Source organism: Carcharodon carcharias, chromosome 23 (assembly GCF_017639515.1).
Source record: "Carcharodon carcharias isolate sCarCar2 chromosome 23, sCarCar2.pri, whole genome shotgun sequence".
NCBI classification, from domain to species: domain Eukaryota; kingdom Metazoa; phylum Chordata; class Chondrichthyes; order Lamniformes; family Lamnidae; genus Carcharodon; species Carcharodon carcharias.
In genome coordinates this window covers 19,742,547-19,886,725 of record NC_054489.1, presented here as the reverse complement: position 1 = coordinate 19,886,725, position 144,179 = coordinate 19,742,547, and the positions used below count along the sequence as shown (strand labels likewise).

Below are 144,179 nucleotides of genomic sequence, written 5' to 3'. Positions count from 1 at the left end.
CTGGTCAATGGTCACCCCCAGAATGTTGATAGTGGGGGATTCAGCAATGGTAATGCCACTGAATGTCAAGGGGCGATGGTTAGATTCTCTCTTGCCTGGCACTTGTGTTGTACAAATGTTACTTGGATATTGACCAGGTCTTGCTGCATTTGGACATGGATTCATTCAGAATCTGAGGAGTCGTGAATGGTGCTGAACATTGTGTAATCATCAGCAAACATCCCCACTTCTGACCTTATGATGGAAGGAAGGTCATTGATGAAGCAGCTGAAGATTGTTGGGCCAAGGACACTACCCTGAGGAACTCCTGCAGTGATGTCCTGGAACTGAGGTAATTGACCTCCAACAACCACAACCATCTTCCTTTTTGTTAGATATGACTCCAACCAGCGGAGAGATTTTCCCCTGATTCCCATTGACCCCAGTTTAGCTAGGGCTCCTTGATGCCACACTTGGTAAAATGTTACCTTGATGTCAAGGGAATTCAGCTGTTTTGTCCATGTTTGAACCAAGGCTGTAATGAGGTCAGGAGCTGAGTGGCTTTGGTGGAACCCAAAATGATCATCAGTGAGCAAGTTATTGCTAAGCAAGTGTCATATTATAGCACCCCTGATGGCCCTTTCCATCACTTTACTGATGATGGAGAGTTGACTGAAGGGGTGGTAATTGGCTGGGTTGGATTTGTCCTGCTTTTTGTGGATAGGACATACCTGGGCAATTTTCAACATTGCTGGATAGATGCCAATGTTGTAGATGTACTGGAACAGTTTGGCAAGGGGCACAGCAACTTCTGGAGCGTAAGTCTTCAGTACATTGCTGGAATATTGTCAGGGCCCATAGCCTTTGCAGTATCCAGTGACTCCACCATTTTTTATTATCACTTGGAGTGAATCGAATTGGCTAAAGACTGGCATCTGAGATGCTGGGGACCTCCGGAGAAGGGTGATATGGATCGTCTGCTCAGCACTTCTGGCTGACGATTGTTGCAAATGCTTCAGCCTTATCTTTTGCACTGATGTGCTGGGCTCCTCCATCATTGAAGATGGGGATATTTGTGGAGCCTCCTCCTCCAGTGAGTTGTTTAATTGTCCACCACCATTCACAACTGGGATGTAACAGGACTGCAGAGATTAGGTCTGATCCGTTGGTTGTGGGATGACTTAGCTCTGTCTATCACTTGCTGCTTATGCTCTTTGGCACACAAGTAGTCCTGTGTTGTAGCTTCACCAGGCTGGCACCTCATTTTTAGGTATTTCTGGTGTTGCTCCTGGCATGCCCTCCTGCACTCTTCATTGAACCAGGGTTGATCTCCTGGTTTGGTGGTAATGGTAGAGTAGGGATATGCCATGCCATGAGGTTACAGATTGTGGTTAAGTACAATTCTGCTGCTGTTGATGACCAACAGTGCCTCATGGATGCCCACTCTTAAGTTTCAGAATCACAGAATCACAGAATCACACAGTGCAGAAGAGGCCCTTCGGCACATCAAGTCTGCACCGACATGTGAGAAACACCTGACCTACCTACCTAATCCCATTTACCAGCACTTGGCCCATAGCCTTGTATGTTATGACATGCCAAGTGCTCATCCAGATACTTTTTAAAGGATGTGAGGCAACCCGCCTCCACCACCCTCCCAGGCAGCGCATTCCAGACCGTCACCAACCTCTGGGTAAAAAAGCTTTTCTTCACATCCCCCCTAAATCTCCTGCCTCACCTTGAACTTGTGTCCCCTCGTGACTGACCCTTCAACCAAGGGGAACAGCTGCTCCCTATCTACCCTGTCCATGCCCGTCATAATCTTGTACACCTCGATCAGGTCGCCCCTCAGTCTTCTCTGCTCCAATGAAAACAACGCAAGTCTATCCATCCTCTCTTCGTAACTTAAATGTTTCATCCCAGGCAACATCCTAATGAATCTCCTCTGCATCCCCTTCAGTGCAATCACATCCTTCCTATAATGTGGCGACCAGCACTGCACACAGTACTCCAGCTGTGGCCTCACCAAGGTTCTATACAACTCCAACAAAACCTCCCTACTTCTGTAATCTATGCCTCGATTGATAAAGGCAAGTGTCCCATATGTCTTTTTCACCACCCCACAAACATGCCACTCCGACTTCAGAGATCTTTGGACATACACGCCAAGGTCCCTTTGTTCCTCAGAACTTCCTAGCGTCATGCCATTCATTGGATACTTCCTTGTCAAATTACTCCTTCCATTTCACACTTCTCAGGGTTAAATTCCATCTGCCACATATCTGCCCATTTGACCATCCCATCTATATCTTCCTGTAGCCCAAGACGCTCAACATCACTGTTAACCACCCGGCTAATCTTTGTGTCATCCGCAAATTTACTAATCCTACCCCCCACATAGTCATCTATATCATTTATATAAATGGCAAATAATAAGGGACTGAGCACAGATCCCTGTGGTACACGACTGGACACTGGCTTCCAGGTAACTAAAGCAGCTTTCTGCCATCATGTTCTGTCTCCTACAACTAAGCCAATTTTGAATCAGCCTTATCAAATTATCCTGTATCCCATGTATATTTGCCTTCTTTATAAGTCTCCCGTGAGGGATCTTGTCAAAGGCTTTGCTGAAATCCATATAAACTACATCAACTACACTACCTTCATCTACATGCCTGGTCACCTCCTCAAAAAATTCAAATTTGTTAGGCATGACCTCCCTCTGACAAAGCCATGCTGATCAAACGTTGCCTCTCCAAGTGGAGACAGATACTTTCCTTCAGAAATTTCTCCAATAGTTTCCCTACTACTGACGTGACACTCACTGGTCTGTAGCTCCCTTCTTAAATAGCGGAACCACATTAGCTGTTCTCCAGTCCTCTGGCACCTCCCTCGTGGCCAGAGAAGAATTAAAAATTTGGGATAGAGCCCCTGTGATCTCCTCCCTTGCCTCTCTTAGCAGTCTGGGACACAAATCATCTGGACCTGGAGATTTGTCCACTTTTAATCCTGCCAACACCTCCAATGCCTTGTCACTTCCTATATCAATTTGCTCATGAACCTCGCAGTCTCTCTCCCCGAGTTCGATACCTTCATCCTCATTCTCTTGGGTAAAGGCGGATGTGAAGTATTCGTTCAACACTCTAGTGATGTCCTCTGGCTCCACCCATAGATTGCCCCATTGGTCCCTTATGGACCCTACTCTTTCCCTGGTTATCCTCTTCCCATTGATATATTTATAGAATATCTTGAGATTTTCCCTACTTTTACCAGCCAGAGCTTTCTCATACCCCCTCGTTGCTCTTCTAATTGCTTTCTTAAGCTCCACCCTACACTTTCTGTACTCCACTAATGCCTCCGCTCATTTGCTTCCCTTGTACCTGCTAAAAGCCTTTCTTTTCCTTCATATCCTGAATATCTCTGGTCATCCATGGTTCTCTGTACTTGTTCCTCCTTCCTATCACCCTAGAAGGAACATGTTGAGCCTGTACCCTCCCCATTTCCTTTTTGAACACCTCCCACTGCTCTTCTGTAGATTTCCCCACGAGTAGCTGTTCCCAGTCTACCTTGGCCAGGTCCTGTCTTATTTTACTAAAATCCACTCTCCACCAATCCAAAACATTTTTTTGCAACTTGTCCATTTCTTTATCCATAACAAACTTAAATTGTACCATGTTGTGGTCACTATCACTAAAATGCTCCCCCACCACCACCTCAGCCACCTGTCCGGCTTCATTCCCCAGAATTAGGTCCAGCAATGCACCATCCCTTGTTGGATCCTCTACATATTGACCTAAAAGGTTTTCCTGTACACATTTCAAGAAATCCACCCCATCCAAGCTCTTAACACTATGTCTATCCCAATTAATGTTGGAAAGTTGAAATCACCTAATAACAACCTTATTGTTATTGTTTTTACACACCTCCGTGAATTGTGCACATATTTGCTCCTCAATTTCCCGCTGGGGGTCTATAATAAACACCTAACAATGTGGCTGCCCCTTTTTTATTCCTAAACTCTACACACAAGGCTTCATTAGATGCCCCCTCCAAGATATCATCTCTCCTTACTGCGGTAACTGACTCCTTAACCAATAATGCAAAGCCTCCTCCTCTTTTACCCCTTCCCCTGTCTCGCCTGAAGATTCTATATCCTGGAACGTTGAGCTGCCAATCCTGCTCCTCCCTCAACCACGTCTCTGTGATGGCTACTATATCACAATTCCATGTGTCAATCCTCACCCTTATCTCATCCATTTTACCTGTAATACTCCTGGCATTAAAGTAGAGGCCATCCAGCCTTGCCTTACTCCCTTGAAACTTAATGCAGCTGTACTCCCTCTGACTTGATTGTTTTACTGTATTATGATGTGTCCCTATTCTGCTAAAATTCTGTGTCTCCTCCCCCCGCTGAATTAATTTAAACTCCTGCCAATAGCACTAGCAAACACGCCCACAAGGATGTTAGTCCCGCTCTGATTCAGATGTAGACTGTCCCGCTTGTACAGATCTCACCTTCCCCAGAAACGGTCCCAGTGATCCAGGAAACTAAAACCCTTCCTCCTGCACCAACTCTTAAGCTATGTATTCATCTGCGCTATTCTCCTATTTCTGTGCTCGCTAGCACATGGCACTGGGAGTAATCCAAAGATTACAACCTGAAAGGTCCTGCTTTTTAGTCTACTGCCTAACTCCCTGAATTCTTGATGCAAGACCTCATCCCTCTTTCTACTTATGTCATTGGTACCAACATTTATCATGAACTCTGCCTTATCACCCTACCCCTTCAGGATGCCCTGCAGCCGTTCAGTGACATTCTGGACCCTGGCACCAGGGAGGCAACACACCAATCTGGAGTCACGTGGACAGCCACAGTAGCGCCTATCTGTTCCCCTGACTATAGAATCCCCTACTACTATCACTCTTCCTCTCTTCCTCCCCTCCTGTACAGACAGGCTGCTTGTGGTGCCAGAAGCTTGGCTCTGTCTGCACTTCCTGGAGGAACCAGCCTCAAAATAGAATACCAATTTGTGAGCGGGACCCCAGGGGACTCCTGAACTACCTGCCTGTTTCTCTTGGGCTGCCTGGTGGTCACCCATTCCCCTTCTTCCTCAAGTCCCTTCATTTGTGGTGTGACTACCTCTCAAAATGTGCTATCCACGATGCTCTCAGACTCTTGGATGCTCCACAGTGTCCCCAGCTGCCTTTCCAGCTCTGAAAACCAAGCTTCCAGGAGCTGCAGCTGGACACAATTCCTGTACACATGCTGGACCCGGGCACTGGAAATGTTCCCATCTTCCCACATGGAGCAAGAGGAACATACCATGGCTTTGAGCTCTCCTGCCATGACTTATCCCTTTAAATTAAACCTTTTAAATCAATTACTCTAGGGCCCTTCTTTCCTGATCCTCGTTACTACAGAATATACAAACTATAAACCACAAAATGATTTAAACTGTAAGCGATTAAAGTAGTAAATACTTAACTGACCTTACCCACTACTTGCCTGTCATTTCTCTCCCTTGTAGCCTCTACTGCTGCAGCAAGGCAAGACCACTCTCTGAGGATTGAAGAAGATGGATAGCAAGAAAAATGCAAAGAGCACCTCTGCCCCTCTGCGCACCAAATTGCCAATACCCACACTCACCCTGGCTGTGTCTCACTCAGGATGAGCTCTCTCTCCTGCTCGTATGCAAGCACACTGATTCTAGATCTAGTTTCTAGATCTGTTCAAAATCTGTCCCACTTAGCTCATTGGTAGTGTCACACAACACGATGGAGGGTATCCTGAATATGAAGAGAGACTCCATCTCCAGAAGGACTGTGAGGTGAGCTGACCAATACTGTAATGGACAGATGCATCTGTGAAAGGTAAATTGGCGAGGATGAGGTCAAATATTTTTCCCGCTTGATGGTTCCCTCACCACCTACTGCACACAAGTCTAGCAGCTATGTCCCTTAGGACTTGACCTGCTCAGTCTGTACTGGTGTTACTGAACCACTCTGGGTGGAGGACTTGGTGATGGACATTGAAGTCCCCCACCCAGAGTACATTGTGCACCCTTGCCACAGGCAGTGTTTTCACAAGTAGTGTTCAACATGGAGGAGCACTGATTCATCAGCTGCCCATGTTTGACCTCCTGTCACTGTTTAAAAATAAGGGGTCACCCATTTAAAACAGAGATGAGGTGAAATTTTTTCACTCAGAAGGTTGTGAGTCTCTGGAACTCTCTTCCTGAAAAGGTGGTGGAAGCAGGGTACTTGAATATTTTTAAGGCAGAGGTGGATCGATTCTTGGTAAGCGAGGGGGTGCTGGGCTATCAGGGGAAAGCGGGATGCAGCTTTGAGATTACTATCAGATCAACCTTGATATAATTAAGTGGTGGAGCAGGCTCGAGGGGCCGAATAGCCTACTCCTGTTCCTTGTTCCTATGTTCATGTAACCTGATGCCATGAGACTTCATGTGGTCCACAGTCAATGTTGAGGACTCCCAGGGCACCTCCCTCTTGACTGTATACCACTGTGCCACCATCTCTGCTGTGTCTGTCCCCCTGGTGGGACAGGACATACCCAGGGATGGTGATGATGGAGTCTGGGACATTATCCATAATGTATGATTCTGTAAAGATGACTATGTCAGGCTGTTGCTTGACTAGTCTGTGAGACAGCTCTCCCAATTTTGGCACAAACCCCCTGATGTTAGTAAGGAGCACTTTGCAGGGTCGATAGGGCTGAGTTTGCCGTTGTTGTTTCCAGTGCCTAGGTCAATGCCGGGTGGTTCGTCCCATTTTATCTCTTTTAGGCTTTTTAGCTGTGTGATACAACTGAGGGGCTTGTTAGGCCATTTCAGAGGATATTTAAGAGTCAACTACATTGCTAACTGTCTGGAGTCACATGTAGGCCAGACTGGGTAAGGACAACAGATTTCCTTCTCTAAAAAATGTTAGTGAACCAGATGGATTTTTCCGACAATCGACAATAGTTTTTATGGTCATCATCAGACTTTTAATTCAAAATCTTTTACTGAATTCAAATTCCACCATCTGCTGTGGTGGGATGTGGACCCAGGTCCCCAGAGCATTACCTTGGGTCTCTGGATTACCAGCCCAGTGCCAATACCACTGTGCCACCGCCTCCCCCATTATCTGAGGAATTCAAAGCCTCAATTAAGCTCAAGTGATAGAACTTAAAGGGAGGTCTTGTAGCACAGTGGGTAGCACCCCAGCCTCTGAGCCAGAAGCTCCCGGTTTGAGTCCCATCCCAAGACTTGATGGCCAAGGAAATTGCATTCATAACGTGGCCAAACAGGTTGACCATCAACCTGTAAATCCTTCCAATAAGCCACTGGGAGGTGGTAAGAGTGGGAGAGACTCCTGGTCAGCCATGTTGATGCAGAGTGGCACCCCCCCAAGCTCTAGCCTCTGGTGACAGGCTAATGACCTGTCCAGGAAAAACTAGCTATGGAAACAGACATGTGCCTTGTCTGCCTCATGCGCCACTAGATTCAGGAAGGGAAAAGAAGAATTGAACTAAATACTGTGCTTTGAAGGTGTATTTGCACCAGCATGCGCTGCTTATAGGAAGCTAGATAAGGTGTATCTCAGTTAGGGTCCTGTGACAGTTTGACTGTATTGTGGTTTATAGAGGATGGTGAATTCAGCATTCAGAGTAAAGCAGTAGTGTATTTTGCTACATTTGTTACTCAGCGAGGTTCTGCTTCATGTTCCATGAGGTCTGATATTGTTCCGAATTGTTTTAAATAACCAACAATATCAAAAGAGGGATGGAATGAAAGACTTATATTTATATATTGCCTTTCGTGACCTCAGGGCTTTCCAAAGCACTTTGCAGTCAATTAAGCACTTTTGAAATGCAGCCACTATTGTAATGTTAGAAACATGCCTGCAAATTTATGCAACAATTAGACACATAATCAGATAGCCTGTTTCAATGATGTTCACTGAGAGTCAAATATTAGCCAGGACTCTGGGATAACTCCACTGCTTTTCTTCGACATAGGGATCTTTTACTTTCAGCTAAGAGAACAGACAGGGCCCCAGTTTAACATCTCACCCAGACGATACCCCTCAGTGCTCCAACAAAGTGTTGCCTGAATTCTTCCCTTAAGTCTCTAGTGTGAGGGTTGAAGTGACCACCTTCTGATTCATAGGCCAGGCTGCTGCCAACTGATCTGACAGCTTAAGAGTCAAGCAACAAGTACCAGTAATCCAACTTCAATGGAATCCACATAATAAATTCACAGCAATTGCCATTGGCACAAGAGTTCACGGTGGGGGGAGGTGCAGTGTGGGGTCATCCAAACTCAAGTTCAGGCCTTTAACAAACCAGTAGAATTTTGTTCTTGTATATGAACCTCCTGTGATCTTCTGACTTTAGTCAAACCTTCACTGCTCTATTTTCCCTCTTCCTTTTCTGTAATTTTCTCACCTCTGAAGCAATAGTTTTCCTCCAGTACCTTGGCCAAATGGTCATTCTTGTGAGTCAAGACAGTGCAAGTTAGCAGGATAATCAAGGGTATCACTCTCCGCTTGCCTGGATGAGTGCAGCTCCAAAAACACTCAAGAGGCTCAACACCATCCAAGACACCCCATCCACCACCTTAAACACTCACTCCCTCCACCACAAACACACAGTAGCAGCAGTGTGTACCATTGACAAGATGCACTGTAGCAACTCACCAAGGCTCCTTAGAAACACCTTCCAAACTCTTGACCTCCACCACCGACAGGGGCAGCAGGTACATGGGAACACCAGCATCTGCAAGTTCCCCTCCAAGTCACTCGCCATCCTGACTTGGAACTATATCGCCTTTCCTTCACTGTCACTGGGTCAAAATCCTGGAACTCCCTTCCTAACAGCACTCTGGGTGTTTCGATAATACATGGGCTGCAGCAGTTCAAAAAGACAACTCATCACCACCTTCTCAAAGGCAATTAAGGATACTGGCCAAGCCAGTGACACCCACATTCCATGAAAGAATAATAATAAACAATCATGTCAAGACAAATTCTGTCCTCCCTGACATTCATTCCATTTCCAACAAGTATTCCTGGATAGCGATCAGTAGTGAGAAACCTGACCAATTTACCCTCCCTAACCAAGGCACACTGTGGCCACTTGTAACACCCCTACTGCTGCTTTGGCTGAGAACAGTTAACACAGAACAAACCAAAATCTAATTGGAAACTTCCTGATATTTATGACTCCACTGTTTGCTGCCTTAACCAGCTGAGCCATGGGGGGGACTTGTTATTGAGCATCCTCTATCCAGTAATTAGAAATGATCTTCAACCACACTATTTAGAAACATGAAAGGCTAAGATTTCCTCTGTGTGTCATGAGCATCAAAATCATAAACCAGCTTATTTATCAATGGGTTTACAAATTCGTTACAGATTGTGCACAGAAGAAATCTGTCCCATTATTCGCACACAGTCTGTTTCTGATCTCAGACAGGATGGGGGTGGGGGAGGATCGAAGGAAAGTAGGATCTTGGGTTTTGTGCCTGTAACCACAGTTTCCATAATTCAGCGCAGGACAGAATATATATGCTGGTGGGGGTTCTTTTTTATTCATGTGTGAGGATTGTCAAGAATTTTCTGGCCAAGAAAGATGACACAGCCAAGCCAGATCCTGTGCTTACTCCTTATCTGTTTATGTACATACACTGGCTTACTGTATAGCAACAAGGAGCTGCAGGCGTGGCTGACAGCCCCCATTCTGACCTGTGGCATTGTGGCTAACTGAAGTAAGCCTGCACAGGCCCAAGACCAAACCCAGGACCTTGCTAGTCTACAAGGCTCAGAGATTCTGAGGCAGACACATCACATCTGAACTAGTGGGCAGAGGTTTCTCTTGCTAAAACCACAGGCTAAATGAATAGTTGGGAAAATTACACCCATTTTGTTTTCAAAAGATTAATTTTATGTGCTCGGAGTGGAATTGCTTCAGGTCGACTTCCGTTACTTAATATAGAAAATTGGAAGTGAGCAGGGAAGTCATTCAACACCTCCTCAATTTGTACAATACGTCTGCAGGAATGTTTAATACAGTTACAGTGACATTCATAGGGTTGGTGTCTGTGTTTCAAATCTATAAGAAGGCAACAGAATAGCTGGTGTGTGTACAATTTTCAAATTGCGAGCTAAGAAATAAAGAATTGCATTTATGTAGCAGCTTATTACATTCTCATGACTTCCCTAAGTGCGGAAAAATTTGTTATAACAGCAAATACAACAACCAGTTCAGCACGTCATGTTCACAAATAAGATGAATGGCAAATTAACTGGTTTTCTAGTTGCATTGGTTGAGGGAAGAATGTTAGTCAAGACAAGTGCAACCCGAATATTGCATCTTCTTGTGGCCAATTTTACAATGCCATTGGAAAAACCAAACAAGGCAACCAATCTACCCAACAGAGCAGGGAATGGTACATGGTGGGAGGGCACCTTAGATTGATCTTAAAATCAAGAGGGGAGAAATAAGAAAGGTTATAAAATTCCATGACACTCAATGCATATTTCAAAAATGGCCCTGTAATTTCTTATGATCACTCCTCATCGAGCATGGGTGTGAAATCAGCTTTAATATTTACATATAACTTAGCTACTCAGGTCATTTCATGAAAATGCTTGCAAGTAAGACTAATTATTGTCCTTTGGCAGAACTTAAACATGGAGCAACTGGGATATTCTAGAAGGCAAGGCCTAGGAATTGGATCATGCGGGGCCCATTTTTCAGGCAAATAAAGGACCCAATATGGTGTGTGTGTGATCATTCCATTCTGGGTATGGGTTGGCTGAGGTGTTTTGTTGCCCTCCACCATGGCCACCTGAAACAGGCATTTATTGGGTGGAATCATCCGTGCCCGCTGGTGTTGGGCATGTTCAGTGGCGTAAGCGGATAATATGGCGAGAAGGCCAAAAATCAGTTTCACGGCTTCGTGAATTCAGTTTGTGAGCATCCTTTCTGCCCGTCGATGGTGGGCTGTGTTCCCCATCATCGGACATCGGGAACCTCATTGAAATACATCTGCATTTCATTATAAAGCCAGCCTGCTGGAATCATCCCCCACTACCCCCACCACCCCTCACCACCCCCCACCACCACCAACCCCACCGGGTCGTCCGTCCACATTGGCATGATTGCACATTGGTGCAGAACACGTCTTGACAAGTGTGACATCCAGAAGTCAGGACTTAACGCCAGGGCCTTGCTCACATCGCAGACATCCAAGATACAGAAGATGCTGCAGCCCGACAGCAATAGCACACTGGAGGAATGTCCACAGCATGCTGGATGGATTCTCATGGAAATGGCTCTGCTGCAAAGCAGGCCACAGAAGTTGGAAAGTCACCGTTGAAGGTCTGCTCAGATGATGGTCAAGGGGGTGGAGAGGAAGGTCAAGGATCGACTGGGAGAGGAAGAGGTGTTGGGGGGTGGGAGTTGAGGTTGTGGCGGGGGGAAGGAAGGTGTCAAGATTGGGTGAGGTTGGAAAGGGGGAATGGAGGTGTCGCGGGGGAGGTTGGGAGGGGGGATGGAGTACGGGGAGGAGGGGGTAACAAGGGAGAAGACAGCAACTGGGGAGGTAGGTGTAACGGGCGTGGAAGGTATGAGGGAAGGAATTTGGATGGGAAAGAGTGCGGAGAAGGGAGGGGATAAGGCTGGAGGAAGAACTAAGGGTGGAGAAAGGAGTCGGGAAGGGAGAAGGACTAAGGGTGGAAGAACAAATAAGGCTGGAACAAGAAGTAAGGGTGTATAAAGGAGTCAGAAATTGGGCGGAAGGAGCATTGCAGGAGGAAGAAGTAAGACTGGAGGAAAGAGTCGGGAGGGGGGAAGGGCTAAGTATGGCGGAAGAAGTAAAGGAGTCAGGAAAGGAGAAGGACTGAGCAGGGTGCAATCCAGCAGGTGGGGCAGAGGAAGGACCAAAGGCAGGGAGAGGTCCGGTGGGGTGATGGTGTTCCAAGGGGGGAAGGGGTCCAGAGGGGGCAAAGGGTCTGCGGTGGGGGGGAATGTCCAGGTGAACGTGCAAGGGTGGGCTCTGATGATTCCATGACTGCCTCCTGGGGAATGAACTGAGGGAGGACGTGGAAAGAGGGGATGGTGAGAATGACCAAGGGCAAAGTGAGGCGGTAGGGTGGGAGGGTGAGGGTTTGACGGTAGCGGTAGAAGAGATGGCGAGGGTGGTTGGTGGAGACTCGGAGGCAGACACGGACCCTGGGGGTGGAAAGGAGGAGGTGAATGTGGATGGGGTGGGATTTTCATGAAGAAAGCAAATGTGCACGTTCAGCTGGGCATCCCCGAAGTGAAAGGGTTGTGGCTGGTAGATCACGGAGGGGAGGTGGAAGGTGTTGCCAGGTAGGTCAACTGTGATGGGGGAAAGGAAATAGGTGACTGGGGAAGGGGAAAAGGCGGGGAGCTTGCGAAAAACTGAACCAAGACCATGTTGTTCAAATCGAAAATGAAACAATAGTCATGGTGGGTGAGATCAGGTGCTAAATGGGAGTGTGATCATTGGGTGGGCAGAGACGCAGGTCAGCTCAGATGGACAACTGAAAACAAACCCCAGCAGGCAGCATTGAAAATGTTAAGGACACTGAGGTGAGTGTGATATGTGAAGGATCTGCATGGGTGGGAGAGAGCTTCCACAAGGCTCTCAAAGGCCCGGCCACACACACACTCCTCCCTCCAGAATCACTTGTTGGCCAGCTGCTCCCTCTGCAGTGACAGAGGACGAGGTTGAGGGGCTCACAGGCAAATGGGACTCGGATGGGGAGGACAGCCTCTGAGATTCCTGAGTGGATGACCCAGGGGTGTCTAGCTGCCACTCCTCCTCCCTTCGGGTGCCCGGGGGCCCCAGCCTGACTCCTTGAGGGGAAGGAGCACCTGGAGGGACATCGAGGTGTCCATTTCCCTCTCACGTTGCCACTACAGGAACTCACCCATGGCTCAAGCGAGGGAGTGCAGGTTTGCACACATCTCCGGGTTCTGCTGGACCAGGGTCTCCATGGCGTCCGCCATCCTCCCCATGGAGGCCTCCATATGGGCACATGTGGGCATCACTTCATCAGAGAGCAGGCGGACGCACTCCTCCGACTTGCGTGCCACTCTGTTGAGGGCTTCCAGCAGCTCTGTGTGATGTTCCCACGCCTTCTGCTGACTCTCCAGGATGAGTCAGAAGGCCAAATCCAGAGACTCACCATCTGACTCAGACCTCACAGATGCCTCTTCCCCAGCAGTCCTCCGAGTACCAGGGTGTTTGGCCAAACCTGCCTCCTCCTGCTGCTGTAGACATGTGTCCGTGTGGTGACCACCAGATTGTGAACCCGAACCTGCTCTAGATCAAGGTGCCACCGAGGCGTGTGTCTCTGAGCCAGTGCAGGGTGTGGCTAAGCACCATGACGGGTCATCCAGGCTGTTTATTCCCAGCTCTTCAATGGAGGAGGTGTCCTCTTGGCTGGAGGTGAGGACTTGGATGGAGCTGAGGGATTGGCTGGATGAGGGCATCAGTCAGAGGCAGAGCTCCCTGTGAACCAAAGTAGAGATAATTAGGGCATGGCAACAGAGTCAAAAACAGGAGAGAGATCACTCACATTTGCATTGAGAGAGGGATGATGTGGTGTAGGATCCTCATGAGGGTGTTCACCTCCAAAGTCACCGTCACCCCAGGCACAGTCCATGTCCTCACCAGTCAGCAAGATGGCACACTCCTCAAAGTGTGTGAGGGGCCTAATGTGGGCCACTCCATCCCCGGTCTGGGACCTCTCCCTGCTGATGTGAACAGGCTTCTCCTGCATGAAAACAGATGGAGAAACGGTGTGAGCAGAACACATGGCACTGAGTGGAACGTTTGTGTGGTGAGCGGAGCTATGGACAGGATGAGGATGCGAGCTCGAGAGGATATGAGCCTGATTGAGATGTGAGGGTGTATGCGTGTGAGAGTTAGTGGTGTTGTCCCTTGAGGCGAGAGATCCCTGTGGATGTGTGATGGGTTTGTGGGTGTGTGAGTTGAGAGCGATGAGAAGAGTGAGTTACCCTGGTGGAACGGATGAGACCATTCATCCTGTAGAGGCACTGGGTGGCTGCCCTCTTTTGCGGGACATTGTCGCTGAATACCACTGCTGCTGCCACCTATCATGCTGGATTGGTGATGCCGCTGCCCATCCTGCAGCCAGAGCTGGGGGTAGAGGACATCACGGTGGGCCTCCACGGCATCACTGAAGCAGGGGGCTGCAGTCTTTTTGCCTTTCGGAGCCATGTCTTCAGTGCAGCCATCCTGGGCTGGAAGCTCTGAGGGGTATGCATGTGGCTGCACTTGAAATGTGGTGCCCGGCGCGATGAAGCAGCGAGGTAATGGCAACTGAGAGTCCGGCGCCGTGGAAATGGCATGTTTCCCGGGATTGCATAATTAATACAACCCAGCTACTGCACTTAGTGTAAACCTGGGACGATTCCACCCATTATCTATAAGAATTAGGAGCCTGAAGCCTATTTCAGTCCACTTTTTTGATAGTGGATGCACTGGGCATGTAGCATTCAATTTTCTCCTGTAAAGCAGCCAAACCAGCAGTTTTAATGGAACCGCTGGAATGTCCTGACACCAAAAAGTGAATTAAAAATCTTTTTACCTGACTGTGGAGCCAGAAGGAGCAGGAGTGCTCCCTTGATTCAAGATTCATAATCTCAGAGTGAGGAGTCGCCAATTTAAGACGGAGATGAGGAGGAATTTCTTCTCTCAGAGGGTTGTTAATCTGTGGAATTCTTTACTGCAGAGAGCTGTAGAGGCTGGGTCATTAAGAATATTCAAGGCTGAGACAGATTTTTAATCAGTAAGGGAAACAAGGGTTATGGGGAAAAGGCAGGAAAGTGGAGTTGGGGATTATCAGATCAGCCATGATCTCACTGAATGGCGGAGCAGACTCGATGGGTCGAATGGCCTACTTCTGCTCCTACATCTTATGGTCTTATTAAAATTGCTGCCAGCCACTGCTCACCCTCTGCCTCTTCGATCTCTTCACACACACCGCCACCCCTGCAACCCCTCCCCCCAACCCTGCAACCCTGCCCCCACCCACCCAACCCTGCCCCCACCAACACCACAGTGCCCAAAATCTCTGCTGGCCGAACTTTGTCTTCTTTGCAACCAATGTATTGCCTCTTGGGGAGTGACTGTGATTGAATGTCTGATGACATAAGGAGACCAATTCTGTGTGGCGGTCAAAGCTCATTTGTTTCAGCATGCCATCAGAAGGTGCTGATGGGTGTGAACTTGAGGCTAGGCACAAACCAATTTGTAGGCCCAAATTTTCAGATTTGAACTGCTGAACTGAGACAAAATACAACCGCAGAAATGTACTGCCCTGATCCACTGATAAAACTAAATGACTATTTCATGTACAACTGAAGCATAATGATGAGAGGTCCCGGGTTTGTGCTAACTGATCTCAGAGAGAAAAGTTGCCACAATGCTGGAGAGGGGATTGTATATCGTTCCTAAGATTATTCTGTATATCCTGCTGGAAAATGCAGTGGTCTACATGTGCAGAAGCCAAGGCTCAGGCTGAACTTCACATTGTCCACAATTGAATTTTATTGCAAGGGGAATTGAATACACAAGTAGTGAGGTTATATTTCAGTTATACAGGGCATTGGTGAGAGCACATCTGGAGTACTTTGTACAGTACTGGTTTCCTTATTAAGGAAGATTGTAAATGCGTTGGAAGCAGCTCAGAGAAAGTTTACTGGGCTCATATCTGGAATGGGTTGTCTAATGAGGAAAGATTGGAGAGGCTAGGCTTGTATCAGCTGGAGTTTAGAAGAGTAAGAGGCGACTTTATTGAAACAAATAAGATCCTGAGGGGACTTGGCAGGGTGGATATGGAAAGGATGCTTCCTCTTGTGGGGGAATCTAGAACCAGGGGTCACTGTTTAAAAATAAGGGGTCGCCCATTTAAGACAGAGATGACGAGATTCTTCTCTCTCAGAGGGTCGTGAGTCTTTGGAACTCTCTTCCTCAAAAGGCGTTGGAAGCAGAGTCTGAATATTTTTAAGGCAGAGGTAGTTAGATTCTTGATAAGCAAGGGGGTGAAAGGTTATCCGATGTATGCGGAAATGTGGAGTTGAGGTTACTATCAGATCAGCCATGATCTTATTGAACGGCGGAGCAGGCTCAAGGGGCTGAGAGGCCTGCTCCTGCTCCTAACTAGTATGTATGTATGAATAACCTCCTAATGCACATTGTCTTGGTTAACACATAAAATATGGTTGCTTGAGTGAGGTTCAGGCATACAGTTGACACCTGTGAAGAAACATTGGAAGAAAATTTGCATTCATGTAAATAAATGATTAAACATAAAACAAAGATGATCAAAGGAGTTGATAAGGTAAATGGAGAGAAGCTATTTGCTCTGGTGAGGGAAGTCCAAAACAAGGGGGTTTAACTTTAACATTGGAGGCTACAGGCTGTTCAGGTCTGATGCCAGGAACACTTCTTCACACAAAGCATCGTCTGGAACTGTCTCCTCCAAAAAAGCTATTGAGCTGAGGTCAGTTGAAAATTTCAAAACTGTGATTGATAGATTTTTGTGAGGCTAGGGTATTAATGATTATGGAACCAGTACCGATAGATGAGAGTTAAGATGCAGAATAGAGTGAAGTAGACTGAAGAGACTGAATGGCTTACTTATGTTCCTGCATCCCTAAGTAACATCTTTTCCACCTTCCCAAATACAACAGATAAGATTTTTATGCACCAAGTTGGGTTAACACAGAGGCTGGTAACCAAAAAACTGGCTCCAATGGCCTACATACCAGTCTGTCATATTTGCTCCTGACTCCATCAACTTTTGCGAGGGCGGAGGGAAAGTGAAGTCACCTGCGTCGAGAATTGGGAGAATTGATGTAATTAAGAAGCTTTTTAAGAGCTTGTCTTTTAACATCCTGAGAACTTCATGGAGGCGGAGAGCCATTGGGAGCTGTGCAAAGCTGAGCAGCTCCAGTGTGTAGGGAACAGGGTCAGCAGCATTGAAAAAGTTGTATTTTTTTTTTAAAGTGGAATTTTTAATGAAAATTTATTGCACAGCAGTGAAATCATAATAACACCAACATTTCCCTATCCTATATCACAGGTTCCAGCTCTCCATATGCCCTGGCCAACTTAGATGCGGATTCATTTCTTTTTTATATTGTTCTTAGACGGCAGCCACAGCGATGCTGCCAGCTTTGGCCAGAATGTGGCCCACTTCCCTGTTGGCCTGCCTCCATTCCCACCCATCTTCCTCCTGGTCACTAACTGGCTAGTAGGCCCCTCCTCTCTCCAGTTAGGCTTCCACTTCAACACAAATGCCGATCAGTTCCTGGTTCGGGAGCGAGTTCACGACCTATAAATGAACCTGCCTCCCAATTCCCGCCTCCTCCACGAAAATCCGGCCATTGGTGTCTAGAATTGCAACTGAAGTTAAGCCGTGCCCTGGTCAAACCATTGTTAAACCACTCTGACCTGGGCTCCCTGTGGCATCACATTATAACCTGATTTTAAGCATTGTGCTCCATGACCTTTACCAAACCATTGCGTGATGGAAGACTCTCCACTTGCCTGGATGAGTTCAGCTCTAACAACAGTCAAGAAGCTTGACGCCATCCAGGACAAAGCAGCCCACTTGATTGGCACCCCTTCCACAAACTTTCAATCCCTCCACCAACAACGAACAGTAGCAGCAGTGTGTACCATCTACAAGATGCACTGCAGAAATTCGCCAATGCTCCTTAGGCAGTACCTTCCAAATCCACAACCACTACCATCTAGAAGGACAAGTGCAGCATATAGATGGGAACACCATCACCTGGAAGGCCTCCTCCAAGCTGCTCTGACTTGGAAATATACCGCCGTTCTTCACTGCCACTGAATCAAAATCCTGGAACTGCCTCCCTAACAGCACTGTGGGTATACCTACACCACATGGACTGCAAAGGTTCAAGAAGGCTACTCAAACACCACCTCCTCAAGGACAACTAGGGATGGGCAATAAATACTGGCCCAGCCAGCGATGCCAATATCCCATAAGTGAATAAAAAACACCCGGAAACAAAACGAACTGATGTAAGAGTGCAGTTTTTCTGTTCTTTCAAGCCAAGCTTCTGTGATTCACTGAAGTCTTATCAGCTCAAGTAAATGGAACACATATCTGTTGAAAACGCAAAGTAAAGTACAGCAATATAAATATGATGAGAATCATGATAAAGAGTTTTGATTCAATAAAGGGAATCTGAAATTTGAATATAAGGTGATATTTAATGCAAAATCAGGATGAAAAACTAAAGCTGAACAAACTACGATCTGAACCTTATTTAAGATGCACTTCAAGTTTAATCCAGATTTTCAAATTGTCATTATGTCAATGCCAATAGTAAGTCTAATTCAATCACTGCTGCTAAAATAATGCCAATCAGGAAATTCAGCTTAAAAGTCATCAGTATTTGTAATTGATTCCATCAATTGCAATGATTGCAGACTTTGACTGATACATTCGACAGGGAATTGGATCGATATTTTCATTATTAGGGCTGTGGTGGTGTGGATCAAAGAAACTTCTTCTAAAAAGTCAGGTTAGTGTGTGAGATGCAACCTGGATGTGGAAGTGAATTAGATGGGATACATGAGCTTTTTCTTGTACAATCTCCAAATTTACATAATGCTTTTCTAAAAATTGTCCACCCGCCTGTCATGCATGACCTGTGATTGGGCAGGAACAAAATGGAGGAAGAACTCATGAAGCCTAAGTTAGGTGGAGCAATGAATAAATGCCTCATGGAATTGGGTCCAGAAGCACAGCATTTATTTTGGTTTGACGTGTTAGGGAGCTACGTTCAATCGAAACACTCCCATATGTTAAGTGCAGAATTTGTTCTGTTTATATCGCAGGACAAAATTCAGAGCATCTGATCTAATTGTTTATAATTTATATAAAGCTCTCTCTTTCACCTCCCTCCACCTGTTATTTCTCTCTCCACTATTATATATTTCTGTTAACACTTTTTCCCAATTATTGCCTTTGTCTTTTGTCATCTCAGTCCTTTTCTTCCACACTTATATTTGATAACTTGCTTCAATGTTTGTCTAGTCCCAAATCATCATCACTTCCAGCTCAGTTTATTATTTTTTTTACCACTTATCTTTGTTTCTCTCTCTCTCTGGAAGGATTTTCAACTTCAGTCTAAAATGGGTCTAAAGTTAATGCCAGCAGGAAGAAGCCAAACCATTTTCAAGTGCAAGCACCACAGTTTGCTGGTTGTGGTTAAGGTGGGAACATGGCCAGATCCCATGTAAAGCTAACATATAGGGGGGGGGTGCAAGAAGGCCCCAGTAATTTTGTGAAGATAGGATGAGCAATCCTGCTCCTGCTGGCCCCACAAAAATAAAAGGAAATGACCTGATCTGAAGAAGAGTCATACGGAATCCAAATGTTAACTCTGTCTCTCTCTCTCTTCACAGATGCTGTCAGACCTGCTGAGTTTTCCCAGCACTTTTTGTTTTCGTTTCAGAATTCCAGCATCCGCAGTACTTTGCCTTTAAAAGAAGAAAATGAGGGTTAGGCCCCTCTTTATGGTCCCTTAGGCCCACTGGTTAGGCAGTGTTGAACAGACATTCCGCCTGTTCATCCTTTAGAATGGCAAGAGGGAGATACAGGCACCAGTTACGTATCTTAACAGCCTTCCATCCAAATCAGGCAAGTGCACTGTGTGCCCATTTACAGGCCTACCTGAAGATCACATCAGGCAGGCCTTGGACGTCCATGTGGTTGCCAAGGTTACCCACCCTTCTGACTTTACTCTGCCAGTCCTTTGTTTTTATTAGGAGAAAAAGGGCCATGAGGCGGTTGAAAATCGTGCTCTGTCTTACTGTATCTATCTACATTTAAAAGAAATCCACATGCATAAAAGGCCCCAAATGTTGAAGAATAATAGCTAGTATGGAAATACAGTAACAATAACAAAGGGAGAGTTGAGTGTTCGAAGTATAAAATCAGAGGTATTATGAAATGTCACACATGTGTGGGGAATAAGGCCTCAAACTATAGTTTGATAGTATGCCAAAGGAATGGGCAACAAAGACTGAAGAAATGAGGCTTCAGAGCAGGAGCAAAAGTGATTCACAAATCCCTAAAATAGAGGGAAGTCTCATCAAACTGTAGTATAGAGTTGTGGAACATCAGGCAAGCAACGGCACAGTTAATGATATTTGATAATGTTAGGAGGATATTCTTGTGTGCTTGTCATAAGTACTATTTACACAGTGAGACACTTAGCATGGTCACAAGTACAAATAATGTCTTGAACCACTTAAATAATTAATTCCACAGTGCAAATGGTTGAAATTTCAGTCTTTCAAGTGGTTACTTTTATTTGGGTCTCCATGGGATCTTTGATGATCTATATTAAGTGAATCTGGAATGTCACATTGCTCGTTTAAACCAATCAGTAAACATAACAATTGATCCTTCTCTGCTACAAATATATTTGATATACTAACCTATTGATTAAATGTGCAAAACAAGGGACTATTAACATCAAAGATCTGAATGCAAGACTCACAATAGAACAATTATATTAAGGAAAATCTGGCTGAGGTCATAGGTCTTGGGATCTGACTAAAGATCTAACCAGTGAACGGGAACTGACTGGGGAGGAAGCAAAAGCTGGCGTCAGCTGAGAGTGATAGCACAGGAATAGACTGGCTGGCATTCTTTTGCAATATCTAATTGCAGTGATAGCGTGCTGCGTAGCCTATATTAGATATTAGAACATATTACTTTGTAGTTTCATATTGGCCAGGCACATATAGTAATAAATCAAAACTTCAAACAATAAAATAAAAGTTGAATAGTTCGAATTTTGCTGATCAGTGTCAGCATTTATTCTTCTTAATAAGGTCTCAGTCCTACTGTGAAAAAGTACCAAGAAAAATATTCATTTATTCCTTTACTGAGAGGCCAGTGAAATCACAAAATGATTGTTTCCTGTTTTCATTTTATTTGGAAAATAGTTATTTCTGGCACAGCCCCCTTTCCGCTAATCAATCATCTTCTATTCCTGCTTGCCCCACTTCAAGAAAGATTGTGCAGCCTCTGGTGGCATCTATTCCTTCAGATTAATCATCTCCTATGTCTAGCAGCTCCTGTTCCTTCATTTTCATAATCATTTTCAAGAATGCGGTCTTGATGAGTTAGGCATTGCTTGGCCATATAGGCCTGTGCTTTGGTTGTTCTTTCACATTGCAGTGCAGGGAGGCCAAGAGTCTGGCAGTTTGACTGGGGCTGCATCACAATAATTAAGTCATTTTGCATTTCAAACATAACGGGAAAACCAAGCATGAAGGCAGATGGCATTATGCTCCACGCACTCTATAAACAACACACAATGCACAGAGACTTCGGCCGGAAATTTCCGCTCCCGTTGGTGGACGGGCATGTTTGGTGGCACGGGTGAACCAAAACTTAGTTTTACGCCATTCTGAAACCAGTTTGCGATCGTCCGGTCTGCCCATCAATGGCAGGTCTCATTTCCCGCCGTCCAACGTCGGGAAGTTAATTTTAATGCCCTTGCATCTCATGATCATGCCCTCACGCCGGAATCATCCCCCATGTCAAATTTACCTCCCACGTCGGCATGACTTCAGAACACTGTGCTTCACGGCTGCCTTTAAAAAGGGGTGCACCTGGCAAGCTGAACTTCGAGAGGAACTCGGAGGTGAGCGCACACAAGCTTGCGCAGCGCTCGCAAGGGTCGCCTTTAGGACACCAAGGGAGAGGCACTATGCGTTCGAAGGCAGCACAAGCAAGTCACTTTTTCCCAGCTGGCTCTCAGTGCGGTGCCAGGGCAAGGGCTCCAGTGCGGGGGCAGGGCAAGTGCTCCAGTGCGGGGAAGGGGGGCCAGGAGATGCCAAGGCAGCACAGACTGATGGAAGTACATAAGCACATGTCGGGGGCAGGGAGGGTGAGGGAAGTGGCCAAGCTTGTCAAAAGAGAGCATTCTTCTGCAGCTGAGACCATTCAGCAATAGCTCCATTGACATGGTTGGAGTTGGGCCTCTGAAGCATTTCTGCTCACTCAAGCAAGCATGAATGCTCCAGAACATTTCACCCCTTGGGCACAGACAGCAAATTAATGTGAGTTTTAGGGGGCTGCCGAACAATTGGACAACTGGGCCAGTTGTAAAATCCCCTTGCGAAAGGTGGCCATGGCACAGTGACTGATGGAGGTGCTCACAGTCCCTTGCTAAGAATTTATTAAGGTTTGGACCTTAAGGCCATGGAGATCTAAGCACCATGTGAGTGCAGTTGATGGCACCCTCCATTTGTGGGAAACAAGAGATTGCTGCAAATCCCAGCGTACATCTTCTTAACCTTCCTAACAATGCAGCCACCTCTTCGTGCTCCCCCAACATCCACAGCAGAGGTGGAGGCAGCCTGATAACTGTTACACTCTGTCTGAGATGACTTTGATGGGCAACCTCTGAAGGGCCGGGACCTGGAGAGCCCTGGCCTGCTTTGGGTATCCTGCTGTGGGCCAGGTGCATCCTCCTTGGCTGGAGATGATGAGATCACAGGAAGAGGGGATTTAATCAGCCGGACGTTCCCAAAGTCATCCAGGTGGGTGTCCCTGTGGTGTCGAGCTGCTAGTTCTCCTGCTTATGGGTGCCCAACAGCCTCTGGTTGACTCCTTGAGGAGAAGGGGAAGCTGGAGTGAGATCGAACTGCCCCGCACCCCTCTCACATTGACACTATTAGAGGCCAACTATGGCATGTTCATGATGGAGTTCAGCCCACACCAGTGCAGGACCAATGTCTGGACCAAGGTCTCCTTGGCAGCAGCCATCCTAACAGTGTTGACCTCAGTGCATTGACATGCTGTCACTATCACCTCAGACTGAAGGCAGACAGACTCCTCCATCATCCCTTGCATTCTGAGGAGTGCAGCGGACATCCCTTCCTGATGTTCCCGTAGTTGTTTTCGCAGCTCCAATAACTGATTGAGGACCGAGTCTATAGACTCATCATCTGACTTGGACTCAGCAGATTTCCTGCCTCCAGCAGTCCTCCGAGTGCCGGCAACCTCAAATGTCCCTGCCTCCATCGGCTGTGGAACAGAGTGTGAACTGTGCTCTCTAGATTGTGATCCCGAGGCAGCTGTACACCTAAGTCTCACTGAGGTGTATGTCGTTGTGCTGGTGGAGAATATGGGTGAGCGCCATGCCGGGTCTTCAACGGTGCTGCCCTCAGGGTCCTCATCCGAGGTGCTCTCGGTGCTGGGGTTGGGGTCAAGGTTGCCTGAAGACGACATGGCAGATGAGCCTAGGAAAGAAAGTGGAGATTAATGCAGGTGCACTACACACAGGACAGTGGACTCAGAGTAGCATTGACAGAGAAATGATGTGGTGCAGGATCCTCATGTGGATGCTTGCAGCAGGAACCATCCATGTCCGCTCTGGCCAGCTCCAACGTACAACTCGCAAACGGAGTGAGGGCCTTGATGTCCGGCACTCCTCCCCCGTCTGGCATCTCTCCCATTGATTGTGCGTGACATTGTCCTGCACAAAGACAGATGGAGAGAGTGTGAGCAAGGCACATGCCAGGCCAAATGAGAAGGATGCCAGGCGTGCGTATATGTAGACTCAAGCCATGGACAGAATGGGGAGGCGATCTTCAGGGAAGATTAAGCCAAATGGAGATGTGAGGGTGTGCGTGAGAGAGTGAGTGGTGGTGTCCCTTGAGCTGGCAGTGAGTGAGATGCCAGTGAATGTGTGATGAGTTTTTGAGTGTGTGAGTTGAGAATGATAAGATGGTTGATTCCCCTGGCACACGATTGCGATCATTCATCCTTGTTCTGCCGACCTCTGAGTGCAGCATTGGCACTGACCACCTCTGCCACCGTCTGCCAAGCCAGAGTGGTGAGACTGACAGGCCTCCCGAGGGCTGAGCAGGGATAGAGGACATCACAGCAGGCCTCCACGGCATCCAAAAGGTGTTCCAGGGATGCGTCACTGAATCGGGAGCCCCACACTTCTTGGCTTTTGGGGCCATGTCTTCGCAGTGGCAGTTCTGGACTGCAAGCATTGAGGGGTGTGTGTGAGGCTGCAGCTTAAATATGGTGCTTGGACTGAGGAAGCGGCAAGGTAACAGCGTGGTGGGTAAATCAGAGGCTGCACGCCAGCGAGACAGCGTGTTCCCTGTGACTGTATAAGCTACAAGGAAGGGGACGATGCAGTGCAAAAATCCGCCAATGCGGCCGGTGGGTAAAACGCCATTTTTCATGTCCGCTACCGCACTTAATGCAATTCTAGGACAATTCTGCACTTTGTTCCAAAAAATAGATCAGTGTCCACTTCCAATTGCATTCAAAGACTTGGAAACCCAGTGAGTTAACGTAGGTTTGTGCAGAAACAGAACTGCTTTGATTCCAACTTTCTGTCATGACATTGACTGCATTGCATTTTTGCACCGCCTCTTTAACAATCAATGATTTCTTTTCCCCAGGAGTTGGGCTGTCTGCATGCACATGGAGAAATAAAGACAAAACGTACTGGAAAAGCTCAGCAGGTTTGGCAGCATCCGTGGAGAGAGGAACGGAGGGCGGAGATTTGTGCTGAGTGGGCAGGCACGCACCCGGTCCACTCGAGCGTAAAACAACGCGCCATGGCGTTGTCGGGCGGGCGGCCTGATTCATCGCACACTCACGCAACATTTCGGTCGGCGGACGCGCACGGGAGACGACAGCGCACCCGCCGACAATTAAGGCCACGAAAGCTATAACTGAGTGAAATTTTTCGCTGCTTTGGGCTGACAAAAAAGCCAAGTGGCCTTTGGATATTTTAGGAAACCTCATCCACCGGCGGGTTGAGGTTTCCAACAGTAAATAAAAATGAAATTAAAATTTTAAAATTTCTTTCATAACATGTCCCTGCTCGTGCCACAGACACATGAGGAGACGTGTTTTTAAAATTGCTAAAAATCCTCTCTATAAACAAACAGGGATGACAATCTTCCACCCCACCCATCCTAACCTGCCCATCGTCAGAAGTGAATTTCAGGTGCGATGTGAAACTTTCATTGAGTTTTTTCTCAGAAAGATTCACATTTGAAAAAGGCAAAAATCATAATCACAAATCGTACAGCTCATTTGCATTGCTGTTGTTGTCTATGGTTTATGGTAGTTAAGCAATTTCCATGAAAATATGCAGAGACAGGCTTAACATCAACCAGTTTGTCCAATACTTTTCTTATTTTACTGACAGAAGGTAATTCACTTGCTGATTAATTATCAGATTAGTTAGATTGAGAAATTGGTTGACATTTCCCAAGAAACTCTGAAAATAAAGTACTTAAACTTTCAAAATAATGCTGCGGGTGCTGGAAATCTGAAATAGAAGCAGAAAATGCCAGAAATACTCAGCAGGTCAAGCAGCGTGTGCTCCTAGGCTTCAAGTCCAAATTATTGTTGCACGTACCATTCTCGAGCCAACAGTTTGTTTTGAGTCTCTTTCCTCCCAGAACTCCAATATGCTTTAATATGCTACTCCCTCCTACTCTTGCTTTTAAAATTACGAATTGGAAGAATACTCCGACAAATGCTGGAATATTCGAGATTTCTCGTGCTCTGAAACTGGTTTACCTCTATTCTAATGAATAGATTGTTCAATCAGTTTACTGTTCAATTACCATTGATTGTTGATCCATTGGAGAGTTGCAAGCCATAGAGTCTTACAGGGTAGAAGGAAACCATTCAGCCTCTGCCAGCTTAATGAAAGAGGCACGGGAGGCAGGCTAAGGGGGGGGGGGGGGTGCGGGGGGGGGAGGTGAAGCAGATGCTGGACGGGGGAGTCAGGCTAAGAGGGGAAGGGGTGGAGTGGATGCTGGACAGGGAAGGCAGGCTAAGGAGGGAAAGATGCAACTGAGGCTGAGGAGGGAAGAGTGGAGCGGAGGCTGGATGGAAGAGGCAGGCTAAGGGGGGGAAGGGTGGAGTGGAGGCAGGACAGGGGAGGGAGGACCAGTGGGGAAGGGTGGGGCACTGTTCGGGGAAGGAACCAGACTGCCCTGGGCTTGTTCAGGAGGGTAAGCATGTCATGCATGTCTTGGTCCCATTGTAGGCTGGTGGAAGGCCTCTCTAGGCATTGAGTGTGTCAAGAAAACAAGAAATTGTAATATTTTTCTTCTGTTAATAACCCTAACATATTTCTTCTGTACCGGGAGACAGGCTGTTGAAGGTGTAAATATGGTAATTAGATTAAGAGCTAGTGACTACATGAATCTAAAACCAACAGTGAGAAGTGGTTAATGAACCCCAAGAAGAACTCCGCCAGAGTTTTACATAAAACAATAACAGGAGTTGTTTCGAATTGAGTTGTTTTAGTTCAAAGGGGGACATATGCAGGTTGTAATAGATGTAAGTAAAGTAAGGATAGAGTAAGTTTGTTTTTACAAGTCTAAGAGCTAGGGTAACGAAACGAGTTTAATCAATTCTGGGAAGAAATCATTTCTGAAGAGACTGGTCAAGACAATAGAGAGATCAAAAGGGATGGTATTTAAGGAAATATTGATGCAAAGTTTGGGGTAGTTGGTCAGATCTCCGAGAAGGCAGCAGGGAGTTGGTCAGATTTCCCAGAAGACAGCAAGGTAGCTGGTCAGATCTCCCAGAAGACAGTGTGAACAAGGCCAGACCTGAAGACCCAGTTGCTGTCATCCTCAGAGGACACCCAAGGAAAAAGCCACTGTGCAGTAAAAATTATTGGAATTCTATTGATTTTAGAATCTATAAGGATAGTTGCAGAACAGAAAGGGGGAAGGTTAGCTCTGAAGGTAGTTACATTAAGAATTTGTGGAACTACTTTAAAGTACTGTTTACTGTGTAAAGCTATTCTTGTGTTTAAGTGCAATTGTGTTCTTTTCCTCTATTCTTTTAATAAATATTTACTTTACCATAAGATCATCACAAGTAGTCAGGGGCAACTTTTCCTGATTTCAGAACCTCTCCTCATCCTATACAAATTGCAAAAACCATTTTGACAGCTGTTTCAAGTTTCCCTCTGGGATTTGGGCAACTCAGCAATTACCATCAGCTATGCCAAAACAAGTAGTATCATAGAGAGATGTGTAAGACGTGCATGGTCCATGAGTTCTTGAATTTGGTCCTAAGGGTTTGAATGAGGGTACTGGGAAGCGGAGAGTACAGTCAGAGTCAGAGGAGGGAGTTGGAACAGGATGGAAGTCAAGGCACATGGGAGGGTACTGGTTGGTCTCATGGGGGGTTCTCGGAAAGTCAAGGTACAGCTGGCCTCAGGAACGGGAGGCTTCTGGGGGGGGGCATGGGCAGGTCACAGAATCACAGAGTTGTTACAGAACAGAAAGAGGCCATTTTGCCCATCATGGATGCAGCAGTTCACTGAATGAGCAATTCGCTTAGTGCCATTCTTCTGCCTTTACCCCATAAGCCTACACATACAGCTGGACGGAATGTTTACAGGAGAGAGGGGAATGACAAGGCGGTGATTGTAGGGGAGGATGGGGGATCTCGACGGGTAACAGGGAGGGTGGAAGGTGCTTGACACGCTGGCAAAACTCATACGCACCATATTAAAGCTCTCAAGATTGCTGAGCAGTTCATAAATCCTCTCAAGCATTCGATACGGGAGGGGGTTCAGGACTGGTGGGAGGAGTTAATGTCTTTTTTTTGGGGCCGAGTGAAAGGGCACCCTATTACTTATTAGTCTACTCCATGGAGAACCGGGCTCTGCTGAGTTATGTTTTTGCCGTTCCAATGCCCAATAAACCAGCATTGCTCTGTGGAAAATGGGTCGCATTCTAGTGAGATTCCATCAAGGTCTGGGGCTGTCCTTCAATCTGTGCGATTTATCATCTGTTAGAGGAAGGGATGAAGGGAGGGAGGGAGGTGGATGCCTCCTGGTTGCAAGGTTGTTGGATGGCAGCAAACTCCTGATTCTAAACCTCCATCTTCTCATGCGAATGGCCATGGCTGACAAGGGCTCATGTGGTACCTCTTTCTATGCTGCCAAGGCAATGGTCTCTCTGTGGAGTCTGGAGGGTAATGGATGCAAGCTGAATAGTGTCTGAGGGAGGGTTCTTGCACATGGTTGCCATCACTCCGGTAAAAGAACAATGTCTGTATGCACAATCATATATGAATGGGAGGAACACTCACCTCTGTTCCTCCAAGATGTCCTTCACCTGGAAGGGGTCGAGTGGGGATGCCATGTCTAGGCGGAAACTAGGCACAGGGCTTAGCTCTGGCTTGCTGGCTCTGGGATGGAGGCAAACCTGTAAAGAATATGTTCACTAGGCTGATCACTGCAATTCATTCACGGATTCACTGAGGCCTAGAAGATGCAGGCTCCAGGCAACTCTGCCTTTCTAATGGCTCTCGTTCAGATGGGGAGGAGAAGGGACTGGGAAGATTGGCACAGGGCCAGGAAGAGCAGCAAAAAGCAGTGGGGCTTCAAGAAGTTCAAAGGCAAGCATTGGCCCAGTCACGTGTACATTGCAGGTGATGCAGCCATCTACAAAGGGGTGAAAGGCAATGCTAGAGGCACCTTAGAATGTACAAGAGTGTGGTTGCATACATCTGCCAGCTTCTCCATAGGACCTGCGGCTGCAAACCCTTGAGGAAATGCCAAGCCGGTGGTATTAAAGGTCACTGCTGCCTTAAACTTCTTTGCCAGTGGCTCCTTCCAGGCCTCCACTGGGGACCAGAGTGGCATCTCCCAGTCAGCAACATACAAGTGCACCAGGGAGGTGGGACAGATGCCCTGTTCAGGATTACGCACCAATTTGCTCAAATCTGCCTGGATCCCAAAAGCCAGGCTGCCAGAGAGTTGGGTTTTATGGCAATTGCTGGTTTCCTGCAGGTGCAAGGAGCTATTGACTGCATACATGTGGCCTGGAGAGTTCCCTAGCATGAGCCAGGTCACATTCAACAATAGGAAAGGTTTCCACTCTTTGAACGTGCAGCTGATATGCGATCACAGAAGACAAATACTGAATATTTGTGCTCAGTTGCCTGATTTCGACTCACCTTATTCTAGAACATGCACCCACCAAAGTCAAAGTATTTGTGTTAGTGGAGGGTTCAGGCGAACACCATGATGGTGCATACTCTGAGGCTTCCAAGGCATTATCCTCAGAGGTTGAGTTGGGGCCGTTTCTGTGGCTATTCTCCCTTGTGGACCTCCCCTCCTTCTTGCTAGTACGTGGAATGGAGAAAAGACAGAGGCTCCCTTATTAAAGCAGTGTCTCACTCTGTCGGCACATCTAACAACCATAGGGTGGAGGCATCCTCACTGGCTTGCTGGGGAAGTCCTAGTTTGTCTTCAGAGCAGGCATGTTCCTGATCCTTCCCTGCTAGCTTGGCAGCCTCCACCTCGAATGGGATGAGGATTCTGATGTCGGGCAGGCTGCCCCCAGCCTGCTTCTTCCTGTTGTTTTTGTTCTGCAGGAAGACAGAAGGATTGTCTATCATCCCTATGGGTGCACGATCATTGTAGGAGCGCGCATGCCTATGCCAGCTCTTGACGCCTCCACAGTAAATGATTAACAAGCAGGATGTCTTGCAGCTGATAGAACATTGAGAGCATGAAGTGACTGTCACACATTTAGTGCACGCCCCATCTACTGCTGAGCCCTACAGCCTAAACTCCTGTCTGACACCCCGTGCACTCGCATGCTTACACTGCCTGCTGCCCTTATGAGTGTCACTTTGCAGTGAGTAGACTATGCCACTTACCCTGGCAAAGCAAAGCAGAACATTCATCCTTTTTCTGCACTAATGTGCAGTTCTCCTGTGGGGCACACAGGCACTAATCTCTGTTGGGGCCTCCTTCCAAGCCTCCACGGTCAAACAGGAGGGCCTCCTGCTGTGATCCCTAGGAAACAGTACCTCCCGCCTTTCCGAAGGTCTGGAGGAGAATCTGTTGGGAGGCTTTGCTGAACCGTGGGGCCACACGTTGTCTGGTCTGTGACAGGCTGCATGTGATGTGGAGAATCCAGAGCTTCCATCATAAGGTCAGAAGTGGGGATGTTCGGTGATGATTGCACAATGTTCAGCAGTATTCACGACTCCTCAGATACTGAAACAGTCCATGTGCAAATGCAACAAGACCTGGACAATACCCAGGTTTGGGCTGACAGTCATCCTACATGGACAGATTTGTGAAGAATACCTTTGTGAGAAGCCTTTAGCACTTTTTTTAAAGTGTGCTGTCCTGTATCCTGTATCTAACAGTCCTGTATCTAACAGTCCTGTATCTAACATTCTGGCCTCTGATTCTGATCTTTTGTGTCTTCCTTTCCCTTTGTCTCAACTTTGATGGCAAATCCCTGAGCTGCCTGAATCCTAAACTCTGGTTTTCCCTTTCCCATACTTATTCACCTCTCTCTTGCTGAAGTAGTTATCTTCTCAAAAATTCAAGTTTCTGGATGCCCTTCTTCAGCTGCTTTCCTGGTGCTTTCCTCAAACCTCTCTGTGAAGAGTCTCAGGATGTTTCTTAGTGTTTTATAAATGTAAGTTGATGTTGCAACTGGTACTTGAAGAGTTAATGCTTGCTCTGAGGGCACTTCTAACCCCCGAACCCAATAAAATTACCCACTGGAATTCCCTGGTCACTTCATTAAAACCAACTCCATAAGTGTTTTGCTTCAGACATTAAAAAAATTCCTATCTCTATATCCTAAATGTTCCATCAACAATAGATTATCTATTAAACTGGCATCAAGTTTAATTTTACGAGTATGGTACAATGTCTTTGTACATGAATCATGTTTGTTAATATGCCATTGCTCCAACTGTGACGTGTTGGTTATGGTGTTTCATTAATGCAGCCACTAAGTCACCCTGAAAGCACACTTTTAAAAAAAGCTCTAAAGGCTTCTCAAAAAGGTATTCTTCACAAATCTGTCCATTTAGGATGATTTAAAGGGTTAACAGTCCCGCGGTTTATATATCAAGTACTGGTCTGTGGAAAATGAGGAGGAGATATGTTTGTATGATGCAACACTTACACATGACTGATGCATCTGCACCATAACCCCATATAATTTAAGGCAAGAGTTGATCCAAATCGACTCCAGCATTTCTCTGTAAACAGTACTCCAGTGTGCATGCATGTTGGAGCTAGATCTAAAGGAAATAGCCTGATACCTGTTAATTAATTAACTTATTAAAGAAACTATAATTAAGAAACTTTATATATGGAAACTGTTTTGCAAAATACCATTCTAAAGAAATTCCAGTTAGACCTCCCTAAAAAAATAGATTGTTTAATATATTTTGCCTGAGTAAATACTCATTTCCACTGCTTCCAGATTTTATGAATGACCCCTTGAAAGTTTTTTTTGTGAATGAGAGGCCATGGCAGAGGATCAGAACTATGAATGGAACAGAGGGCCTGGATTCTGATTGGTTCCTGAGCTGGGGGTGGGTGTTCCATCTCCAGGTAATTTAACACCTCGATCCTCACCTCTCATAGGCTGGAATCTTTGTTAATGTCATGTCATTGACTGAGTCAGGTCATTCATTAGAGAGAAAAAAAGACAAGAAATTTGAGCCCGTGAAAGAGGAAATGAACCAATCGCCGAATCCCTTGGGCAAACAACTGACTGGAGCAAGAAAAACAAGTCTTTTGAAACCATCACTGAAGTCGGCTGGACAGACTTATTAAAGGAAAACTTTACATATGCAGCGCTCCGATTCCGGGGATTTATGTTGCATCAGCCAAAACAGTTCCATAAATCAGGTGAGATCATAATTTTGGATGAAGTTTAATTTCTTGTTGCAGCAGTTTATTCAGCCCCTCCACCCCCTGACGTTTGGCGCTTATCACGCTATGATCTGCTTTGTGTTTTATTAGTCTGATCCGAGCAAACATGAACCGCGCTGGCCAAATAACACTGGAAGCGCTTAAAGCTGAACTGTCCCACAAACACACCTAAGACACGGCGCACTGAAGTCAACTGTCATTTCACTTTTTTAAAAAAAACAAAGTAATATTTCACCTATAATCCTTGTGTATTTTCCTTTTACTCAAGGCATCTTTTCACCTTACTGGAAAGAAAATAACAAACAGTGGTTTGAAAACAAAGGGTTCACATTTGCAAATGCATTGTTAGGAGTTCGTTACCCAATCCCTCTCACGAGTTCAAAATCATCTAACTTGCTGTAACTTTAACCAAAGCTCAACTACCTTTTGAAAGTCGATTTAAGAATTAAAACTATACCAAATGTTCCAACGATTTAGTTTTTCGCTGTTGCAAAGCCAGGTTTGGGCTAAACACAGTTTTTTTTAATATATATAAAGTGAAGGAATTAAGTATGGCTCTTGTTTTTATTTAAATTAGATACCACAAGCACTTCAGGCTTGCAGGGCAATTTGATTAGCATCTCCTTGGTCATTTAGTTATTAAGTTCTAAATTGGTGCAAATGGAAAATACAGGTTGCAGACTGCATTTACATATAACTTTTTATATTATCCAGCTGTGGTCTGATTACAGAATTTGCTGCCTAAAGACTGTGTTCCCAGACAGTAAACAAACAAAACTACTTTTATTAGGAAAAGAACAGGCTTTTGCATAGTTTTTGTACACTATTTCTGGGACTGAAGGTAATTTTTAATCCTTAACCTTTTATGATCATGTCACTAAAACCTTGCAGCAGCTTTTGTTCAATCAGATCACACTGTGTTTCTGTCTTCCTCTTCCTCCCCCTCTCTCTCTCTCCAAGACATTAGATGTCACGTTGTGCAGATACTGAGACGTCTGAAGGATTTTTTTTTCAGTTGAACCTTGGGTGTAATAGTCATCAGCAAGCGGGCAGAAAGAACAAAGTGATGGGAAATATTAAGGTTCATATGTTTTGCTGAAGAACAGTCAAAGCTGTAAAAGAAAACAAAATCAGGCCTTAGGCATCATTATTCTTTTCATGGAGCAGTTTTCTGTTTAGAATGGGGAAAACGGGGTCGTAAATCCACAAGTGTTGGAAAAATGCACTGTCATGATGTGAAACAGACTGATTCTAACAGAAGGGATCTTAAACAGCCCTGTCTTTAGTATAATAAGCAGGGGGTTTTTTTGAAGAGTGCCTGAAAGTGCAGCATAAATTCTGTAAAAGCTTTGTTCATGGATTTGTTAATGTCGCTGTAAGTACTGATGGCTTCATGAAGTGGGTTCATTGTTTTTGTACTGTTTTAAAAGATCTATCTCTTTCAGTGGCAGGTGGTTGGGTGCCAGTTGCTGCAAGATCATTATTTTGGATTGACTAGGCTGCCTCATTTAGCAGTAAGGATCAATCTGCTAAACTATATGGGAAAAGTGGGAACTTGTTGCAATTTTTTTTATATCTTGCCAATTTTTGTTGCTACAATTTTCTTCCCTCAATCTTGCTGGGAACCACTCAGCCTCTAGGGTCTCATTTAAGTGGTAATTATTATTGTTATTCTTCATGGTGACTGTCAGCATATTATTTGAATACTTGGACGACAAACCCACTCTTATTCTCACCTGAAATCTGCTCCTACGTTCTCCCAGCAGGGTGTGATGGACAGTAATCAAGAGTGCTACCCCTGGCCAATTTTCCTCTATGTTCTTAATGGTGATTTTTTTTTAAGATGCGTTTTAATGTAGGAGTCTTCCGATAAATCCCCATCCTGTTCTTCTGAAGTATTGACCATCCAGTGACCCCAGTTGGTTGCCTTGTTTATAAACAGGAATTGCACTTTTTGCAAAATGCTAAGTGCTGACAAAAATCCTACGCCCATATCTCAAGTGTTCTTTCCAGATGTCACAAGAGGATTCAGTCCCTATTAGCCTGCTGAAACAGTGGACATTAGAGTCCTATTGTATGCAATACTTCTGGAAGGAAAGGCAAGTGCATTGATGTTACTAAACCTAGATATACAGTTCTGTCGAAGGGTCATGAGGACTCGAAACGTCAACTCTTTTCTTCTCCGCCGATGCTGCCAGACCTGCTGAGTTTTTCCAGGTAATTCTGTTTTTGTTCTAGATATAGTAATGTTGACCATGTCTCTGTATTTAGATAACAGAAAGTTGACCATATCGCTATAAATGGATTGGGATGTTAAAGGTGCTATATTAATGCAAGTTATTATATATTAGCAAGAATATTCTATGGTTTTTAAATCCCCTTTCCTGAAACTGCTAATATGTTTAAGGATGATTGCACAGGAACCCTCTGTTGCCTTTCACAAGTGGCCATTCTTCATGTGTTAACCTAGACAATGACTATTGAAACGCCAATTGACTGTGCAAAGCATTACAGCTGAGGCTGATCTCATTGTCAGCTGATATCTAAATGGTTGTACGTTCCAGAAAGGAACATTAAAATAAGAGCAGGAACTCTGCGACCTTTTTCCCCTGCCTTGTCCGTGGACAGTGAGGCCAGTTTAAACCCTCCACTGGCTGTGATCAACTTTTCAGTATGGACCATAATTGCATTGGGATCATTTTAATCTATATAAGTATAGCTCAGGTACACAACCTTTGCTGAATTTACCCATGGAGCTTTTTGAAAAAAATCATAGGCCATTGCCAGTAATTTCAATCTCCCTGGATTTAGTAAAACTCAATCTAGTTGTAAATGCAAAATATAAAATCACATTAATAATGCAATTACTCCCTAAATTCCTTTTGATCCATGGCTTCTCTAATTCATTCACTAGTACCTTAAATCGGAGAAAAGTTCAGGGCACTGTACCGGATTCTCACCAATGAGGAGTCATGTACTTATTTGACTTTTCTTAGCTTGTCACCTAACTTTGTTTTTCAGACTTTCTGGTAAAATCACTCTATAGCAAAGTGTATCCGTGCTGTCTGTAGAAGCTTCTGGAATATCTCACATGTGAGATTGTATTGATTGCGTAAAGCAGGAAAACAGCAAACATGAGCTGAATACATAGAGGATAACTCCGTGAAATCTGTGATGGGGAGTTTTTTTTTGTCTATGGGTGTGAAAGGTCCAAGTACACATTAGTGAAAAATTCACATGCATTTTACACAAATGTGAAGCATTCTCGCTAGTAATTGAGTTCCATTAAGTGGCTGCCAATTTCTTTTTATTGGCAAAAATGTTTTTATTTATTTATTTTGTAGGCAGCTTATCTTTCAAAATTTTGTTTCTTCAAATGTTGGTGCTTTTAGCCTTGTTCAAGTTACATAATGAAAATGCCAAGTTTCACTGCAGCATGGGGCAAAGTGAAAAAAAGTGACAAAGTGACAAAAAAAATCGGCCCATGTACAATAACACAAATATTTTTGGGAAGGCCAGTTTAAAAGGCCTGCTAAGAAAATCGCTAGATATTGTTACTTGCAATTGTTTTATTTTGAATTAAATTATCCAAGTAAACTTTTTTTTCAATGAGAATATTTTTAAAACATATCCTTGAAATTCTTGCTGTTCATCACCAGTCATTATAATGTATTCAACCAAACAAGAAAAAAGAATTTAGAGAAAAGCTTTATGATGAATGCCACAGCGCCAATGATTGTTATTTACTAAAGTTAATTAACCAGAAGAGAGCAGCAACCCAGCCTTGCAGTTCAGCCTTTGTACCCAGACTGGGCTCTGCCTGCTGCCTATTTTCTGATGCCTGGAAAGGTATCCTGTATTTCCCTGTCTTGCACTGATAGACTTATATTCTGTGAGGCCTCAGATTTGTATTTTTTTTGCAGAAAGCTGGACAGATTTGTGGAATTTGATCGCAAAGCACTGTATCACATTGTAAAAAATCCCAGCACCCTGTGTAATATAAATGGAATCACCATAAAACAATGGTTATAGCTGTTTTTTAAACAAAGGAATGGTTATCTAAACTTAATAAGTTTCTGATAATTTTGGGAGACTTGACAGTTTTAACTCAGCATAACACATTAAAGTCCTACTACCTGCTGTAGATGAATATTAATTTCATCAAATCTAGATTGAACGAGACCATTCACATCACTGTGTTAGCAGCAACTTTGTTTTAAGTTTTTTCCCATGGACGGCATATATGTATCAAAGCATTCAACAGTAAAATGGTATTGAACATTTTGAGTACTTATTTTAATTAATCTTTAATCTTTATCACCCATGAGTGTGCCACATCAACACAATGTAAATTTAAGGATCAGAAGATAGTGCTTCGGGTGTGGGAGGAGATTAGAGATTCATTTCAGAATCTAGCTTCTGCATACACTTTTACAGTATTCAGTTATAGTATTTGCAAACTTGAGGCACTAAAAGGATTAACCACTGAAAGCACATTAACATTGTTTCACAAAAAGATAGGTTAATGCTTCATTATAGGCCCATAAGGTGACCATGCTTTGGTTATAATAAAGGTACTGTTGAATCCTGTGTTGAAAAGAGTGGATTTTGTGTTTTAATTCTTTGGAAATTTCAGGTATTTCCTTAGAACTAGGTGCTGACCCTTTAAGAAATTCTGTCGTATTCATTTCATCTATCCATACAAGAATTTTGTCTAGACCACGACAACAATACCTTCCATTTGCATAGCATCTTCAACACAACCCTATCTGCTGGTCAGTCCATTCATTTCCTCTCAATACCTGTACTTGTTGTCAAAACAGATAGCCCACACATTTTATACAGCAACAGAAAATGAAGAACTGATGGAAATATTTGATAGCTGTCTGACAACTTTCAGATTGGTTCTTCAAATGCTGCAGTGTGGGCCTCATAACAATTGTGCTAATTTCATCAGCAGACCGTATGAACTTACAAAAATGTTGAAATATTTTGCATACTTACAGCTTGATTTTTTTTTCAGCTTTTGTAATATAATTCATCCATGTGCTTTGAAGAATATCCTCCGGACAAGAGGGGGACAAGAGGGGGATGAACTATTTCGTTTATTAAAGGCCATGAAATTCCATAGAAATTCCGCTAAAGGGGTTCTGTAGAGCGAATAAAAAAAAAATTCTATTTTCTGCATTGACTTGCTGCTTTATTCCCAGCAGGCATTCTTCCACAACTGACAGCAGGCAACAAAAATATTGCAATGATTAGTCCCCATCAGTTTCTTACTTTATTTAAAAAAGTTCATTTCACGAATAATTGTAATGTTGCAGAAAATTTCTAGAGCCTGATGCTAGACATTGAGAATCTTACATTTTCCCCCCCCACCCCACCCTAATATTTATTTGCCAATCTTCTCCGATTCTCTCTTGAAAACATTGTTTTCTTCCTGGGGTGCAATTACATGGTTGTTCTCCCATACCTCACCTAAGTGTGAGCCCAGAATAATGTTAGCAAGCTATTCATTCATGTGAATCAAGTCATTCCTGATCCTCTTGTCTCTCAATATGCACACATGAGCTCTTCTAACAGGTGTCAGTGGATAGCGGCTAGGGTTGCAACTGTGGTAGATTATTTTCCAAAGCCAGTGGCAGTGAAGGCACTGATTGCTGTTGTGTTGAGACCAACCAATCCAGGATAGATCCAAGATTGAGCTGGGCCCTACCAAGTCTGTGAGGTTCAGTTACAACCCACACCACCACCCCCCCACCCAACATGCTAACCACCTGAGTCCTGGGGTTTAAGCGGGGGCAGGATTTTTATCTCATACTTCACTTGAAAAGGAAGAACTGCATTGACTGCCCAGACAAGTGCTTTGGTAGATTTGAAATTCAATGCAACATCTTCACAAATTGTTGGCTTTAATACAAGGAATAAACATAGAGACAAAGCATCTTTACAATTTTGATTGGTGCCAAACTAGATACCATGGAATGAGATTGTAACTCAAACCTCATTCAGCTACAGAGTTAAAATTGGCTGAGTCCTGTTCTATTCGCCATAGGTTGCAACCCCCTGGGTATCTCTGGAGCTTTCTTTAGCTTTCCATAACATACAGAATAATGGATACCTGGGAGAGAAATTACTGTCAGCAGTCTCCCTGAGAGCTTTGATTGACATCACAGATTGAAGTTCACCTTGCCTAACTACTGTCATGTGAACTCTTTACTGAGACTACTGCTGAGGAAGCTTTCTAGGTAATATAATATTTTTGATAAATGCATGACTAAGAGGTGTGGGTGGGGACTGGTTTATTTTATTTTTTTGTTTTCCTGGTCATAGTGTTATTTTTTGTTCTTTCGTGCGATGAGGGCATCACTGGCTGGGCCTGCATTTATTGCCCATCCCTAATTGCCCTTGCTGGCGTTCTTGAACTGCTGCAGTCCATGCGGTGTAGGTACACCCACAGTGCTGTTAGCAAGAGAGTTCCAGGATTTTGACCCAGTGGCAATGAAGGAATGGTGATATATTTCCGAGACAGAATGGTGGGTGGCTTGGAGGGGAACTGCTAGGTGGTGATGTTCCCATGGTATCTGTTGCCCCTGCCCTTCTAGTTGGTAGTGGTCGTGGGTTTGGAAGGTGCTGTCTAAGAAGCCTTGGTGAGTTCCTGCAGTGCATCTTGTAGATGGTACACACTGCTGCTACCGTGCGTCGGTGGTGAAGGGAGTGAACGTTTGTGGATGTAGTGTCAATCAAGTGGGCTGCTTTGTCCTGGATGGTGTCAAGCTTCTTGAGTGTTGTTGGAGCTGCACTCATCCAGGCAAGTAGGGAGTATTGCACCACAGTCCTGACTTGTGCTTTGTAGATGACAGGCTTTGGGGAGTCAGGAGGTGAGTTAGTCACCACAGGAATCCTAGCCTCTGAACTGCTCTAGTAGACACAGTATTGGATAGGGCTAGTCCAGTTCAGTTTCTGATCAATGGTAACTCCCCGGCTGTTGATAGTAGGGGATTCAGCAATGGTAATGCCATTGAATGTCAAGAGGTGATGGTGAGATTCTCTTATTGGGGATGGTCATTGCCTGGCACTGGTGTGGTGCAACTGTTGCTTGCCAATTGTCAGCCCAAGCCTGGATATTCTACAGGTCTTGCTGCATTTGAACATGGACTGCTTCAGTGTCGGAGGAGGTGCAAATGATGCTGAACATTGTGCAATCATCAGTGGACATCCCCACATCTGACCTTATGATGGAAAGAAGGTCATTGATGAAGCAGCTGAAGATGGTTGTTCCTAGGACACTGCCCTAAGGAACTCCTGTAGTAATGTCCTGGAGCTGAGATGATTGATCGCCAACAACCACATGCATCTTCCTTTGCGCTATCTATGACTCCAACCAGCAGAGAGTTTTCCCCCCGATTCCCATTGACTCCAGTTTTGCTAGGGCTCCTTGATGCCACACTCAGTCAAATGCAGCCTTGATGTCAAGGGCAGTCACTCTCACCTCACCTCAAATTCAGCTCTTTTGTCCATGTGTGAACCAAGGTTGAAATGAGGTCAGGAGCTGAGTGGCCCTGGCGGAACCCAGACTGAGCATCAATGAGGTGGTTATTGCTAAACAAGTGCTGATTGAAAGCACTGTTGATGACCGCCTCCATCTCTTAACTGATGATGGAGAGTAGACTGATGGGGCAGTAATTGGCCGTGTTGGATTTGTCCTGCTTTTTGTGGACAGGGCATACCTGGGCAATATTCCACATTGCTGGGAAGATGCCAGTGTTGCAGCTGTACAGGAACAGTTTGGCGAGCTCTGGAGCACTAGTCTTCAGTACTATTGCCAGAATATTGTCAAGGCCTATAGCCTTTGCCGTATCCAGTGCCTTCAACAGTTTCTCAATTTCACATGGAGTGAATTGAATTGGCTGAAGACTGGTATCTGTGATGCTGGGGACCTCCAGAGGAGGCTGAGTTGGATCATCCACTCGGCATTTCTGGCAGAAGATTGTAGCAAATGCTTCATCCTTCATCTTTTGCACTGATGTGCTGGGCTCTCCCATCATTGAGGATGAGATATTTGTGGAGCCTCATCCTCCAGTGAGTTGTTTAATTGTCCACCACCATTCACGACTGGATGTAGCAGGACTGCAGAGCTTAGGTCTGATCCATTGGCTGAGGAATCGCTTAGCTCTATCTATCAATTGCTGCTTCAACTGTTTGGCATGCAAGTAGTCCTATGTAGCTTCACCAGATTGACACCTCATTTTTAGGTATGCCTGGTGCTGCTCCTGGTATACCCACCTGCACTCTTCATTGAACCAGGGTTGATCCTCTGGCTTGATGGTAATGGTAGAGTGGGGGATATGCCAGGCCATGAGGTTGCAGATTGTGGTTGAGTACAATTCTGCTGCTGCCGATGGCTCATAGTGCCTCATGATGCCTAGTCTTGAGTTGCTAGGTCTGTTCGAAATCTATCTCATTTAGCACCGTGGTAGTTCCACACAACACAATGGAGGGTATCCTCAATGTGAAGATGGGACTTCGTCTCCACAATGTCTGTACGGTGGTCACTCCTATCAATGCTGTCATTTCCAGATACATCTGTGGCAGGCAGGCTGGTGAAGATGAGGTTAAGTATGTTTTTCCCTCACCATCTGCCATAGACCTAGTCTAGCAGCTATGTCCTTTAGGACTTGCCAGCTCAGCCAATAGTGGTGCTACCAAGCCACTCTTGGTGATGGACATTGAAGTCCCCCAGAGTACATTCTGCACCCTTGCCACCCTCAAGTAGTGTTCAACATGGAGGAGCACTGATTCCTCAGCTGAGAGGGGATGGTATGTGGTAATCAGCAGGAGGTTTCTTTGTCCAAGTTTGACCTGGTGCCATGAGACTTCATGGGGTCCGAAGTCAATGTTGAGGAATCCCAGGGCAACTCCTTCCCGATTGTATACCACTGTGCTGACATGTCTGGGATGGTGATGGGACATTGTCTGTAAGGTATGATTCCTTGAGTATGACAATGTTGCTTGACTAGAGTGTGAGACAGCGCTCCTAATTTTGGTGCAAACCCCTTATGTTACTAAGGAGGACTTTGCAGGGTCGACAGGGCTGAGTTTGCCGTTGTCGTTTCCGGTGCCAAGGTCAATGCTGGGTGGTCTGGAGTCACATGTAGGCCAGACCAGGTAAGGATGGCAGATTTCCTTCCCTAAAGGACATTAGTGAACTAGGTGGGTTTTTAAGACAATGACAATGGTTTCATGGTCTTCTTTAGACTTTTAATACATTATTTTGTTGACTTCAAACACCACCATCTGCCTTGGTGGGATTTGAACCCAGTTCCCCAGAGCATTGCCCTGGGTCTCTGGATTACTAGTCCAGTGACAATACCGCTATACCACAACATTCCCTAATGGTGGGCATTAACGCCCAAATGCTCTTTCCAGCTGAGGTATGCTGATGTATTTACTGCAAAATTAATAATTGTAATAGAATCACCAGGTTTACTAAACTTTAATCTACTACTGGAAATAGCATATAGCTGTTGTATATGATGCATTTCAAAGTGGCTGTGAAAAGAGACTTATTAAATGGAATCCTATGGAAGTATATAGATACCTTAAGTAGATAAAGTAAATGTGAAATAATACTTTCAGATCTGTTATGGCAGGTGGTTACAAACTCAAAGTAGTAAAGGGAAACATCAAGACATGTTCTTTACATAGAAGCTGTTAACAGTAAATTGCCTGGAAGAGCGACTAAGGCAAGGATGCTGGATTAATTTAAGGAACAGCTAGATAATATAATGGGATGAAGGTATGGATTGTGTTCTGAAAATTATGTCAAATGGTTAAAGGGCCTTCTTCGTTCAAAGCATATTTCATGATCTTGTGTTCACCTTTTTTTAAAATAAATCACTCAAGAACTTTTATTTAAATGCGAGCATAACAATATTAAAGAAACCGTCAGCAAGGGAAGCTATTAAATAATGAAAACTGATTACTAAGTTATAGGATTGCCATTACTGTGGAAGCTCTATGGGAATTGAGGAGCATCCTGGGACATTTTGTTATGTTAAAGTTGCTCCCTAAATGTATCCACCACAATAAATGAGGCCCTTTCATCCATTAATGGAAGCTGATAAATAATTAAGTGTCCTGGGATTTTGGTCATACACAAAAGCAGTAAAATCTGTGCACAGCAATGAAGATAAGTACAAGGCAAATGACAACAACTGAACTTAATCTTTCTTAGGTTGAAGTTGACTGCTATCAGACAGGGGGTGTTAGTGGGCTGTGAAATGAGATAATATCTCTCAAGTTTTATCATACAAATAGTTGGGAAAACTGATAACTGGGGCACATACAATTGAGGTTTCACTGTATTTAAACATAGTTCTCAGGTTTTTATTTTTGTTTGTAGTGAGCACAATACAAATTAAAATATATCCCACATTGTCACAACAACCCATTCTCCTGAGTGAAACTCCCTGTTTGAAAGTCCCCAAGTTGCAGGTCTTGTATCCACCAAAAGAACTAACTGTATGGAACGGGCCATATGATGCTTGTCACAGGGCAGGGCAAATATTATGCCTTGGTTTGCTGAAACACTGTAGGATCTGGAAGTCATGCTTTCTGCATCCTGTAAGAGCCTCACCCCTCTCTATCTCTGTATCTCCTCCAACCCCACAGCCCTCTTAGATATCTTCACTCATCTAATTGAGCATCTCCAATTTTAATCACTGGTGGCTGTGCCTTCAGTTGCCTGGGCCATAAGCTCTGGAATTCCCTCCCTGGCTCTCTATCTCACTTTCCCCCTTTAAAACACTCCAATCCTACTCCTTTGACCAAGCTTTTGGTCATCTGACCTAATATCTCCTTGTGTAACTTGGTGTCATATTTTGTTTTGTAATGTCTGTGTCAAGTTCCTTGGGACATTTGATTAAACATGCTATATAAATTTAAGTAGTTGTAATATCCACCTATCAGTTTCCCTCTGATAGAGCTCGCTCCAATTAATGCATTACAGTGACATAGCTGGCCAGAAAGTATAGCCATGTGGAAAAATTAAATCTCTAGCCCATTTGAAATTATTTCTGATTTCCTGCTTATTTTGAATTTGATTATTCTGTGTCATAGGTGTCATGACTTCTATTCCCTGAATGTGATCCAAGTTACAGTGTTACCAGCTCAAGATGTGCACTGCCTCTTGTGACTTCACTGACGCACGAGCTCACAATGCAATTTTGCATTATGTTGACCAACTCTGACTCTGAGCCACTTGGGTATTTCAATATATATTTTGTTCATTGAATTCCCCCATTAGAATAACTTTCAGCCTTTACAGCTTGTTTAGCTTTTCATACGGTAAAACTATCGGAGGTAATTTTCAATTTACCACCAAAGCATAACACCAGCATTGTGGGCCAGGAACTTGTTATAACAACCATGTGATTCTCTGGCAATTTCTAAAGCTGGTTCCTGATCTGCAATGCCAGTGTTACGCTCTACTGGTAACCCGAAAATGACTCCATCATGTCAGGATGGTCAACAGCAAATACTTTACTTCCTGGCAGATTATTTGGCTCCTGGACTATCAAACATGAGTGTGAACTTGTCCCCACCTACCATTCACACATAAAGACTCTGGAATATTTAGTCTCAGTCGCAAAATGACAACGAGATCTATCGAGTATAATCCTAAAAATGACTGCTTGTGACGTTGACGTAGAAATGCTTAATGCATCCATTTGGTGTTCCTCCAATTTAATGGTGAGATTCACTTGGAAAAGTAGGGAAAATCCCAAGATATCCAAAAGTATATCAATGGGAAGAGGATAACCAGGGAAAGAGTAGGGCCCATAAGGGACCAAGGGGGGCAATCTATGGGTGGAGCCAGAGGACATGGCTAGAGTGTTGAATGAAAACTTCACGTCCGTCTTCACCCAAGAGAATGAGGATGAAGGTATCGATCTCGGGGAGAGAGACTGCGAGGTTCTTAAGCAAATTGATATGGGGCGTGACAAGTTATTGGAGGTGTTGGCAGGCTTAAAAGTGGACAAATCTCCAGATCCAGAAGATTTGTGTCCCAGACTGCTGAGGGAGGCAAGGGAGGAGATCGCAGGGGCTCTGACCCAAATTTTTAATTCCTCTGGCCACAGGGGAGGTGCCAGAGGACTGGAGAACAGTTAATGTGGTTCCGCTATTTAAGATGGGTTGTAGAGATAAGCCAGGGAACTACAGGCCAGTGAGTCTCACGTCAGTGGTAGGGAAACTATTGGAGAAATTTCTGAAGGAGAGAACCTATCTCCACTTGGAGAGGCAAGGTTTGATCAGGGATAGTCAGCATGGCTTTGTCAGAGGGAGGTCATGCCTAACAAATTTGATTGAATTTTTTGAGGAGGTGACCAGGTGTGTAGATGAGGGTAGTGTAGTTGATGTAGTTTATATGGATTTCAGCAAAGCCTTTGACAAGGTCCCACATGGGAGACTTATAAAGAAGGCAAAGGCACATGGGATACAGGGTAATTTGATAAGGTGGATTCAAAATTGGCTTAGTTGTAGAAGGCAGAGGGTGATAACAGAAGGATGCTTTAGTGACTGGAAGCCAGTGTCCAATGGCGTACCACAGGGATCTGTGCTCAGTCCCCTATTATTCGTCATTTATATAAATGACATAGATGACTATGTGGGGGGGTAACATTAGCAAGTTTGCGAATGACACAAAGATTAGCCAGGTGGTTAACAGTGAGGTTGAGTGTCTTGTTCTACAGGAAGATATAGACGGGATGGTCAAATGGGCAGATAAGTGGCAGATGGAACTTAACCCTGAAAAGTGTGAGGTGATACACTTTGGAAGGAGTAATTTGACAAGGAAGTATTCAATGAGTGGCATGACACTAGGGAGTTCTGAGGAACAAAGGGACCTTGGTGTGTGTGTCCATAGATCTCTGAAGGCGGAGGGGCATGTTAGTGGGGTGGTGAAAAAGGCATATGGGACACTTACCTTTATCAATCGAGGCATAGATTACAAAAGTAGGGAAGTCATGTTGGAGTTGTATACAACCTTGGTGAGGCTACAGCTGGAGTACTGTGAGCAGCTCTGGTCGCCACATTATAGGAAGGATGTGATTGCACTGGAGGGGGTGCAGAGGAGATTGACCAGGATGTTGCCTGGGGTGAAACATTTAAGTTATGAAGAGAGGTTGGATAGACTTGGGTTGTTTTCGTTGGAGCAGAGAACACTGAGGAGGTGACCTGATCAAGGTGTACAAAATTATGAGGGGCATTGACAGGGTGGATAGGGAGCAGTTGTTCCCCTTAGTTGAAGGGTCAGTCACAAGGGAGCATAAGTTCAAGATGAGGGGCTGGAGGTTTATGGGGGATGTGAGGAAAAACATTTTTACCCAGAGGGTGGTGACGGTCTGGAATGCGCTGCCTGGGAGGGTGGTGGAGGCGGGTTGCCTCACATCCTTTAAAAAGTACCTGGATGATCACGTGGCACCTCATAACATTCAAGGCTATGGGCCAAGTGCTGGTAAATGGGATTAGGTTGGGAAGGTCAGGTGTTTCTCATGTGTCAGTGCAGTCTCGATGGGCTGAAGGGCCTCTTCTACACTGTGATTCTGTGATTTTGCAGCTCCATCGCGGCAGGGGTGAGGCCATACAATGCGGCGAGCTGTTCAAAGGTCCATTGACTTCGGCGGGACCGTAAAATCACACCGGCATAAAATTCTGCCCTTGATCATAAAAAAAATTTTACAAGTGTAATAAATATTAATTAATTAATATCAACAGTAAGTTCCAGACCACAGGTCCTATTGTTTATTTACTGGCTTTGTTCATTCTTTATTTTTTTAAATTTGTGTTGCTCCAAATTTCTCTGGTGAGCAAAGTATAAATGGCTACTTCACACTCAAGACGTCACATGGCTTCTATTTATGGTCTGGGAGCTGTTTTTCAATTCATTTTCTCTAATACTTTCACAATGTGAATTATTCAGTTGCAGCTATGTGGAGGGGGCAAGAATTAAGATATAGTAGGAAATGCCACTGTGTAACAGCATTGAGTCAAACAGCAAGGAGGAATGTAGCAAGTCAACAATCTGAAAATCTATAATAGTTGCACAATTCTCCTGGTAAACAATATTCTGCTGGCACTTAATGATACATATAAGTGGTGCCAACTGAGAGGCACTCAAACAGAAACTTTAAAATTCTCCATATTCAGCTTTCCTCAATGGTAGATTCACTTATATTTAAATATGCCACCAAAAGCACTCCATTATTGTAAGACCACCTGGAGACTGTAATGTACTGAATCCCTCTGTAAGAACATTCAAGAACATTGTTAATCACCCCAGGAGACTGTTGAGATACAATTCATGTAATATGAAAGTAAATTAGAATATTGTATTGATAATAGCATTTTTCATTGAATTGATATCTATAGATATAATACATTTTTTCATTCTGTAATATTGCCCTCTCTGCCCTACATCCCAAGTCCTCCCTAGCCCACCTGCCCCACCAATTCCCCCCACCTCCCCCCCCCCCCAATAAACTCCTAGATCTTTTCCACTGCTAGGCTTGTTTTCTTCACTATTTCTCCTCACTAGTCTCTTGCACTCCAACAACTGCTAACTCATTCAAAACCTCACCATCCAGAGCATTGAATTCTAAGTTGCTGCCATCTATCTCTGCAGCTTCAACCATCCCTGTGTGCCATCGCTCTTCTGACTTCGGACTCTTCTGATTCGAGCTGCTCTATTTTCAGAGTCAGAGCCTTCAACCAATCTTGGCCGTAAAATCTGAAACTCTTCCATAAGTCTCTCCACCCCAGAAACCATGTTTCCCAACCTTGTCAAAAACCCACCATTTTTACCCTGCGTTCAGTCACCATTTCCCATTATTTTGTTACTGTTGTTCAGTGCCTGGTTTTGGTTCTGTGAAGTGATTTGGGATGTTTGCTGTTTGAAATGTTCTATGTAAGTACAAGTTATTGTTTTTGAATCTGTGGTATAAATACCGTCTTCCATAACCAGGTGTGAAATGATTTATATAAGAACATAGAACCTAAGAACTAGGAGCAGGTGTAGGCAATTCAGCCCCTCGAGCGTGCCCCGCCATTCAATACGATCATGGCTGATCGCATTTCGGCCTCAAGTCCAATTTCCAGCCCTCTCCCCATAACCTTTCAACCTGTTGCTAATTGAAAATCTGTCTATCTCCTTCTTAAATTTATTCAGCGTCCCGGCATCCACTGCGCTCTGAGGTAGTGAATTCCCCAGATTCACGACCCTTTGAGAAAAGTAATTCCTCCTCATCTCTGATTTAAATCTACCACCCCTTAGCCTAAAACTATGGCCTCTCGTTCTAGAATGCCCCATTTCCTTAATGATATAGTGCAGTACTGAGGGAGTGTTGCACTGTTGGAAGTTCAATTTTTTGGAGGAGCCATTGAAAGGAGACCTCATCTGCCCTCTCTGGGATGGATCTGAAAGCTGCCATGGTACCACTACAGGAGATCTCCCTGTTGTACTAGGCAATCTTTATCCCTCAATCAACATCACAAAAACAGATTTTCTGGTCATTATCTTGCAATGGTGTCTTGCTATGTGCTAATTGGCTACCAGGTTTCCTACATCACAATAGTGACTACATGTCAAAAGTACCTCATTGACTGTAAAGTGCTTTGGGACATTGAGGTTGTGAGAAGAGCTACATAAATGCAAATGTCTTTCTATATATATAAAATGTTGTCATTGTGGATTTTTATTGTCACTTCCTCATTCTCGGTTAAGACATTATTAATGCCACTTGTGAACATAAGGGACACACAACAGAAATGTATCTGCGAGGTATCAAAAAATAAAGTACTCAGAAGGGAGGGACACTAACTTCTTCAGTAAAGCACTGATTTCTGTTGTGTATTTGGTCAATAACGCACACTGGTAGTCTTATATCTTTATGCTGTGGGAACTTAATCATTGACAAAGCTGCTGCTTACAATGTGAAACAATGTTGGTGGGTTTAATATACAAGCTTTCTGCTACGGGCATAATGAAGTGGCAGTAAATAGTGGCTAAAGTTCATATTTAACTTCAAGAAATGGACATTGCATAAGTGGAACTGACAAACAGCATTCCTGCAAGAAAAGATGGTTTCAAAGGCGGTGGCCACTGGCAATATTTGTACATTGTGTCACATGAAGTATTGTGCAATTGAGTCACAGAAAGTGACTGTTTCAGAAATAACCCTCAGAAGTAAACTAGTGATAGTCAATCCATACATCTGGTATAAACTGGGTCTATTCTTTAAAAAGCCCTCGTGTGAAATTGTATCCACTGAGGCACAAACCAAGATGTACAGCAGCCATCCCTGTCACCTGTTTGTTTCACTTCATTCTTATTAAAGTGAGTTTGAGTCTGTTTGTTGCCATTGTTTCATTTCTACAAGTTAATCCCTCAAAATGCACTGTATCGATGATATTAATGTTATGAGAGTTTTGTGTTTTCACCCACTATTCACAGAAATGTAATTGAATTTCAACTTTTCCATAAGCTGGCTTTTGGAGAGCTTGCTTTCAAATGCAGGATTAATTTCCAAAGTTGAGCACTCCCTTGCTTTGAGAAAAATCACAGACATTTTGCTAATTCCTCAAATTTAATTGTGGGTAAAATAGATTCGCTAACAGTAGCCAAACTGCCGGCTCTGAAATCAAAACAGAGAAAGCTGCCAACACTTTGCAAGTCAGTCAGTATCTGTGTAAGAGCAAAGTTAATATTTCAAACACAGCATCTTCATGCCACAGGCTGTAATTCAGTTGCATGTGTGTGAGCAAAAAAAGCAATTAACTTGTATTTATATAGCACCTTTCACATCCCCAGGATGTCCTGAAATGTTTCACAGCTTTTGAAGTGTGGTCATTGTAGTTTGTAGGAAAGTGCGACTACCAGTATGCACACAGCAAGATCCCACAGTAATGAGATAAATAACCGGTTAATCTATTTTTAAAAGTGTGAATTCAAAGATAACTGTTGGCCAGGACACTGGGAGAACTTCCTAATGTCTTGATGGAAAGATGGTACCTTGAGAATGCAGCACTGCCTCATTTATAGTTACTCCCTGAATCCTCAGCCTAGATGGTGTGCTGAAGTTCCTGGACTGAGGCTTGAACCCATGGTCTTCTGACACCACAACAATAGCATTACCACTGAGGCAAGGTACCACAGATTGTTACTGTGATTTTACTGTAATGCAATCCATGGATATATCAATGTACTTACATTCCAAGCAGAGTGTCTATTGATTGTTCATTTGAATTGTTTTTTAAAAGGTACACTTTTTACCTTGTGGAATATCAAGCAACTGCAAACTCCAGAACTTGAGCACAAAAATCTAAGCTGACACACCAGTGCAGTGCTGAGGGAATGCTGCACTGTCAGCGGTGTTATTTCCTGGATGAGAAGTTAAATCAACCCCCAACCTTTTACCTCCAGTGGATATATAAGATCCCATGGCACTATTTCAAAGAGGGGCATGGGAGTTATCCCTGGTGACCTGTCCAATATTTATCCCAATGTCTATATTGCAAAAGATAGATTATCTGCTCATTGTGATCTTGCTGCTTGTGGGAGCTAGCTGTGTGCAAATTGGCTGCTGACATTCCTGTATTAGGACAATGGCTCCACTTTCAAAAGTACTTTTGATTTTAGCTGTAAAGCACTTTGGCACTATAGAAACGCGAGGCCTTTCTTGACTTTTACTCGACGATTTCTATCAGTTGCTGAACCTGCATAACCGAAAATGAAACCCGAACGCTCGTTCACTGTACCTTTGGACCAAAACGCGGAAAAAAAAAATGTGGTCCGTCTCGAAATGGGTACATCCTCGCTTTAAGAGACTGTGTTTGTTTCTCTGGGAGACCAGCCGCTCATTGCCTGCAGGCTGTCTCTTAGATTTTTTTTTGTGAATGAAGCTTATTATTTATGCATGCTTCGCTCGTTCATTCATGATCTCTGCACCCCCCCTTCTCCCCACCCCACCCCCCCCCCCTCCCGCCCCCACCCCACCAAACCAACCACCATCTCCGCAGGCTGATCGAAGCTTGTTGTCAAATCCAGTCTAAATACTCATAAACGGTTAACAATGGAACACAGGATGGATGGCTACTTGGATCAGCAAGTGCCTTACACATTTTCAAACGTGAGTACAATCATTCTGAAAAATTTAGTGCCACTATTGAGCTTTCTGAACAATGGAGCCAAAAAGTTGAATTGTTTTTTTAAAAAAATGTTTTCGTCTTGAGTCGCGATCTTTCTTGAATCTGCAGGCGTGTGTGTGTGAAGATTAAATTTGTAAAAATAATGGAAAAATTACGAAAGTTGTAAAGATAGGGAAACTAACACGAGTACGCAAGAAATGACTGTGGTGGGGTGATGTTGTGGGTTGAATCCATTCATGGCATCAATACGTTTTGACTGCCGGTTAAAAGTTTTCCCTGCTTATTTTTAACCTGTAGAAAGTGCACGACACTGGGAACTTCGAGCGGCCGGTGGTCACCAGAAAGCGAAGATTCATCACCAAAGAATTAACTCAGGATTCAGAAGGTAACAAGCTATATCCGAAATCTGGCTTCTGCGCGAGTCGTAACAGTAAAAAGTGCCCCAACTGAGGCACTGAACTGAGAGAAACTGCACTTTTAAATATAACCCTAACTTTATTTTTCATTCTTAATTTTCCAGATCTCTTCCAGGATTTAAGTCAACTTCAAGAGACTTGGCTTGCAGAAGGTGAGTTTGAAAAAAATATATATCTTGGGAGTGTTAGTGGGGATTTTTCATCCTCATTCCTCATCTGGAACTAAAGTCTGACAATTTGTGAACATGTTTTTTTTCCTTTTGCTCCATGACTCACTGTTTTTGTTTCTTTGTCAGTCTGTAATATTTCTCCCTCTCTTAGTCTTTGCAAACATCGTTGAGCTGTAGTTGGAGCTGGTCGGTACTTCGGCCGCCGAGCTTCGTGCTTGCCCCCAGCACAAAACATTTGAGAGTCAACCAGAGTTAATTAAGCTTCTTGGCGGCTGAAGAAGTTGGAATGAAATAAATTAAAGTAATTGCACAAAGTCTCTGAAACTGACAGTTCACAGGGCTTTAATCTTTAGCATCTACTTAAGGGACTTTTGTGGTGCCAGGATTTTAAACCCACCAATTCCAAAACACCAGTGTCGTTGACGATTAATGGGAAACATGCGGATTTTCCTCCCCTTGGTTTGGCGGGGCGGGTGTAGATTCTGTTGAATGAACGGATGGTTACACTTGTGGAAAGCACGTGAGTTAAATCTGGGTGCTTTTTCACACATCTTGCAAATTTTTAAAAAAAATCCCCCCCCCCCCCCCCCAATACTTTGAACTGCGTGCACAGGAATTCCTGTAGTGGTCGCAAGTTCACGTTTGTGTCTAAACACATACTGAACAGTGTGTGGGGAGGTGTGGGATGAGACAGTCTGAGGGCGCGATGAGTTCAATTTTCACCCCTTCATTGTTACTTTGCCTGGATTGAAATCGGAAACCGTCAAAAAAAATCAAACGCTACACAAGTTCAGACAACCCATGAAGTCTAACGCTTAAATGGAGCTTAACTCTTAAACTAATAACTTGCCAAGCCTCTTGCTGTCCCTCAATATGTATTTCTATATAACTAGGCTCTGGAGGAACCAACCCAAAAATACTACATCACAATCCTTCAAAAGAGAATAAAACAGATTGCTGGGCCAAGGCTTATTTTCAGTTTTCACTGAACGTTTGTAATGAATCCTGCTGTTTGTTTGTTTAATAAATTCTTTATGCACATTTGCCCGCCCTGTGCCAAAGATTGAGAAATCTGGTGGTGTGTTCATCCAGTAATGTGGTTGAGTGAACCCTCTTGATTCTCTTTGCTAAAGATTGGGGCGTGGGGGTTGGTGTGTGGTGGCGGGGGTGATTCTTGGCATGGATGAAATAATTAAATCTTCTGAATCTGCCCAGTTGTAGCCTTGCACTTGGCAAAAACATTAAACGCCTATGGGGGAAGGTCAGGAGAGTGGGAGTAAGTGGGTAGGGCTTTGAAAGAGCCAACATGAGCCCAATCAGCCAAATGATCTCATCCTCCTGGGCTGTAACAAATCTGATGACACTTGGCCTCTGTGTCCAGGTAAGGAGAAAGTCCATCTATCCAGGAACTCCTGCCGGAAAGCCAGCCTCTGGCCACCAGGTGAAGACGGTGCAGGTTTGGTTCCGATGCCCTTCATGGTCCAATAGCTTGCGGATACTCATTGGTTTGGCTCCCAGATAAAGAATGGGTGAGACACTTATAAAAAAAAAATTGCCAGCTCCTTTGGAAATACATCGCGGCAAGAGCCAGTATTTTCAGCACTGGAGAGGAGAAGATAGATTTGGATACCCATTCTTGCCTGGTAGTGTTCCTGTGGGTGCTTGGCTTCTGCTGAGAGATATACACCTTGGTATCTCATTTCAGTATGCTGTATGTACTAACCTAGGAAACTCCTTTAATTTATAAAAATAGAAAATATAGAAGTACACAGGTCTTTGGCGTTTGAGCTGGAGTTGAGGGTTTCTATCCAAACTATTGTTCTGTCTCCCGCCCCCATCAGGGATTTGTTCTGTATTTCAGCATATTTTTTTAAAAATTTCCTTAACTCCCAAGTTTTCCCTCCCCCAGCCCCATTTAAACATTTTATTTATGCTGAATGTTTTATTTATTGATTGAATTGTATACAGTTCTGCAGTATAACATTAATTTAATCTATTATTTCTTTTACATCTGAAAATGTTGTTTGCTCTGTGTTCAGTTTCGGTCAGCATAAAAAGTTTAAACCTATGATAATACATTGCCTAAAGTGCAACAGGACAATGTCCCTTTTAATTAGAGGTGTTTTCACTAACCAGTTAATAGATTATCATATGGTAAAAGTGAGAATTAATAATTATTCAGACATTTCCTATGTGTATACAGCAATTTTCGATCTTTATATTTATTATATACTCTTGATAAAGGCAATTTTGTTAGATTGTACAGGGACAAATTATGGCTGATTCCACTAATTGATGACAAAAGCTTAGACCGGGGTGGGGAATCTTTCTCTTATCACAAGCCATTCACACATAGACAAAATCAGTCATGGATCATAGATAAAAAAATCAACTTAGTTTATTTAGAGAGAATACAGAATGTTCAACTCGCCTGCTGTTTTAATGTGATGGCTGAATTTGAATCTTATATTGTTGTTTTATAGTATAAATTATAGTAATTTAGTTGACGTTTTTATCCAAAGCAAATTCATAACCATGATGATAAATGCTATTTTGAAGGCGCTACTGTCATAGATCTATATTTTCTAGAAATCTCACTGTGGGCTGGATGAAATTGAGCAACGGGCCGTAAGTTCCACAGCCCTGCCTTAGACCATTAGAGAGGGATTACGGCTTTTAGGAGGAAAGTAGCATAAATGATCAAGAGCAAGTCCTGGAGTAGACTTCATTGCATTTTATTTTTAAAAAATCTTTGCCAGCCCTTTGAATACCAGATTTCCTCAGTCCCACAGAACTCCACTTCATTGGAAATAACATTTAAGAAATGCTGAAAAGCACTGATCTTGTGATTTTCAATGGATGGAAAAGCACAAATGGTGCCTCCACATATATCTGATGAACTGTTCATTACATATATCTGATGAACTGTTCATTACATATATCTGATGAACTGTTCATTCATATAAACCCTGCCAGTAGTGTGAGTATCTCAACATTTCACCCATGTTCTTACTTACTTTTAGTGAATGCTGAGATATTTCAAAATTTAAAGGCAGCCTTCCATGTTGTTAATTAAAATGGGGGAAGTGTAAGGGGGTCTCCAATACTGCTTTCCAGTCATCTCTGTCAATATACCTCTGGACTGCACTAGACCATCCTTTATGCTAAGCACTGGGAACATCTGCAAATCTTCAGAAATAAAGTTGTTGAATGGGTGTGACATTGCTCAGGCTACCTATGGCCTGAGAATCCAAAGATGAGGCCAAATATCAGCACTCACCACTGAGCTAAATATTTCATCAGCTGGAAATCAGTATCTTATTTCAAATAGTAACTTTACAGCAAGTATTTATAAACAACAACTGCTGTTGTGCTATAAAGTTCTGTGATGAGGAGGGAGAAAACTGTCTAAGTTAAACATTTATTCCAGGCTATAAGTCTGTAGTGGTAGAGAGTGGAAATGGAGCCTTGATTTCTGAACAAAGCTTGATTTAGAATTCAATACTACGTGGTTTAAAGATTATCTCTTCATTTATCCTGTTTGGTCTTGAGAGGATATTATTAAAGTAAACAATGATTTGCTGTGAGGGTGACGGCATATTCCATGTAAAATATTTGTTGCCTTTTACTTTACAGTCACTCTTTTTCCCAAACTCCCAATTGTGTGCATTAGTCTTGCACTGAGTGGCCACTACACAGCTTCTGACTGACTGACTGACGCCTGGTCAAAGAGCTTGTGCCGTGTGCATATCACTGCTGGTTCCTGTAGAGGGAATGTCTCTACAAAAGACACTTTAGCCTGCATCCATTAAATATCCATATTTTCTTTAACTGTTGATCAGGAGCAGTAATTTATATTGGAAACCTACTAATAATTAGGCTTTGCTGTGTGTTCGTGGCTATTGCTAATTTGTAATGTGAATCATGTTCTTTAAGCAGCATATGAATGGCATCCAGCACTTTGTCAGTGATTCAGTGAGTAACTGCACCATTTATTATCCTACCAAGTTGTACAGACTAGGTAAATCAAGTATAGTTCCCGTGGTGTGCTGTTAGCTGACCTCTGCCAGAGTGCTGTAATCAGCCTGGGTTGATGGACAAGAGTGAGTCAACAAAGGATTTCCTCTCCTGATCACCAGTGACCTTTGCTAGAAAGTGTATGGGTACAAATATTGGCTGAGGGCAGGATCCGGCTTAGGAGTTATTATCCTCATTGCCAAATAGCCTATTATCATCCCCTATTATCCTCATTGCCAAATAGCCTATTATCATCCCCTATCTAGAATAGCCTCTGGGGAATATACATGTGTAGAATCAGACCCCAACAAAAGTCACCACTGCTATTGGGCCAGTTTCACTGGTCCTAAGAATAAGCTTCCCATATAACCAGAGTGCTGTTTAGAGTGGGGGAAAGAAATGAAGAAAACTTTTACAATTCTAAAATTTTCCTTCTCTTCATAATCCAGCTCAGGTTCCAGACAGCGATGAGCAGTTTGTACCAGATTATCACTGTGAAAGCCGTGAGTATTTTTATTCTCTCTCTCTTTTCTTTTGACTGCATTTGGTGATTTGGAAACATCTTTGTCAGGAAATTGGGCTCCACAGAGAGCAAATACATATCTGCATTTATCTTACGAAAATTGCTTCCCTTTTCACAATTGTAGATCACTGATGCAACCACATGTGGTAGGGGGGAGAAATCAGGACAATTTGAGGATTTGGAATGAAAGGAAGAGGGGAATATAATTCATGCCAAAGGCATTGAGGATGGTAGTGCAGTGGTAACGTTCCTGGACTAGTAATCCAGAGGCATGTACTAATGATCTGTAGACACAAGTTCAAATCGACCATGGCAATTGGGGTAGTTTCAAATTCAATTCATTATTATTTCTGGAATAAAAAAAGTAGCCTCATTAATAATAATCATGAAACTATTGGTTCACTAACATCTTTCAGGGGAGGTTGTTTGCTGTCCTTGGCTGCCCTGCATTTGACACCAGATCATACCAATGTGGCTTAGCAAGCCACTTAGTTGTAGACAGTTCACCACTACCTGCTGAAGGGCAATTAGGGATGGGCAATAATTATAGGGCCTGCCAGCAAAGCTTGAACCCCAAGAGCAAACAAAAAAACATGCTATCCTTCTCAGCCTATCCCTCCAGCATGCTTGCTCCATGTAATAAAACCTACATTTTATTGAGGCTTGCATGTTGCTGGGATAAGAAACTTAGCATGTGTATACATGGAAGTTGCACTCTTATTGTGTAAAAAAATGCTTATAAATGTAAGTTACCACAACACCAGGAGCTGCTTCTAATATTGAATAATTGAACCCTGCAGCCGTTTTGCAATGTAAATGTATCACAAATGGCAAAACTTCAACCAGTCTACATCTGCTCAATCAGTTGTTTCCTCCCATCAGGAGGTATTTTTGTCATGTGATGTGCCCCTCCCCCATCACTGACCCATGAAGTGAAAGCAGGCAGCCCCTCGCATTTTATGAATGGGTTGGTTGTAATCTGTAACAGTAAGAGCTGGCTGCAGCAGGTCATTATGAGCAGGAAGTGCTTCCATATATGGTCATTAGTTTGTTTTATTGCTGATGAATGGTTGACAGGTCTACAAGTGCCTCTCGCTAGAGAAATGACTTGTTGCATAACGTGTGTTATCAGTAAAAGCTAAAAAGCACAGCCAGATGGATTACATTTACCCTCGCAGCTCACTCCCTTTTACAACAAGAGGTTTTCTGTATTGACAGATTAGTTTTCTAGTAACAGTTTGTATTGATTTTTTTTTCTCTCCCCAATTACTCAGAACCCCAACACTAACAGTGACTTTGCATAGTTTTGTGTTTTAACACAAGATAGTTCTGCAATTGGGAAAGAAAGCATTTTTGTAAATTTAAGCTGTTTAGAAAGTATTTTTTTTTTAGCAACTTAAACCAAAGGAACTATAAATTAATGCTCAATAATTTTACTTGCCTTTTTGTTCAAAAAAAATACACTTGTTTTCCCTCCTTCACATTCTGTCACCCACCTGACCACCTTGCAGAGTGTGCGTAGGCCCCTGCCCATTAGTGATATTTTGAATCAGCCAAAATGTTTGCAAACCTAGCCAGAGAACACCACCCTATCTTGCTGCTCCACGTCAGGTAGGGAAAATACCCAGCCTCCACTGAGTATTTCCCCGTGGCATCACCACTGATACTGGGAACTCAGCAAAGCAGAGTGTGTGGCCCCATTCCATGGTACACCGCATGCTGGAGCTCCATTAGGACTGGCATGAAATGGCTTGTTTGCATAATGTTTTGAGGAGTTGAGCTGTCTTGATTTTGAGGTACTGTTACGCAACCTTACTGCAGATATACACGTGCAATAGCCAGATGAGAATTGCTATCCAAAGCTGGTCTGATAACAAGCTGGACCTGTGCTAGTGCAACCAGTTCCCGATGCTCAAGCTCCACATTGCTTGCTGGAACCCGGAGTAAACTTACCAGGATCCATATTTATTGCACTTTGCTGATGGCCAGCCTCATTGAGTCCAGTAGCTGTACATCAGGTTTCACTCAGAGCTGCTAGCGTGGTGTCTCATTATAAATGAAGCTAAGGTAGTGGATGCTGCAAACTTCCCACCAGCCAATTTTACACTTAACATTGCTTTTCAAATCTGTAGCCAAATCTAGTTTGGTACATCTGATTGTCTATTTATAAACCTGGACATCACAATTATCTTTTGCTCCATCAGTATATATGTTTTTGACCAGTTTTACGCTGACTGTGACCTTTTGAGACCTTGATCTTGTGACCCTTATTTATTTTTTGCACCAATATCCTCTTCTCTCTTGAAAGCTCCTTGCTTGTACAGCTCTGCAAGTACTAGGCATTTTCTGCTAGTTCCTTGCCCAAGTGACTTATGCATGTATGGGTGTTGTGAGTCGAAGATTATTTGGCTGTAGGGAATATTACACTTGGCACTATTCCTACCCTAACCTGACATCCACACATATGGACTTCCACTCCAATAGGAGTTGTTGGGTGGAAATTAGCACTGATTTTTTTTTTTTCCCTTTTGTGACCCAGAGGCAGTAATTCTCGCAGCTCTCCTGCTACCTGAGATGAGCTAACTCGGTACAGATTGAGGATTAAACCTGGACCTTCCTAATCTATATGGCTCAGCTATTTACTGGAGAACCTCACTAAGCCATCACTAGTTCTTAACTAAAATATGCCTGGATATCAGACCGTGGGACCTGTACTTAAGTGTTTTTCACTTTGTATTATTCTGTGTCTCTGTCCTATCTTATTAAAAACAAATCGAAGTCAGTCAGGATTTTGGAATTCTTATTCCGTTGTCTCTTTTTCTAATGTCAGTACATTTGCCAGTACTGTCTCGACAAGGGCTTGTTCTTATAAACATTTGCATAAGGTTAAAGATGCAATTTTTTCGAAAAACAATGTCAGCAACAGTAATTGGAGAAGGGACAAGGATATGAGAGAGTCAGCATTCAGCTTTGTGTTCCAAATTATTAGATCAGCTTGCTTATAACAGGAAATGAAGGTGATTTTGGAATGGGTCTCACCACCTCGTGCTATAGCAGATGAGATTTAAAGGAGATGAGGTTGAAATGCAAAGCATGGAACCTGTATTTAAACTGGATTTGAAGTTTGCCCTTCCTGCCTTGGGTTTCTTTTGTGGTTTGAGAGTGAAACCAGGACTGTCTAAAGTGGGGCTAAGTTTGTGGACTCTGCCTTTTTTTTCCTTTACAAGTTGTAATCAATAAAGAAGGGCTACTGGTGACATGGTACAACATTTTTGAACATAAATCACAATGGTATTTGTGTTGTTGTCCAGTGTGCCAAGTTTTGTTGTGAAAATCAATGTTCTTGCATTCTGCCTGCAATTAATTATGTGAGCCAGCTGATATTTGGTTGGCTGAATTTAAACCAAACAGGCCATTTCCTGTTCAAGTAGAATGTCTCTAATATTGCGTGTGTGCACGTGCATGTGTTACTGAAATACTACTGCAGTTGTGAAGGAAATCTTGATTTTAAGCTCTAGTCAAATTATTCAGTTGTGTACCCGCAAATTGTTTTGTATTCCAATTGTACTCTAAATGGCCAGTCATCTGCCCCAACGAAAAAAGTAAGCTCCTAAACAAGCTAACAGTTTAGAGTTAGTTTTGTTTTCCTGAGTTCCCCGACAGCAGAAAAGCAAGACTCAGTTTGATTCAGTTCTCAAATTTTACTTGTAACCTAAGCATTAATTTCTTGCCAGATTATGAACGATGCTTTTGATTGGACTGAGCCAAATGCAAGCAGTAATGGTGTACAAATGCAGCAGTAATAGAAGCAACTCTAATTCCACATTAAATCCTCATTGTCAATGTGGCTTAACATTTTTAACTCAACATCTTAATTCATTCAAACCTCCTGTACTGAGTTCCAGATGCATGATGATGCCAATTACTCCAGGTGGAAGACAACATTAGGAAAGATGCCCACTTATTTACGTGGTGTTGACTTGTAACTCTGTCAACATCCTAATGTGTAATTTGGGGTGTGAGGTTGCAAGGCCCATTGATTCAGATGAAAGGTGGATAAAATCAGTGTTTGCTTCAGGTCACAATGACGCTTTGCTTCGGCACAGAACAATAGGGAGACCTTGAACACGAGGGATGAGCTATTTGAGTAATGTAGCAGGGTTTTAGATCCAATTCTATATCTAATCGTACAATCCACTCCCCGCTTTCTGGGGCTGCAAGCCCTGTCAAACGTGTGATTCCATAATGTATCCTGCAGTCTTTGTAATGTTGGCTGTTGACATCATTAAAAGAGGAAATCCCCACTGGATTAGAAAATAATTCTTTATCAGAACTATTCACCTAAGCTGCTTTTTACTCAGCTCGCCTGTGTCAGCACCAATAGACTAGAGATTCAGGAAAGCCAGCAACTTAATTGCAGCAATAAATCTACAGATCTTTTCCAAGGAAAAATGAACTGAATAAAACCTGAAAAAAATCTCACTCCAACCACTTATCTTAGCCAGCCAATCTTATTTTTTACAAAATCAAAGGTTTATCAATAACTCAAATTAACATTGTATTTAAACAGCCATTGTTAAAGGGGCCAATCTGACTTCAGTTACTGTAGAAACATTTTAGTGTTTTAAAAAAAAAACTACCAGGGACCATTGTGCAGATCAATGTTGAAAACCAGCATTGGACTGCTTTTGTTTGTCCTCTTCCCAATTTCTTCCCCTCCTTTGCTGTGATGACTATTGGAATATGGTCCCACCAGCACAGGCAGACTTGAGTTCTTGCCCAATGATCCATTCTTAATGCCAGCCTAGAAAGCATTGTTAAGCTTCGAGTTTGGGGGCCTCCTAGGTGAACTCAAATCATTTCCTCACTTGACTTGAGGAGCAAATATGTGCACAATTTGTGGAGGTGTGTAAAAGCAATAATAGGGTAATTATATTAGGTGATTTCAACTTTCCCAACATTAATTAGGATAGATATAGTGTTAAGGGCTTGGATGGAATAGATTTCTTGAAATGTGTACAGGAGAACTTCATAGGTCAATATGTAGAGGGTCCAACAAGGGACGGTGCATTGTTAGACCTAATTCTGGGGAATGAAGCCGGACAGGTGGCTGAGGTGGTGGTGGGGGAGCATTTTAGTGATAGCGACCACAGCATGGTACAGTTTAAGCTTGTTATGGACAAAGAAATAGACAAGTTGCAAAAAAATGTTTTGGATTGGGGGAGAGTGGATTTTATTAAAATAAGGCAGGATCTGGCCAAGGTAGACTGGGAACAGCTACTTGTGGGGAAATCTACAGAGAAGCAGTGGGGGGCATTCAAAAAGGAAATGGGGAGGGTACAGGCTCAACATGTTCCCTCTGGGGTGATAGGGAGTAGTAACAAGCCCAGAGAACCATGGATAACCAGAGATATTACGTTACGATGAGAAGGAAAAGAGGGGTTTTTAGCAGGTACAAGGGAAGCAAATGAGCGGAGGCATTAGTGGAGTACAGAAAGTGCAGGGTGAAGCTTAAGAAAGCAATTAGGAGAGCAAAGAGGGGATATGAGAAAGCTCTGGCTGGTAAAAGTAGGGAAAATCCCAAGATATTCTATATGTATATCAATGGGAAGAGGATAACCAGGGAAAGAGTAGGGCCCGTAAGGGACCAATGGGGCAATCTATGGGTGGAGCCAGAGGACATCGGTAGAGTGTTGAATGAATACTTCACATCCATCTTCACCCAAGAGAATGAGGATGAAGGTATCGAACTCAGGGAGAGAGACTGCGAGGTTCTTGAGCAAATTGATATGGGGCGTAACAAGGTATTGGAGGTGTTGGCAGGCTTAAAAGTGGACAATTCTCCAGATCCAGATGATTTGTGTCCCAAACTGCTGAGGGAGGCAAGGGAGGAGATCACAGGAGCTCTAACACAAATTTTTAATTCCCCTCTGGCCACGGGGGAGGTGCTAGAGGACTGGAGAACAGCTAATGTGGTTCCACTATTTAAGATGGGTTGTAGAGATAAGCCAGGGAACTACAGGCCAGTGAGTCTCACGTCAGTGATAGGGAAACTTCTGGGGAAATTTCTGAAGGAGAGAACCTATCTCCACTTGGAGAGGCAAGGTTTGATCAGGGATAGTCAGCATGGCTTTGTCAGAGGGAGATCATGCCTAACAAATTTGGTTGAATTTTTTGAGGAGGTGACCAGGTGTGTAGATGAGGGTGGTGTAGTTGATGTAGTTTATATGGATTTCAGCAAAGCCTTTGACAAGGTCCCACATGGGAGACTTATAAAGAAGGCAAAGGCACATGGGATACAGGGTAATTTGATAAGGTGGATTCAAAATTGGCTTAGTTGTAGAAGGCAAAGGGTGATGACAGAAGGATGCTTTAGTGACTGGAAGCCAGTGTCCAGTGGCGTACCACAGGGATCTGTGCTCGGTCCCCTATTTTTGTCATTTATATAAACGACATAGATGACTGTGTGGGGGGTAGGATTAGTAAGTTTGTGGATGACACAAAGATTGGCTGGGTAGTTAACAGTAAGGTTGAGTGTCTTGTTCTACAGGAAGATATAGACGGGATGGTCAAATGGGCAGATAAGTGGCAGATGGAATTTAACCCTGAAAAGTTTGAGATGATACACTTTGGAAGGAGTAATTTGACAAGAAAGTATTCAATGAGTGGCATGACACTAGGAAGTTCTGAGGAACAAAGGGACCTTGGCATGTGTGTCCATAGATCTCAGAAGGCGGAGGGTTATGTTAGTGGGTTGGTGGTGAAGAAGGCACATGGGACACTTACCTTTATCAATCGAGGCATAGATTACAAATGTTGGAGTTGTATAGAACTGGTGAGGCCACAGCTGGTGCACTGTGTGCAGTCGGGTTACCACATTATAGGAAGGATGTGATTGCACTGGAGGAGGTGCAGAGGAGATGACCAGGATGTTACCTGGGATGAAACATTTAAGTTATGAAGAGAGGTTGGATAGACTTGGGTTGTTTTCATTGGAGCAGAGAAGACTGAGGGGCAACCTGATCGAGGTGTACAAGATTATGAGGGGCATGGACAGGGTGGATAGAGAGCAACTGTTCCCCTTAGTGGAAGGGTCAGTCACAAGGGGGCATAAGTTCAAGGTGAGGGGCAAGAGGTTTAGGGGGCATATGAGGGAAAAACTTTTTTACCCAGATGGTGGTGACAGTCTGGTATGCACTGCCTGGAAGGGTGGTGGAGGCGGGTTGCCTCACATCCCTTTAAAAAGTACCTGGATGAGCTCTTGGCACGTCATAACATTCAAGGCTATGGGCCAAGTGCTGGTAAATGGGATTAGGTTGGGAAGGTCAAGTGTTTCTCACGTGTCAGTGCAGACTCGATGGGCCGAAGGGCCTCTTCTGCACTGTGTGATTCTGTGACAATCCACAGGCATGACAAGGTGGCTGAAGCAAGAACCTAGCTGCTTTTTAACCTCCCTGAGCTAAGGGAATGTGACAGTAATGTACTTCTGTCAACCTTCGCTCAGATCCACTAACTCAGCCCGCTCTAAGGACTGATCTGAAGATCTCCTGATATGTATGTATCTGTATCATGTCAGGCAACGCATTCACTCCCAGATGGGAGCGATCAGCTTGCAAGATGTGGGCTAAATCCGGCCTGTAAATTCCTTTCTCGAGACCCCCAGCTTGTTTTAAGCGGCAGCTGTGGCTCAGTGGTAAGGCATCTGAGTCAGAAGGATGTGTGTTCAAATCCCACTAGACTTGAGCACATAATCTAGGTTGAAACTTCAATGCACTGCTGAGGGAGTGCTCTACTGTTAGAGGGCCATCTTTGGATGAGATATGAAGCCAGTGCCCCTTCTACACTCAACTCTCTCAGGTGCATGTAGAAGATACTATAGCACTATTCAAAGAACAATAGGCAATTTCTCTACAGCACAACAATGATTACACTTAAGCATTTCATTGGCTGTGAAATGCTTTGCGATAACCTAAGATTGTGAAAGACACTATGAATATAAGCACTTTCATTAAATTAATAAAGCCAATTCAATTACAGCTCACCTGCAGCTCATTAAACTCCCTAAGCCTGTTGGGTTGGAAGAGGTTGCTCTTTGATGGATTTAGGCCAATCTGTACTACAATTATGTTTAAAGGGCTGAGGCTAAAACACTGCAGTTTTCAAGTTCCAATCCATCATTAATGCTCCAATCAATGTGCCTAGCCCCTTCTGAATCTCTCAGCATCGCTACCATGTACTTCCCCTTCAGAAGTCTGTTTAAGGCTCTTCTCTTCAACTTGTGTCTTGCCCCCTCCTCATTCTGTTACCCCCTCCCTCTTTCCCCTTCCTGTTCAGTGTTTGCTCGCAATCCTAATGGAATGTTTTGTAATGTCTCTCTAAAGCAAGTTGTTGTTTTTATGGGCAGAATTTTACAACAGTGGGATTTGACATTCCCGCTGTCGTCAATGGCATTTATAATGGCCCTCCGCATTTTACAGCCCCCTTCCCTGCCAAAACGGGGCTGTAAAATTCTGCCCTATGTGTGCTCAGCCATTTTGTTTCGGATGATAGATTCCAGAAACTCCCCCACGATTGATGCTCAACCTGTAGATCTGTCGTTCCCTGTTTCTAACAACTAATCTTAAATATTAGAGACGCATTTGCAATTTTATCAATACAAGGACATAATTCCTGAGTCTAGAAAGCTTTGGAAAATTAAAATAAAATTGTCTGGCATTTCCTCACTTGTTTTAACTTCCCTGAGGTGGAAACCATTTGATCATGAAAATTTGTCTATCTAGGGTCCCATTATTTTCTCCATTTATAATTTTTCACTTGTATTAAATCCATTAAGTTCCTCCTTTTGTCTGATTCAGTTGTACTCTGTCAATACTTTTCATTAGAGGCATACAACAAAAGCCCTGTTGTGGAGTTTTGCTGATACACTGCTTGTCAAAGTTTCAGCTCTACACGGTTGTTTCTGATGGTACTCATGAAAGGGGAAAACACTTCTGTGAAGCGTACACCCTATGTAGATATATACTTAATGCTGGAATTAATGCATTACATTCAGTTATATATAACTTAAAAGTTTTAATTCTGAGGTGATCTCTCTGAGGCAGCTCTTAGCCTCAGGGAGATCAGAGTGCTCTTTCGCACGCATGCGAGAAAGAGCGCATTCCCAGCTGAGGGAAGCCCCTCCCTCAGTCCGCACATGGAGTGCATAGTGCTTCCTGGCGGACGTCACACTGGCTGGGCCTTAATTGGCCCGCCCATATAAAATGGCGGCGAGCCTGCTCACGCCAGCTCCCGCGCTCCTCCTCCCCCACCCCGGACAGGGGGAAAATTTTTCCCTCTGTGTTTTCTCACTGTTCGTGATGAAAACATTTTGTATGTGAGGGGGGGTGTGTTTTCTTACCCTCAGAGTTGTTGTCCCACTTTAAATAAACCCAAGCCTGTTTGTGAGTTTTAAAATAAGGGAGGTTATTTATTATCCCACAGATTTCCATTATCACTCTCACAAAGACGAAATACAGATGGGGGCAAACTTATGATTACAATGTATAATTGTCCTTCTCCCCTTCATGCCGGGCCTATACTTTCTTAGATGAATTGATGCTTTTAGTGAGTTAAAGGTCTTGTAAGCAGAGTTTTATTTAATAAGCTGTGAGGCTTCTTGTAGTTGAATTTTCAGGAGGTTGTTTCTCAAGTGAATTTGAAGTTTGAATAGATTGGGGAGAGTCCTTCTCCCATTTTTGAGATATTGCTGTTTATTACCTAGCCTGCTTGGTTAACTACAGTTGGTTCGAAGGCTTTCTGATCGAATCTCTGTCCAGGACAGCTTCTTGCTGCTTTAAAAGCAGGCAACAAGCATGGCTGACTCGCCCTTATGACCCTTTTTTTTTAATAAATCCAAAGCCCTTTTCCAAATAAAGTGGGTAGCCAGGTCGATTATACATCCTGTGTGATGACTTTCCCACCTTGAGAGTTTGAGACAGATGATGTCTTTTTATACTTGAATGACCCATTCAATTTCTAGTTACCCTTTTGAATTCGTTTCGGGGAAAAGGCATTGAGTCAACATCAGTCTGAAAATTCCTTCTCTTCCCTCTTGAGACAGGGGAGTATTTCAATCTAGAAGAGGAGTCAGGTGATCCTCACCAGCCATATTTTTGTAACCTTTTGTGGCTTTTAAAAATATAAAGTATTGACTGAAAATTCATAACATACTGGAACACGACAGACTCAGACTCAGTAAGGTCTCTCATGTAGCTCCTGACCCTGATCAATCAAACCCATTTTGATGGTCATTAAATGGTTTGTTTCATTTTCTAAAACCTTTTTTTTAAAACATTGTACTTGTGAAAAAGTATCATTCAATTAACAGCTTTTTGTAAAAATCTTTAAGATGTTGTTGAAATAGCTCTATCCTGTTTTACATTATTATTGACATTTCAGTAACCACACTGCAACTCTTAAGGTGTGTTTTTGACTCTGTTTTAAAAATGACTTGTCTTGTTAAGGTTGTCAACCCCTGCTTAAGTCAAAAGTGAAGCAACAGTACAATAAATGCTCATGGTCAGTGCATTACAGTAATTCCTCACTTAACATTGTAATTGCATTCCTGAAAGTAACTTTTAAATGAAACAACATTAAGCAAATCAAATTACAACCGTTGTAAAACCTTCAGTTAGGTTCTGTAGGACTTTTCCTGTTAGGGGAAAAAAAGAAGCATACCTGTAAGTTTATACACTGTATATTGCTGAATTACTATATCCTTAAAATAACTTTTATTTTTAACTTAAAAGATATACGCTAATACTTTTTTCTACTTTCCTCACTCACCATCTCTCCTGCTCTCCAATCCTCCCACTCGTCACTTCCCTCTCCCAAACCCCTTGCTGTGAGTGGCACGAGGCTGGGAGCAGCCTACACCGAGTGAGAGCAGCTAGGTAGCAGAAGTAAGCCACAAGCTGGAGAGGCAGCCAGTGGGAGGGGCCGCTCCAAAATGGCTCCACTCGGGTCATGCAAGCCTACAACACACCCAGTGCGAAATGGCATTAAAATGAAAAACCCAATGCAAAACACTTAATACTGGCCCCATTAAAAACACAAAGTTAAATCGAAACAACTTAAAACAGAAAAATTTAAAATGAGGTCTTACTGAATTCTAACTGGAATTTGCAACTTTTATGGGCAAGTAGTTTCCCCAGAGGCTTTCCCTTCTAAGGGTTTGTGCTCCCCCTTTTCAGGTTAATATTTGATGGTGCGGGTAAATACTTTTATTTGTGCACTACCAATAAGATACCCCCAAGAGGCATGCATAAGTCATTGTATCTCTCTCAAAAGGATAGTTGTTGTGGAGCAATCAACAAAGTATACATTATCCATAAAATATTTTTTGTTTTGTTTTAATTCATTCATGAGATATGGGTGTTGTTGGCAAGGCTAGTATTGTGCATCGTTAATTGCCTTTGAGGGAGATGGATATAGATTGTTTAGTTTGCTCAAATATCTGTCTCTGCAATACAGGGACTGCTGCTCTGCACAACATTTTGTTTTTAATTACTTTACAAGCAGATGGCAATTTCAATTTGACATTGCTAGAATTAAATAAATAGACACGAGCCTAATCGTGCTAATAACTGAAGGAGAAAAGGTTGCAAACAACGGAGTGGGTTCTTCAGCATCTGTAAAGAGAAAGACAACTTGAGTATAGTGTGTGTAACCCTTTGTCAGAACCAAAAATGAGAGAGAAGTAAGTTCTTCCATACCAATTGGGTGCAAAAAGTGAGGCAAGGAAGAGGAAGTTCTGAAGTTTGACTTGCATTTTATCTTCCAACAGTGTATTGTCTTTCTCTTTAAAAAATGTGGACAGACCTGCTGTATATTTGAAGTGTTCTTTGCTTTTAATTCACCTGCCAACTTTTGCAGCTTTTTAAAAATGTTTAATACCAATAAACTTGACAACCTGTTAATCACTTTCGTCCAACTGTGGCTATGAAACATTAGCCCCTCCTCCAGACCATCCAATTTAATTCTATTTATTTTTCACTTAAATGAGAAAGACTCAATAAAAAACTCAAGTGTGCAATTTTGCAACCCATATACATTTTAACTTTAGATGAATGGATCATTTTTACTCTTTTGAGCAGCCAACTAAACTAAATTAAAGAAAACAAGAGACAAAGTAATAGCTCCTTTTTAAGCAAGCCCGTTCATCATTTGTCTAAATTAGACAACTTAACATCACATTAAACATTAACCCAGAATTGAGGTACATGACTCTTAAATTGACCTTGTGAGAGATGAATGATGAAGGAAAAATCTAACTACCTAAAAATCTAACTACCTAATTTAGTGCAATTATAAACCAGTATTTTTCTAAATATGTTAAATATAGGTTGCAACAGGCCTTACCAGTGTCCCTTTTAAATGTGAATGGATGATGGAAAATTGGTGATGCAAATAACGCAACTCACTAAACCTGGGAACTCAGAGACTAATTGGGAGATCACTACATTACTTGAAAATGCAGCTCGTGTCTCCCAATATTGAAATTCCTCTTAATAAAGAGGCATAGCCCATTTATGATCATGCATCAAACCAGGGACCTTCTCAGTTTGTATGACTCATTCATTGGTGTCAGTTAGTCTCTGCATTATCAATTCTCATTTATTGCTGAGTCATGTCCCTACTTCTATAGTGTCTTCCAGCCCAATGCACCAATGTATCCAACTCTGGCTACCTTTTATCTCCTTCTCTGTGCCCCGTGCCTTCCTCCACTCTGTACTCCCATGTACGGTACGAGCCGTTAGCCATCTTGTCATCAAAACTATGGAGCATCTTCCCCCAGTTTGTTTCATCCTGTCACTTTGTTAGCTCTTCAGAAACCTCCCTCTTTGACCGTCCCTTTGGTCACTTCCCTTAACAGTTCTCTCAGCGCTGCTTAGATTTCAGTTGTCTACATTAAAGGTGCAATCTGAGTGCAGGTTATTGTTGTTGTTATATTATTGCTGAGTCGGCCTTTTATGAAGGTGGAGGAATGAAGTGCAAGAAGTTTGAAAGAAACAAGGAGGAAGACAACATAAATCAGGGAATGTAGTTAAATTATGCCAAGCTTGACTTTTAAAAGGTGTCAGTTGCTGAAAGAAGAAGGTCTCCACAGTTTTGAGATCCAGGGTGAAGTGAGATTGGAAGTCGGCATGGGAGGTCATGCAGGAGAAGGAAAAGCAAGAAGGCCATGATACTTGGAGCTTCGGAGCAAGAAGAAAGGCACTTCTAAAGGAGCAATAAGCACAGATCTATCAATTTACAGATAAGGGAGTGATGATATCTAGAGATGAGAAGGATTGCTTATCAGGAGGCAAGCTTTTCAATGGTCAGACTTGATCGCGTTGGAACGTGTTGAAAAGCAGCTCTATATCATCAAATGACAAGGAAGTAAGACAAATTGCCTGAGATTCAACATGGAACTAGTTAAGTAATGGTTGAGCTATGTGGTGATGTGCAGAGCGAGAGACATCCAGTTTACAACACAAGCTTCTTTTCTTAGTTCGCTGGAGGCAAATTATTCCTGACAGCACCCAACTGCTAAAAATAAGGCCAATATTCTCAGACACTATTATAAATCATGTAATTTCGGGCAGCTAACCCCTTATTACAGTAGCAATTCTACACCCACTCACACGATATGCCATAGGTAGTCATTGGAAAGTAATGATGGAGCTAATCATTGAACATGATGAAAGCATTTTCTCTCCAATTCATATTGTGCATGCATATAAGTGATTTAAACATCACTCTGATGAAAGAGATTTAAGGTTGAGTACGTTGCCATATTAAATGGGAATATTACTATGTCAATACTGTCCAATCCCTGTAAAGTCATAAATAACCTGGAAAGAATAACTGGGCTTGGTTGAGAGTTTTTAATGCAATGGGCACTCCTGGATCCAGTTTACTGCTTATCCAGACTTCTTTTGTAAATGTCTTTGTTTCTGATAGAATCCATACAAGAATTTAATGCACCACTCCAGGGCCCACTTAACCTGCCAATCAGAGGAATTGGAATATAAATCAGTTGGGAAATGTGCCATTTCTTTCTTTACTCCTTCCAAATTTTTCCCCTTCGTCCTTAAAGGTGCTGAATCATGCTGGAGCACAGTTCTTTGTGATCCAGTGTTACTCTTTTCTCTGTTGCTCTTTCTTTATATACCTGGGATTGGACAACCCCTTCAAGGGGAAGGGTTGAGCAGGTTGGGCCTATATCTGCTGGAGTTCAGAAGAATGAGAAGTGACCTTATTGAAACGTGAAACAGGATAACTGCTGAGAGGATGGTTCCCCTGATGGGGCAATCTAGAACCAGGGGGCCACAGTTTCAAAATTAGGGGTCTTCGACTTTAAGACTGAGATGAGGAGGAATTTCTTCCCTCAGAATTTTAGGAATAATCTTTGGAATTCTTTACCCCAGAGCACAGTGGAGGCTAATCTTTGAATATATTCAAGGTTGAGTTAGACAGACATTTGATTGACAAGGGAATCGAGGGTTATGGCAGGGGCAAGAAGGAAAGTGGAGTTCAGGCCACAGTCCGAGCAGGGTCGAGGGGCCAATTAGGCCAAACCTCCTAATTCTTGTGTATATGTGAGTTTAGACTGTTGTTACAACTGGTCCCTGGGACAAGACCCCAATTTGTTAACTTCCCAAACAGGACTCCAATTTTGGAATTAGCTGGCTCCCCTCCGTTGGTCACAACAAGGTTAATTTAAAAGGGATCCCTTCCCCTGTGGATACCTTTTCCCAGTCTAAATGTATTTTTTTTTTTAGAAGGAACCAATTTAACCAGGCTTTCTTGAGTCAAAGAAAATGTAAGTTTATTACTTACTAAAAACCCAAGAAAAATAATAAAAACACAACACACACACATATGCAGATTAGAAATGAGAAGTTAAGAATCCAAATAAAAGTTAAAAAGATATACGAATAAGTCTTTGGCTTGTCTGTGAGGCAAAAAGTTGTGACTGGTAAGTTGGGTGATTTCAGTAGAGCTGACTTTGGCAATTTCACAGTGGGTCAGAGACTCTTGGTTCCACAGGGTAGCTGAGGAAGCTGTTCTATTTCTGATTTTGATTGTGGCTTCTGCTGAGCCTTGTCTCCTGCAACAGAGAGAAAGAGAGACTTTCCCTGCAAATACAGGAGTGACTAGTTGGCCATCTTGTTGCTGTCACGTACACCAGCATACTAGGACACTAGCACTGTTCTGCAGCTAGCTTTTTAACTCAATTTTCTGTGTATTCCTGTAAGGGAGAAAAATGTCATGCCCACTTCTTTTATCTCCAACCATTTGATACATTCTGAGATATGAATCAACAGGAGATGAATTTTAGATGGCTGTTGAGACGTGGTAATCCGATCTTTTTGTCTCTGCAGCCACAGGAGATTAAAGTTTAGTCTTTTGCATCTTTCCTATCTCCCTTTTTAGTGTCTCTGCTTGAGGAAGGCCTAAACACCTTTTCAGGTGTGACATTCCATGTTCTCTCAGGACAGGTCTGTCAGTATAATCCACATAGGAATTTTTTCAGAAAGTGGTCATTTTACATTATCAGCTATTTTTTGCTCAGTGTCCTTGTTTGTATTTCTTTAAATACACACAAGTCTTCCTTTAAAAAGTTCAATATGCCCGTAAGTAATTCATGGCTATAATCGGCTTTTCATGACATTCTGCACTGGCATGCTGGTTGACATTATGGACACCAGCATCAAGCTTACTCTTATCCTCATTCAACATGAGCTCTGCAGATTTATTTTTCCCTTCCCATCCAGGGACACTAAAGTCAACTACGATGCCCCTATCGGCATCCTTGCTAAGAGCAGCTAACTTGGCAGTTCAGACCTGCATCATTCCTGGTCTGTGTCTCAGTTCTACCAGGAACACTGAATTTACCAAACATCAGGAGAAGGTTAAGACCTAAATGCATATATGACTTTTTTGAAAATTGCAAAATACAGAATCCCACAACTTTTCTTGATATAAGACAATTTTTGGTGTTTGGTATGAAATATCCAGTTCATAATGTTTTTGATGTCAGCAATTTTTTAAAAATAAATTTATCCCATCTTAATATTGTCATGTGGAGAAGTTATTATTGGCTTTTATGCAAATAACAGAATCAAATTACAACTGTTACAAAGCTAATTATTTATATAGTTAGTTTATAGCATTGTAATTTTGATATGGCTCATTAAATGCATTCAGTTTACTCCCCCAGTGACTCAGCAAGTCCACACATGAACTCTGAGCTGCAAAGGCCAGCAGGAGATCTCCGGTTTGGTTCCAGTTTGCGTATGTTGTAATAGGCCTTTAAGGGATAGCAGCATGCCATCACTAGAAAGGAAGTGTGCCACGTCCATTCTCAGTTCCACTTTGGCCTGTGGGCAGACCACATGACAGACGGCTCTGCTGCTGATGTCTTTAAGCTTTTTATCCATGTACATATGCTCTTATGTGCCTGGTTTAAATAAATGAACTGAGACTGTTTACACGATCCCTTATGAATGATTGTTGTCTTTATATCATTATAAAAGCACAACAGTTTGCGCTTTGTTTTCAACTGCAGCAGTGGCAGAATGTTGGCATACTGTGTAAGATTTAGAGGGGGAGCAATCTGCATAGATTTTTGCTCTTGTCCGCTGTCTGATGACCTCTGCTGGAAAATGGCTGTGGGCAGGTCTGGCTTGCCTGTTGTGTGCCAGCACTTCCAGTCAAGGCTCGCAATATAATTAATGGCCTTGGAGCACACTAGGCATCCATGAAGCAAGGGTCAGTGTTTAAAGGGAGCTGGGGAGTTACTGGAAAAAATTGGCAAAGGGAAGTTGTATCCAGTTATGAAAATCATAATTAAATTTCATAGCTAAATACTTCATTCTGATACTGCATCCACAGTATTTTGCTTTTAACTTCATTCTGACGTAGGTTTAATAATTATTGAACGCAAAATATTAATTTTGACGAGTACATTAGTAGAAACCGTCTCCAGTAGCAGAACGGTTGGTAAACCAGAGAATTTGGATTTGGGGTCATTGGCAAAAGAACGAGAGGCTAGAAGAGGAGAATTTTGTTTTAACACAGCCAATTGCTATGATCCGGAATTCATGGCCTGAAAGTGTGGTGGATGCAGATTCAATAATAATTCGCAAAAGGTAATTAGATAAACACTTGAAGGGGCACAATTTATACAACTTTGGGGAAAGAGCAGGTGGATAGGACTAATTGAGTAGCTCTTTCAAAGAGCCATAACAGACTTGTTGGGCTGAATGGCCTCTTTGTGTGCCGTAACATTCTACAATTTTATGTTTCCTCAGTGCCCTTAAGAACAATTGTTACTGGAATAAAACTTCCACTTGTATCAGTGGAGATCCCAATGTGGCATGTTAAGCTTGTAGAGAGAAGATCAAACCTGCATTTATTTCAAAGAGCTGCACAGGCATGAAGGACAGACTAGCCCCTTGATTCTATTCTATGATTTCGTTTAGCACTTTATCACATCCACATGATGTCCTAAAATGCTTTGGAACCAGCAGTTTAATCTTTCTGAAGCTCAGTTAAGTGGGTAGAGGGAATAGCCACTTTGCAAGCATGAGGTGCAACAAACCGTATGTGAATGATGAACCAGATCATCTGGTTTTAGTAGTCTTGGTTGAGGGAAAATTCCCTGCTGTTCTTTGAACAGTAGCATGGGTTCTTATACATTTAGTTGAGCAGACAGACAGGGCCTCATCAAATCTGTTCAAAACATACACAATTGGAAACCTGAAGGGATCTTCTTTCATCCTTTGTGTGGTAAGGTAAGAAAATGTTTCCAACCATTGCCCTCTTTTTTTTTGCAGTTAGTGATTTTTTTTAAAAAATTAATTCACAGGATGTGGGTGTCACTGGCTGGGCCAGCATTTATTGCCCATCCCTAATTGCCCTTGAGAAGGTGGTGGTGAGCTGCCTTCTTGAATCGCTGCAGTCCATGTGGTGTAGGTACACCCACAGTGCTGTTAGGGAGGGAGTTCCAAGATTTTGACCCAGTGACAGTGAAGGAATGGCCAATATATTTCCAAGTCAGGATGGTGAGTGGCTTGGAGGGGAGCTTTCAGATGGTGGTGTTCCCATGCATCTGCTGCCCTTGTCCTTCTAGATGGTAGTGGTCGTGGGTTTGGAAGGTGCTGTCTAAGGAGGCTTGGTGAGTCCTATAATGCATCTTGTAGATGGTACACACTGCTGCCACTGTGCATCAGTGGTGGAGGGAATGAATGTTTGTGAATGGGGTGTCTGTCAAGTGGGTTGCTGTGCCCTGGATGGTGTCGAACTTCCTGAGTGTTGTTGGAGCTGCATTCATCCAGGTGAGTGGGGAGTATTCCATCACACTCCTGACTTGTGCCTTGTAGATGGTGGACAGGTTTTGGGGAGTCAGGAGATGTGTTACTCGCTGCAGGATTCCTAGCCTCTGACTTGCTCTTGTATTTATATGGCTAGTCCAGTTCAATTTCTAGTGATCATCACTAACATTAGTGAATAAGTACAGTAGCTATCTTCTGTTGTATAAGCTGCAGTTTAATAATCAGTTTACAGGTGAATAAAAAAAACTAGAGTACATATTCCCCAGTGCCTCAGTTGCTAAAGGCACTGAGTCATTCAAATCAGCCAGGTCTGTGATTAGAGCATAGCTAGATAACGCACCCAGTGTGACTGCACAAAATAATCTGAACAGCCTGGTATAGGGAAGGAAAATCTGTGCCAGGGCTCTTCTTCCTCATCACTTCTTGCCAGTGGTCCTTGTGCAAAGTAATTGTAAAAACATTAGGCCAGGACAGGTTTGAACAGGATTGTGTTCCATCCCTTCACAGTCAAATATACTGCTGAGACTCACTGCCTAGCTTCATATCTGAAGAATGATCATTTGGTTGAAGGGTGTACAACTGCACTGCTCCATGTCAGCATCTTCAAGATGGAGAGGAAACATTCAGGTGGATAATGCTCCATATCACAATTTGTACCGCATGTTGAATGGAAGATAATCATTTGTTGTAATGAACAGCAGTTTAGCAAGGTGTATAAGCTTTTCCTTTCATGGGATGAGGGTGTCAATGGCAAGGCCAGCATTTATTTTCCATCCTTAATTGCCCTTGAACTGAATGGCTTACTAGGCCATTTCAGAGGGCAGTTAAGTGTCAACCACATTGTTGTGGATCTGGAGTCACTTGTAGGCCAGACCAGGTAAGATTTCCTTCCCCAAAGGGCATTAGCAAACTGGATGGATTTTTACAACAATTGATGATGGTTTCATGTTGATCATTACTGATTGATTAGTTGAAATTAAATTCCACCAGCTGCCACGGTGAGATTTGAACCCATGTCTCCTGACCATTAATCTGGACCTCTGGATTACTACTCCAGTGATATTACTGCTACACCACCTTCTCCCCTTCATGTGTGAGTGTAGAAAGTGTTGCCAATATACCTTTTGAGGGCACATCCAAAGACCAATTTATCTTCATCTGCAACACGTACATTTCAGTAAATCTCATGGATAATCATCAGTGGCTGGCGGATTCTTTTTCTTGTCCAGTCAAGAAGCTGAGACCAACTGTAGAAGCCCCACTAACTCTCAGCTGAAACAGTGGAACCTTTCCGGTCTTATGTGACTTCAGTCCTTCCTGCAATGACTCAGAGTCATCAGGTAAACAGTCCATGTAACCATTCTATTGGCCTTTTATAAAAATGGCAAATATATTTCAGATATTTTAGCGCACGCAAATTGAACTAATTGTTCACTATAACCATAACATCACAGCAGGGTGAAAATAACAAATGAAGCCACTAAAAGCCTTTTCAATCTTGCATTTCATAGGTGCATTCCACCTTACCCTACCAGAGAAAACATCCTGCCTTTTGTTACTCCTTTTATGTATGACTCCCACCTAATGGAGATTATTTTGGTTGCTGGATCCATCTGGTTTTTATCAATTGGCGCCTTTGATGCTGCTTTACTCCACTAGATCATGTGGCAGCTATGGATGAGGAAGGCCATTCTCAGTTCATACACTCTATGACCCATCACCCCAAACTTCATGTGTTCTGAAATCAAATTAATAATTTTGGTAGCAGGTCAGCGAGCCTTTCTGCCCTCCAAACTTCCCTGCCCTCTGTGGGATTCTCACAGAAAAAGGCCGGAGGCACCAATAACACAGCATCCCAGAGCCATTCACCAGGGTGTTTGGGAACTCTCTCATTACCAGTTCTTCCCTGATTGATAGGGAGCTCCAACTGACAGACCACCACCCCCCCCCCACCCCAGCCCCACTCTCTCTCACAGTCCAGAGTGTCTCCAAGTATACACAGTGTATGTTAAAGCCTCGAATAAGTCCAGTTCTGACCAAATCATGTTTCTCGAGCAGGAATTGTATACTGGGATGTAAATGCTCTCCAGGGCTTTCCTTGTACTCTGAGGGATATGGGTAGTAGGAATAGTGAGTGTTTTTTGAACTGGCTTATTGTGTGACCCCAACTGCAGAGCCTTGGGAGGAAGCAAATCCATCTGTTTATCATTTGGTTTTAAGCCTTTTCCTCTTTAATAACAACCTAAATGATAAATCTAACCAATCAATATCATCTCTGCATTAAAATGGAATAGTTATCTCTTTCTTTTATTAACTCTCAAAGCCCTATCATGGGGTTTGTTCAGCCAGCCGTGCATAGTTCCTCTTTATTGAACAGCGTAACCGGGACAGGCAAATCAATCAGCTACAAATATATTAAATGGATTTGAAATAAGTGATCCAGTCTATTAAAGCGTGATGTCATTCGCATTAACTTTTACCAGATAACAGGCCCAAGGACAATATATTTTATTACTTGACATTACTAATAAAAGCTGACTAACTGGGGTGGGTGGTGGGGGGGCGGTGATCAGAGAGAGCATTGGGATGAAAGTATAACATGCCTTTTGTTGGTTTTTCTTTGTGTTTTACCCTGAAATTAGTTCCACTCTGGTATATTGCCTAAATGATTACTCTCCATTTGTGAGCCATGGCAATGAATGCTGCAAGCCTTTTGAACCACCACAAGCCATTCTCGCCCAATGTTAATAGCATGCGTTTTCCGATAGGAGTCGCTGGATAGGAATCAGCAGCAGACTGTTGCCATCACTGAAACCCCCTTGTAGCCCCCCCTCAGCTCCCCATCCTTGGCTGATGAGTACTCGAACCATTTTCAGTGTCTACCCCTGCTTCAGGTGAAATCAGACAGCTCAGTACAGGCTGGTGATCAAATCTGAGAGGATTCTGGTCCGAGTACCTCAATGCTACATAATTTACCGATTCAAACAGCGATTGTTAATACTGCAGAATAAAATAGGAGCTGATATACTCAGCCCAGTGACACCCACCTTTCTTCAGCTAACATCCAGATTTTTCTCTCCTCACAGCTGTTTGCAACCTCCTTCAGTTGGGAAAATGGCCTAGATCACTAATTTTCCAATTGTTAATTCCAATAATTGTGTGTTGTGGAAGAATGAGTTTGAAGCTAGCCCGTACCTCCAACAGGTTTGTTTCCAAGATAGCAAAGCAAAGTCACAGACTCTCCCAATTCCTCCCAGACACCCAGGATTGTAACTCTTTCAAGTACAAACACGTTTCCATCTGTTCCTATTCAGTTAAAGTTACATTGTTTCATAGTTTGCCATTGTGAGATTTGAACTCTTGATTTATACACGACACATTGTGACCGAGAGTGCCGGACCTTTTGAGTGTAACTCTTTCGAGTACAAACCCGTTTCCATCTGTTTCAGATGAAGTTACATTGTTTCATAGTTTACCATTGTGAGATTTGAATTCTTGATAATCTTTTAAATGAAAACCAAATCAACAAAATTGGGATAAATCAGACACAGCCCCTAATTCAGGTCAGCTGTAAAACCAAGAACAAAGTTTAAAGGAAACTTACAAACTTCAAATCAAAATGTGATTAAAGGGGGCAACAAAACACCCCAGTCCCCGCGGTGCCCACCGAGCACGGAAGGCCTCGAGAGTGCCAGCAGACACCGTGTGCTCCTTCTCCAGGGACATCCGGCAGCGAACGTAGCCACGGAAGAGGGACAAACAATTGGGCGGGACACCCCCGTCGATCGCCCGCTGCCTGGACCTGTTAATGGCCAACTTGGCCAGGCCCAGGAGCAGGTTCACGAGGAGGTCCTCCTCCTTCCCGACCCCCTTCCGCACCGGGTGCCCATAGATCAGGAGCGTGGGGCTGAAGTGCAAAGAAAACATCAATAAAAGGTTTTTCAAATAACTAAAAAGGGAGTGCAGTCTACAACACCCTACGTATACATGGTCCACGGACTCCACAAGACCGCAAAAAGGGCACGTGTCCTGAGAGTCCGTGAACCTATGCATCCTCTTATTATAAGGGAATGCTGCATGCAACACCCTCCAACCCAGGTCCCCAATAGAAAGGGGGAGGACACCTCCGTAGAGGGCCTCCCATCGGGGGCCTCCGCCGCCGGACGGCAACAAGGCACGCCAGGGTGTGTCCGGTCGACGGACAAGGGCGAGAAAATGGAAGGTGTGCAGCAGCAGTCTGTACAAAAAGCCCCTCTTTGCCTTGCCAAAAGGCACAGAGGGCATGTCCCCGAGGCAGCTCATATTGCGGGGCACCAGCACCCGAGGGAGGGTTCGGGGCTTGGGGCCAATGTGGAATTCTTTCCGAACAGGGGAACGCTCAGACGGAAGACCACCGCGCACCTGGGCCACCTCAAGACCCAAAATAACATCGGGTCCGGGCACGACCGTTCTCAGGTCTTGGATGGAATCGGCTGCGACCTGGACACTCACAGACATGCGTCGCGCCAACTCCTGCGGGAGCATCGAGCCCAGTCCTCCGCCACCCAGCACGTCCCCGATCCTGGTCACCCCTGCGGCCACAGCCCTCCTCTCCGCCAACCACTGAAAAGGACGGAGGGGCGGATTCCTGAGCAGCGGCTCTCTGACGATAGCCGCTACTCCTGACGGGGGAGAGCTGCGTCGCGAGGCGACCACTTTCCAGACTTTGATCAGGACCTGGTAAAAGACGGGCAACACCTGCAAGGAGCCACCGAGGCCCAGCTGTTCTATAAACAGGAGCTGCACGTCATAATTCAGGCCGTGCACCTGACGGAAGAAATAAGTCATCAGGGCACACCATCTAGGAGGAGGCTCGACGTAGAGGTAAAAGTACTGAATTGGCTGTAAAGGAACTTGGGACAATGTGAAAGGTGTTGTATAAATGGAGGTTCTTTCATTACACCAGCATGCAGTAACTCTTTTGAGTACAAACCTGTTTCCATCTGTTTCAGATGAAGTTACATTGTTTCATAGTTTGCCATTGTGAGATTTGAACTGTTGATAATCTTTTAAATGAAAACCAAATCAACAAAATTGGGATAAATCAGGCACAGCCCCTAATTCAGGTCAGCTGTAAAACCAAGAACAAAGTTTAAAGGAAACTTACAAACTTCAAATCAAAATGTGATTAAAGGGGTCAACAAAACACCCCAGTCCCCGCGGTGCCCACCGAGCACGGAAGGCCTCGAGAGTGCCAGCAGACACCGCGTGCTCCTTCTCCAGGGACATCCGGCAGCGAACGTAGCCACAGAAGAGGGACAAACAATCGGGCGGGACTCCCCTGTCGATCGCCCGCTGCCTGGACCTGTTAATGGCCAACTTGGCCAGGCCCAGGAGCAGGTTCACGAGGAGGTCCTCCTCCTTCCCGACCCCCTTCCGCACCGGGTGCCCATAGATCAGGAGCGTGGGGCTGAAGTGCAAACAAAACATCAATAAAAGGTTTTTCAAATAACTAAAAAGGGAGTGCGGCCTACAACACCCTATGTATACATGGTCCACGGACTCCACAAGACCGCAAAAAGGGCACGTGTCCTGAGAGTCCGTGAACCTATGCATCCTCTTATTATAAGGGACTGCTGCTTGCAACACCCTCCAACCCAGGTCCCCAATAGAAAGGGGGAGGACACCTCTGTAGAGGGCCTCCCATCGGGGGCCTCCGCCGCCGGACGGCAACAAGGCACGCCAGGGTGTGTCCGGTTGACGGACAAGGGCGAGAAAATGGAAGGTGTGCAGCAGCAGTCCGTACAAAAAGCCCCTCTTTGCCGTGCCAAAAGGCACAGAGGGCATGTCCCCGAGGCAGCTCATATTGCAGGGCACCAGCACCCGAGGGAGGGTTCGGGGCTTGGGGCCAATGTGGAATTCCGTCCGAACAGGGGAACGCTCAGACGGAAGACCACCGCGCACCTGGGCCACCTCAAGACCCAAAATAACGTCGGGTCCGAGCACGACCATTCTCAGGTCTTGGATGGAATCGGCTGCGACCTGGACACTCACAGACGCGCGTCGCGCCAACTCCTGCGGGAGCATCCAGCCCAGTCCTCCGCCACCCAGCACGTCCCCGATCCTGGTCACCCCTGCGGCCACAGCCCTCCTCTCCGCCAACCACTGAAAAGGACGGAGGGGCGGATTCCTGAGCAGTGGCTCTCTGACGATAGCCGCTACTCCTGACAGGGGAGAGCTGCGTCGCGAGGCGACCACTTTCCAGACTTTGATCAGGTCCTGGTAAAAGACGGGCAACGCCTGCAAGGAGCCACCGAGGCCCAGCTGTTCTATAAACAGGAGCTGCACGTCATAATTCAGGCCGTGCACCTGACGGAAGAAATACGTCATCAGGGCACACCATCTAGGAGGAGGCTCGACGTAGAGGTAAAAGTACTGAGTTGGCTGTAAAGGAACTTGGGAGAATGGGAAAGGTGTTGTATAAATGGAGGTTCTTTCATTACACCAGCATGCAGTAACTCTTTTGAGTACAAACCTGTTTCCATCTGTTTCAGATGAAGTTACATTGTTTCATAGTTTGCCATTGTGAGATTTGAATTCTTGATTTTGGGGTTACAAACCCAGTACCATAACCACTTGGCTATTTAGGCCAAGCCCTGAACTGATTTATATACTCTTGCAATGATTCCCTAATCCTTCTCCAATTGGGGACAGCTGTGTTTAATTACCAACTTAAAGCATATATTCTATTGCAGCACCATTTCAACATTAACACCAATGAATGTTGGCAGTGCTGCTCTCTGGTGTGGTATCAATCTAACAGCATTCTCCATTTATCTTCCTGAGGCCAAGGGACCAGGTTGTGTGAGTCCCCTCCATCTTCGCCAGCAATTACAGCTTATGCCTTTCAGTAAAGTAAAAATTTGTGGTTTCAATAGCACCCTATCCCAATCATGAAGCTTCTCAGACAATGGGATGCCTCAAAATAGTTACTGTTATTTAGACACAATAACTATTTTACACACCAGATACCAGAAGCAGCAATGAGATAAATGATTTTTTTTTCCTGTTTTTGCTGTTTGAGGGTGGAAATTTAACCAGAGCATGAGCAGAACTCCTTGCTCTTCATCTGACAATGTCATGGGATCTTTAACATCTGCTTTAACTCTAGAATAGGAAGGCAGGGCCTCGGTTTAACATCCCATCCAAATGGTGGAATGCTGCACTGTCAGAGATGCTCTCAGTACTGAAGTATTAGTTTATGATTAAGAGTTTCATTTCCGACTATGGAGATAGAACCCACAGACTTCTAACTTGACGCAAAAAGATCTGCCCACTTAAGTGACGCATGATTTTGAGATCATCGGGGTTCATCTATTTCATATTGAAAACGCTGTATAACCCTGCAAGCAAACATTCATACGTTCTTTAGAGTATGTTCTTCAACATAGTTTTCTTTCAGGCTTACTGTCAATGTGAGATAGTGGAAAAGATCTCATGGGAACTGTGGTAAGCAGGAGATCAAGTCGTAAATCAAAACTTTAATGGGACTGAAGCTTTCTATTGCTGTCAAGATTCTAGAATCTACCTTGTAATGTCAACAAATCATAATATACAGCACCAGCAGCTTAGGGTACCACGAGACTGAATAATACTTGAAGCAGTTCCATTGGAAAACACATTAAAGTATAATCCCAATCACTTTATTAGTACACTGCAGATTGAAGTCATGTTAATTGGGTAAGATAAGATCAAACAAACTGAATTTGGCACCACTATTACCTCACTTGATTGGCCGTTAGCTCAGGGGCTGATTACTTGTTCCCATATTCATATAGTTGAAAAATTATAGTAAAATCATATATACAGATTGAATAGAAACTTTGCAGAGTTAATTATAATCAGACTATATAGTAAAAGCTGCCAGCATCTGACAGCCACATTATCACTAGAGTTGGGAAACAGCAGTTGGTTTAAGCAATTGATTGAGAATAACTGCTGAATTCAGCTGAAAAGATAACCTTGGAGCATGTATTAGACCATTGCATCCAGGCACACACACACAAACTTGTGCCAGCTATCAGTGTAACAGTTAATTATTTCCTTTAAAAGCAATCAACTCGATAAAAACCTATTCAATCTTAGCAGGGTGAAAGAAAAAAAAGAAAGCTTTGCATTTGTATAGCACCTTTTGTGACCTTGCTTTACAGCCAATTAAGTACTTTTAAGGTGTGGTCACTGCTCTAGTGTCAGGAATATGATAGCCAAATTGCACATGGCAATGCAACAATCAGCAGTTTCTATGATGTTAGTTGAAGAATGAATATTGGACAGCACACCAGGGAGAATTCCCCAACTTATTCAGAACGGTGCATGAGATCTTTTCTACCCAGCTGAGAGGGCAGACAAGACTTCAGTTTAATGTCTCATACGATAAAGGCACCTCCAACAGAACTCCTTGAGTATTGCACTGGAGTGTCAACCTCAATTTTGCATTCCAAGTCTCTGGAGGGGGATTTGAACCCATAGCAAAACTGACTTGGAGGCAAGGGTGCTACCAACTGAGCCACATCTAACGTCCTAAGGTGTAGGGATATGTAAGGAGTTACAGTATTGTGCCATTTGGAATAGCATTTGGATAGTTCCAAGCAAATGTTCAGATGATAGCATTTTCTCGGATGCATAGGGGAGAATTTTCTCCCCGTTGGTTGGGCGTGGACAGGCGCGGAGCTGATCGCCACCTCCGATTGGCTGCACACCGCCATTTTACATGGGCATGCCAATTAAAGCCCGCCCAGCGTGACGCGCGCCCGGTAATGCTCAGCGCTGCCTGTGTGGGCGGAGGGGAGAAGGGAGAGAGAGAGAGCGCAAAAATCACTGAGGCACAGAGCTGCCTCAGGGAGATTAAGTTGAATTGGAAACTTCAAAATAAAAAAGTTTAAAAATCATTTACATGTCCCCTCATCTGACAGCGTCTCATGAGCTGTTTAATAAATATTTATTAATTTAATACACCCTTCATGAAACCTCACCCCGCCCGTGGATGAGGTTTCATGAAAAATGCAAAGGCCGCCTGAGCTCTTCGCCTGCCCGACAACCTTAAGGTTGGACGGGCAGCCCTTTCAAATTGTTTAATTAATTTACAAATGGCCTTAATAGGACTTTGACAGTTCGGCCGGCTTGCAGCCGATTCCGGTGCACGCCCGTCGAATGAAAGATCGGAATGACACGCGGTGAGGTCGGGACGCATGCCTGATGTCACCGCGCATCATTTTACGCATTGGCATGTGGGGCTTGCCCCCACACGCTGAACAGAAGATTCTGCCCATTGTCTTTGTTCATTGTCTTATGCCATCATGTGCTGACTTCAATTCCTCAGATAATATTATCATCCAGTACAAGGGTCAATTATTTGGCTAATAGACCAAGGAATGGGATGCATAATTTGCAGTTGTATGTTTTTAGTGGCAGCACTGTATAATCGGCTCAATTAACATGTCACATCTATCTGAAATGAGTGGTCTCTGCTTATACAGCTCTTTATATTTTATTCATTTTAAACTAGTTATGCAAATTTCTTGTCAATCATGATTCTGAATCATTTAATCCTTTTATAATTAACTAGAATCAATTAGTCAACACTTCTTTGTGCCTTTTTTCCTCTCACATAAATACACTTTAACATACTGTAACACAAAAAAAGGCTGGTTTCTTATACAAGGGTACATTGTAGAATTTCAATCCAAGCTTTGATCAGGAGGCTGTGCATATTCACTTTTTGTAGCTCTGGTTTTAAGCACGAATAGGAATATACCAAATTGTTCATTGGTGCTGAAGCTAACTTCCCGTTATTGCTTTCTGAGATATGTATATGAAACAGCAGCATTAAGGTTCCCATGGCTTCTAGAAATCATTCATTTGAGGTAATGATGACACATATTGATCAGAATTCTGCCAAACATATGGAATTGAAGAGCATAGAATTCTAAAGACAACTTCTAACTGGCATTAAATTTTTTTCCCAACAGTGGCTTTTCACAGTCCCACGCTGAAGATTAAGAAGGAGCCACAGAGTCCCATTTCTAACCCAAGCCTGTCCTGCCGTCACAAGCAATCATTCCAGTACAGCAATGGGGAACAGTGCCTTTATGCCAGGTTGGTGTTATGGGATAGTCACCATAAGTTTCACAAGAATGCTGTGGGGGAAGGAGTTAATGTTCCATGTACATTCCACTAATCAAAAGAAACACTGATTTTCATCTTTTGTAGAACTGAGGCTGAAAAAGCAAGCAAAGGGGTACTTTGCATCCTAGTGAAAATGATGCTGAGTATGGATAGCTCTGAATGCAGGGGAATGCTCCAACCCAGCATCTGGCAAATCAAGTGAAAGGTCCCTGTTTTTAACTCCAGTTACTCACAATTCAAAGAGTGTGCCTGATGATGGGGAAGCTGCTGTAAGGGACTTCAAGTCCACAATAACCATTAGATTCTGCAATTTTATTTTAACATTTAATTTATTAAAATGATGTCATAGCTGTTACTCTCTTTTCTTATGGCAAAATCTAAGTAAGAGGCCTTGGCCTGTAGTTCAAGACAGTAGGAAGAGCAGGATAGAAGACAAGGTAAATAAAGGAGTAGGATGGCTATTTCTGCTTTTCACTCCATCTTCCTATGTTTTGGGCCTATAAAAATACATGATCAGGCTGCGTGGAAAATTGGACTTGATAAAGGAAATCAAAAAACAATAGGTGACCTTCTCACAGGCTCTGAATGTAAAATTAATTTACACTTCCGCACAAGAGCCTCCTTAAGCATTTCCTCGGAATTCATTTCCAATGGTTGTGACCACTTCTGATATAAAAATAATTATGTTTTTTCCCAAGGAAATGGAACATGTGGATAATTCTGTTCTTCACCTGGTGGCAACTTCATTCTGCTAAAATAGCTGGGGATTAATACATCAGCTACTTCATTCTCATTAATCTGTAAACAGTTATGAAGTGTGAGCCAGGGCATCCCTGCATAATAAAAATAGTTATTGGCATTCTGTCATGAGTGTTTTTTTTTTAGTGTAAAAACTGGTTTAAACAAGAATAACAAATGGAGCCTGGTAGCTACACAAGTGGTCTTTAGATTGGACTAGGAGACTCCAGTTTCAATCTTTGCCTCAACTAACTTTCATACTACAGGCTTCCCAATAGGGTACAGTTTTCCTGACTGCTCTTGAGACATTGAGAAAAGCTCTTGCTTCATTCAGCATACGGTTAGCCACAGAACAGCATTCACCACATTTGCGGAGATGCCTGCAGTCCGAAGCTTTTCATGTTCCAAACCAGCGATGGTGGAATCGATGCTGTGCAGAAGAGAAAGGAATCGCAATGATAAGATGACGGAAGGGAAGTTACAAATATACAACCACATTCAATGTGTAAATGAGGGTCCAGCATCGTGTGACACAGACTCCCTGCATCGTATCGCTCACTGATCAGTGTTTTAAATGTAAACAAGAGTATAACACACACAATTAAAATACAGCAACTTGGACTAGCATTCATGTTTCAGTGAAATATTTGCTCCAACTGCATAAATGGTGAGAAGAGAAAATGTACCTTTTAAAGTTTAATTCAGCCAAAGTTTGTACCACAAACTATCTGCAGCTTTGTAACATCTCCAAGCCATGCATATTGTTTTTGTATCCTGACTACTTTGAATTTTTAGGCAGAATTCTTATCAAGACCAACACTGTTTCACTCATGGTATTAATAGGAATAAGGAGGACACTGAGACACACATTCAAATTCCCTTAGTACTTCGCAGATTTTAGTTGTATCTTTACTTTAGTTGGCAGTTTGTTTTTTTTTTGCATTTTCTACCATTCCCAGTAGTGGAGCTCATCATCAGACCTTCCATCGGAATGTGATTCAATCCACTACAGGATATATTAGTAACAGATGAATGAGGAATTTTTCATGCATATCATAACCCATTCTTATAACAATTCAAAAATTTTGGGTTACGATTAATAACATCCCATTGATGAGGGCAATAATGGCATGGTAGTCCCAGCTATATATGTGTACGTTGGCTGAAATCCCTATTTTTGACAGGTTCCAGGCACATCCCAACCAAACTGTTGGTCCAGTTGCATTGGCTAAAGACAACACAACACCCTGTCAAAGGGTTCTTCTGTCAAATGCAAGGCTCACTAGCCTTCATGCCTTTATGCACATCAGAAATGACAGGCCCTGGATGAAAATTATATTTATCTTTCTTAAAATAAAAATTTCAGTGTGACACAATTCTATTTGGTCAACCTTTCCTTGCCTTTATGCAAGCCAGCAATGATCACTGTATCAGCAATATACACTGCTCTGCCCAGAATACCAGACTTGGAATGTAAATTGAGGTGCTCGGTGATTCTGGCTTGCACTTACATGCTCCAAATGTAGCAGATCTAACAGTAAAAGTGGTAATATTGAAATAAACTTTAGTGCCTGGAGCCACAGCATTAAAAATAGCAGTACCCACTTCTATAAACACTTGCCTCAAAAATCCTTCACAGGATTGACGGGGGGAAAGTGAGCAGGAAGAAAGACAGCAAAGTTAGATGGCCCGGCTGAGTGTGTGATCAAAAAGGAGAGTTTTTAGGAGAGTTTGGAAAAGGAAGGATTGGCAAGGCAAGGATTTGGGGAGAGACTTCCAAAGGGCAGGGTTTCAGTAGCTGACAGTGGTCACTAACAGTGAAGCAGAAAGTATTGAGAAACAGTGAGGGATGAAGGATGTGTGCAAGGACCAAAGGAGATCGCCAAGGTAGGTGAGTCGAGGCCACAGAAAGATTTGTAAAGAACCACAAGGATCCGAAAGTCAATTGACTGGAGCGGGGAAAATGGGGAGGAGAAGCTAATGGAGCATTGCAAAGATGGGGGTGATGTCTGTTGTAATATGGGTTCTTTAGATGTCTCAATGATAAGATCTTGAGACTTGTATATTTAAACATGAACCCTTTTATTGTTAATCTTTAACTATTTACAGATCCCAGGTTACTGCCATGCATGGTGCTGTTACCTCCATACAGGCTGGTTCCAGAGTGCTCTTCCTAGATTGTTCTTTCAGTCTATTACCATTTGACTCTATACATCATACTGTAGGCAGTGCTACTTTCCAGTCCCACATTAACCCTTGCTGTGCTGTGCACATTTTACATCATATAACATCTTCCTTCTCCAAAACAACCTTCTGCCCTTCCAATGGAGTATTACAATACAATCTTTATTTGCTATCCTGCTCCCCCATCTCAAAGCCTCTGGCTTTATAAATTCAGACGGTCTTGAGGTTTGATGGTTCATCCACATCTCGGTCTGTTATGTTTGGAGGAACGGTGGTTGTACTCTGTTTTCGGTACTTGGCTTTCTCCACCTGATTCTCTTTTTGCGCCCCTTCGAGTTGCATTTCTCTTTATTCATACTCTTTTTTTTGGACACTGTGGGTTTGTCCTGTTCCTTCCAAGAGGAATGTGCACTCCGTTTATTCCTAGAGTGGACTCGAATTTTCTTTTTCTTGGTGTCTGCCATGTTCTTACTAGATGTATATGTTTTGCAAATGGAACCTTCATTTCCACTTGTCTCTCAATTTCAACCAAACGCTTGTTTGTTGTTTTATTTTCAAACTGTTTTGCAAGCTTATGAATCTTTTCATTCAGCTGAGTGGCTCTCAGTATGTCTGAGACATCCAGTGCATTGTTGTCTTCTAGCTCCTTTCACTTCAGCATCAGGTTTACTTTTTCCGATTTTATTTCTGCTATTTCTCTTCCTCTGTCTATAACAGAACTTTGTGCTTGTCCTTCATTTTGGCTTTACCGACAACCAGAGTTGTCTCCAGTGAAGTCTTAACTTGTTTCAGTTCTGCAATTGTGTTATTCGTAGCTTCATTATCTGCTCACAGTTTGGAAAGCTCGATGACATTTCCTTTCAGTGCCTCTTCTTTTCCACTCAACTGCATCTTCAGCACTTCAGTCCGTATTTTTTTTGTAGCTTTCAACTTCCTCCTGGAATATTGAACATTGTTGAGTCTTCTCTGCCAACTGATTCGTCGGTTTGTTCAGAGTGACTTTAAATTCATTTTGCTTCTCTTCGGAATGTTCCAGAGAAATAAACTTTGGCCTGAGGGCTTCTTGTAGCCTGTGAAGGGCTTTCAACAGGCTTCCATTTTCTTTGCGAAGCTCACTTGCATCACCTTGAGTTTTCCTCTAATTCCGCATAGTCTCCTCCGGGTTCTTCTGCTGTGTTTCCATTCTGCTGTTTAAAACCATCTTCATTTCTTCATGTTGCTGAATGGTTACACATACCTTTTTACATTTGATCTGGAAGGACAAACAGTTCTTTCAATTATTTATTTTCTTGTTGACCTCTTGCCAACTCCCTCTGGGCTTCAGTGCATTGTTTCTTTGCTATTGATAGTTCCAACACAGCTTTTTCTGAAATCTTACTCAATATTCCTTTTAGCTCCTCATGTTTCTCCGTGGCTACATATTGATTCTTGAAGGAATCTTACAGGGTCGCAACTTCTTTGCTGTCTTTTCTGCCTGCTGTTTTGTCTGGACGTATGTCTACTTGAGTTTCTCTAACTCTTGCTTTGATTTGCTGACTGTGGAAGTGAGGATCATTATTTCCTCCTGTTACCTTTTATGTTGTCTCAGAAATTTTTGTTCAGATCTCAAACAACTTGATTCATTGAAGATTTCAGTTTATCGTGCATTTTCAAAAGTATATACTCAGCTTGAATCTTGCACTTCAAATCTTCCAGTTTAACTCTGATGCAAACATTTTCTTGTAGAAAAGCTTCAGTTGCTTTTTGCAACATTTTGCTTCTTTTGAGTTACCTCAGATAGCTTTCCTTCATTCATAGCCATCAGCTCACTCCACACTGCCATCTATGTCTCTCTCTGGGGTCTTTTGTTTCATTTTCTCTGGGGTCTTTTGTTGCCCTCAGCACTTTATTGGGCAGTGTCACTCAGGAAGTTACAATTTTGTATTTTTTTGCTCACCTATCTCTGTGATCTGACCAGGCCTTTTTTCTGTTGTTCCTTTTTTAATCTGCATCACTCGTGGGGGGGTCTTGCAATAAACCTCCACTGATTCCTCAACTTCTAAGGCTGTTGTGAAGCTTCTGCAATTTTTTTTTCAAGTTTTCTTCGTAGATGCATGTCTCTTTAATTCGGCTTCAGCTGCTTATGGTGGTTAATACCTTGAGACATTGTCCTGAGTTCATCGTTTAAAATGCTGCCATCTTTCAGATCACCACTAATGCAACTTCTTTTGGAAGATCCCACTGCTGCCACTATGTTGTAATATGGGTTCTCAATGATGATATCTTGAGACTTTCATATTTAAGCATGAACCCTTTATTGTTAACTATACACAGATCCCAGGTTACTGTCATGCATGCTGCTGTTACCTCCATACAGGCTGGTTCCAGAGTGTTCTTTCTAGATTGTTCTCTCAGTCTATTACTATGTGACTCTATACAGCATACTGTGGGCACTGCTATTCTCCAGTCCCACATTAACCCTTGCTCTGCCGAGCACCTTTACATGACAATGGCATGCAGGCATATGTCAATGAAGAAGTTGTGAGGTTGAGGAACTGACTGAGTTATAATTTGTCTAAGGTGGGGACTGACTGAGATTGTTGAAGTCAAATCTTAATGTGTTAAAGGCATTGATGAGAGCTTTATCAGCAGAGAAAATGAGGTGGGATGAAGGTGGATGATGCCTAAAAGATGGAGAAAATGGTTTTGCTAACCAAGGAAAGCCAAGTGCAAGGTTGAACAGTACACCCATGTCCACAGGAATTAGCATAGGTTGGCAGCAAGGGAGGCTCTTGGAATTCAGACTAGAAATGTGTATTTGCTCATCAGAAAAATAGACTTTGCCAACATGGGGCTGAATGAAATTGCAGCCACTCTAGGTCTTATTGGAGAAGTGATTGGAGAGTATACATGCAGCCTAGGGACTGATAGATGAGAGTGGGGAGAAGCAAATTTGGGTATCATTTGTGTGTACGTGAAACCTGGATCAATGCTTCTGACTGATGTAATTGAGAAATACCACATCATGAAGGGGAGGGAGCCAAGATGAAACCTTGGAGATAACTATGAACACAGGAGAAGAAACCATTGGAGGAAGTGTAATCTTTTCTTGTGACTTCCTGAAGGAATTCCCAAAAATAAAAATGATCTGTCATTTTTTTTTTAAAGAGTGTTGAATAATCACAGTGATAGATGTAACAAACTAATTCTGAGCTATTAAAGAAAACATTTGGCAAACCATTTCATTTCCCACTTCTTTATGTAGCGCCTATGAGAAAAAGCCACAAGTTGGACTCAACTCCCCAAATCCAGGGACCCCTTCGAATACTCCATTACAACAGGTCTGTAATAAATCCACGGTGAACCCCAGACGGGACCACAGCTTTGTGAATCTCCATACACCTACACAGCCCATGACCAATGGTCGATTTCCAATGGAGCACAGGTACAGGTTCAGAGATATGCAATTCTCTTTGAATTTCTATTTAGTTATAGATTTGGTCGAAAAGCAATTTTGCTGCTTCTTGAACAGTTTAATGGTAAATTGCCTCTTCCTCCTCTGATGGGTTACTAGTGCAGTTGATTTGCATTCCATTACCATGGTACCATTTGTTGTATTTTAATTTGTCTATCTTAATTTGGTGTAACATCTATTTAACTTGATGTGTTATGGATTGATTCCGATAACAATCATTAGAGGTTGTTCTTTTGTATTTGAGTTAGGTTAGGAATTTCTAATATAAAAAATGTCTGATCCTATTGTTTTGCAGCGTGTGGCTCCTAAGTTTTTGTTCCAAACTGGGAAAGGCTTGCATTAGTTTAATTTGGGAAGGTCTGGAAAAAGTTAAGCTTAAACCTATTATGGAACTCTCTACTGATCCCAGAATGACATTATATGTCCCACCTTGCCCAATGTTTGCTTGGTTATTGGGTGGAACACTTGATCTGAAGTGGCAGAGATATCCTATCTCATGAGGAAAACATAACGTTTCTCTGTCAGTCTCTCAGGTCAGACTTGTTCTTTAATTGAAGAGTAAGAAATGAAAGAATCAGCATTAAAAACCTATATGGTTTTTGTATGACTGCAACTCCAGAATGGATAGCTGAGCAGTAATTTCAAGCCCACCCTGATTTTGTCCCCTTAAAGCCTTAAGTGTAGCCTCTTTAGGATCACAATAGGCATATCAGAGCATCACAACACTTTAACAAATAGCCTGATAAACATTTTCTACTGATCATATATATCTGTGTTGATGCGATGCATATCAATGGGATAATTGTTTCTCTTGTGTGTAACTTTATTGTGACAAATATAACACATACTACCTGATTATTTGTATTATGACAGTATGGGACATGTTCAGTAAAACAGCTGTTTTTTCCCTATTTCTAATTTTCATAATGCTTGATATTTTTCAGGCAAAGTAAGGAAAAGAAATTAGAATTCCTTATCATAGCAACAGAAGCGGGCCATTCAGCCCCTTTAGCCTGTTCCACTATTCAATTAGATGATGGCTGATCAATATTTTGACTTCGACTAAAGGCATAGATTGCGCAATCCTGAATACTCTTGCCTAACAAAGATAGGCAAAGGAGTTGGAGATTGTCTATGAAAGAATGATTGTACATGGATACTGGGTGAAGTAGGCTTGATTGACTGAATGGTCTTTGCTTACTCCAGACTTTATGTTCTTATAGCACTTCTAGATTCTTGCTTCTGTCAAGGTAATGAGGTTTTTATTTAGAACAACATTTAAAAGAAAAATTTGGAGGCAATTATAGCAAAGAATGAATCATGTACATGAGTACATGTGACCTTAGCAGATTGCTAAGAAGGTGAGTCAAGGCCAAGGAAGGATTTTGAAAGCAACAACCTGGATCCTAAAGTCGATTCACTGGGGTGGTAAGGGACAAAGGGGCACCAGCCTCCAAACTGAGCCATTGTCCTTTTATTTAATAATTGACCTATCATTTGTCCTCAGCTCTCAATTTCAGCAACAGCCTTTGGAGCTTTGCCATCGTTTCCCTTCCTCCCCGGGCATGAACAGGGAAGCACCTCTGGGATACCAGCGGCAAATATCCGAGCCCTGCGTGCCATTCCCACAGCAAAATTACAAGCAGGAGTATCACGACCCGATGTATGAGCAAGGAAACCCGATCGGCAGTGGTAGCGCCCACCGTTTCCCGCACTCCATGCTCATCAAGCAAGAACCTCCAGACTATGCATATGACCCAGGTAAGAAGATGACTTCTATTAATTGGGATGTAGTGGTTTGGTAGGGAAACTTAAACCAGTCCAAGGTAAGTGCAATTGAAAGAGGAAGGTGGCAAGAGGCAACAACGAGCATAATGATCTGAATTTGGCGTTCGTACTGAGTGTGAAAATATTATGCCAGTGAAAAGCACAGATCCCTTAAACTGAAGGATCCTACTTTACAACAGTGACTACATTCAAAAGTGCTTCATTAGCTGTAAAGCAATTTGCAACAGCCTGAGGTTGTGACAGGTGTTACATAAATGCAAGCCTTTTTCAAGTCTAGGCACGGGGAATTCAAATTGAGATGAGGTTGATTCAGATGACAGTTATAAAATAATGAGGATTTTGAGAAGAATGAAGATAGTGAAGGAAGCAGTTTATATATTTGCCCTTAATTAAGGCACAGCATTGACCTCTGCCCAGTTATATAAGAATGCATCCAAACCAGTGCTGCTAGGGAACTAAATCCACATTCAAACTGAAGTCGAGAGTCCAGACTACCTTATTTTGAAACTTTTTGTAATATTGTCTCAATCATGCAGAAGCTCGCAGCATTGTAACCTGAAGTCAGTCTGAGGACTGATTACTCGTAGTCCCTTAAGCATCTCTCCCAATCCCGCTGGATGGTCTCAAAGGGATATTTCCACACACTTTTTCCACACTTTATTCTGCATCTACACTGCATCTGCACTGCCTTCACACAAAATCTGGTCAGGAGCCAATTAAAATGTTGCCAGGCAGCTCCCTTGGCCCAGGACTCCCTTTTGGCCCCGTCCTGTCTTTCATGGCACACTTTGTTCCAGGACTGCAACGTTATATATATCTCTCATCCTGTTCCAGTGGGCAAGTCTTTCAAACTGCAGCCATTATAATTTTAATCACCAGTCCAACAGAAATAAAAAGATATGTTCCATACAGCATCAAATTTGTACCTGCATCAATCATTTTCTGATTTTTCTTTTTTTTGCACAGCGCTTAAAATGAACACCTAGTTGAGAACTTTTCCTTTATGTCCTACCATACCAGCATCATGACAGAGGTAGACTGTATCCCAAGGTTTTGACCAGGGCAGCAATGCATTAGCTGAAGAAGGTCCTCCTGATGTTTGCGTATATTTGTACATTGAATGGAGATGCTGCAAGCACTGCCTCTTGTACTTAACCAAGAGTTTCACAGGTTCGATTACATGAATGTGGTTCATTAGCTGACTTTGGTGACTTGTGAGGAGAGTACAATAACTAGCCTCCATGTTTCTAGACTAGAGAGAGAAAATGAGCGAGGGTTTCCACCCCTGATTTATTGTCTAGTGACTCAGTGTTAGAAATTGTGCATATATCGATATTTGTGCACTGATAGCATCAGGTTTACTTGGGATCTTTCCCTCCATTGTTGAACTGTTATATTCCTAGCTCATGTGAAAAATGTCCATTTTCAAATGTCCTCGAAAACAGCAAGGTTTCAAGAATAAGCCCCAATGCTGGTTGAGGCCCTCAGTAGAGATGCGGAGAACTTTTAAAAAGTAATGTAAGAAAGTATGTGCTGCAGTCCTAAGTTCAGTTGAGAAATCAGCTTCGCAGAAAATGGTACCCTGGTGTTTATTTGTAAAATATAAATGCAACTGTAGGGTGTGATTGAAAGAACCGTTCATGATCCGACTTCCTAATAAAGTTCCATCAATAAGTGTTGGAGTTGAGCCTTTTGTGGCCTGGAGGTGCATTTACAACATGTGCGTTTTCTGTGGCTGTAACATTCAAGATTTGGGAAACGAAAACGGTCAATGGCAAGCAACAGAATGACTACAATAAGAAGTAAGTCCAAAATCTGAGAGGTTGTGTAAAAATACAATCTTGCAAATGATTGCAGACTGAGGGAAGTTTTTTGTTTTAAGCAACATGCAGAGACTTAAAAGTCGGAATTTCCCGGCCCCCCGCAGCAGATCCTCCCCCCCTCCCATACCCCTGCGGTGGATGTGGTGAGCCACTCAAACACCCATTGACTTCAGCAGGATTGGAAGATCCCACAGGCGGGAGGGGACGGAAAATCCCAGCCATAATGTCTTCCCATTCCATGCTATGTCCAGAAGTGGACACGGGCTTAATATTGTTGCATGTGGAACTGGGGCAAAAAAAAGCATTTGTGGGGTTTGTTGCCTGTGCCAGGCTGCCTCTGGCACCACATCCAAATGGCCATTCGACATACATGAGACTAGACAGTGGGTGTCCAAAGGCTATTCATTCTCGGGAGGCACCACAGCAGAACTCAAGTCTGCTTTCTCAGAAGGTAAAAACAGTAAAATTGGGAAATGCCCGGTGCAGGTCTGAACTGGAGTTCCATTTTAAGGTATACAAGACCAGTTCAGACCAGTAACAGTCATTTCCCAAGCTTTATATTCACCTGAACCATTCACCGCATGCCAGAGTGAGCAGCAGGCCCATCTGGGAATGGTGGCAAGGACGCTCAGTTAATTTTAGTGGCTGCGCCTTATTTATTTGCCATCTGCTAACATCAACGAGCAGGAGAATAGTACCTGGCCAAAGATAAGCACCTAGGGCTAGGGGTTTGTCTCAAGATACTTGACAGCCAATTAAATTGTGTGAAGTGACTGTTCCAAAGCAATCCCCCACATTCTACCCTCTATAAAGTTGAGCTCATCAAAAGCCAGCTGCCCATGTCTTCACTTGCAGCAAATCCCATTCCCCTTCACTCCTCTGCTCCCTGACTTACATTGGCTCCCAGTCAAGCAATGTCTTGACTTTAAAATTCTCATGCTTCTTTTCAAATCCCTCCATGGTTTTGTCCCTTCCTATCTCAGCAATCTCCTTCAGCCCCGAGACATCTGCACTCCTCTAACTCTGGCCTCCTGTGCATTCCCAGTTATATTGCTCCACAATCAGTGGCCGTGCCTTCGGATGCCTAGGCCCCAAGCTGTAGAATTCCCTCCTTAGGCCGCTCTGCCTCGCTACCTTGCTTTCCTCCTTTTAAGATGCTCCTTAAAACCTACCTCATTGACCAAAATTTTGGCCGTCTGCTCTAATATTTCCTGAGGTGGCCTTGGGATGTTTCATCACGTTAAGAGTGTTATATAAATATAAGTTGTTGTTGTAACATTGGAAGACTCGGCAGCCAATTTGCGCACTGCAAGATCCCGCAAAAAGCAATGAGACAATTAACCAGATAACCTTCTCGGTGATATCAGCCAAGGAATAAATATCGGTCAGGGCACCAGGCCAACTCCGTTGAACCATGGTGCCACAGGAGCTTTTACTTTCACCTGAAGGCAGAAGCACTGTGCTAACATCTGATTCAAAGCATGATACCTCCCACAGTACTATACTGGTACATCAGCCTCGATTAAATGCTCAAGTCCCTGAAGGCATGTCTGCTTGAAGCCATGATCTGAGTCGTTGTGATAGTGCTGTCACTGAGCTAAGGCCGATGGTTGAAGTAATCCCAAAATTCTGATTACGCCACTGAAAGTGTAGCGGGGGAGGGGAGGGGAGGGGTTTACGCCTGGCCTAGCACTGACTCTGTCCCAAGTCACCAGGATGCAGGGTTATTAAAGAAGTCAGGCACACATACGACTACCACCAGGACTGGAATTTCGGAGAGGGAAGGTTATCTGAACAGAAAATTGTGCTTTTAAAAATGACATGTCTTATAGTTGCCACGGACTTCGAAATTCGCAAGGTGGACCCTAATTCTGCCAATAAATAATCCTGGGAAACAAAGTGCACTACATCGCGCAAATGTGCTTTAGTCAGGGCCAAAGGAATTGGAACATGGAGGAATTTTAGGGCTAGTCGTTTTCCCAGTATCTGTTGTTGCTGATAATACTGTGTCATGACAAAAGAGCGAAATGTACAGTTGGCACACAGGCCATTCTCCCCGACGGCATTCACGTTTTTGCTCAAACCTCCATCCAGGGTGGGATGAAATCTCCGTGGGGAAATAAAATGAAAAGAGTTGCCTGGGCTCTTGTGTTTTGAGGTACGCTTTCAGGGGTTTGATTGTGCTGCATGGATGTATCATGCAGCGTTTTTGTCGGGCCCTTTAGTCTGTGGAGGTCTGCTGCAGCTCCCTGGGGCAGCTGTGTGCCTTCAGGGAGGTCTCTAGAAGCCCTCACCCACACACGTGGTGACATAATCGCCCGCTCTCTTCTTGCCCCCGCCCCGGCGGCGCTGAGGCATTTCAGCCCGCATTCACCCCAGTCAGCCGTTAATTGGACATGAAATCACAGTCAGGCCTGATCACAGCTGGAGGCCCATTTTTGTCCGCTCCTGGGCCCGCTGAGTGCGCGTGCCCGATGACCGAGAAATTCAGGCCTCTGTATTATCTTTCCTCCTAATATGGAGAAATGTGGCACTGTTTTGATTTCTATCCTTCGTACTCAATAGCAGTAGATTTCAAATCCATATAGAGTCGTAGAATTATACAGCACAGAAACAGGCCCTTCAGGCCTCAACGTGTCTGTGTGTCGGCCATCAAGCACCTATTTATTCTAATCCCATTTTCCAGCACTTGGCCTGTAGCCCTGTATGCTATGGCATTTCAAGTGCTCATCTAAATACTTCTTAAATGTTGAGGGTCCCTGCCTCTACCATCCCCTCAGGCATTGAGTTCCAGATTCTAACCACACTCTGGGTGAAAAAATTTTCCTCAAATCTCCTCTAAACCTCTTGCTCCTTACCTTTAAGTCTAATTGACACCTCCGCTAAGGAGAAAAGTTTCTTCCTAGCTACGCTATCTATGCCCCTCCATAATTTTGTATACCTCCAACAGGTCCCCCCTCAGCCTTCTCTGCTCTTAAGGAAAACAACGCTAGCCTATCCAGTCTCTCTTCATGGCTGAAATGCTCCAGCCCAGGCAATATATTCTTGACAGTTCATAGCAAAGTCTCCAGGTTTAAACGCATTTCACTTTATGCTTGTTGGCAGATTGGGGTTTCATTTCTTGTTCCCTTTGTATTCTTTCACACTTAAAGAATTGTGCACCATTGTTTTCTGTCAAATTATCAAGACCACTTTAATTAGAAAACCTGTTAACAGACAGCCTGCCTGTCTGTCTGCCTGTTGATGTACTTCAGGTAATAGAAACTTGTAGAACTGAGCTCTTTTGTTACACTGTGCTCACTGACTGCCCCTCCTCTGGGACCAGCCAGTAGGAGCTTGTTTTTTCTGTGAATGGAGGCAGCAGCATTTCATTCATAAAATGGAGGGCTGAAAGACTAGAATTCCCAGCTGGAATTTCTGCGGTGTAGTATTTCACCAGACATTTCCTCTATAAGGGCACATGACTTCACCAGGGTTAAATGAGCATGCCCAGTGTAACTGGAGATTGTGCTAAACAGCTCAGCTGCTAAAAGACTTGGCCAGATGTTAGTTCAGTGACAGCCCAGTGGAGTTCATTTGCCATGACTTTCCTTTTTAAATTAACAATTGGTTTTGTCTTCAATTTGCTCCTATTCTCTTTGGAATGTGCTGTTTTGTTGGAACACAGTTCCACAGGCTGCCTTTGGCACCACATCTAAGTGGTCATTCAACATGCATGAGACTAGACAGTGGGTGGCTACAGGCTATTCATTCTCAGGAGGAATCACAGCAGAATTCAAGTCTGTTTTCACCTACCCTCTGTTCACATATCACAGAATCACAGAACTGTTACAGTGTAGAAGGAGGCCATTTGACCCATCATGTCTGCACCAGCTCTTTAAATGAGCATTATGATTTAGATTTTGACTCAGTTCCATTCTCCTGCCTTTTCTCCATAACCTTGCACATTGTTTCTCTTCAAATAATTATCTAATGCCCTCCTGAATGCCTCGATTGAACCTGCCTCCTCCACACTTCCAGGCATTACATTCCAGACTCCAACCACTCGCTGTGTGAAAAAGTTCTTTCTTGCGTCACATGCAGGAATCACTGGATAGCAATCAGGGGCACGAACCTTGTTGTGATATTGTATGCGTGCCAATGCAGACAATGCCATGTACCTTTAAGAAGCTGCATTGTGACATCACCATGTGTGAGGCTGGAGTATAAAAGTACAGCCTCCATGTTAAATGCTCACTATTGCCTGTGCTCTCGATTACAGAGATGCTTTCTACTGTCTGAGAACCTGTATCAGCAAGACGCTCCTTGACTATTGTTATGATCCAGGCTGAGGTTACCCCTGGACAAGTCTGATCCCAGAGTGGAACCCAGATTGATATATCTGAACTTTTATTTGTTTGTTTAGATACATGGAGAGTGGTTCCTGAACAGAGGCACCGAAGTCAGCTAATGACTTTTTACCAAAAGAATAAAACATTTATTTAACAAGAAAAGTTTAACTATATTACAATACTCCTTCAGCCACAACTATAATTTTACAGACATATACAGATCTGTAAGAATAACACAAGTTCACAAGTTACAAAAGCTAACTTATACTTTAATGTCCACAGTAAGTACACAGTCCATGTATTAATAGGCACCCTGTGGTCAGATACACCACACTCTGAAACCAAGTGACAGATGCCACCTCAACCAGATGCTATGGATCTCTCCTCAACTCCCCCAAGACACTTGTGACACCGTGAGTGAACCAGTCTCACTGAACTTCATCTTTCACACAAGGGTTTCCAATCTCCACTCTCCAAGAACTCACTTTGGAATCTCTTCTCAAACCAATGCTTTCCCTCAGCCACCTTCCACAAGGGTTTCCCTCCAGGGTTTTGAACTCTCCTTCTGACGTTCCTCTTCGCTGAGTAACCACATGCATTCAAGCTGTCTTCCACGCACTCTGTCTCACTGACTCAACCGAAAACATGCCCATAGCAAAGAGTGACAGACCTTCAGTTGTCTCTTTGGACCTTCACTCCTCTTGCAAGCTGTTCTTGCTTTAAATCTGCTTTCTGCAGCTTTTGTCTCTTTAAAGCTAAAGCTTAAAGCCTTTCTCTGCCCCTCACTCTTCACTTAACAGAACCTTTTCCAGGTTACTGTCTTTCCTTTGACCAGAAAGGTTGTCTTGGACTTACCCCTCTTCCACTACCCTGGATTTTGGAGTCTTTCTTTAGCTTGGGACTAGCTAGCTATCCCTTCTAGGCTGCTTCTGCTTCACAGCTGTCTTCAAACCAACTGAACTCCAACAACTTCCAAAACAAACTGCTGTTTCTCTCTTCTTCTGTGAGGAGGAGGGACCCGCCTCTCTGCCCACCACCACCCCCCCACCCCAACCCCACCTCTGTTGCTAGGCAACATTCCAATTCTTCTAGCCTTGGTTACCTTTTTAGGAGTCATAAAATTCCTCATTGGGAATGCAAGCACCTTTTTAAAGTTAAATTAAAAATCCATTTGACCTGTCTTAACATATACATACAGAAATATGAATCAACCTTAAACTTTAAAGTTAAAACTCATTCCTAACGCCCACAAATACCAATATAACTTACTTACACTATCTCCATTTCCTAATACTGTATGCCTGACTCATAAGATGTACATGATCAGCCTATGTAACTATTAGGTGCAGAGCTGTATATAGTGTTGCAAGAAATAAACTTCAGACACTTGTGTTCAACCAGAACCCCCATCATTCTCAATATCTTACTTTGTATAGATAGCATAGAGACAGATCCATTGAGGTCTGAATCAAGACCCTCAACATATAAACATATACATGTAAAGGATACTAAAGCATTTTCGGTAGGGGAAGAGTGGAAGATAATCCATGTTAATTTGCCTCTCTTCCTGGTCAGTGTTGATGCAGCTGATGTCAGACGAACAACAGGGCTAGAGGTGGAAATCAAATCAGGCAGAGCTGCTGATTCTGATCACGTTCCAATGGCCTTGGCTACCAGGCATCCATAGTGCTGAGCGATGGTAAGATTTATCCAGGAGGTAGTTCCCTCTGCAGTGCAGTAGCCTGATGGCATTCACAAACCTACATTCACATTGGTGGGTGGTTTAATTCATTCATGGGATGTGGGCAATCATTTATTGCCCATCCATAACTGCTGTTGACAAGGTGGTGGTAAGCTGCCGCCTTGAACTGCTGCAATCCACCTGGTGTAGGTACACCCACAGTGCTGTTAGGAAGGAAGTCCCAAGGTTTGGATCCAGTGACTGTGAAAGAACGGGCGATTATAATTCTAAGTCAGGATGGTGATGGCTTTCTTCTGCTTAATTTGCATTTACTCTCAGATTCTCAACATGAGTTACCGCCCCTAAGGGAGAGAGCAATAAAACCGGAGGGATAAGAATGCACTCCTGAGATTTCTGCAACAGGCAAGACACAAGTCATATAAAGAGGACCATGGGGTAGATTTTTCACACTGCTGTCCCCAGTATCAAGCAGGGGTGGGAAGTGTGGCAGTTAGCTGTTCCTTCAGCTTGGGTGGCCCATCACAATCTCTGGAACAATTCGCTGGGAATCCCCCTATATATTCTCCTCAGGGCCCTGCAAGATGACCTCTGAACCACGCACCCCCCCCCGAAGCACTTAACTTGTGCCAGGGACCATAGTCTGCCCAGATATTGACGAGCATGTTGAAACTACATGCCAATGATAGGAATGTATCATATGAGATGTTTCCCATCCATTGTGTCAGCACTCCAGGGGACAAAAGGGTATCCTGGCATCACTTGAGCCTGAAGGAAGTTGCATGTGATTGTCAGAGGCGGGAACATGCCAGCAGACTGGCATTCCAGCTGGCAGTGAGAAGTTACCTGCACGATCAGCGCCAAACCCGCCTCTACCTCGGGATGAAAGTTCTTTCGATTTTGTAATTTGATTGGATATACGCTAGTTATATATTAGTCGCAGTGCAACCCTGCTCCACAAATGTGGCATCAGAGCCGCCGGGATTTTCCAGCCCCATCGCAGGTGGGACCCGCCGCAGGTGAGGCAGCGCCCCAGGCAGAAGCCCATTGACTTGTGGCGGGACTGGAAGATAGCGGTGGTAGATGGGTGCGGAAAATCCCGCCATAGGCGCTCACGCGAGTGTTTAAAAAGATGAAAATAATTAACTGGTAATGAGTTTTCACGACAGAGAGATTATCACCAAGCATCCCATTTTGAATATTATTAATTTCCAGATCGGGATATCTAGCCCCGTGTATCAGGCTCTGAAGGCTTAATGATATTGTCACTCAAGGAAACTTGGTGGCCCGGCAAACTAGCTTTAAAGCAGGAAAAGCTTGGTCTCACATTTCCTTTCTAGTGTCCCTGCAATATTTTATTTTAAGATATGTTTTTCACCCCCGTATCCAAAATTGAAACGGCATCATATTTTTACCTTCCTAAGTCAGGGGTAGTGAGACCAATGCTAGAGCCATTACTGTAAACCCTGATAAAATGAGTGAAAATTGTGCAAAAGGAACTCTTCCGGACTTATATTTGGAAAGGACTGATGGTATAGTTGTGTGATGACGAAACTAGTGCTCTATAATTATACTTCAGTACACATTTTTTATTGTAATGACCTACAAACTGTGAAATCCGGCACAAGTTTGATTTTTTTTTTCAATTTGTGTTCAGCGTTGTGCCTTTAGTGGAAAAATGATTATGAATGGGAAAACTATATTTGAGAAGAATTTCCTATTGTGCGACCTTTGCTTTGAATAGATTCCCTTTTATGGTCTAGATTTATAGATACATAAACTGTTTATAATCCAGCTTTAGCTGGGAGAGACACTTCAATTTTTGCAACTTGATTAACACTTTGATGACTACAGGGATTTATGTTGTTAATCGATGTGCAGTCAACTTCCCCAAAAGGCTCAGATAGGAAGTGAGGGGCACTCTGTGTAACTGAGCCTCAAGTCTGGCAAAGTCCTAGCTTTGATCATTGACATCAGCTGCTCAGCAATCAAAAGCAGCAGTAGATGTGTACAATCTGTCTCCGTGTTAGTCTGAAATTAATTAGTTAAGTCCCACCGATCTTAATCACTGCGTAGTGACTACTGTATAGCATGGGGGCTGGTTAGCTCAGTTGGTTGGACGGCTGGTTTGTGATGTAGAGTGACGCCAACAATGCAGGTTCATTTCCTGTACCAGCTGAGGTCATCCATGAAGGCCCTGCCTGGTGTGGTGACCCTCAGGTTGAACTCACCACCAGTTGTGTCTCTCTAATGAGAGAGCAGCCTATGGTCCTCTGGGACTGTGGCGACTTTCATAGTATGTGGTCATTAAGCTTCTGATTATTATCCATTGAAGACCACTGGAACACCCACATATGTGGGCATTAGGCAAGATCAATATAAGGTTCCAACTTTCTCAAACAGCCCACCAACATTCACTTCCCAAGCTCTGATGTTGGCATCATTTCATTGGCATGTATCACTGCCTTCAGGAGCCAATGAAGAAAAGGATTAAGCTGGAAGTGTAGAGTTATGTTTACCTGGAGACAGAACATATTGGAAAATGGGGCTAATGCTGAGATCATTAATCTGATCGTGAATTTTATAGTTGAGAAGTTATTAGTAGTGCTCACACATTTCCAATGTGCATTGCCAGTAGCCAAAGCTCCTCTCTGGACTTGTGAAACATACCAAATAGTTTCTAAATGTATTTCTCATTTGTGGTGCTTTTCTTTTAATTTCACTGGATGTGAATATTGCTGGTAAGGCCAGCAGTTATTGTCAATTCCTAGTTGCCCTTGGTAGTGATACAGCTGAATGGCTCACTCAGTCATTTCAGAGGACAATTAAAAGTCAACCATATTGCTGTGTGTCTGGATTCACATACAGGTCAGGTCATGGAAAGATGGCAGGTTTCCTTCCCTAACAGGTATTGGTGAACAAATTGGCTGTGCCAGCACATTGGGAGTTTCATGGTCACCAGTAATGATATTGGCTCTTTATTCCAGTCTTTTATTTAATTAACTGAATTTAAATTCCCCCGGCTACTATGGTGGAATTTGAACTCACGTCTCCTGATCATTAGCACAAACTTCCAGATTACTAGTCCAGTAACATTTGCCACCATGCTAGCATAACCCAGGAATCCATCAATCCATGGTTAGTCTTTTTTTTAATGATTAATTTGTTCAAACTTTGTTTATTTTCCATCTGTCTTGTAGCTTTAGCGTGGAGCTTCACAAAACTTTAAACAGATGAGCCTGTGGAACAGATACAGTATAAAGAAGAACAAATTTGCATTTTTATATAGCACCTTTCAGGAACGCAGCATGTCCCAAAGCACTTCACAACCTATGAGGTACTTTTGGAGTCTAGTTACTGTTAAAATGTAGAGAAACATGGCAGCAAAGTCCCACAAACAGCAAGGAGATAATGACCAGATCACCTGTTTTAGTTGAGGGATAAATTTTAGCCAGGACTCTGGAAGAACACCCCTAGTATTCTGCAAATAGTGTCATGGAATCTTCAGCTCCACGTGAGGGAGCAGATTGCCTAATAGGTGGATATCCATTTACCGAATCAGACAGCAGAAGACATTCTGCAAGTCACAGCTGTTTTCTTGTTAAACTATAGTTCAGCACAGATACCAGCCTATTCACTCTTCCCTTCTGGGTCCTTTCCCTGTCCAGAAGCAAAAACCCCTTGACTAGGGAAACACCCAGGTCTTCAGTACTGGCTTCAGTTAGCATCACCTACCCTCAGTTCACTCTGAAACTTGTCCTGGTTTATTCTTAAAGGGACCTGCATTTCTAACATTGTCACAGATGAGTTGCCAATGGTGATTCCATGCACGATTAAACATTTAAATGGCTTAAGTGTAGCTCCAAAACTGAAAAAAATGCACCGTTGCAAATAACCGTCACCATGAACAAAATAATGCTTTCTCGTCTCATCATATTATGAAGCTTAATAACAGAGGTGGAATTATAGAAACCAATGTAATTCACACCTCACCTTTTTGTACTTTATTTGCATGGTTTTGTGTTAATGATAGATTATCCTTTTGCTGGTATTTGATGCTACATTCATACTGCTTGAGATTGATATGAATTAATAGCTACCATTGAGTTGTCTTTGAGATGCAGCATATCAATCAATCTGTTAAAGTAGACAGGTTTAAAGTTACTTAGGCTCGTGATATACTGGTGAAGCTGCAGGCCTTCACTATAACCAATAATGCTTTCTTTTTCCCCTAGATATTCCTGGCTGTCCTTCCATGTACGTGCCTAATGAAGGTTATCCAAATCAGTCCAGCAACCTGGAAGGTAAAATCATAGGCTCTGTAGAATGAAAGCTCTGTCAGAGTATTAACTTGTCCAAATCAAAATGACCATTTCACAATGGTCAATGTCCCAGTCTGTAAAGTGTGTCTAACATCTAGAGTGTGCGTGTGTTATATTCATAAATATGTATTATGTACTCGGACCAGTAAGACACACCACAATGGACTTTTCTAGTCACCTTATCTACTGGCACAATATTTTTGTCTATTAATCTTCCTTTTTCCTCTATTGTTTTCCCAGTAAATATTTAAAGTATCTACTTGCTTTTAATTTTATTTTCATTCAACAGTGCATCTTGTTTTGTCTCTTGGAGAGTGATGAATTATTTTCTAACATTTAACACAAGTGCATTCTTCGAATAGGGGCTGGTTTAATTATACAATTTAATAAGAAAGCTGCAAATGAAAATTTATTTAGGAAACTAATAAGCACTGGTGTGGTAAATCTTCTGGATGAAGATTCTTCATGAATTCATTTGTCTGTTTTGTTGATATTTTGTTGAAGATGTGCAATAATTTCTGTAACAGATCCAGTGATGAAGAACAAGATTTTCTGTTCTTCTCCCCTTCCATTTTGAAGGAGTCAGCTCATGCCCCTAATGACCAAGTGCTTATTCTTCCAGTGTCAATTTGAAAGTGAATGCTAGCAGACTTTTTCTTTTTCATTGGATGTGGGCATCACTGGCTAGGCCAGCGTTTATTGCCCATCCCTAATTGCCCTTGTTCAGAGGGTGTTTAAGAGTCAACCACATTGCTGTGGGCCTGGAGTCACATGTAGGCTAGCAGACTTCCTTCCCTGAAGGGCTTTGGTGAACCAGTTAGGTTTTTATGACAATCAGCAATGGTTTCATGATCATCATCAGACTTATAATTTAAAATTTTTTATTGAATTCAAGTTTCACTATCTGCCATGGTGGGATTTGAACCTGGGTGCCCAGAACGTTACGCTGGGTCTCAGCAATACTAGTCAATGACAATACCACTATGCTGCCTACATGACGAGGAGAGGCAATCAAAGCCGAAACCTGATTCTTTTCCACATCTGGCATCCGCACACTAGATAGAAATTAGGAACAGGAACCTAAGCTTTACTTCTTCCCTTCCTTGGCCCAAACTCAATGAGAACAGTTGTACCATCCCTACGGCTATACCAGCAGAAATCCGCTAACTCTGCACAAGTGTTGTACAGTTCATTTTTACGTGAATAGTGAATTACCGGCTGAACTTCTGGGGAGCATATGAGCATATAATAAAGGAGAATGTTAATGTTGAACAGTAGAGTTGGTACACCTCCTTATGTCTGTTTTTCTCAACTTGCAATAGAATAACTCCCCACTGTGCACTCAGCATGCATCTGACCATTAACCGCAAAGGGTGGAGTTCGTTGGCTTAATATCCAAATCTTCTTGGAGAACTGGCACATAGCAACACCAGTGTTTTCTAGTCAGTGCTACAGTTTACTCCATTATGCATTACTATGTGAATTGGTCTAATCAAAAACACAGTGCAGTGTAGTTTGTGACCAGCCTATGAAGATGCCACAACCCAAGGCTCTCCTTGGCTTGTGCGGTCTGAAAGTCATATTGTCCGAGCAAATGTATTTTTTAAAAATATCAGTCTCTGGCAACTGGCAGTTTAGACATTGGCCTTTTGCCACTCCATTTTAGTGTTAAGACAAGCCCACACTATTAGAATGAAAGTTAAGTTGACTTTGGGCAGTCTCAAACCAATCCCTATTAATTAGTCCACAGCAGAAAACTATCCCAAACTGGTACCAAATAGCTCAAAATCATCAATCCTACAAAGTGTGAGCACTCAAATTGATGATGTGCTAAAGGCACAATATTGGTATAGAGTGGAAAAATTGCTCAGCTGTGCAGCTGGTTATCACTGGATAACAAAGCAGGCAGAACTGCCCTACTCACCCTCACAGACAATTCTACATTTGGCTACATGTGACTGAGTGAGGCATTAAGGAGCCCTAGCAAAACTGGAGTCAATGGGAATTGGGAAAGATCTCCGCTGGTTGGAGTGATACCTAGCAGCAAGGAAGTTGGTTGGGGTTGTTAGAGGTCAAACACCTCAGTCCCAAGACATCACTGCAGGAGTTCCTCAGGAGGTCCTTGGCCCAACCATCTTCAGCTGCTTCATCAATGACCTTCCCTCCATCATAAGGTCAGAAGTGGGGATGTTCACTGATTGTTCAGCAACATTCAGGCTCCGGTTGATAAATGGCAAGTAACATTCGTGCCACACAAGTGGCAGGCAATGACCTTCTCCAAGCAAGAGAGAATCCACCATCTCCCCTTAACGTTCAAAGGCATTATCATTGCTAAATCCCCACTATCAATATCCTGGCGATTACCATTGACCAGAAACTGAACTGGACTAGCCTTTTAAATACTGTAGCTACAAGAGCAGGTCAGAGGCTAGGAATTCTGTGTTGGGTAACTTGCCTCCTGACTCCTCCTGACTCTGAGGAGCCCACAATCTACAAGGGACAAGTCAAGAGTGTGATGGAATACTCACCACTTGCCTGAATGAGTGCAGCCCCATCAACACTCAAGAAGCTCTATACTATGCAGGGCAAAGCAGCCCACTATATTGGCACCCCATCCAGCACCTCCAACATTCATCCCCTCCATCACCGATGCACAGTGGCAGCAGTGTGCACCGTCTACAAGATGCATTGCAGCAACTCACCAAGGCTCATTGGACAGCACCTTCCAAACCCACGATCGCTACCATCTAGAAGGACAAGGGCAGTGGATGCTTGGGAACACCACCAAATGCAAGTTCCCCTCCAAGTCACACACCATCCTGACTCAGGGGTATATCGCAGTTCCTTCACTGTCGCTGGGTCAAAATCCTGGAACTCCCTCCCAAACAGCACTGTGGGTGTACTGACACCACAGGGACTGCAGCGGTTCAAGAAGGTGGCTCGTACCCTCTTCTCGAGGACAATTAGGGATGTGCGATTTAAAAAAATGCTGGCCTAGCCAGCGATGCCCACGTTCCATGAACAAATTTAAAAAAAGTTCCAAAATTTATGCTTTTTTTTTTGTCAAGAATCAGTATCCTGGAACCTGCACAGTACACACTACTGTTGGAGGGAGTTGGACAAGGCTGAAGAGGTAAAGCAACAACCCACAAGCAATGATACCAGACACAGTTTAAGTGCTAATATTGTTCATCAGCTATTATTTTAGAGTTTTAGTGATATATTAAAGCCCGTTATAGTGCAATCTTCATTACCTGCTCTAATCGAGTGGACCCCCACTGGATAAAGGGAGGTGATGGTGTAGTGGTATTGGCTGGGCTAGTAATTCAGAGACCTAAGGTAATGCTCTGGGGACCTGGGTTCGAATCCTACCACAGCAGATTGGAATTAAAAGCCTTATGACCATGAAATGTTGTTGTAAAAACCAATCTGTTTCACTAATGTTCTTTAAGGAAGGAAATCTGCCATCCTTACCTGGTCTGGAGTTGCATGTAGGCCAGGCATGGATTTTTGCAACAATCGACAATGGTTTCATAGTCATCATTAGGCTTTTAATTCCAGATTTTTATTGACTCTTAAATGCCTCTGAACTAGGGCAACTAGGGATGGATAATAAATGCTGGCCTAGCCAGTGACACCCACATCTCATGAACGGATAAAAAAATATCGTTGAATCATCAAAAGTCCCCAAAATTTGGCCTTGTGTGAATGGTACAACAGTCATCTAAGCAAATGAATGAAGTCATGTATAGTACACAAAAGGAGTTAATTTTTGAGTTAAGGAGTCAGCACATGATGTCTATCAGGTTCAAACTGCAAAAATTCTGGTGGATAAAATAAAGTAAACATAATGGAGCTCCTGGACTAGAAGCTGTACATAAAGTTTATTAAACATTGTCGCTAACGGAAAGATTTCCATTGGTTTCCCAAAAGCACACTTGCTTATAGATCAGATCAATGATAACTGTATATTGGTTAATAGCTAGGCCATTTACATCCCTATTAAAAATGAAGAACCTCATTTTTGAAGCAGTAGTCAATCCATTTGTAAGAAATAAACATTTTTCATGTATTTGGAGAAATTAGGGTGATTTTATTTTTTTACAAATGCCAAATATTCTACAAAAAATGTCAACAAGCTGGGCACTTCAGAGTTTAGGGGACATTATTATGGGGTTGAGTATGTTGATCACTACACTGGAAAATCTAACTCAATCAACTACATAAGAAATAAATATTAAAAAGTGGTTCTAACAAGACATAGGAAGGGTAGGAAAGTTATCCATCAATCTCACTTGAATTAGTTATTTTTCCCATTTTCACTGTGCATTTCTAGCATCTATATAATGGCTACACTCTGGCAAATTAATACAGTGACATTGTTGAGTCTAAACAGCACACAAGGAAACTTATAGCAGTGACTATTTGGCATTACTTTAGTTGTCTCAAATGCATTGAATTAATTGATGACTTCCCACCAGCATTAAACTTTTAAGTAAACATTTAGGAGAAATTAATTTACAAAAAGTACAGTGAATAAAGGACAATATTCTTTGCAGTTTTTAATGAAGGTATTGCGCCATCTCTAGACAACTGGAGAAACAGCTGATTGTAGTGGGGCATCTTCCAAATCATTTCCACTTACTGAGCCTTGTCCACATGACCCTGAATGACCTCTGAGGCTGTTGCTAATATGCCAAGGGAGCACTCAATTTCCTGCCTTGGGCCCTGGCTACCTTTCCCACATGCTGTTGTTGCAACCCTCCCTGAACTTCCACCTCTTAGGCTGCCACTTCCCTTCCCAAGAGGGTTGCTGCTTCCCTTCCAACACTGGCGTTAACCTTCCTTAACCCGCAGCTATTTCTCTCGCCTGCCCTGATCCACCTCGCCCTCAGGTCCGAGCATCCTGTCCATTAATCAGCTCCTGCAGTCATTTTATCTCACTACCTGAAATTTCCTTTTACAGTTTAAATGCAATTCCTCTCCTCACTTGCACAGATACCAGGTGGTGGGTTGCTATTCATCAGAAGATAATTGCAAACAAAAGATAGAAGATAAGTTGGGTGATTTTACAGCACCAACTGTGGCTTCAAGATCCTTTGTCGATTAACTGGACCGTCTACAATTTGCTAAGAATTAACACACCCAGTTTCTTGAGAGCTCCTCTGCTTTTAGAATTCACCGATGTTTTCATCACTCTTGATAGTTATTTGGCCACATCCATTTGATTGTGGTTAAACCATTGATTTTGTATGATTTCAAGTTGCTAATTTAGGTATAGTCTCTGAGCTCATGAGGCAATCGCTTTGTTTACTATTAGTATAGGTCCTTTTTGATTACAACAGAAAATGTTGTTTGGCATATTTTGTGACTAATACAATAAGTTGAACCAACAGGCTACAGAGGATTAACAGGTGTGGCGAGAGGCGCTATGTTTTGAATGAATTAAAACTGTCTGCTCAACTGAAGGTAAAGCAGCCCAGGACCCTATTAGAAGAAAAGCAAGCAGTTATCCCAATATCCTAACCAACCTCACCAGAAACATGTTATTGGCTTATTTATTCCATGCTAACTGAGAGACCTTGCTTTGCTGCCACATTTCTCTGCAAGACACCAGTGTCTGGGCTTTGATTGGAATGGATTGTTGGTAAAGTGTTTTGGATGTCCCAAGGACATGGCAAAGTGCTGTTTAAATCCAAGTTCTTTTCCTTCATAATGACACGAAGGATAGGTTTTTTCAAGGTTGCTGGGTGGCTAAAGAAAATTAGAAGAATTTTACAGGACACCAGTGGACAAGTTTCAAGACTTTTGTGTTAATACATATTGCGATAACTCAGTTCACTCATTGATGGTTGACCTATAAACACCTACAGAACAGGCACTGAGTTCTGGCTGTTGCTGCGTGTAAGATTCCTAAAAGAGAGCAATGTGTCTATCCATATAACGATGAAAAACCAAATCATCAAGTCAGTAATATCAGAGTGGTCTTTAGAATTGTGTTAAAGTGAATGTGACACTTTCGGACGTTCATTCTGTAGCTGCCTATTTTCACTGGCACTTTGGTTAAGCCTAACAGTGGGCATGTGAAGTTTGCTTTCCATGTCTACTTAAACTGTGGCAAGACACCCAGGAGGAGAATTACAGATTTTGTCCTTCCAAACTTGGGTTGTGTCCAGAGACAGTGGTTCTTGTCACATAACAATAGGGTGAAGCGCTGATGATTGCAAGCATATCAATGATAATGGGAGGTCATGAGCTCACAAGATAGCTGCCTTGTTTTTAGTGCAGTAAGCTAAAAGCAAAATACTGCGGATGCTGGAAATCTGAACAGGTTCTTTATGATTACAATAGAAAATGTCACGTGGTTTAATTTATCACATTAGTCAAAAAATATACCTACAGGCTAAAAACGGGATTAACAGGAATGGCCAGATGCTGTACTTTGAATGAGAAATTAAAACTGCCTGCCCAACTGATGTTAAAAAGCCCGTGATATTATTAGAAGAAAAACAAGCAGTTATCCCAATGTCATTGTAGTTAAGAGAATTATAAAAGAAATGTTTTGACACAACATTAAGGCAATGGCTCAAGTAATGTTCTTCTGATAGCGTAGTGACATGAATATGGTAAATAAGACTAAAGGTAAAATTGAATATAAAAAACAGTATAGTCTGGGCGATGGGATTTGACAGGGTACATACAGAGAAACTATTTTCACTAGTTAGGGATTCCAGAACAAGTGGCATAATCTTAAAATTAGAATGAGGCCTTTTAGGTGTGAAATCAGAAGCATTTCTTCACACAAAGGGTAATGAAAATCTGGAACTCTCCCCTAAAGGTGATGGATGTTGGGTTAATTGAAATTTTCAAGGCTGTAATTGATATATTTTTGTTGTTGTTTAAGAGTATCAAGGGTATGGAGCAAAGGTAGATAAATGGAGTTTTGGTTCAGATCAACCAGTATCTGATTAGGTGGCTGAGTGGCCAACTCCTGCTAAAGAAACCATGCTCAATTCAGCAATTAGCACAGACATCTGATAGTCAGAGCAGGGTCTTCTACGGTCCACTTATAAATTCAGATATTATGGAAGTAGAGTTCTTTTATATCAAGTCTCATTTAGAATGATAGAATTTTGCAGCACAGACCCAGCTGATCTGCACCCTGGAATCATTTTGGTCCATTGCCCTCTCCCCTCTCCATAGCCTTTTTCTTTTTATAGAAGTTCCAATGTCAAAATAAATCAAACAATGAAAAAAGATCATGAATGTAAATGACCCCTGTAATTGTTAAGCAAATATAAGGAATATAGTTACTGAAGTCGACATCTAGACTTAAAATCTGAAGTTAAGCCATGACGTGTGTGTAATGTATTCTGAAGGGCACACTAAACAATTATGACATTACATATCCGTCTCCTGATGTCTATTATTAGAGTACAACTCAATATGAACAGAGACAAAGACAATTTACATCCTCCAAAGAGTTCAGCACTCCAGGCTCTCTCATTGAAAAAAAATTGCACTTTGGTCAAATTTGTTACCCCTTAAAAAGATAAACATACCAAGAAGAACATTGCCAAGATTCTAGGAACTTCTTCAGAAAATCCATCTATCTGTACACCCTGGAATTATTCTTATAAAGAGTTTTGAGCACTGCAAGTGGTTGTACAAATATTTATCAATCAACATTTCAAAGTTTCAACATTTTCAAAGCAATGTTTTTACAGTAATATTTTTAGTAATATTTTTCAAGGTAATATATTCTTGAATACTATAATTGAATTCTGCCATATTGCAGCATGAATCACAGACCCAAAATTCAATATAACTTCACTCCTCCATTGTGATACAGTGAATCTATTCTCACCAAATCTCTCCCATCGTCAGTCAGTCCCTGGATCAGCTTTCATCATTCAAATAAGGTGTAATTGACAAGGCATTGGATTGAGGAAGGTAATAATAAAATTGATAATGTTGCTTCTTTATATTCCAGGCTTTTCATACGAGAAGCAGCTGAGACCTTACAGCGATGATGCATCTGTGGTTCCCGACAAACTTGAAGGTTAGGACTTTAACAGTAGCACAGTGGGTGAATGGTATACCAATTTTTCAATAAACTGAAAATCAAAAACTCTGGTTTATGGTGTGAAATGTTTAAGTTTTACTAATTCTCAATTGCATCTATTTTTTTCTGAAAGCAATATTCATTATACATGCAGAATTTAAAGAAACAAAGCAACTCTCTTGGTTGCTAAACTTTTGAACAAAGGCTCTGATGTTAACTGCATTTTTGCATGAAGTATGCAATTTTTCACAGGCCTTAGACAGTGTCAACATGAACTCTTCATTCATTCAATTCCTCAATTTTCTTAACTGTTGGCTTCTAATTCTAAGTGTGTAGGGTTGGACGCCATGTCTGCTTTTAGAATGGTTCAGTTTTCACTGCTGCGCATTGTATTCATGCCTTCAGTTGTCCTGGTCCTATGGCCTTAGAATTCCCTTATTAAACCTCTCTACCTCTATTTCCTCCCTTAAGGCAGTCCTTAAAATCTACTTCTTTTACCAAACTTTTGGTCACCTATCCTAATATGTCCTTATGTGAGTGGGAGTCAAATTTTGTTGATAATCACACCTGTGAAGCACCTTGCAAGAAATGCACTATATAAATATAAATCGTAGTTCAAACCTACAACCTTAATTTAAACTGCCCACTCACATCACTCTTCACTCAGGGAAAGGCATGTGTAATTTAAATATATGTGCAGAGCTCCACTCACTGGCCAATTTAAAGATGAGTTCGAGGACAATTTAGGGTTCTGGTTAATTCTGACCTTCAATTGACTTGGTGCTAGGCGCAGTCATACTGTGAGGCTGAAGTGATGCAAGGCGACCTTTTTGGAGAAGCCTCGCACATGATTCTGAATTCATGCTATCATTACGAAACAAATGTTGCTTTATGAGAACACAAAATATGCAGAATAACTGCATTATAAGCAGGGTCTGTTAGCTTAGTTGGCTAGATGGCTGGGGCATGCAGAATAATGCCAACAATATGGGATCAATCCCCAGACACGCTGAGATAGTCCTTGGGCCGTGCCCCACAGTGATATCATGGCATTAAGCCATGATTAACCCTCAGGCAACGACGATATTACATGGCAAGAGAGATCAGCAGAGCCACATTTCCATTTTCATTCCTGGGGATTCTCAGATTTTTGTTGTTGTTTTGAGGATCGCAGCACTTCCATTCTCCTGAAAACCACAAACCAGTTCATTAACTACAAGTTCTTCTGCATGCAACCTCTTTTTGTTGACATGAATATACGAAGTGCTTTTGAGCTATAGGCTGGGGACAAATTTTGATCTGATTGAAGATTGTAGGGGCAATAAAACATGTGGATCATATAACTGAGTGGAATGGCCCTTCCTGGTAGCTTATGTTGAATATCTCAGCACCACTCTGAATACTTTCTTCAGTAAAGAGCAGTAGACTATGGACGGGATTTTCCAGCTCCATCGAGGCAGGACCTGCCACAGGAGATTTGACTGCTCAGCCAAAAATCCATTGACTTTCAGCAGGACCTCAATTAAGGAAACCAATGCCTCCAATGGCCACATGACTCATTGCTGTTTGGACACAGCCTGCATATTCGACTGTGCTTTTTAAAACATGTCCATTCCAGTTCAATTATAAGAAGTGCCTTTTTTAAAAAAAAAATTATGTACATCATTTAAAAGATTTTGCATCTTGCACTCAAACATTTCATTTCATGTCAGACATCCAAAGTATCCATCATATTTTCATCTGATCAGTTCAAATGTCATAATCGTAAAACAGTATCTTTGACCAAATAACCTTCTAATAAGAATATTTTTAAAGAGAAAATATACAGATATTCCTGCTATTTTCTCTCTGATCTTGCTAACTGGGTCTTATACGAGGTGAGGAGGTGAAGATTTACAAACATCTGACAATTTGGAGAAATATCTCTCCGCGATGGTCAGGCTTAATTAGACCACAAGAAATCAGTTCAAATTTTCTAAACATTTGGGACAAATCTTTTGACTTACCTAATTAATTATTTTTTGCCCCACTCAATAAGCCGGATAGAATTGCCATTGGGGATCCTCCCAACTGATGTGTTTGGAAGGGGAGGGTGGGCCATGGAGAAATGCCAAGCTGGTAAGGCTGCCTGAGAGCTGCTGCTTGTCCTTCTGCCAGCTGTTGCATTCCCTCATCTACAGAGCAAGGTGAAATGGTCTCGGGTTGGCAGACACTGTTCTGACAGAAGCTCGTCTTCCTAAAAGAAGCCGCACCAGCAGACCTCGGTGGCATCACCATGAGATGTGAATGCATGCCCAACTCATTTTGCTGGATGGTTCTTCAGAAACACCCCAGTTACACTATATAGTGCAACTGAGTGGAAAAAGGCATGCCAGAGTGATCAAGAGCCAGCATTACCCGATTTGGCACACATTTGCTGTTGGGCCTTGGCATTATTACCTGAGAGGAGCTGGAGGACTTGTCTTCTTAGGATCTGGGTCTGTAAGAAGCTGATGCAAAGGTGTGCCAACTGCTGCAAGACAATTCCAAAATCTTTGAAGCACGTAGCTGGGGCATGCAGGAACAGTAACAGTCAGCTGTGCTGTAAAACTTGGATACACCCTCTTGCGAATATGTTGCAAAACTGACTTCTGGGAGTGCAACCACATCTTTAGCAGCCATTAAACATAGGCTAGGTGCTAGGGGTGCTCCATCACTTGCCTGAGGCTCTTGCCTGCATCGAGTGTTCCCTTTCCTTTGGTTTTAATCTGTTCTGTCAGGCCTGGTAAAGGCTGATATTAGGCTGAGATGCCCTTTAAGTTTTTGACTCCCTTCCCCTCCCATTGTGGACTCTTCTTTAATTGTCTTTTAAAATTTATTTTACACACAATTCTCATTTCCCACCTCTTGAGGGATAATTTCACCTTCACCTTCACCATTTGACCAGTAAATTGGTGGAAATAAATAAAACTCGTCAGGTGATCCATCCAAAGGCAAGGGTGAAAATTACCTCCCCGTGTGTCTTCCCTAGACTGATCGAGTTTGCACCTTCTATTCTGAATAATTATTCGAACAAGTACAAATTGAGGAATCGAGTGGGATTTGCACTGACTTTTCAGATCAGATAATTCCCAGTTGTAAATCAAAAAAAAAAATTATCTAAGAAGCGACTTGAAATGGTTTTCAGCCATGGTTGAACAAGAGGGAGTAATGTTAACAGCAACAATGGCAGTATTTTCCCTCCTTGTCTGAGGTGGAACATCCCACACAATGGCCAACTATGACAAGCAAATTTAAATGCAACGTTGCCTTGAAACAGGGACCCAATGCAAATGGAGTGTAGAATCATGAGGACCATAATAAGATTCTTGCAACACATCCACAAACATTATAGAGATTACAAGAATTTTCCATTTTCTCCAGAGTGCTCTGCAATAAAATTGTTCCACGTGTACACTGAGCTTTGAAACATCAAATATAATTTGTGGGAATGAATGAATGGCCCAGAGTAGTGGTTTCATCCAGTTCAAACAATGCAAGTCAGCCAATGCAATCAAACCCTTAACTGGCTCAACTTGATAAGTGTCTTGCCCATACTAAACTCAATCACAAGTTGTCAGGATATTTTAGTTCATCGGTGTGAAATGGGTGGGAAGGCACAAGGTAGCAACATGGATAAAAATTTATCTTTACTTATTACACCATGCGATCAATGTTGATAAAAAGGAGTGATAGTTGTGGAAGTTGATTTTTACCTTGGCACCCTCATGCCTAAAACATGTGAGTGATCCAAGTAAAAGTTGTTAATGCAGCTCTTTCACAAACCAAGCTGTGCCTAGTTATTCCTGGCTGGGCACATTTCCTTTAAAGTACTCAAGTGGATTTTCCATTGGAAACAGTGGCTCAACCTGACTAGTGGGAATGGAGTTTATTACCATTTGCTGAATTCGGTCCAGCACAGGAGCCTCACAATGAAGTGTGAACATAGCTATTGTGTTGCGTAATATTCTGCTTTCTCCCCCAACACTACATTTTACATGAACAATGAGAGAAGTGCTTGCTCCCTAACTCCTCCAGGCCTCTGCTGGTCGATTTATCGGATTGGACCCATCAATGTGTGGTCTGATTTTGTCTATATCTTTGTTTCTGAGGCTTTAATATTAAAGTAAAAGTCTTAAACCCAAATATTTAATGTACAATTTACTCACCCGCTATCTACCACTTGATGCTAGTAGGTGGTTTAATTTGGTGAGGAATAGGTGATGCACTCTTTCTAAGTTTCTCCACACAATCTTGTTTTTGCACGCTCACTACATGGGAACCGTGACTCATCTCACTTTCTCTTAATCTACTCTACTTTTCCCTAGACATAAAAATGAAGGGACGCCTTCAGGGTTGCTTTCCTACTACAGCTGACAAACTTAAAAAAAAACCAGGCTTGCTGTCACCACTTCTTCACTGACTAATTCTGTATCCTATATTTTCCGTGAACAATGCCTTGTCTGACTGTGACCATGGTGCATTATTCCAATTTGTCCTCTTTGACCTTGCTGTAGTTTTTAACATGGTTTGCTATGCCATCCTCCTACCTTGCCTCTCCTGTTGTCCAACTCTGTGTGACTGTACTTGAAAGGTTCCCCTGCTACCTGTTCCAATACAGCCACTGCCTCACTGGTGATGGCTTCTCTTTTCACCCCTACCATCACCCCTAAAGGTCTGTTTCCATTCCTATTTTGGTGGCACCAGCACTAGCTCATCCATCACTAATGCCAACCTGTCTTCGAAGAATTGCATCTTCCTTCAGCTGGGAAGAAGACAACCATGGTTTTCAGCTGATTCCACCTCCTCCTGCCTGGGCTGCTCTCATGGGCGGAAGTAAAGGCTGGTTTTTTTTTTCAGTCCTGAGCTGAGTTTCATGCCCGACATCCCCTCCATCTCTACCGTTAACCTCAACAATCCTAACGTCAGTCAGCCCCAGGCAGCTGTAACTTTCTTTCCTAGGAGCTCAAAACTGTGGAATTATTTACATCCCTCAGTGCCCTTTCTCTGCTATAATCTGAGGTTTCTTAAAAAAAACACCCAAGCTTAGTGTCACCTATTCACTGCTACGTAATTTTTATATTGTACTATCTCGTGTTCTTTTCAGTCACGGTCTGTCCTGCTTTACGGGCCTTGCCCTTCACCCAGGTTTCTCAATAAAACAAAATGCGCACACTATCTCTGTACAAAATGGAATAAGCAACTATCTATACACTACAGCTCATGATATAGTTCTGTGAATGTGGTGGGCTCATGCAATGAGGTGCATTTAATATTTTGTTTTCGTTTGGCAGGTGACATCAAACAGGAAATCAATACATATCGCGAGGGTCCTTTGTACCAGCGCCGGGGCTCTCTCCAGCTGTGGCAGTTCCTAGTTGCACTCCTGGATGATCCATCCAACTCTAACTTCATTGCTTGGACAGGTCGAGGCATGGAATTCAAACTTGTCGAACCAGAAGAGGTGAGGAAATAGGTTCGAGAATTTTATTTCGTGAAAACGACTGGTGCATTTTCCAAGGCTTTGCTGATAAACTAAAGAACGAAAGCCTGGAAACTGTCATGAGGGAACAGCTGACATTGTGTGGGAGTCGAGCATCAGTATGAGACCAGGGAGCGGCTACTGCTACAAAGGGAGGGATGGTATGGAATGAAGGAGAAGCAAGAGTTCAGTCCATCACATAGATTGAGAGCTCTGGGTTATGAGAAACTGGAGGGTAGTAGTGGAATGCCTGAGGAAGGAGAGGCAGGAAGTGTAGGTGGTGGTGGAGTTGGCAATGGGCTTCCAGGTGATATTCAGATAAGTTAGGACTTGCCTCTATTTTTGCCTGTGTTTGCTGAGCTATATGTAGAAAACAAGCAATTTGGCGTTAATGTAGAGAAATATCCAAAAGTGTTTCACATTAGTGTAATTTAAAAAGTGGATTCTGAACCAAAGAAGGAGATGTTGGGCTTGGCCAAATAAATGGATTTAAAAGAGCTCAAAGGAGCAGAGGGAACTGGAGACACAGGCACCAGAATATCCGTTCCATGGAACGAAAGGCACAACTGCCAATACTGGGGCAAAGAGGTGAGGGGATGTACAAGAAGCCTGAGTCAGAGGAACCATATTCCAGGGTTTGTGGGAAGGCGGGGGTAGGGGGATTGTTGGGACAGCAAAGGATGCAAGGACCTGGGGGGAAAGAAAAAGGCAGACTTGCATTTATATAGCAGCATTCACCAACCACAGCAGTTCTCAAAGCACTTTACAGCCAATTAAATACTTTTGAAGTTCAGTCACTGTTATAATGTAGGAACGCATAGCAAGCTCCCACAATCAGAACTGCGACAATGACCAGACAATTTGTTTTTGTGGTGCTGATTGGGAATGAGTATTGGTCAGACATCAGGGATAATTCCGCTACCCTTCTTCAAAATATGCAATGGTTCTTTTACATCTACCTGCAAGGGCATGGCAGAGCTGTTTAAAGTCACGTCCTAAAGATGGCACCTTCAGCAGCACAGCACTCCCTCAGGATCGCACTAGAGTGCTAGCCTTGGCGTTTGTGCTTAAGTCCTGGAGTAAGACTTGAATCTACAGCCTCATGCCTCAAAGACGAAAGTGCAACTAACTGTGCCACAGCTGACATTGGGGGTGGAAGGGGTGTCTGGATATGTATACCAGGTCTTTGAGAGTGGGAGGAATGGAAAGGGGAGGTGCCAGAGCACTGAAGAGGCTGCTGGCTTGGTAGGAGTGGGGAAGTGAGCTCATGATGTGTCAGTACTGGGATGGCAGGGGAACAGTTTTATAGTGTTCTGCTGCCAGAAATACAACGATAGAGTTTTTATCAAGAGTAGGGCAGCCAGTAGTGGGGAGGCATTAGTGCAAAACGGAGAGTGGAAGTAATCAGAATCAGTTGGAAAGAGTTTAGGATTTGGAAAATTGTGGGCAGGATTTTCCCTTCGGTCAGGCGGGTATAGCAGGCAGGCCCAGGAGCAGCCACGAAATGGACCACTGCCCGCGGATCGGGCCCCGACTGCAATTTCACATTGGCTGACGAATTAATGGCCAGCCAGCGTGAACCACACGCTGAGAACCTCAGCGCTGCCGGGGTGGGGGCAGGAGTGGGGCGAGCGCCGAAGTGTGTGCATGCTGGGGTGGGGGGGCTGCGGAGGTGGTGTGCTCACTGAAAACTCCCTGAAGGCACAGAGCTGCCTCGGGCAACTGAAGAAGTTTACAATGAAAAATAAAGATTTTAAAAATAAAGGAAACATGTCCCCACATGCCACTCAATCACATGAACAGGGACATATTAAAAATGATGATTAAAATTTTAATTTTAAAAAAAATTATAGCTGGAAACCTCATCCTGCCCGTGGATGAGGTTTCGTAAAACATGCAAAGGCCACCCACCACCTATTCACCCATGTACCGATCATAAGGCTGGACTGGCAGCAAAAGACACGAATTGCTGGTTTAATGGCCTTAATAGGCCTCTTAATTATCGGCAGATGCGCTGCCAACTCTTGTGCATGCCCACCAACTGAAATATCGTGCGAGTGCACAATGGAGTCAGGACACTCGCCAAGTGATAGCGCACTACTTTAGACCCAATTGGGTCAGGGATGTACTGCTTCTGCAGCAACACATCCTTTTTCTCTCTTGCTTTGATCAGAATCCATCCTGCCTGGATTGGACCCTGCCCCTCAACCTCATGCTTGAAGGCCTAAGCCATTCACCTGCAAACCCTGTAAAGCTGCAGTGGAGAGGTTAAGCTACCAGCTTAAAATAGGTAGGGTGTGCTTTCAATGCTTTTAAGCAATCACTGAGAACATCCATTTTGGTATCTGGGAATCCTCTGTGCTTGAGGTTGGGGTCTGACCGTGTTTACAGGAGCTGTATTGATGGGAAAGCTCAGCAGCTGTGAGAGAGTTTAAGTGTGACATGCAGGACGTGGTTGAGAGGCAAGTTGGAAAAGCTGACAGACGTAGATGCAGCCACCACTGTTACAGGAGGTAAGTGTGACACAGGAAATGTATACATTGGCACAACTTTTAAATAAAACAGATTTAGATTGAAAAGAAAATACACATTTGAAAGAAGTAATAAAGAAACAGTTAAACCAGGCCTGACGCAGCTCACTTGCCCACCGCCTCTCAATGTATCACTGTCCATGAGGGACTCAAAACAGCCATTATGTGTCATCCGAGTTGATAACACATCAGTGCACAGTTGGATCATTTCAAAAGCCAGCCTGTGGTGAATAATGTTGGGCTGCAGTGCAGCTTAGTTAAGGAAAGGTGTCTGTTGAAGAGAGGTGCAATCACAAGAACTATACACCTGAGGGAGGCTATTTGCCTGTCCTTGCTTATCCATCTCGTAAGAGTCTAATCATGTTCTTTCTCCCACCTCACCCCAGCCAACCATTTCTTAAGTTGCTCCAGAGTTTTTAACCTCCTCCAACCTACGCAGAATCTGTTTCAGGTGGTGATCTCTGTTTGTGCGAGAAATGTTTCTATCACTCTCCAGAAAAAAATCTAGCTTGAATTGCAGAATTTTCAAGTACGATTTAAAGCAAGTATTTTTAAAAGTTTACAATTGATTTTTGCTCTGTTATGATGTCACCCTTGCAAGAGCCAAAACAGATTTGAGGAGGGAGCCATTATAATCAGCTTAGCACTGGAAAATGAATCAAATACAAGGAAAATCACACCATCAGCTAAAATGACAACTGAAGTAATATAACCATGTCAAACATCTGACACATATCATTGGCCTGAATCTCAAATAATTGGGCACAATTCTGATTATATAGGAAGAACGCTTAAACTAAATTTTAAACTATGGTTTAAAAAGTTGTTTAATTTCAGCTTTTATGTATAAAGACTTGCTGGGATTCAATTCTAAATCATTGTTTCCACTTGCACTGCTCTTGCATACAGAGGTAACCAGTAAGACTGCATATTTTCACCTCTGAAACATCACCTGACTCCTCTCCCTCAACTCAGCTCATCTGATGAAACCCACATTCTTTGTCACCTTCACACTTCATTATTCTAAGCATCTCTGCCCAGTCTCCCACATCACACCCTCCATAAACTTGAGTTCATCTGAAAATCTATGCTGCCTGTGTCTTAATTCGCACCAAGTCCTGTTCACCATCACCCTGTGTTTACTGACCTTACATTTGCTGCCAGCTAAGCAATGCCTTCGTGTTAAAATTCTTATCCTTGTTCTCAATTCACTCCATGCTTTCGCCTCTCCCTATTTCTGTAATCTCCTCCAGCCCCACAACCCTCCAAGAAATCTTGTGCTCCTCCAGGTCTGGCCCCTTGAATTTCCCCGATTTTTAATTGCTCCTCCATTGGTGGCTGTGCCTTCAGTTAGCCTAGGCACTAAGCTCTGGAATTTTCTCCCTAAATCTCCCTGTCCCTCAACATCTCTTTCCTTCTTCACAACACCCCTTAAAACCTCCCTCTCTGACCAAGTTTTTGGTCATGTACCTTAATGCGTCCTTATGTGGCTTGGTGTTAGATTTTATTTTGTAATGTTCCTGTGAAGCATCTTTGGCACATTTTATTACATTAAGTGTGCTATACAAATCCAACTTTATGCTGGTGTTGTACCCCTCCATTTTGAGGCAGGTCCAAAAATCAACTGAAATCCAGTACCAGATGCTTAGTATAAATAATTGATGGCAAACCTTACGAAATGGTACCTGCTCGAAGTGGATCTTGGGATTTTGGCTTCGCATTTCCCAGATTTTCCATCCATTATGCCTGAATTCTCAAATCGCACTTCTAGTAATTAAGGCTGCTCACTGCGATTGCAGCTCTCGAGCATGAATGCTTGTAAACTGAGAAGGCGGTATAGAAAATGGTATGGAAAACTATGATATGGCAGAAATATTCTCACTTTGTCAACCTTGTTTCCTCTGACTGGGGTGTCTAGAACAAGGGGTCATAATCTCAGGATACGGGGTAGGCCATTTAAGAGAAACTTCTTCACTCAGAGGGTGGTGAACCTGGGGAATTCTCTACCACAGAAGGCTGTGGAGGCCAAGTCACTGAATATAGTTAAGAAGGAAATAGATTTCTGGACGTCAAGGAGTATGAGGAGAATGGGGCTTTGAAATCGAGGATCATATTGAATGGTGGAGCAGGCTTGAAGGGCTGAATGACTCACTCCTGCTCCTATTTTCTGTTTCTATCTACATGAAATAACGACCCTTTGATTGTGTGCCGCAGTTATCCACACATTCTTAAGTTTAATGCTCACCTCTGTAGTTGGGGAGCCAACATGCTTGGAGTCGGGCTGATCTTTATTGATTGATTCTTTGTGCCCCATCTGCCAGCATTCCAGATGGTTGGACTGGGGGAAGTCTATGAACCAGATCAGCTGATGGATCATATGTTGCAGCAATCTCTGATTTTGCTAGTCGACACAGAGATGAGTGCTGCTAATGGAGCACTGAACCTGGTGGGTTAGGGACAGGTAGTACATTCAGTCAGAGCAGAAATCAGCAATGCTGTTTGGAGACTTGATAATCTGCCAGTTTCCATTAAGAACTGACAATACAGCTAATTTTTGCCATCTTGGGATTTGTGTGCAATAGTGTGGATTTTCCCAGCAGTGCTGCTAAATGCACAGGGACACTGATTAAAATAGGACAATTGAAAGATACTTTTGCAAAGTTTCATGATAGAGGGTAGACTTGCCAAGACATTCATTTTGATTAGTTAGCTTTCCACTTGATTTATAATACTCATTATAATGTAATATTTCAAATAAGTTTCTTCAGGACAAGGAGAGAACATTAAGCGATATCTGAAACGGTTATTTAAGAAATGTAAATTTGAGTTATGGAGCAGCAACTTTCAGACCATGAAATAAAATACACTGTTAGATTCTGATAAATGATTCAATTTTAGGTAGTTTGTCAAAAAATGTTCTGCTCAAATTAAGATTGCCTACAAAACGCAAGTACATATGAAGCCCATTAATTAGTCACAAGTCACCTAAAACTGCAGTTTTCAGCCCTCCTTTCCTGACTGTTGCCCACTATTTGGCATGTAGTTGCATAGATGTTCACAGTTCTCCAGTGCATCATCCACATAGCCATTTACAGCCTAAAGAGTAAGTGCCAGCATGATTTTCTGTTACTTTGTTGTTAATGATATGAGATTCTTTGTGCTGGTTATTTAGATCCTTCCTGGAAGTTCTACTCAAGAAAACAGCATTTTCTAACTTGCAGTAACCCACTTGCTAGAGGCAGGCTAGAATTAGTTATGGTTCTCAGTGCTAATATCTATCAAGTGATCTCTGCAGGAAAACACAGGTATGTGGACATCAGCCAACTATAGATGTGGGAGCCAACCATAGATTTGGGCTCATCTGCTATACATAAAGGTTGGAAGACTTGCGGCATTTACTCAAAGGATGGTCATTCAATGGCTGGCAGATTTTCCCGAAGCCTGTGCTTGTCTTGCTGTCAAGATGGCTGCTGAAAAGCACAAAGGAAAGATTTAGTGATGATGTTCGCTCGTTTTCTCCTGTTTTCCTGTGGGGTATGTATCCAGTCTCTACTCTGTCACAGTAACCCAGTTGAATACATGAACTCAGCAGAGCCAAAGATTAACCTGCACCATGTTGTTCCGTGACACTGGCATTACTGTCAGTTGGCCTGTTGGTTAACTCCTGAGCATTTGTGTGATTTACAAGTTGCTTTTCCTGCTATGCCAGGATTTCTGCCTGCTACTCCCTCCTAATGGCACTGGCTCTTCTGATATCTCACCAAAATGGCCATTATGTGAGCATTGGCAAGCTTTTAATCTTTGTGTGTGTAAATCACAGCCTCAGCTCACGCTGTCTACACTTTCTGGCAGTATTCCAGGGATACCAGTGAGAAATGGATATTCTTTTCTCTCTCTAGCCCGAGGCTTCCATATAGCACTCTTACTGAGATGAGCTATCATTGCACAGATAGGCGACTGGCCCCAGTTCTCTCCTGACCTGAATGGCTCAGTACCACACCCACGTACTCAGGCAATGCATGAGCTACCACAAGCTTGTTAACATCGCAAGGTCTGCTTTTACACCCAAACCCTGAGACCCACACATGATCCAAGATGAGCTTTGGCTTTCCTCTAGGCTATGCATCATTTTTATTTGCTGACATGGAAATGGCATTGTTCTGTACCCAGGGCCAGGTGCTGACAGTTGAAAAATCATAACATTTCCATCAAAGTAATAAACTGAGAAGATCAGTGACCTGCACATTAGTGTCAATGGGTAACTGATGACTCCATTTAACAAAGTTACTCTCCCTTAGTGCTCAAAGCTCCAAGAGAGCATTGTACGATCGGGGGCATGTTGCTAAACTAAGACCTGATAGCCTATTGGTTTATGCAGTCCAAATGGTTTAATCCTTGGGACATCTAAATTTGGGCTGCCCTTTTAAAGGGAACTTACTTATATTTCATGCTGCACACAGAAAGAAGTGAATGATAATTCTGATCTATCCTTTTCTAGCGTTACTCACCAGGAATTGGCACAAATCACCCGGCTGCACACCTGCAATGTAACCCAACTAAATTACAAAATATGTTCATTGTAACTGTGGGAAATATTAATGTCCCAGTGGTCAAATCAGCACTCACTGTCCAGAGTCCAACCTGAAGAATGGCCGTTTGGCTGAAGTATTGATGGCTGCAGGCATTCATCAGACTGTATTCCAGGTGGTGCCTTCAAGGCGGGATGGAAGCAAAGCATAAAATTTGCAAAAAAAGATATCGACCCAGTTCTTTGCCTATGCTGAGCACTAACTGTGGCCTTCACCAGGCCTGCCATTTCTCAGGTGCAACATTGAATTGTAGCTTCTGTTACTAACTACCGAGCAACTTGACCACTATCTCTGCTGTCATAATTTTTTTTCCCTTGCAACATTCTCCCTTGTTGATCTCCACAGATGTCCATTTGCTATCCTGTATCTTATCCAAGTGACCACTCTTCAAGGGTGAGCCTAGATAGTGAGTGTTGACAGATTATTCTGCAACTGAACCCACAGATCCACACTTATAGTCGGCACCACTGAGATTCCAATAAGAAGTCAGTTGATTGGCTTTACTCTCTCTTCTAGCTCAGCAGCATTGACACCAATCCCACTATCATTAATAGGTCAGCTAACAGCTGCAGCCCATTTGCATTACTTTCTTACAGAACCTTCTGCCATGTTAATGTTAAATGTGACACTTTTTTTATAACAATTTATCTTCTGATCAACTATCTTGTTGCCCAAGATTCAAATTTATTATGATCCTCGACCAGACTCCCAAAGTTTTGGTAAAAATTTGGTTAGAGACCGTTAACATTTTGCTTAAAGTAAGCAAAGTTTGAGATTCAAGATGCTTGCTAAGAGAATGAAGTTACAAGATCCCGTGGGATTTGAACAAACAAAAATAAACTTCACTTTACAAGGTCAGAAAGATAAAACAATTTACAACATCTATTTCATATTCTAACATTCAGGGTTAATATAAGGTGAATTAACAGGCAAATTGTATTTGAACACACCACACTGCACGATAAATGGTAGATGTGACCACGACAGAGTCCACTGATTTCTCAACAACCCACCCAGACATCCATAAATATGGTGAGTCAACCAATCTCTGTCACACTCATGCAGGATTCCACCTTCGATGATCATGCATTGAAATTCTCTCCACAAGTCGCTCCAACTTGGACGGCCTCAGTGACAGCCCACCTCACAGGGTTTCGATCTCATCTCCCCAGATTCCGTTCCCCTAGAATCCGAAATCTACGCTCAAGCACCAACTCCAAAGTACAGGTTCAGCTCTTCGCCTGTGCTGAGCAGAACACTAAGATAAAAGCAAAAAACTGCGGATGCTGGAAATCCAAAACAAAAACAAAAGTACCTGGAAAAACTCAGCAGGTCTGGCAGCATCTGTGGAGAGGAACACAGTTAACGTTTCGAGTCCAAATGACCCTGCAACAGAACTAAATAAAAATAGAAGAGAGGTGAAATATAAGCTTCACCTTATATTCATCTTCCGACTAGGCATTTTACAGCCTTCCAGACTGAATATTGAGTTCAACAATTTTAGATCATGAACCCTCTCCTCCAGACCCCACCCCTCCTTCCAATCCCCCTTTTTTTTTCCAATAATTTATATAGATTTTTCTTTTCCCACCTATTTCCATTATTTTAAATGTATTTCCACCCATTGTTTTGTCTCTACCTTTTGGCCTTTTTTGATTCCTTTGCCCCACCTCCCCCCCCCCACCCCCACTAGGGCTATCTGTACCTCGCTTGTCCTGCTTTCTACCCTTAATTATCACATTCCTTAGATAATATCACCACCTTCAACACCTCTTTGTCCTTTTGTCTATGACATCTTTTGGCTTTCTCCACCTATCACTGGTCCTCTATCCAGCTCTACCTGTCCCACCCACCCTTAAACCAGCTTATATTTCACCTCTCTTCTATTTTTACTTAGTTCTGTTGAAGGGTCATTCGGACTCAAAACGTTAACTGTGTTCCTCTCTGCAGATGCTGCCAGACCTGCTGAGTTTTTCCAGGTATTTTTGTTTTTGTTCTGAGCAGAACACTACTGCTCCCAAAAAATACCTTCATCCTAACAGCCCACAGCATGGAGTCACCAACCTTCTGCTCCCTCCTTGTGTCTTCAGGGCTTCTTCTGAACTCACTTCACTTATAGTCTGCTAATTGCAGCCCTTTTCTACTTTTAACTTAACTGGGACCTCTTCTTGTCCCTGTCTCCTATCTGGGACTCTTCTTTTGGGACACCTCTCCATCCTCTCTCCCTTTGGGACTTCTCCCTATCTCCTCTCTCTGTTCCCTGCCTGGGACACTTGCCTCCATGGGTTTACTGCCCGGGTGCACTGGGCCCATCTTCAGCCCAAAGAATTTATGCATGCAGAACTGCACATGCGCAGAAACTCAGGTATGTTGGGATTTGGAGTTCCTGACCTCCTCTCCGATGAGGTAAGTGTGGCTTTCATAACATGTTTGTACCTTGTTACTGTGTCATTTGTGGCTCAGTTGGTGGCACCCTCGCCTCTGAGTCACAAAGTTGTGGGTTCAAGTCCCACTCCAACTTGAGCACAAAATCAAGACAGACACTCCAGTGCAGTACTGAGAGGGTGTTGCACAGTTGGAAGTGCCGTCTTTCCAGATGAGATGTTAAGGCAAGGCCCTGTTTGCACCCTCCCCTCCCCCCAAGTGGATGTAAAAGATTCCATGCTGCTATTCCAGAGAAGTGCAGGGGAGTTATCCTCAGTGTCCTGACCAATATTTATCCCTCGATCAACACCACAAAAATAGATCATCTGGTCATTATCAAATTGTTGTTTGTGGGAGTTTGCCATGCAAATTGGCTGCTGCATTTCCCATAATTCAAAAGTGACTACTCGTCAAAAAATGTCATTAGCTGTGAAGCGCTATGGGACAGCTGATGGTCATGAAAGATGCTATATAAATGGAAGTCTCTTTAGCTGGCTACCCAAGTTTTAATAGCCTTGGTTTTAGTAGTTTGCTGCTTCTTTGATCTCCAGATCACATTTAGCTTTGTTGATTTCCGCACCAGTACTGATACATTAAGAATATTCATCTGTGCCATATTGAAAATATTCTCAAAGTAATTTGGCCCCATGGTTATGTGGGTAGGTTGTGTCAGCCACACCATAAGCAGATATTTCTCCTAAGTGACAATAGTGTATTACACACTACTTATGCCATGACTTATTTAAAGTTTTGTGCTGGGTACCAGCCTTCGCAATGGTGCAACAGAACTTGATAGTATCAAACGAATCTACCTTTTTTAAAAAAAAATGCAAATACCGGAAACTTGAAAGAAAATACAGGAAAAACACAACAGCTACATCACCAGCTGTAAAGAAAAAGATAAGTTAACATTTCAAGTTGGCCTGTTCATCAGAACAAATGTCCTGAGGAAAGGTCTGAATCCAAACTGCTATCTTACTCTGTGAATGTAAACAGATTCTTTCATTCTGATAACCTGTTGCTAGGCCCCAGGTGATGACTTTGTTGTCTTATTTAATGGCAACTGATATTACTGATTAAACCTGCACAAACCTCTGAGATCACAAAATTGTACTGCAGAGAGGATTATTCTGAAATGTCGTACCTATTGTCTACACAACGATAGAACAACCCTGATGCAACTCAGTCATAATTTGATATTTTTAAAATTTGTTCTTGGGATGTGAGTGTTGATGGCAAGGCCAGTGTTTATTGCCCACCTCTAATTCCCCTTGAAAAGATGGCATGAGCTGCCTTCTTGAACCATCACAGTCTATGCGGCATAGATGCATTTTTCTGTAGCACTTTGATACAACTGAGTGACTTGCTACACCATTTCAGAGGACAGTTAAGGGTCAATCACATTGCTGTGGATCTGAAGTCACATGTAGGCCAGAGCGGGCAAGGATGGTGGTTTTCCTCCCCATGAGGTCATATACCAAGTCAAGTACCAAAACCATTACATTTTTTTTGTACTGTACACACATTGAACTAATGATTTTATTTTATTCTACAGGTGGCGAGGCTTTGGGGAATGCAAAAAAATAGGCCAGCCATGAACTATGATAAACTTAGCCGTTCCCTTCGCTACTATTATGAGAAGGGGATCATGCAAAAGGTTGGTTTGGTTTAATTACATTAAAGTGAGCATTTTTGCAACAAAGTTTCCTGGTTTATCATGACTAGCATCTGCATCAACACTGTTGGGTCTGTCAATTTTCTTTTTTATTGGGTAAATGCTTAAGACCTACTATATAGCCCAAGAAATAAAACTGCATAAAATATTCACAGAAATGCTTATGTATAAGTTTATTCCCAATAATTGTTCTCCTCCCTTGGGGACCCCACCTCCCCACCCCCGACTCCGCACCTTTCTACAACTAGCGTGGACCGGCCTCCAAACCTCCTGCTCCCTGCCAACCAGCTAACTCTCTGCCTTTGGAGGTTTCCTGATGCCAATCCTCATTTCAGACTGCAGCATGCATTCTGTTACCACCACAGAATTAAGACTGTAATTTCCAGAAGCTCTTGGTCACACTCCAATCCGTAAAAAGAGAGGCCTGGCTTTGTAGACCACTGGGTCGTGACTTTCAGTTTGACCTCCTGTATTTGAATCTCCCATTCCATAATTAAGTAAAGTTCAGCATGGCTCATGTGGCGTTCTATGTGGAGAGCAGCAGGATTCCCAAGTGATCCATCTTATCAAGGTGGGGTGCAGAGGGCAAAAAGGACAGGGATACAGTCAGGATGAAGTATCTCTGGGAAAAAGCTGCAACTTTAGTTGCGATCTTAAGAAAGCAAGCGTTTCCCATCACCCTTTCTTCCACCCCCCTATTGAACCCCAGAATTAGAGGTTATGGAGCCAGAATGTTAGATTTCTTTACATGGTTCAACTACACGTTTACTTGCAGTTTTTTCTATGTGTCCTTTTGGAATTCCGTCAGCCAATTTACCAAACTGTTGGCTGACTGAGCGCAAGGAAACATAGAAAATAAGAGCAGGAGTAGGCCATTCAGCCCTTCGAGCCTGCTCCGCCATTCATTATGATCATGGCTGCTCACCCAACTCAATAGCCTGCTCCCGCTTTCTCCGCATACCCTTTGATCTCTTTCATCCCAAGAGCTATATCTAACTCCTTCTTGAAAACATACAATGTTTTGGCCTCAACTACTTTCTGTGGTAGTGAATTCCACTGTCTCACCACTCTCTGGGTGAAGAAATTTCTCCTCATCTCAGTCCTAAATGCTCTACCCCATATCCTTAGACTGTGACCCCTGGTGTTGGACTCCCCCCACCATTGGGAACATCTTTCCTGCATCTACCCTGTCTAGAAAGAAAGTGGCAGGAATAGGCAATGTTGAGAGGCCGGATAGGGAAAAGAATAATGATGAAATAAGAATTATATACGTTTTGTAGAACATTGATAACATGATGGAACATCTTTATTTCCTGTACTTATTTCCTATCTTCTAGTAGCTGAATTGAGACTGCTTCCTAACTTTATCATTCTTTTTTTGATGGGGGAAAGAATACAGTAAAATGTTTTCCACCCAATTCTTTGGCCCAGGAACTGAGCTCAGGTTCCAAAATGTTGTAACCTATTGTTAACATATGTTTTAGGCTTTGTCTTCCAGTAAGCATCCTGGTGTGAAATTGAGAAATGTTAGACCTGCTCTATGCTGTTATCTGATCTCACCTGAGCCTCTACAATTGGCCTCAACTTTTCTGTGCTGGAGATAATTAGCCAGACTTACACTCTGTTCACTAACCAGTCTTGTATCTGGGACGTGCACATTTGCTGGGACTTGGCTGAAAATGGGAGAGGACTTTCTGCAATGCCCTCCATGGTCAAACGACCTGCCAAAAATTCATGTCCAAGCTGACACGTGTGATATGGCTGCTGTCAGTCATGGAAAATTGATTCCCTCATGAACCATAAAGGAGGAGGGGAGGAAGCTTGCAAACAGAGCTGGCACAAGGTCTGAAGTGAAGCATTGGTTCTCTCCATGTATAGAACAGATAAGTGTCCTCCAGTGTACTCCAATGGCCTTTGCTGTTTGCAGGTTGCTGGCGAGCGATACGTGTACAAGTTTGTCTGCGAACCTGAAGCACTCTTCTCTTTGGCATTCCCTGACAATCAACGGCCACTGCTGAAGTCTGAATTTGATCGACACGTGAATGAAGAAGACACTGTACCCCTGTCTCACCTGGATGAGAACACCGCCTACATGGCAGACGCTGGCTGCATCAATTCACAGCACTATAGCAAAGGATATATGTATTGATCAGCAACAAGGAGAATATTGGGTTTTTAATCTCTCTAATTGCACTGCAATAACTATTAGAAACTGGTAGTAATTATAAGTTAGAATCTGTTGCTTCAAACGTACATACATCTATTAACGAGGGAGAGAAACTCATTGTGTATATGATTTTAGAAGATGGGTTTGCCTGTTTCTTGCATAAATCTCTCTCACTGCATATACACATTGTGCAAGGGACTTTTGTAATTTGAGGCAGGGCTGTTTTTTTTTTTTAGGTCATTTCTCCCTAACAAGCAGCAGATTGATCAAGACAGTAGCCCATTAAATATTTTGCTTGTTCTTTTCGACATGTTTTTAAAAACTGCTATTTTGTGCTTTTTAATGTTGAGTTTCATTGCACAAGTTTTCTCATGAAATCTGCCAGAACATTTTAGGAAATGTAGTTGACATTCGAAGGCTTGTCGCTGCTGAATTTACAGATATTCCTTATTTTCTCGCTTCAATCTGCCTTTTTGTTTCCCTCTGTGGTAAGAGCACCTTTACTTTTTTGATGCATTGACTTTTACGATGCTTGTTTAATCAGCATTAGTTCATTTGTCGGGTTGGTTTTATATCTGGGGTCTCATGTTGTCTCCTGCTGTTCTGTGCAGCAGACAAAGGCAGACACTTGGCTGGGAAACAAATGTTGCACTCCCCAAGACTCACACTATGGGAGATTGATTTTAGAGAGGAAAACTTTATTCCCTTAATGTTCAGAAGGGGAGGGCAAGTCTGATCCTCATAACACAAAATGCTTATTGCGCTAAACAAAATTCAATAGTCTAATAATTCAAATGTGAATCAAGCAAAGGAGAAAATTAACGCTTGAAGAAGATGAAAATTAGAATATCTGAATTAAGCAATTTTGAAGGATTAATGGAAAAGAAGTCCGGAAAAATTGGAAGTGGGAAGCAAAACTCAAAGTTTACTTGTAAAACATACATGTTACTTTGTTCCAGAGCTACAGTGAGCAGAAAAGCAACTTATGGTTACCAATTAAGTAGACTAACCCAACGGTGTAAGGACGATAGAAATTCCACATAACACTCCATGCTTGAAATTCAAACGCACTAAATCACTTCCTATCAGATAGAATTGCAGGCCCAGGCATAATCTTGAATCACGCAATTAGTCCATGTTTTCAGTGATCAGCTGACTGACGGTCAGTTTGCTTCACTACACACAAAAAGGTCTTGGTTAAATCAAATCTTTGACATGTGAATTAAACTGGCGAAGCACATTTCTTTTTGAATTGGGATGATCGTGTTTCAGGATCAAACAGTTTGCAGTATAAATATCAAGCATTTGTAATGGTTGCAAATAATTCCACAGAAAATCCGGGGAAAGTCTCTTTGGTTCACCTTAGAATTCCGCCCTATGGGTAGTGGCCTTGTCAGTGATTCTGAGGGAGTACTATGTAGCTGCATAGTTAGACGTTTTACAGTTATACACATTAAGCATAGCTTTAGAGATAATGAAATAAATAATGATGCGTGACAGATTATTGAAAATTATGTGACAGATCTACTAGCTAGGGGAGCTGAATTCTTATTTCAGAGATTTAATGGAATCCAGACAAGACTAAACTTTGCTCTCTTTGTCCTGACTGAACATTTTTTAAAACAAATGCATTATATATATCTAGTTCCCAGTGAGCACAGACTCTCAATATAAAACTGACACAACATTTGAGACCAATGAACAGCCTCTGAGAGCTGACTGGATGAGAAATAGCAGCAATAAAATTTCCTGTGATTACAGTTGGCCCCTATTGGTTATATGGAGGTAGCTATACTTAGTGTGCAATGACTTTGATAGAGTTGATGCTGGTACTGGGTGTTCAAAACAGACAGTATTCCATTCCCCCTAGATCCCTTACCTTGAACAGCACAAAATCCAATGCATTCCTGGTTGTGTTGGTTGTGTTCATTCCTGTTTGTTATCTTGGGCCTTTATTTTTGTCTACGTAGCCAGCTCAATTTGAGCTTTAGTTTAGCTGAAACCCAAACCGGTTCACTCGCTTGCCTGTGCCTGCAGGTTGGGAGGTTCTGGGATAGCACTGCACGTTAAAATGTCACTCACAAATTATTTATGTCACATTCTCTGTATTATTGCTATAGTTCCAGCATATGCCTCATGGGAGAAATAAACTACATGTGAAACTGAGAGGTAGGCATGAAAACAGGATAATACAGAGCACACAGTGATGCAACAGATTGTAATTAATGTGAGGAACAAAAATAAAGGATCAAAGCTGCAGAAATCTGAGTATTACCAGATAATTAAGGATTAAATGCCTTGCCAGCCAACTTTAATTTAGAGTCTGTGCTAGATCGAAGGTTTTATTTATTCACAAGTAATAAGGCAAAAAAAAGCAGTGTCGAGGTGGTGTAATATTGGTGAACTGATTAAGCTGAGACTGGTAGCTCTAAGGCAGAGGAACAGTCAAAGCTACCTCTTGTGTTGAGCAATGGATAGAGCAATACATAAATTATTCAGGACATATTTTAGATTCACTACTTCAAACAGAGCAATGTACTAATCACTTTTGGCTTGTTCCACAGTGACCACATTAGTGGAAGGCTGGTCGATTGTTGCTTTTGCCTATTTCCGTGAGACTCTCAACCAGTCCGAAGGAAAAAGGGCCAGTCTGGTCACGGGCTTTTAAGGGTGGTCATAGGCCATAATTTTTGCTAATGTTTGTAGGAATGAGAGCTTTGCAAAGGGAGCACGGTATTTATATAATGCACGGTTAAAGAATCCTGCTCTCCTCGGTGCATTGCCACTGTAGGCAAGTTCTAAGCATGTTGCACCTGAATTATGCAAGTTTGAGACAATCAATAGTTTTAAGATTTCCATTAAAAATATATATATATAGAATTAGTGTTTGAACCAATTTTCATTTATTATGAGGTCAAGGCCGAGACTGTTTACTTTGAGGTTCCTAGCACGAGACAGCAAGGTGAGCAAATAGGTTGCATACTGCCACTGTGAATGCAATGTCATTGTATTCTTTGCAATGGACGTTTTATTTTACATTAAACATATTACTGTTACTGTAATCTTAGCCAACATACTTTTGTTAGACGTTGATCTCAGGCAGTTTATCCCAGACATGCCAGCTGAAGGTTAAAGCCAAGGGGTGGATGTACATAATGAAAAGGAGAAACAAAGCAGGAAAAGGAGAACCAAGTTTAAAACACTGTATGGTTTTCTACATTTCTTTGTTTCTTTTTTTTTTGCTTTGCCACTGAAAGCATTGACTGTTGAGGTACAATTCGATGGATACTGGTCCCCAGAGTGGCAATTCTTCATGCGTGAGTCTAGTCAGCGAGTGTGGGCAGCCCAGTTAACTATGAAGGAGCAGTACCTTCAAGAATGATCTCTCTCTCTCTCTCTCTTTCTCTCGCACATGTGTGCACACACACACATCACTAATAGCTAGTGTCACTACTCCTGGATGCTAACATCAGCAGTAACTGAGAATCAAAATTCCTGGCATCTTGTGGTTGCTATGGTTCAGTTATATACTGCCTTTGCCAACTGTCATTGGGAAAGCTATCTCCCTTTTTTGTAAAAGGACAGCTAGACAAATGACAGTACAGTGTGTCAATGAAAAACAAACCACAGTTACCTTGGACTGTAATACCCACAGTGAGTGTGCAGACGCACCATATGATGTGGTTTGTTTTTCAATAACTAACTGTTCAAAGCATCTTTATCCAGCATGTAGTGAATGCTTTATATAGAAGCTGACAGTAGATCCAACAGGGGCTTGTGAGAGGAATAAGCAGGCATCGCTAGGATACAAAACCAAAGTTACCAGCAGAAGCCTGACTGCTGAACACTCAACTCACTGATCGGGTCAGATTTTGTGGCTCTTGTCCAGGGAACAAAGTAGTCGACTGTAAAATTCATATGCAGCTGTACAGTTGGGTCACAGGCACAAAATGGCCTGTCAGCCTCTTCTTTGCCACACCCCCTGCACTTTCCTGGGTTCATTTATTGCTGCATTAATTTTCAGAAAGCTCCCACGTTGGCTCAGTGGGTTAATGGATGAAGTAATTGTGCCATTCAAATCAGGTTTTCCCCTCCTAATTGTGCTGGGTCATCTAATCTCAGCCACAGCGCACACGACAAACCACAGAAGCCTCTTCCCCACAGGACTGGGGAGGAAAGGGAGGGGGAAAATGGGCCAGAGTTCCCCAACCTCTGATTATTATCCAGGGGCTTTTACTGGAGGTGTACATGCAGGTATTGTAGGAGGACCAGATTATGTTCGGCTATATTACCTCCTACAGTTGAATAGCATGCTACAACCCTCCATCAAAGCTCACACATGAATAAGAACAATCATCATCTGTGGAATAGTACCTCAGCAAGGAATCAATACCTTCAGGAAGGGATGAGAGGAACCTGGCAAGTTTATGTTAAGCGAAAGCTATTTTCTAGGCATTAATTAAGTAAAATTGCATCAATATCACAGTAATCAATGGCTATGTAGCATTGTACATATTGCAGATGTCAATTGTCACAGGTTGTACAGCTGTTATGAGAAACAGGGCATTTAAAAAAAATAAAGTGCCTTTTAAAGGGAATGATTGGTGCTGAGGGTGAGAGCCATCCTTTGACCACAGACATCTAAGCTCTCCTTTTACTCATAGATCCTGGATCCAACTGTATCCCATAATGAGGTTGAAAACCCTTGTTCTCCCCTTCTTGCTCATACACAAAATGAGCCTCAATCTTTTGCCAATCAGCAGAGTTCACAGGTTAGCCCTTTCGCTCACGGGGACCACGTAGTGACTGCTGTGGGCAGCATAACAAAATATGTTATGTTAGACTGTCCACCAATATCCATTACAAGCCTACCGACCCCCACAGCTACCTCGACAACAGCTCCTCACACCCCGCTTCCTGTAAGGACTCCATCCCATTCTCTCAGTTCCTTCGCCTCCGTCGCATCTGTCCTGATGATGCCACCTTCAAAAATAGTTTCTCTGACATGTCCTCCTCCTTCCTTAACCGAGGTTTTCCACCCAGGGTAATTAACGGGGCCCTCAACCATGTCCGGCCCATCTCCCGCGCATCCGCCCTCACGCCTTCTCCTCCCTCCCAGAACCATGATAGGGTCCGCATTGTCCTCACTTATCACCCCACCAACCTCCGCATTCAAAGGATCATCCTCCGCCATTTCCGTCAACTCCAGCATGATGCCACCACCAAACACATCTTCCCTTCACCCCCCCGGCAGCATTCCGTAGGGATCGTTCCCTCCGTGACACCCTGGTCCACTCCTCCATCACCCCCTACTCCTCAATCCCTTCCCACGGCACCTTCCCATGCAACCGCAGAAGATGCAACACCTGCCCCATCACTTCCTCTCTCCTCACTGTCCAAGGACCCATACACTCCTTTCAAGTGAAGCAGCATTTCACTTGCGCTTCCCTCAACTTAGTCTACTGCATTCGTTGTTCCCAATGCGGTTTCCTCTACGTTGGAGAGACAAAACGCAGACTGGGTGACTGCTTTGCAGAACACCTTTGGTCTGTTCGCAAGCATGACCCAGACCTCCCTGTCACTTGCCATTTCAACACTCCACCCTGCTCTCATGCCCACATGTCTGTCCTTGGCTTGCTACATTGTTCCAGTGAAGCTGAACGCAAACTGGAGGAACAGCACCTCATCTTCCGACTAGGCACTTTACAGCCTTCCGGACTGAATATTGAGTTCAACAATTTTAGATCATGAACTCTCTCCTCCATCCTCACTCCCTTTCCATTTTTTCCCCCTCCTTTTTTGTTTTTTCCAATAATTTATATAGATTTTTCTTTTCCCACCTATTTCCATTATTTTTAAATGTATTTCCATCCATTGTTTTATCTCTACCTTTTAGCCTTTTTCGATTCCTTCACCCCACCCCCACTAGGGCTATCTGTATCTTGCTTGTCCTGCTTTCTACCCTTAATTAGCACATTCCTTTAGATAATATCACCACCTTCCACACCTCTTTGTCCTTTTTGTCTGTGACATCTTTTGGTTATCTCCACCTATCACTGGCCTTTTACCTGGCTCTTCTTGTCCCAACCACCAATCCCCCCTTAAACCAGCTTATATTTCACCCCTTTCCTATTTTTACTTAGTTCTGTTGAAGGGTCATGAGGACTCGAAACGTCAATTGTGCTCTTCTCCGCCGATGCTGCCAGACCTGCTGAGTTTTTCCAGGTATTTTTGTTTTTGTTTTGGATTTCCAGCATCCGCAGTTCTTTGCTTTTATAATAAAATATGGCGGTGATGCAGTGAAAGTTACTACTCTGCAGATGAAGCTATGGTGCAAGCATCTAGTGGGAGCTCAGAACCACATCAACCTGTGTGGTATCACAATCTGGAGAGCTTTGGTGCTGACATTAGGTGTGGACAGGAAAGTGACTGTTCCCCAGCACCGACATCCCCACCTGATTAAATTAATCTAAAGGGCCTGTTACACAGATGTAAACTGATGCATTTTAATGATAGTATGAGCCTAAGATATCCTGTACCATTGTTATTTCTTTTACTGTGTAGCTTGACAAGACAAAGTGATCATGCAAATGTAAATAATGTAATCTCAGTTTTTCAAGGATTTTTGCATAAAATAGTTGAATGATGAATTGACTACAAATGTGGTAGTTGCCATTCATTTGTAAATGAATATTAATCAATAAATTGAAATCATTATACACCCGCAAGTCATTACCAGATCGATAAGTTTTTAAAGGGAGTTTTATAACCATCTCATTTTCCATTATCGATCAGCCTATTTTGGGTATTTATATTCATTGCCTCTCAGGAATATTTCAAAGCACTTCACGTACAATAGCTTCATTTGAAAATGCAGAGACTGATGTTGTGTAAGCAAACAGGTCAAATCTTTTAAACCAGAATGAAATCAAGTGCAAAGACAAGGTGGCAGGCCAGCAGTTAGGAGCAAGGACCCTAACTTATTTTTCACCTTTCCCATCGCTAACACAGGCTTATCATAGAGCTCTGGCCATAGCCCTGGGCTGATATCAGCTATCACAGGGACCATACCTTCTTGAATGGTTTATTCCCACACCTTGGAATGCACTGGAATCGATGTAAACCGATGTTTAACAACATTTCTACTCTGGAAAGTCTTTGGCCTGCTCGATTTGCATAAGCCTTTATCTGCCACGTAAGAAAGAAGCAATCCCATGGTCCCGGTGACACTGGTGCTTGCAGGCAGTGCATGCTGGGAAATAGCAGCCACAAATTATAATTTGCATCTTTGATTTCCCACAATGCACACTTTGTGAGAGTGGAAGTGTGGATGAGAAATTAAAAACAGGAAAATGCTGGAGAGAGAGAGAAGGAGAGTTAATGTTTCAGATCTGTGACTTTTCATCAGGACTGGGAAAAATTAGCAATGTAATAGGTTTCGACCACATGAAAGGAGTACGGGTGGCAAGAAGAACAAAAAGGAAGGTCTGTGACAGGGTGGAAGGCAGGAGAGATTAATAACAAAATCTTACATGGTTCAAAGCCAATGGGAGTGGCGGTGGGACAAATAAATAAGTAAAAGATGTGCCTAGATGTGATGTGAATGGCAGGAGCTATCCTAATGCAAAGTAATGGGAGTAAGAGAAAATCAAGAGAAAAAAAAACATCGAATAAACACAATAAAATGGGATTATAATCTAAAATTGTTGAACAAAGCAGCCTGCTTGATTGGCACCACATCCACAAACATTCACTCTTTCCATCACCGACGCACAGTAGCAGCAGCGTGTACCATCTACAAGATGCACTGCAGGAATTCACCAAGGTTCCTTAGACAGCACCTTCCAAACTCACGTCCACTACCATCTAGAAAGACAAGGGCAGCAGATAGATGGGGAACATTCCCAACTGGAAGCTCCCCTCCAAGTCACTCACCACGCTGACTTGGAAAGATATCACCATTTCTTCACTCTTTGGGTCAAAACCATGGAACTCCCTTCCTAACAGCACTGTGGGTGTACATACAACATATGGACTGCAGCCATTCAAGAAGGCAGCTCACCACCACTTTCTCATGGGCAACTAGGGATGGGCAATAAATGCTGGCCCAGCCAGCGAAGTCTACATCCTGTGAATGAATTAAAAATCTCAACATTGAGCCCAGAAGGCTGTAAAGTTAAAAGATGAGGTGCTGTTCCTTGAGCTTGTGTTATCTTCAATGGAACATTGCAGCAAGACCAGGACAGAGAGATCAGTGTGAGAACAGGGTGGTGAATTGAAATGAAATCAGTCCTGATTTAAATGATCAAAGTACAGTTAAATATCTTTTGATAAAACAATAACTATATTTTAAAAACACATAGACAAATTAGGGCAAATTTTTTTTTCCAACAAGTTACTTTTAATGAGAAAATGTATGGACACATTTAAAGCCCCATATTGTATCACATTGATGTTTTGGTCGGACAGTCACTGCTGGCTCTAAAAATCTTAAGAACTTGGAGCATGAATAGGCCATTCAGCCCATCCAGCCTGCTCCGCCATTCAATAAGATCATGGCTGATCTGATTGTGGCCTCAACTCCATTTGCTTACCTCCAATCTGCCACCTCCCCTGTCCCCTCCACCCCCGTAAAACCATTGATTCCCTTGTAGATCAAAAAACTGTCTAGCTCTGCCTTGAATACATTCAATAACCCAGGCTCCACTGCTCTCTGTGGAAGGAAATACTGTTTGAGTCCATATCCACATAACAATAGTTTTTCAAAATCATTTTTCAGTAATTTGCTGCAGATCATATTACTGTCTTATGTGAGCTGGAAAGAGTTCAGGTTCCAATTTAAAGGGCTAGTATTCATGTCTGTGGCGCTCAATGTGTCTATATTGGCCTGAGCAGCCCCACAACGCAGATTTTTATGGACCAAATCAAATGTGTTTTAGTGCATTCCACGTGGCTAGCTTTCAGGATAAACTTAAGTAAATTGATTTCTCATTGCAGACTGGAAGATGATCAGATTTTTTGTTGTTGTGTGGCAGCCAGAATTAAACACAGTCTCTTCACTGCAATTTTTACACTGGCAACTTTCAAACATTCAAAAGAAAATCCTTTAAGCTGTAGAGAGAGAAGTTTGAGAACTTTGTTTCACGGCTTTTTAACATCCAGTTAGATTACTAACTTGAAAAATATTATCATGCAGGCCAGAAACTGCACCACGGCCCTTTTAAGAATCCATTGTTGCCTGCGTTGTTATTTGGAGTTTGACATTTCCAAATGATCTCAAAGATAGAACCTAGATTACTTTCTCTTCCCCTAAGAAGAGGTTGATTCATGCTGGGCTTCGTTTCCATAACATAATTGGCTTTTCTTCATGAATGAAGCCAGACCATACAGGGAATGTCAAATCCTTGGAACAAAGAAGATTGAGGGGAGATTTGATAGAGATGTACAAGACTATGACAGGTTTGGATAAGGTAGACAAGGAAAAATTCTTCCTATTAGCTGATAGTACAAGGACAATGGGACACAGATTTAAGGTTTTGGGCAAGAGATGCAGGGGTATGGAAGGTTGAGGAAGAATTTTTATGCAGCGAGTGGTAACAACCTGGAACTCACCTCCTACGAGGGCACTGGGAGCAGAGATGATCAATTATTTCAGAAGGAACTTGGATGGGTACTTGAAGGAAATAAACTTGCAGAGCAATGGGGATAGAACTGGTGAACAGACTGAATGAATTACTCCATGGAGAGCCAGCCTAGACTTGATGGGCCAAATAGCCCCCTTCTAACCATAAATGACTCCATGGCGCTCTAGTGCATTGCTTGATTAAATGAACCATAATCAAATCGGGCAGATATTTTCCTTTCCTAGCACATGAGTGTCAAGTTCAATAGTAACACCCTGACCACTAAGTCCAGCAGGCTGAAATTAGCTAACTGACCACAGGGTCCCTTGGGTCATAAAGACTCAAAACGTTAACTCTGCTTCTCTCTCCACAGATGCTGCAAGACCTGCTGAGTTTTTCCAGCATTTTCTGTTTTTGTTTCTGTCTTCACCCTATATCCACATGTGCACGATTCCACAGGCTCGCTGGATAGCAAAGAGGAACGGAAGTCCTGGCTACTTTATCCCATCCCTATCAATATTGAGGCCATCTGTAGCCCGCAACTGTTGCTTCAACTAATCCGGCATAAATGCTAATTGCGACCCAGGACTTTCTGATCTGTAAGGCTCAGGATTGGAGTGGACCTGTCCTTTATCTGCTTTTACAATAGTTCTGTTTCTCTAACACAGCAAGGAAATCAAATACATTGGGAAGAAATCCAAAATTCAGGTTCAATGCATCTTTTTTTTAACATAATTATGGAATAATTTGTGCAAAAGGCCATCAATTACCTTGTCTCGTAAATTATTTTCCACTTTAACAGAAAACAAAAAGGAACATTTTAAACTTTTTTTTATATTACTCATGAGCTGTTACTTTTTGCCAATCATTCAGTATAGACCTTCAGAATGCTGCCAATTCAGACTTGATCAGGATTGGCTCTATGGTGTCCTAGACTCAAACAGTGACCAAAGCAGAAGGTGCAGCAATTATTTGGGAGGAAAATGTAAAGTCTAAAAGGAAAGTATATTTTACTGACTTGGATTGAATGACTCCTGCCAGCCTATAGCAGGATTTGGAGTGTCCACATTCTAAAGTGACAAGTGGCAGGTGCCATGCACACAATATAACTGCCAGATAATGATCATTGCAAACAAGAGGAAAGCCAGCTATCTCCCAAGTCCTTTGTCAGTGAGTCCTGGACCATCAGGGCTATGGGCCGGGTGCAGGAAGGTGGGATTAGAAAGGGCACCTGGGTGTCCCCAGGCTGGCATGGACAAGATGGGCCGAATGGCCTCCATCTGTGCTGTAACTTTTCTATGGTTCTATCAACATTTTCATCGTTGATCTGAAGCTGGAATGAACCAGGTATATCAGCATGATAGCTACAAAAGCAGAGCAATGCTGGAAACTGTGATCAGTGGCTCACCTCTAACCACTTAACCCCTCCGCACCATCTACAAGACTAGTACCCTGTCACTAGAACCATCATCACTATACTGTGGCTGCAACTCATTGCCTCTCTTTATTGGAGAGAGATGCCTATGGTCCTTATTGGGACTATGACTAATTAGATACTTACAGGATGTACTGCAGTAACTCAAAATTGTTTTGGAAGAAACTTTCTTAGACCCTCTGCCATCAAGAAGGACAAGAGTAGAAATTACACAGTAAGCCTTTATTCTTCATCATCACTGGATCAGGTGCGTGTGCAGCCTCATCAAAGCCCTGTACAATTGAAACAAGGCTTCCTTGTTCTTGTGCTCCAGCCTCCCTGCAATAAAGGCCAACATGCCATTTACCTCCTATTTGGGGAGCCGAATGTGTAGTGATATTGTTGCCAGACTTGTAATCCGGAGACCCAGTATAATGTTCTGGGGACCTGGGTTCAAATCACGCAGTGGCAAATGGTGGAATGTGAATTCAGTCAAAATCTGGAATTAAAAGTCTAATGATGCCCATGAAACCATTGTTGGTTGTTGTAAAAACCCATCTAGTTCACTAATGTCCTTTAGGGAAGGAAATCTGTCATCCTTACCTGGCCTGGCCTACATGTGACTCCAGACCCACAGCAATGTAGTTGACTCTTAAACGCCCTCTGAACTAGGAATGGGTAATAAATGCTGGCCTGGCCAGCAATGCCCACATCTCATGAACAAATAAAAAGAAAAATTGTTTATGGAACTTGTGTGCTAAATTACGCGTATGCTAAATTACGGAACATCAACATGCAAAAGTTTCTTGCCTTTTAAAAAATATTCTGCTTTTCTATTTTTGCTACAGAAATGAATAACCTCACACTTCCCCACATTATACTCTGTCACATTATTGCCCATTCACTTAACTTGTCTTATCTTTTTGCAGCCTCTTTGTGTCCTCCTCACAGCTTACATTCCCAACTAGCTTTGTGTTATCAGAAAATCTGGATACATTACTCTTGGTCTCTTTGTCAAAGCTATTTGAATACATTATCCTTGTTGCATTCCATTAGTTACAGCCACCAACCTGAAAATGCCCTTTTTATACCTATTCGCTGCTTCCTGTCAGTTAACAAATCCTGCTCATATATTACCCTCAATTCCATAAGCCATTATCTTATATATTAAGTTTTCGTGTGGCACCTTATCTAAAGCCTTTTGGAAATCCAACAAAACTATGTGTACTGGCTCCTCTTTCTACTGTTTTGGTTGGTTAAGAAAAATATTCTCAGACTTACAGCCATCATGACAGCTGGTCACTTTGAGTGGCACAGCCAGCCTATCATAGATACAAAACTAGAGCTAAATCCCAATTTACCTCTACAACAACTGCTAGTAAGCTCCCTAGGCCTTCCACTTCTAGGTTGTATCTTTTCTATTGCTTAGTCCCAACCTTACCCCCCAGCTCCTCCTTGTTCCCGGGCCTCTTGTCTCCTTCACAATTTGCCTGGACTCATATTTGCCCAGCGAATAATAAAACAATACTGAAAATTAGCAGAGTCTGTGGGAAACAACACAGACAATACAATACATAGGGACTGAGAATGAACAGATACGATGGAAGACATAACAAAGGCAGGACAGAAAGAGGCTGAGAGTGAACAGAGACAAAAGTGAAAAAGGTTAGAGAGTGCAAAGTTAAATAAATATCGGAAGACAGTTGAGAAAGAAAGGGGATCTTGTGCTTCTTAAATGTAGAGGAGCAAATGGCATTCACAGCCTTTAAAAAAAATTGGCCCCACTTAAGTACAAATATCTAAAATGTAGCAACTGAAGTCAAAGCATAGTAAACCCTGTATAACCTAGCAATTTAAAAATACTCCTGGAATTTTGTATTCAGTAATTTTTCAGTAAAGCCATTTAATCCTCCTGGTCAAACTCCAAATCTGCATATTTGGAAACTTCTGATGTTCAGAAAAGTCCAAGTTCCTAACGGGAGTGTCACCTCTAAAAAAAATGACAGATCCAAGCTCATTAAGTTGTTTTTTTTTTATGTATATTACTCCCCCAGCTTCCAAAAGACCCATGGAGTCAACTAGGCCAGAGGGCTTGTATTTCTCACGCAAATCTCCTCAATGGTTTATGTCAGAGTTTTCGTTTTAACAAACTGATTTAACAAGCATTTCTG

At 42.9% G+C, this 144,179-nt stretch overlaps 1 protein-coding gene across 1 annotated transcript; it reads left to right on the top strand.

Annotated features, from left to right (window-relative positions):
• The first annotated feature begins 31,542 nt into the window (after positions 1-31,542).
• On the top strand, positions 31,543-135,935 carry etv4 (ETS variant transcription factor 4). The gene is made up of 13 exons (XM_041173584.1): positions 31,543-31,795; positions 49,898-50,007; positions 50,324-50,411; positions 50,547-50,594; positions 55,079-55,132; positions 83,525-83,651; positions 89,848-90,027; positions 91,565-91,818; positions 103,934-104,002; positions 112,014-112,082; positions 117,398-117,567; positions 128,685-128,786; positions 130,732-135,935. Exons 2-13 carry the CDS (start codon positions 49,951-49,953, stop codon positions 130,951-130,953), a joined length of 1,440 nt encoding a protein of 479 aa, XP_041029518.1. The 5' UTR covers positions 31,543-31,795; positions 49,898-49,950; the 3' UTR covers positions 130,954-135,935.
• The last annotated feature ends 8,244 nt before the right edge of the window (positions 135,936-144,179 follow it).

Bases quoted from the DNA above. Each gene is read 5' to 3' on its own strand.
- etv4 (XM_041173584.1), top strand. From the start codon at position 49,951: ATGGAACACAGGATGGATGGCTACTTGGATCAGCAAGTGCCTTACACA. The intron at 50,412-50,546 runs GTAACAAGCTAT...TTAATTTTCCAG, and splicing joins ATTAACTCAGGATTCAGAAG to ATCTCTTCCAGGATTTAAGT. The intron at 55,133-83,524 runs GTGAGTATTTTT...TTTTCCCAACAG, and splicing joins AGATTATCACTGTGAAAGCC to TGGCTTTTCACAGTCCCACG.